Here is a 144,179-nt window from a genome sequence, read left to right on the forward strand (position 1 = left end):
TATTGTGAATATGTTGTTTTTCAATGGTTGATAGTGTATATTGTGTAATACAGTCAGATGTGTAGCTCTCTACAGAACATACTACAGTGTATTCTACAGGAACGAGGCATAGAAATGCTGTAGGAAGCTATCAGTGGACTTTATTTCTGACAGTTTGTCTTGTTTTGCGGTTGAATATAGTTGTATTTCAGTGTGGTTATGATTTGGCAGATTGCTGTCCGTATGAAAACATGTTAGTGTTTGAACATAAACTGAAGAGTTTGGAAGTGAGGATGTAAACGTGTAAAAAGTGCTGTAGATCCACAGATCAACAGTTTTGTTGTTTGTTTGTGTTTGAGTAAAAAAAGTATTTAGGACATTTGAATGCTGTAGTCACTGAATGCTTTCAGTGTGAAAACAATGCAAATGTGTCACATTCCATAATTGTTACTGTTGTGTCCACTGTGAAGAGTTTTGAAAATGTGGAACTGTAATGTGTATAGAGTCAGACATGATGACCAGGCATTGACTGTCTGCTCAGCTTTAGTGTCTTTGAACAATATAATGAAGTTCAGAGGTCACTGCTCTGTAGTTGACCTCGATGTGAAGAGGAAAATCTACACAAAGGGATGCAGAAAGTGTCACAGAGCTTCAGTGTAACAATTAAAATGTCTAAAGACAAAATAATTTGCTTCAGACTGCAGATGGGAGAATATCACGCACACACACAGAGAGAAGTGACTGCCAGGGAAACTCATCAATGACTTGATTACTAATCTTAAACATGACATCATATCCTAACTGTGTGTGTGTGTGTGTGTGTGTGTGTGTGTGTGTGTGTGTGTGTGTGTGTGTGTGTGTGTGTGATGAGGTCATGGTGTGTACATCTCTGTCTGGTTTTCTGTATTGATTGTTTTCCTCTTCAGGACATCTGTGTGATGACTCAGAGACTCGACAGCTCTTCAATCTACAAACTCTGGAGAGAGAGAACTCACTCTCTTTGTCTCTTCGATGCGCTTCATGTTTTATGGAAGATCATTAAAGACAAAACTACTGTGCCAACACATTTTTATCATCTTGAATTTCTTTTACAATCAAGACAGTTAATATTTAGTATTTATTTAAGTCTCTGTATGTTTTAGTAAAGATCAATTTTAGAAACTTTTCTTTAATGAAAAAGAATTAATTATTTGAAAATTATATGAAAATGTGATTTTTCATTGTCTTGTGTGCACATGAAATAGGAAAACTGCAAGAAAAGGAAACAGGGAAAAGGATGTTATTTCATTTGTCTCAAAGTGGAAGTTGTCTGGTTTCAGGAAGTGCTAAAGTTTTATAGTTTTTGAGTTATTTTAGTTTCATGTAATTTACAAAGAAAGACAGAATAAAGGTCTGCTGATTACTTAATTTTTTAAATTATCATTGTTATTCTTACTCTTCTTATTCTTCTTAGTAGTAATAATAGTAGTATTAGTAGTAATTTTGTAATATGGTGCCATTTTTATAAAAAATGCTCTGGCCCTGACTTCATTTTGAAGGTCAAGCACCCAATATCCTGTCTGTGGCTTATATTTGAGTAACTTGATTCTTCAACAGCAGGCTGGACAGGAGCTCACAAACATGTGATCAGTCCAGTGTACTTTCACTTTAACCGCAGTCCAACTGAACACTTCAAATCTTTGATAGAGGTGATGGACTCATACGTGTCACGTGATAAATTAGTTATGATGTCATTGTCATGAACCATGAGATAACATCACAAGAATACCACCCCTTACATGTTTCTGGTGTCATTATAGAGTTATTATAATGGATCCTGATGTGCATTTATTATAATAATGTTGAATATTTACTGAAGATCTTTCATTCTGTGATAAGTTCTGAAGCATGTGAAATCTGTGGGGTTATGAACTGTGAAGGATCACTACAGTTTGGAAGGAGAGGAGGCTGCATGCATGTTTGTGTAAAGGGTGACACCCAGTGGGTGCTTCAGGTTTTGTAGAAACATGTGACTGGACATGGAGGACATCTGGAGGCACAAAGGAGTAACAGCACAGGGTGTTTTGGGCCTTATTAAATGTCCAATATCCAGTCAGGCATCCATGTCTGAAATCATGGAGGTTTCATCATGACCACAGGAGAACCTGGCATCATTTTATTTTGTTTTTTATTCATTATTTTCTTTTTTCCTTCTTTTGTCTTTTGAATTTATTCTATTATAAATTTTTGCCATTTTTGCTCAATGTGTGTTCGTGTCTGTTTGTGCTAATGTTAAGAAAAATCACAAATAACCAGAAAAATAAACAAACCGATCATAATTATTTCATATTTCTTGTTCATTTAATTGTTACTTTTTATTTTTGTTCTTAATGCATGAATTTTCCATTCAAAAAAACCCACTGTACCTTAGACCTGGCCCTGTCTTGTGAAGCGTCCGTCTCACCAAAGATAATTTTATCAGCCTGGATTTCTATGGAGGGTTTTGTTGTCCTGTGATCATCTCAGTATTTTTTCCTCCTGATAGCCAGGGCAGAAAACTTTAAATGTTTTGTGATTTCTTGACTTAAGAAAATCTTATGTAAAGAAATGTAAGATAATTTTATCCCAAAATAATGGCTACCGACAGCTTCAGTCAAAAATGATCAGTAATGGCCTTTGAAAACCGTTAATGGTTGAACTCCAACACATACATAGTACACCATTTGTGCTATGCATACAGTACAAGTATACAGTGCATAGGACACTCACACTATGTACATATGTATATACTAGGAGTATTAATATAGTCTACATAGTATAATCAACTCCAGATTTGAAAGAGACAATAAGGCCTGCATACATCTGATGTTTGATGAATGGTGGGTTGATGAAAAATCGAATTACTGAAATTAGAATTAGAAGAAAATTAGAATTTGATAGCTTGTCTGATGTAAATCTATTAGTCTGCAAATTTTTACAGACTGGCTCAAGGAAAGGAGTCCATACAAGAGATCTACATAAAGATCTCTTGTATCTCTTTTTAGTTCTCCATGCTCTAAATGGAGAACCAATTGACACAATACAGCATTATAAATACTTAGGACTTTGGTTAGACAGCACATTGTCATACAAAACTCATGTTGCTCAAAAACTAAAAATTCAAATTGGATTTTTGTACTGGAACAGAGCTTGTGTCTCTTTTCAAAACAGAAATGACACAGTTTACCATACTGTCCACATTGGATTATGGAGATAACCTGTATGCTTATGCTGCTGCCGCCACCCTTAAATTCCTGGACACCATTGATTCATTACAGCAGACAGTTATCACACTCACCACTGTGAGTTATAGGAAAAGGTCCAGCAGACCTGTATCTTCATTTATAAGGCCTAGCTATCTAAGTTGCCAAGTTATTTAACATCTTCAGTTGAGCTCAGAGCTACTAACCATGACACCAGATCACAGAGCAGGTTTGCTTTTAACTCTGAACTGGGACAGACTTGTTTCAGGTACTATGGAACTTCAAGCACTACTGGAGTGAACTGCAACACAGCTTGAAGTTAGAGACACTTGTTCCCCTGAGGGACTTTAAAGTTTTACTAGCTGATACTCTTCAAAATGTTGTTTTCAGTAGTGTGTCTGTGATTGTGATGTGAATGAAGTGTATTATTGTGCTCCTGCGTATGTGTAACTTGTTTCAGGTCTCTCTTGCAAAAGAGATCTTGATCTCGATGAGATTCCCTGAACAAATAAAGGTTAAGAAATATAATTTATTAAAACCAAAGTTAGTCAAAAACAATACCTTGTACAGAAAGTGAAAGTTACATTTCACAATTTAGTTTAACCTTTGACTTTTCACAAAATCTTCCCCATAACACCGAAATGGCTACCGAATTATATCATTAATTTATACCACTACTACCATCCGTCTTACCACCTTCAGTCCCACACCCAGCAACCTTTGCACTTGAGGACAACTGAACCAGCAGGAGAGGCGTGAAGTGAATTGCAAGAAAATACCTGCATTACAAAGCTGGTACATACTGTAATAGGTGCATGGATAAGATATGATATTGTACCTTTGAGACGGATATCAAAAGATGGTGTGTATAGAATAAACACTTATTACCAAAGCTGCTGGACAAAGCTCCAAAGTTGTAGATGCAACAACGGTTAAAGTGGTGGAATTTCTTCACCTACAAAACCAAATTCTACCATATACCTGAGTATGTTAAGACATACCAGAATCAAGGCTAGTTAACAATACAACATATCACAACCAGACAATTTTACAATAGTAGCCAGTCTATGCTTGAGGTTACAAACCCACAAGACAGGAAACACATGTACCAGACCAGACAACACATGTAATGGCACACCCACAGCCACACCACACTAATATGTTAAGGTAATGTGACCACACTTCCTCACATTTTCGTAAAAAGCACCCAATACAATTTGAGCTGTGGCAGAATGAAATGAAAATTGGTGATGTTCCAAACAGATGATTTAAGACAACACATTTACCGTTTGCTGCAGAACCTGTCTGGTTGAGTTAGCTCTGAGCAAATTTACAATCTAACCCTGAGGCAAAACTGTTCTATAGGCCCCTGTTGACCCCTTCTCCCCTCCCCCTGCAGTCAGCCATGCACTCTGTCTCCTACAATTATCCTGAATGCAGTGCACACCCTATGTTAAATGAACAACTACAACTGCCTGCTCTGATGTGGTCCTTTTTTAATTAAAATTTCTATTTTACCTGGGAGGACTCATGTTCTCGTTGAGATTTGAAGCTCTGATTGTGATGGTCTTGGACCCTTGATGATGAGTGGCTGGCCCCGCTAATCAAGGCATGGTGGATGCTGATATCCATGTCTTGTTGTAATCTTTTATAATGACTCGATAGTGTTGTATTGGCAAACCTCACTCAAGTCCTGTGCTTAGGATACAAAAGGCATTTAATATGAAAAAGAAGCATCTATCTGACTCTATAGATTGTAATAGACATAATAACACAGGCTTTTGGGCAACCTGTTATTTTACGAGGTTAAAGGACACATTCACAGTTTTTCAAATCTCTCTTAAAACAAGAGTCTGGTGCCCAAATGAACATTGCCATAATCATTCCTCCTGTACTACTGACCATTAGAAGATCTCTTCATAATGCACTTACAATTTAAGTGACGAGGGCCAAAATCCACAGTCCTCCTTCCTGCAAAAATAGATTTAAACATTTATCTGAAGCTACTATGAATCTTCAGCGTCCCAATGAGTTAAATCAAGTAGATATGTTTCAACATTACAGTCTTTTTAGTGTCAAAGTCCCTCTTTTTGTTGCTATGCTTCCACCGCAGCTCAACAAGGAAACACTGTCCGAGGAAACACAGAGGTAATTTGATGCTAAAAAGATGACCGTGAAAAGAATGTGGCAGATATCCAATTGATACAACTAACTCAGACTGCCGAAGCCTCATATAAGCTTGAGATCAACTTTTGAAAGGGATCTTTTAACAGCCAGCATAAACAGGAGGAATGATTACAGCAAGAAAAACCTCTTTCAGTGTTCATGTGAATACCTGCCTGTTATTTTAAGACACACTTGGAGAACAGTGAACCTATCCTTTAACTCACAAGATGTCATGGGGGAAACAAAACAGAACTGATGACATAGAAAGAAGAAGAAATCCTGATAAAGATTTGAAAGCACTCCTTTAGCCAGTTTAACTAACAAGATAGTCATACATAGTAGGCCACACTTACATAAAACCTTAGAGGAAATATTTGCAATTTGAAAATGTTTTTATATTTCTTTTGCTGTGCATTATTAGCCCCCTGGTCACTGGATATGATGATGATGGTGATGATGAAGAAGATCATAGTGGTGATGATGATGTTCTGACAGCTCTCCTCCTCCTCTGTTTTTATCCCCCCCTGCACAGCCTCCTGTTTCCCACAATGCTCAGCGAACATCACCACCACCAAGATGGCTGACGCGATGGAGGAATATGAGAAAGAAGCTGGCTGCGTCCCTATTCTCCATCCCGAGGTATGTTCCGTGGACTCCTCGCCTTCGGGCGGACACACGAACACACACAAAACGCGGCACACCCGTCCGTCTGTGGATGGCCGTGCGGTTTCGCCGTGCTTTTTTCTGGAAACTCCGATGCCCCCTGCAACACCACCGGTGGTGGGGGTGGCAGGCAGCTAACGATGCTAAAGCTGCTAACGCTAGCCCTCCTCCTCCTCCTCCTCCTGCTGCTGCATAGCCAGATGTTCGTATTAATGTGAAGCTAGCTGCTGTTTTCCGTGGCAGGGACGACGTGCAGCTAGTAAACAAGATCGTAACATAAGTGTGGTTAAGTCTGTAACCGGGGTAAAGTAACGTTAATGGTTAATCCTCACAGTCATACGACGTTAGCCCTGTAGCTAAAGTGGCTGTGCTGCCTGGTGTAGCTGCGGTGATGTAAATTGATGTCAAGTGCAAAAGAGGTATAATAAATGAATACCGTTGTGTCTAATCAGAGGTATCAATAAGTTAATGTTATCAGCCATGAATGTAATTTTAAAAATCCACGTTGTCTTTGGAAAACATTTGGTTCTTTGTATATAGCTAGTACTCAAGTTGTACACAGCTAGCTATATCAATCTCATTCCTCTTAGTTGGGCTTGTCAATATATATCAATTAGTCATTTGGTTATCTTGTATCTTGGGAATGTGTCGTTATGTTGGAATTACAAATACTGTCAAGATTGATAGACACAAATTGTATGTAAATCATATCTATCCTATACTGATGTACGAAATGATAGAAATTGCAGAAGTAAATGACAGCTCCACTTCGACTTCTATTCGGTATGTTTTCAACATCGTACAAGGTAACCTGGCAGGCACGCACTTGTTTATGTAATATTCGTCTCTTTGCTTTGCTAGCTTGAGGCTCTTAACCCTTCTAAACCCAGATCACTCTATATTTTTCCAAGTCATAGTAAACATCATAGCTACCATTATCAGACAAAACTTAAATGGGGATGAAGTTTATACAGGTGATTCTGAGCCTTGCTGATCACAAACTGGACGTTGTACATTTACCTCTTTCTTTAATCCTCATAACATTCAAGCAGGGCTCTGCCTGTACCTGCATGTTTACACCAGTGAATTGTCTGTCCATGGCTGTGGGTAGTGGTATATTTAGGTAGGTTTTGCATATTCAACACAGCAGATAATTAGTTGATAGTATCTCTCTCTGGTAGGTTACCTAATCATCAGGTAGAGCTCTATTTATTGTGTACAGTAGTTGTTTTATTGATAGTTTGCTTGCTTTCCTCTCAAGGTGTCCTTACTGTTTTGCTTGTTTGTTTGTAGCCAGCCTGCCAAATGGCCTAACTCATCTGCAGGCTCGGTCAGTAAGGCCGTGTCCAGACCCAAAACAACCCTGCGTTCAAACAGCGCAGGCGGCTGCATGGTTGGGTGCGTGTCATTTAGTTGGAGTAACGTATTAATGCGTTTATCAGACAGCAAAACACTGCATAATGGTTTGTAATACTCACAGACAGGATTTAATCATTCTGGAAAGTTATCACGATAACAACAATTTAACTTTTTGTCACACCGGTCACAAGGCAAACAGTTGAATACAGCGTTCACAATACAAAGTAACCCATCAGGAATGTGTGCTTGTATGTATTGCATGCCAACGCAGTGCCTCGCTGGATAACATCACGTTGCGTTGCAGCTAAAGTTGAGTCAGATTCAACTTTGTGGCCAATCACAAGCATGCAAACCACTGTGCAGTGTTTTGTCGTCTGATAAGCCTTGTTTTAATCTGTTGCTCCAACTGGACTTCCTGGATCATATGTCATTTTCTCACTGGTACCTTAAACAACACGCCCGCACCAACGCAGCTTCTTGCTTTGTTTTATAACTCAAGGCTGTTTTTGGTTTGAAGGAAGCCTGAATGTTAATCCTGGCAATTTACAGTTCATATGATTAATATCTTTGTTGTTCATTCAGTCCTTAAGATTCTGGCGGATGAGTTAATGTACCTGGTGAAATGGATGTGGTGATGTATAATCTGGTTTTGGCTAGTGTATGGTCAGAGTGGTTAATAACTTTCAAATCTACATGGTGGACGGTGGATTAGTGGTCGCCTCACTGCAAGAAGGTCCTGGGTTCGAGTCCCGGTTGTCCCTTTCTGTGTGGAGTTTGCATGTTCTCCCCGTGTTTGCGTGGGTTTCTGCTCCGGTTTTCCTCCCACCATCCAAGACATGTATGTTAGGGTTAATACTCCTGTCAGTGCCACTTACACTAGCAAAATGAACCAGAGTCAGTCCCCAGGCGTTGCACTGTCTCTGCCCTCTGCTCCTAGTGTGTGTGTGTATAGGACTGGTCAAATGCTGAGGGTGCATTTCGTTTCAGTGGATGCGAGCGTTGAGAAATGACAGTAAAGAAATCTTAATCTGAATCTACAAGCCACATTGGCTGGCGGTCAAAAAAGTGGAAGCGCCGAACGTAATAGTCCTAATCCCACATCAGCAGTAACGTTGCTACATCTTGTTATGTTACAGTCAAATAGCCACAAATAGATCTGCTTCCATTATTGTATTGACTTCCTGTTCATACATGACCCCACAGTGGGAAAATGCTGTCAAATGAACTATGCATCTGTGAAGGCACATCCAGTATGTTAATCCTGTAATCTTGTCAGTTTTGTTTTGCACAAAGGAAGACAGTAGTTTGTAACGTTATCATCCAACCCATTATTGATCAAGTCTGTTGATCATGACTAGAGATGAAGCCCTTTTCTAGGAGTATGGGCACCTTTTCTGCTGTAGTTGCTGTAGTGAAACTTAATACCATTCACAAGCGACACAGTTGGTGGTCAGCACGTGTCAACTAACACCCCTCCCAACCTAGGTTGAATGAAGGCTTAGGTAAACCAATGATAAGAGTGATCATTCAATTTTAATGTTATTATTGACACACAAATGTTATTTAACCTGCAACCTGACTTGTCTAAAAGTAACGAGAGACCAGCAAGTGAGAGTGATGGTGTTGAGAGAACTGAAGCAGTGTAATTCTCTATAATTTTGTGGTGTGGCAGTAGAGTGTATGGAATTACAGCTCCAAACCGTGACAGCTGTCTCATACTACGGGGGCCGACGTGAGTTTAACATGCATAACGTGTAGTAGACATCTGTCATATACGCATCTTAACAGCTAAACAGCCTCTGCTAAATGGATGAAATGCAAATCTGCAGTTCTTTTGTGACACAAGGTAATTAGTCTTTCTGCGTTGTTACAATGACATACATGCACAAGCAGTATACACATTTAAATAGAGCATTGTTTTACTCTTATCTTGTCCTGTTGTATCCTTGATAAAACACTTCCTCTCTGTGGTGCTGTAACACTCAGGCCTAGACTGGCACAATCAGCTGGCTGATAGAGGATATTTCCTCTTTTGACACTTGGGAAAGCTCAGGCTTAGAAGAGGGAGGGTTCTCCTAATTAACGGAAATGTCTTAACCCACCTGTTCTTTGTTCCCTTGACACAATGAATTGTTAGCGATTCTTTCCTTTGTTTGTCTACATGTCACTGCTTAGAGAGACCCACTTAGTTTAGTTTTGTCAGTCTGGATTCAGTGCTGTGCCAGTGCCTGACGTTATATACAGATATACAAAAACAGGAGGAGCAGACAGATGACTGGTCATTGTCAGCTGAATTTTAATACACACACACACACAGACACTGGTGGCAGAGATTCAGAGAGGCAATGTTCTTACTGGCACTGCACTGACCTCTGATGTGCAGGAGTGGCAGTCAATACTCTCATCTATTGCAATCTATTAAAACTTAAATTGTGCATCACAGAAGCAATATATTACAATACATTTTGTTAGCACCTTTATAAACAAGACCATATTTGTGAATCGTGCTTCGTCCAACGGTCGTTTCACCTCCATTCTTGCAGATAAACTGTTTGCAATGGATTCAAAAGTGCCGAAGCCTCCAGCTTTTTCAAATCATCGCACAGGAACGTTCATAGCCGACCTTTTGGCTGCACATCTACCTGTCATATCGAAGGAATCCGTCTGACAGTAGTAGCTTCATCCTGAATTTACTTTATTTTCCTGTATGTCAATACAGGCTTGGCTCAAAGTTGCCTGTCGTTTGGGCAGGGTGCTGCTCGGAATCTGGGTCATCTCGTAGACTGTAGTGAGAGCAGAGAGAGGCCGAGTGCATGAGGCACCTGAATTAGAGCATCTAAACTTCAGTCGCACAGTCAGACAGGCCGTGCACTTATCTAATGCAAATGTTTTCCTCTCTCGAGGAATGTAAGGGATAGGGGTGTCAGGATTTGGAGTCTAAATCAAAAATTGATCAGAATGAGCATTCCATTTCGACCTTCAAAATCAAAAGCAGGATCTGTGATTCTCCCCATTATTTTTTTTTCTTTCCACCCGGCCTCTCGCAGGTCTGGTGCGCATCCAAAAAAAACAACAAAAAACAAATCACTTCAAAGATGACGCAGCTTACTAGTAGCCTGCATCTGTATTACTTTTCAGGACACCATGACCACTGCCGGAGTCAGAGGCCATGTTTACACCTGGTATTAACATCCGTGTCGGGTGATCCGATCACAAGCGGACAGCTTTAAGTACGTCTGTTTACACCTTGTATTAACATGCGTCTTGAGTGACCACTTGTGATCGGATCTCACTTCCCCGCTCTACATGCAAATAAACACAGACATCATTTCCATTCTCAAAGACCAAATTCATTCATTATTAACCGGCGAGAGAACCGGGTGTCCGCGAGAGAGAGAGAGAGAGAGAGAGTTATATGCAGCGATCTCCCCGCAGCTGCATCTCTCCATTGAGAGAAGCTGTGCGCATTTACGCACCAGACACAGCAGCATAACTTCATTGATTATTTAAATCTCCGACAGGCCGACAGGATCGGTCAGGATCTAATGTTAATAATGTTCTGTTTTCTTCTACACATCCAATAGGTCAGCTGTTACATACACACAGTCCAGGTTCATACTGTTTGGAGTAAAGCAGTCGTCCTGATAAATCCTGAGCTCATCATGTCGAGCAGCACAGCAAAACTAAAAACTGTCGTTCTTCTGAAATATTTTTTTAAGACAGACAAGCGACAAACAAGTTAGTGTCTGGTTTTGGCTTAGCTACTATTCTAATTGTTGATTTGAAGAGGGAAACCGGTTAGGGGAACAGGAAAAACAGGAAAAAACGGGAGGTGGATTACGTTTTTAATTCACATGAAAAACAAGTTAACGTGTTTATCCTGTTATCAAACAAGTTGAATAGCTTTGGACAATGAGGCAGCAATGCAATTCACTGCCAAGTCTGCTGGAACATAGAAGACGTGAGCTGAGTAGGCGCTCCGTCAGTGTGGCCCAGGATGCATTGCGTTTACACTGCTAAATGAATGTGGCTACCTCCGAATGTGATCTGACTGATCGGATCTCAATCCAGCCTCAATCTGTCTTAGGTGTGTTTACATCTGTATTTAGAGCTGTCCCGAGACAGATGTTAATACCAGGTGTAAACAGGACCAGAGATGATTGAGAAACAACAGAACTGGATAATGCTCCTGCTTCCCCGGGAGTCACTAGCGTGGCAACGTTTTGCTTCCCTGTGAGTTATGTAAACAATGAACGCATCATTGATAGAAAAACTACAGTTTATAGGCTATGCTACACACTTTGGTAAAGTTGGAAATATATTGACAGATTCAGACTTCCTGGATCAATAACTTATAAGTGAAACATTATTAAATCACAAACAACGCCTTTTTACTACCGTAGAAACGTAGACAATGAGCTACAACCTACTTTTCACCAAAATGAGCCGTCCTCCAGGCTGGACCAGGGCTCTACAGTGCGAGTATTTCACTTGCATTTGCCCCTGAAAACAGACATGTGAACCAGAAAAATAACTTACAAGCACAGTGTGCGAGTAAAGATTATAACCTACCGTAATCTTTTCCCCCCTTCCTGTCAATCATTCCAAAGCTAGTATTTAATAGTCAGATATTCTTTATTAACCCTACATTTGTTTCACAGAAAAGAAATGGCGCCAGGTATAAATATCAGCACACTAACTGTAGCTTCAGTTTATGCCTCTCACACAGAGCTGCTGCTAGCTTTAGCAAGCCAGATAAGAGACAACAGAGAGGCCACTCTGTGCATTGTGTGTGGCAGTAAACACAGCACATGACCCGCCGATAACTAACCGTGATATATTCAGAGCGTAACAAGATATTTAGGGCTGACGACGATAACGTCGACATGATGAACAGCAGGGCTACGGCTACTGACACTCCCCCCACAGACACACTGAAGAGCCTCTCATAGTAGAGCTGCTAGCTCAGCTACAACACGGCTACCACACAGAAACGTTTACAAAGGGACATGAATGTGCTTCTAGTGACTGACAAAGCTCCAGCGGACTGTCTGTATTTCCAGCGTGGACACACAGTCTGACAGCATCTACAATCGCCGTCCATCTGACCATCACCAGGCTGTTCTAAGCCTCAGTAAGGAGGCGGGGGGGGGGGGGGGGGGGGGGTACTAGTGCTCTGGTAGTGGTAAGCCAAAGTAGCTGAACCAATTCTGAGTGGTCTATCTAGTTGTGTGTAGTTTAAAACACACAATTAAGACTGTTCCTGATTAATGAATTCACTTCTTGACTGCGGTCCAACACAAAAAGGTGAATGATAGTTCAGTTCCTGTTCTCTCATAGATACTCCCCTCGGAGAAATGCTGTTCATTCAGAATACAGATCTTGCATCATTCCGCTCTCAGTGTATTTAAATTTGAGTCTGTTCGACAAAGACCTGAGCACTCCCACACACAGCAGGAACAGCAGCAGGTGATAGCTGGCGGTGGGCGAAAGACAGTAAGACACAGAAATGACTTACATTAGTGTGAAAGATAAACCGCAGAGAAGTTGACCCATTTCTGACTTCATAAACTCTGTGTTACTTGAACATTTTTCACTCTGCTCCTAAATTTCTTTGTGTGCTCCTAAATTTTTTTTCATTAAGGAGCACATGTACTCCTTGGAGGACAAAAAAGTGAGTGTTGAAATTGCAACACTTGAACTTCAACTTAGTTTCCTGACTTTCAGAAAGCTTCTTGCAGGCGTTGTTGTAAAGTATCTTTCTGCCATCTAGTGGCTCTTCTTTTTGTTTTTGTGTTTAACAGTTTGTTCCCAGTCGACTGGTGAAATAAGTTATTATTATTACATAAAATAATTATTTAAATTTGACCATATGGCTGTAGTGTGGTGCATTCCCAAAAAAATATGGCGGTTATATCACACTTGATACCATGTATCCCTTTTAAAAAAGAATTTGAAAATGTAAATGATGGTTGTCAGGGCATGAAACCAATGATCTGTTGATATTTACAAATCAAGACTCAGTAGTCTAACAATGGTATAGCCGTCAGTGCTGGAAAAAAATGTTTAAATCGAATCGAATTGTGACCTTAAAACCGAAAGTCAATACAAATTGTGGATTTGAAGAATCGTGACAAGCCTAGAAAGGTAATAAATGTCTTCCAGTCTCATTTGAAAAATGCAAATGAATGTTCTTGCATAACAGGAACATAAAGGTATGAGACCCGCTCAGTGACTTCGATTTGATCCTTCAACTTGTAGCACGATATGGAAAAGGCATCATCTTTTTCCTCTGAGCATTCCTATTACCTCCCTTTATTTAAGAAAAGTGTGTTAGCCTCTGTGTCCATCTCATCCACGGATGCAAACTGCGGTTCCAGTATTGAATTAGTCCCTCCGAATGGATCTCATATCAGATTGAATCAGGCTGTGAGCTGTGGCTCCAGCTAGCGAGAGGAATAACACAATGACAGTGTAAAAGCGCTGGTGTAGATGCAGCAGAGAGAATCATTTAGATTTGTTTTGTTTTTTTCTAATCTAATGTCTGGCAAACCTTATTGTACTGTTGCTGCTACTATTATTACTTCTGTTGGTGCTACATTAACCTAATAAACATTTTCACAAGTGGTGCTGCCTAACATTTCTAGCTCAAGGCATGTGTACTCAACGCCCCCTGAGGACTGGCTGCCATATGTCCCACTGACCAGCTCCATTGACAAAAGCCAAGCCTGCTGCTTCACTGAACACATCCCAACCTAAAATCAATGGCTGGTGTAAACCAGATCATATGTTTAAGGAATAATATCTTCACTGCCGCCTCCTTAGTTGTTGTAAGCATCACCAGCGGGTACATAATTACAAGGAGAAGAATGCACAAGCTGCAATTATCATTATAGTTACAAATGCTTCATCATCATCATCAGCTTTTTAGATGGCAGGAAGGAGTGAAGATAGAGAGAGAGAGAGCAAGGCTGAGGTCAGAGGTTATCTCCATGGAAGGCTGAGACGGAGAAAGTGATTTAACATCTGGTGTCTGAGGTTTTTACAGCCGAGCCCTCTTTTCCCCCCTCCGTTCCTCGACTGACAGGAAAGCAGTTTCCCCTCTTTCCCAGAATTTGCCTCGATTGAATATCCATATGAGGGAAGAGGTTTTGAGTTAGAATATTCCTTGGCTTCTGTTTGTCTGCCTGTTGTAGGGAAAAACTCAGCACAGTCACGATCATAACTGAGGGACTCTCACCCACCCCCCTCTTTTTTTTTTTTCTCTCTCTGGCAGCTAAATTAGCCAGAATAGCACATGGGGTAGTTGAAACGGGATCGTACGGTTTTGTAAATGACTAAAACTTGGCACTGAAGAGTACAAACACCTCCTGGTAGTAGCTTCCACACATGAAATATACAGGAATAAAAATAAGAGCTGCTCACCTTCATATGTCCTCTATCACACCCTCCCCCTCAGTGTAGTTTACTCTCTAAAATAAAACCCCTGCTTTGCTGGTCTTCACATTCTGCTCTCCTTATCTTTTGTATTATTGTGGTCATGTTACAGTTGCATTGATATGTTTGCACTGTTATAACAGCATCTTCCACAGATATGTTAGTATTCCCTGTTTTCAATCACATGCAAACTCATCTTTTCAGTAAAATTAAGCTTTTTTTTTACCAAATTTCATGGCAATCCATCCAAAAACTGAAGTCATCAATATTAACAAATGCTGAGAGATCTGCAGAAATGAACATAATGGCATTTGTTTGTGTTCACTCTGGGTTAAACCTCAGGTTAGTTACTTCAGGTTTAAAGTCTTGGTGATGAATACTTACACAGGAAGCTGTGTGTCTGCTGCTGTCATAGTCACGCAGAAGATATGCACATAACTATGCAGTGAGGATGCTTACCGGCTAGCGAGTTAGCTGGCAAACCGTACAAAACATACCACAGTCGCCGTTTTCCACCCAGGAGTATCGTTGCTTCCACTTAAGTAGAAAGCCCCTCTTTCTTTTTCGTAGACTCTTAAAGGTTTACTGGTCCCAAGCAGGCCGTCAGGTTGTGAGTTGTGTTGAACCCTGCTGTTTCATGGCAACCCATCAAATAGTTGTCAAGATATTTCATTCTGAACCACAAATGTTAACCTCATGGTGGCACTGGAGAAAAAGTCACCAAAATCAATAGGAATTATCCTCCAGAGACCAGTAATATATGTGTGTGTGTACAAAAATTCCATGGCAATCCGTCCAGTGGTTGTTGAGATCTTTAACTCTGAACCAAAGTGTTGGATTGACAGACAAGACTGACAGACCAACATTGTCATTCTTAGAGCCATGCTGCTAGCATGGCTAAAACTAGCATGCTGCTGCTATGCTGCTGCTAGCATGGCTAAAACATGGTAAAAATGGTACACAAAAAATGACTTTGTTACAGCAAAGAGAATGAACATTATTCATTATTTCCATCCCTGAGTATTCCACTAATGTAATTTCTTAATAAATATGAGCTCAATTGGTCGTTGAGCCCTAACAATTCATTTTGTATTCAATTGTAAAACAAAAGCTGTATTAATTCTCCCATGCACCATCTCCATCTCATTTCACTGCCACCATTCCCCACAGTGGCAGAAACGCTGGCTCAGCCCCCCCCCCCCCTCCCCCGGCTCTGTAGGGAAGCCAGAGCTAAACTCAATGGCGAGATGGTAACAGCTCGAGGTGTCTGTTGCCCTGAGCTCTCGCCCCAGGCTACCCACCAGCTCTGCACAATCCTGCCATGCCCCCCCCCTCCCCCAGGGGCTGCCTCATTATTCCTCATCACTGTATGCATGCAAGCAGCAGCTCAGCCAAACAGGCTTGAATGCCTGCCTGCAAATTAAACAAAACAAAAGAGTTTTTAAAGTGGTAATGTTGTTGAGATACCTTATATTTTAATGTCAAGGTTGATGTCAGTTTGAGCATAGTTGTGGCTCTAAATGTGATAGAAAAATTGTGATTTTTGTGTGTTCCTCTAAATTTTGATGTGTTTTAATAAATAGAAAGAAATACAGTTGTTGTTTTGTTTGTGCATGTAAATAAGAAGAGACATAACCTGGTTTAACATCAGTGGCGGAGGGCAATGTGGATGCTCTGTGTTTACCAGACGTAGCCCTTGTTTCCAGGCGATGGAGGCTAATTGTGGTTTCCGCGGCGTTACCATGGAGGCTAATTGAATGTGAGAAGTAGCACAACAGCCACATCTGTGTGACAGATTAGATCTTCAGCTGCAGGACCCAACAAGCCTGTCTTTGTATGTCTCCTGCTGCCTTTATTTCCCTCTCTTTTATTACTGTGATCACTTATTGAGGTGAACGCTTAAGTGTCCTTGAGCGAGGCGCTGTGTGTCTGCCGTCACCAGGAGCTCTATCCTATAGTTCAGTGATTTCCAGAAGTTTTTTCATGGAAGCTGAAAAAATATCATGCCACCCATCACCAGTCTTCTACCCCATCAAAGGCCGTCTATCTTGTATTAAACATGTCATTATTTTACTTTCTGGCATAAATCTTTTGAGCATCAGAGCACAGTTTCTCTGCGGTGAATCTGATTTATAGGCCTTTTTCACATTTTGACTTGTCATAGCAGGGAAAGCACAAGCAATGATGGCTCAGTTCCATCATCATAGGCAACGCATTGGTAAACAATTTCCTATTTATGTATCAAGCAGACACGGAGCAACACTCACATTCATTTGGGGTTGTGTTTGTGTCCACCTGATGAGTGTATGCAAGTTTAATATTCACTCTCCATCAACTCCTGAGGAAAGAATCTGTTCTTTATCTGCTAAATGCGCCACTATGTTCACCAGCTAGTTGCTAACATGCTTTATCAAAGCTTTTTTGCTGAAAGCCGCTGACTGATGCAGCTGGAAGGATGCTAATGATGATGCAAGTGACACCTTTCACATACACATTGTGGTTTGATCTATTATTAATAAACAATATCGATTAGAGCAGCAGGTGTTGACATATTGCAGGGATTGCATAGAACTTCATTTCCCATCATACCCTTGATGCACTTGACAGTTGCACCTCTTGCTCTTCTTGATATTGGAAGTTTGATGTCAGTCACATGCAGAAAATACCTTTTGTCCTTTTACCTCATGAGGTGATATAAATTAGTCTAGAGCTGCAAGAATTAGTCAATTGATAAGTTAGTAATCAGAAAATGAATCGCCAACTATTTTGATAACCAATTAATCATTTGAGTCTTGTGGATTGTTTGTTGCAACAAAACAAGATGTTTGAGGTTGCATCTTGGGCTTTGGTCAGCTGATTTTTTTTCAGCATTTTTGACATTTTATAATCGAGAAAATAATTGACAGATTAATTGATAATGAAAATAATCGTTAGTTACAGCCTAACTGAGTCTACTCATAGATTTTGTCATACTGTTTATACCATGGTACCTACTGCCTTGATTTAAGTGCTAAATGTCAGATAGTAAACATCTAAAATTCACTATATTGTGATCAATACTATGATAGAAAATGACATATACTGCAATAGAAGCTTGTTCCCATCTTTATCATGTATTATAAATTAAGTTTAGAAATCACTGTCAATCACACCTGCCTGTGACGTGTTACTACAGTATGTTCCAAGATAATGCTGGAGATATAATAAAGTAGTATGACTACTCTTATTTCTCTTTGTGTCTCTGTCTCTCTTTCTTTTCAGGAAATCAAACCCCAGAGTCATTACAACCACGGCTACAGCGAGAATGTCAGCCGTAAAAACCATGTGGACGACTACAGCACCTGGGACATTGTCAAAGCCACACAGTGAGTGGATAATGTGTGTGTGTGTGTGTGCTGACATTTGAACCAAACATCAGGAAACAATGCACGTATTCGCTTCATCACACTGTTTGGTCATAGGGAGGTGGACATGCTTTACTGGTTACTGATTGGCCTGCATCATTACTGGAGGGGGGGAGGGGGGGGTCTACTTGTTTGTTTATGTGTTATCAACACACCACAAATTTTAAATCCGCAACTTACGCCAACATGTTTTCAGCTGTGGTTTTCTGATTCGGCACATGCCAAACCAGTAATTCACAAGCTCAGAAAGTGATGAGAGAATTTACAGGAGGTAAGAGGAGACATGTCCTCCTGATAAGACAACTGAAGCTGTGTCTGAGCTGTTATATCAGACAAAAACAGATTTTTATTCACATTTTTTTTTGATTTGATGTTGGGAATATCCACTCAAAGATTGTCGAGTTTTGCCACAGTGTAGGCGTCGTGTTTGGACGGAGTATCTGTTCATGTGTTGTGTTGCTTTCTGTGTGTGTGTGTGTGTTAACCCTGTGGTTTCCTGTATGTTTGCACACGTATTTGTGTGTGAGCAGACTTTAAGCTCTCTCTCTCCACCTCTCTCCTCAGGTACGGCATCTTCGAGCGCTGCAGGGAGCTGGTGGAGGCGGGCTTCGATGTTCGGCAGCCAGACAAAGAAAACGTAACGCTTCTCCACTGGGCCGCCATCAACAACAGGATAGACTTGGTCAAGTGAGTCACCTCTGATTATGTTTTATACGAAGCAGGGACTCGTGGTCGCACGGTTGCAAGTTTGAATTGTATGACTGGTTGCTCTGAGGTGTGAGATTGTGAAATGTGAAGCAGGAGCCTTTCTGCTTCACGTCACTGCTGCCAAGTAACCCTTTTCCATGAGCTCGTTACCCTCGTTAGAGAAAAACAGTTGCCCTGCATCTAAGCACCCACTTACATGATGGAATAAAGGTTTAACATAGATGGAGCAATTAACTGTCTGATGGCACAGATGTATACAGAAAAAGACAATAGAAACATTCTCCTCCGTATCTGACCCTCTCTAGCACCTCTTGTACTTTTCTTTAATTACTGCGTGAAGTTGGTAAAGTTGTTTCCTGCGAGACAAGTCGATGAGTCATAATTCAAGTCAACAGTTATTTTGGAGGCTGTAGATTGTTGTGCGTTTGAATTGTTTTCGGTTATGTACTGAGAGATGTTTTTTTCCCACACAAACGGGACTCATGGATAATTTGCTGTTAGCACAAAATGAGTTATTTCAAACCCGGCTGAAGTGTCCGTTGGCGGGTAGAGTCGGTGTTAAAGTGGCGCCGGCCAACGCCTCCGGCTTCAGCTTCACTACCGGCTGCGGGGCTGGGAGGTCCCCAGGCAGAGGGAGAGCATTTTGCCGGGCAGCACTTCAACAAAAAGCAGCGTGAGAGGCTTTTGCTCCGAGGGTGACGGCCATAATGAAGCTGCCAAGTAGTTTTCAGCAGAGAAGTGAGCAACGTTTGTTTTGTTTTTTTTATATAAGGGAGTGTTATGAGCAGTATAATGACTCCATAAGTGGAGGCTGGTGTATAAACAGATAATGAATGACAATAAAGTAAAACATATCATATAAAATGTGTCTTCAGAGGAGAAGTTATAATTCCTGACAAATTCTGCATATTAAGAAACACTTAAAATGTCTTTATATCCACTGACAACAACATGATAGTGTGTTATAAACCGTTTAAATCTTTATATACTGCTTATACATGCTAAATAGGAGGTACTGTTTTAGCTAGGTGTACCTAATTAACTGTCAAGTGAGTCTATATAAAGTGTTTAGCTCCAAATAAGATCCAATACATACTGTATTTCGAAGTGAGTAACATTGACAACTAAAGTAAAGCCAACAGATACATTTCAAAGAAAACTGATGTTTATTTTAAAGAATGAGATTTAAATGCAGTACAAGACTCCTGGATATGAATCATTTATTGTCAGGGGTTAAAGTTACAATATCATCAATATACTATGAATACTGCACAGTTGACCGTGTGTGTGTGTGTGTGTGTGTGTGTGTGTGTGTGTGTGTGTGTGTGTGTGTGTGTGTGTGTGTGTGTGTGTGTGTGTGTGTGTGTGTTGCTCCACTTTTATCGACAGCTGCAGTCCAAATTGGGGATGTTGCTTTGTGGAAAATGTTTGTGGCTTGGTGTTACATACTTAATGTGTACCCAACAAGCTCGGTCTCAACATCATGACATATGTAACATACTTTTACTGCTTTCTTTTTCTTATCATAAGAACAGCCAACAGTGTCTCCATTGTAGTTTGTATCAGTAATACTGCCCATACCTAGATTAGACTAACAAAAATGGTGAATGGCCTGCATTTATATAGCGCCTTTCTAGTCTTCTGACAACTCAAAGCTCTTTACGCTACATGCCAACATTCACCCATTCACACACTGATAGCAGACGCTGCCATGCAAGGTGCCAACCTGCTTCTCAGGAGCAGTTTATAATCCTTATACACACACACACTCACACACTGATTGCACAGCATTCAGGAGCAATTTGAGGTTTAGCATCTTGCTCAAAGACACTTTGACATGTGGACCAGAGGAGCCGGACATCGAACCGCTGATCCTCCGATTAGTGGACGACCCGCTCTACCTCTGAGCCACAGCCGCCCCCCAGGAAGAGGTCAAATTATTGGGTAGATGCAGTATTAACTTTCACCTGATTCTTGTGTTTTGTATGTACAGGTACTACATATCAAAGGGAGCCATAGTTGACCAACTGGGAGGAGACCTCAACTCTACACCTCTGCATTGGGCCACCAGGTAACTCAGATAACATATCTGCCACACATTTCATCCACCGAGCCTTAAAGGGGACCTATTATGTTTTTCCTTATTTTCAGTTATATACTGAACATAATGTTCTAATGTTGGATGTTCATATTAAGCGTCAAATAATGCGGTAAACGTATGTATGTAACATATGTATGACGTAATCACTGTGAGCGAAAAGCGCCGGCTCTGAACACTCGGTTTCCAATGTTTTTTCTACTTTAAGCCCGCACTGATGTCACTGCTCTGCTAACACTATAGCATTTTCACATTGTTTTAGAGGTAGTCGAGCTGAGCCATGCTTCAAGTCGAGCTGGCACGCTGCGAGTGTTTTTCCATCGCACAGCATAGCAAAGTAGTTTACCTGTCGGAAGTGTGTTGGTCCTCTGCTGCTCTTCATCAAACATCATCATCACTGTGGCTGTTTCTGCTTGTACTGTTCCTCCCTGCATTATTTCTAACTGATCCGCTCAACAAATGGCTCCAGATTTCCTCGTATGTCGTTGTGTCGCATCTTGCTCAGACTACTACATTTCAATGTTTCTTCTTATTCTTCCTCCAAACTTCTTTCTGTAGTTATTACAGAAAGTAGCAGCAAGGCTTTTAACTGACACCGATTTTAGCCATGAGATTTATCAAGCAGGGCAACCTCAGTTGTGCCAAAATCCAGGCTGAAAAATGAAATGTCCACCTGGTCATTGAAGCACCAAACAAGCTGCCCAAGAGGATCAGCCCGGCATCCTCAGTGTCTCGTTTTAAATCACTCCTACAAACATACATTTATGAACTTATTACCAGACGGCTTTTATTGCTATTTTACTATTCTGCTTGCAAACACTCTTGTTTTATGAGTTGACCCTCCATCTCAACATGATTTGATTGTTTGAAGACCTTTTTATCGCCTCCTTCCCGTTTGTTCGATCACTCAGTTATGCTATAAAGTGGTGGGAAGGGACAGGTCATATGAGATCCACCCACCCCGCCTTCTCCTAAGCAGACAGTGGGGGGGGGGGATAAAGCTCTCTGTTCCTGAATTATTGATAGGTTTGACAACAGGCATGCACACCATTGCCGCTACACAGGCGCTCAGTCTTACCCAACCTCCACCTGCCAGTGACCTTTAAAAACCCCCAGCCTCTTACTGTATGACCTCAGCCATTCACACAGAGCGGTGAAGCTGAGTGCAGGGTGTTAGAGGCTTGGTCACGTTTTTGTGCAGTGAAAGTATTTAGGCAATGAAATAAAACCATTAAAAAAAAAGGGATTTCTATCATTTTGACGGATTTCGTTTCACATCCTTATTGTTCTGTAGGGGGAAGTTTGCATTGCAGACAAGCTTTGTAATAAACATAAATTTCATAAACCCAATATACTGTATGCAATAAAAGTATGTAACAAATCACCAGCTTCACCATGGAGACAAATATCAAATGATGAGCGCTGGCAGGGAGTTACACCAGCATACATCATTTCATGTGCAAATATAGCAGTTTAACAGCGGTGGGAATATATGAGACTCTGAACTCTTTGGACTATTGACTTCGGTCACCCACTCAGCTTCTTAAGTGGGTGATCAAACAAGAATAGCTTTGGCCTTCTTCACCCCAAACCTCTTAAAGACTGTAGTTATTTATCCCTTCATGTTACTTGCTATTTTCTGGAACAGAATTAATGAAACTGAAGCAAAAGAAACATTATTCAGTTTTTGAGGCGGAGCAGTGAGGAGATAAAACGTCAGAGTAAGAAGTCAAGGCAAGTTCCCATAACTCTAGTAAACTGATGTTTGATCTGTTTGTCTTTGTGTTTCTGCCAGACAAGGCCATCTATCCATGGTGGTGCAGCTCATGAAATACGGCGCAGACCCGTCTTTGATCGACGGCGAGGGCTGCAGCTGCGTCCACCTGGCCGCCCAGTTCGGCCACACCTCCATCGTGGCCTACCTTATTGCCAAAGGACAGGTAGGAAAGACTGACACTGCAGGGCGTGTTGGTGCTTCATTTTATTTGTCAAGAACAGGAGAAAATAATTTTAAAACGGATTAAATGTTCATTTTCACATCGGCAAATGTGCTGAATTCCTGTGGTCCACAGAGATATTTTAAGTGGTGGTAATTGCTGAAATAGTTTTCACCAAGTTCTTCACTCAAAACAAGGATTTCCTTCCAATGTTTTATGACCTCTTGTTCCTGTTTGTGTCTGTGTCACTTGGGCTTTGTAAACCACTTGGGCTCACATCTGTTTTGAAATCATTTTGTACCAGTTCTCTCCATCAGGGGGAGCCATATTGCTTCTTTTCCTCTTTCCCCCTCTTCTCTAGTGCTCCTTCAGTTGTTTTGTTTTTTTAACTGTATCTTTCCTGAATGACAGGATGTGGACATGATGGATCAGAATGGCATGACTCCTCTGATGTGGGCGGCTTACAGGACACACAGGTGTGTACGATTACAGTGGAAAAAACTGGAATATTGCGCAGAAGTTCACTGAAGCTCATATACAAGCTAGAGCAGGTTTCTGCTGACTGCAGTCACACACATATGTAGCTTTCTCATGTATAAATGAGTCGTCATTTATCAAACACAGGGAAACAACTCCCAGTATTGCTGCTCAGCTTCATCATGATATTCCCAGATTAGCAGTTTTCTGGAGGATCAATTCTATTTATAATTTAGTAATTTAGTTTATTGATCCATGAGGGGTAATTATGACACATGCAGCTGAAAATAGAGTTGTAGCGTGATTAAATGTGGAGTCAGTCATTCTGGAGAAAGATAATTAATATTTGAACTTGACACCCAAACAAATACACCCCTCCCTTTGTGCCCCTTAGAAGCTCCGTGCCCCCAAGTTCATGGACACACGTTGCCAAGGCAACAACCAAAAGAGAAATATGGTGGAATTCAAAGCGATGTGTCAGCTGTAGAGTCACTTCTGCTCCTCTTAAACATTATCATGAGCGGAAGCAGCCGTCTGCTTCTATGGGCAGAGTTTGTATGTATTGATTGATTGATACAGTTAATAAGTTGAAAACACATATACAGTGGGATATTTGTGTGATTTAAAGGGCTGCCTGCTCAGATTACGCTTCACTAAATGTGACAGAAACAGACTCGGAGCATAAAAAAACATTGAGGGTCTCCATGAGACTGTCTTGGATTCAGTGTGGATTGATACATTTAATAAAATAGTATCTGTTCTGTGAGAAAACACTTCCTATGAGAATTGGCCACAGCCTCTCCCAGCCCTCACTCACCATTCAACAGTTGCTGGAGACAGGAGACTGTCATGTCCTCACACAGACAGCTGCATTGATAATTTCCCCCTTTCCTGTGCGTGAGCACAAACACCCCCTGCTGCTGATTGGCTGGAATAGTGTTGTTGTGTGGCTCAGTCTGAGCCACTTTCTTTGTTTCCCATATACAGAGCCAGTGCTTTGTTTAAACACCAGATTTTTTTTCATTACACACACAGAGCAGACAGCTAGCGGACCATGAGGAGATATTTGCTGAATTTGACAAAAAGTGTATTAAACAATCTTTCTCCAGAATCACTGACTCTACCTTTAACTAAGAGGTAATGATTAACTAGTTTATGTAAATCAATAAAAAAATTAAACCACATAAGCAAAAATGATGGATAGTTTTCTTACAACGTTGATGGCTTTCCTGCAGTGAAAATGTGGTGCTTTACTCTGATTGAGTCACAACCAATGAATGTGAGAATAGGTTAAAGAGGCAGAATGTCGGAGGAAAAATCACCAGGTAGCTCTCTGATTACCACAAGAGTAGTGTAAAGTCAAAAGTGATGGGATAGAAAGTGTTAAATATGAACATTTGGAATATTATTTCCAAATGTTGCATCATAACTTTCTCTAACGTGTTGTGACAAGCCTGTCTGTCAGGTAGTTTCAAACTAATGTGACTCAGCCTGATTTGATTCGTGCCTCTGTATGACAGCGTGGACCCCACCCGGCTGCTACTGACCTTCAACGTGTCTGTCAACCTGGGCGACAAATATCACAAGAACACAGCGCTGCACTGGGCTGTGCTGGCTGGCAACACCACTGTCATCAGCCTGCTGCTGGACGCCAACGCTAACGTTGATGCTCAGAACATCAAGGTAACGCTCTCCTCACAGCTGGATTGACTGTCTTAGTTTACCACCACTCTCTGTCACATTAATATGTTGATAGGAGTGTGTTGCTTTAAACAAATGACAATCAACAATGTCTTTAGTGTTTTCGTTGTGAAAGCTAGATGTGTCAGACTCGTCTTTTGTCGTTTTTTTTTTAGGGTGAAACACCGCTGGACCTCGCCAAGCAAAGGAAGAACGTTTGGATGATAAATCATTTACAGGAAGCGCGACAGGCCAAAGGCTACGACAGCCCGTCCTATCTGAAGAGACTGAAGATGGACAAGGTACGCAAACACATACACGCTGTCAAACACATCAGGCAGAACCAAAAGAAAAGGACAGAGAGCGATAGAATAGAAATAAGAGATCAAGTCTATCCGTCTAAACCTCCCTGTAAAGACACACACAAACCTTTATGACTCCCCGTTTGACCTCCTTTTCTTTGTCTCAGCTCAAACAGACACACTCAGACCAGCATGTCCAGGCTGAACCTCCGCACCGCTGCATTGTCACAGCATGTCTAGGATAGTGATTACCTTTGTGTCTAAAAGCTGTCGCGGTCCCAGTCTGACAGGAAGGAGACGACTCTTAAATAACGGGTTACATTTAACAATACGCTTACCCAGAAAATACAGGAAAGAAGCAGGAAGGTTACATTTTTACTGTCTAGTCTGACCATCGCAGGTGGTAATTTACATGTATGTATGTTTTTCTATCCATGCTTTGAACTTGGAACAGAGTGTGTGATACAGCAAACGAACGTATGAGCCAAAAACACACCAATACCAACATCTGTGGTTGGTCATTTTTCCACCCTGGTAGAAGGTTTGGTAAATTAAGGGTTTAAGTGTTCATGTGCTGATTTTGTATTATAATTTTCAAAGACAATGCTTGCAAGACCATCATCCTCTGTTTCCTCTCTTTTAACACGCATAAATGTTTTGTCTTTCCACCTGTCTGTCTGCCGGGATGTTGTTAGTTAATAAAGGTAAAGAGTAGAGTTAATCATTTTCTGTACAGTGCTAGTAGAATGAATGCACATTGCTGGGAAGAGATAGTGACAGTTGGTTTATAGATACTGTAAGTAGATGATAAATCACTATAGTTTAGTGCAGTTCCCCAGTGTCATGTCCTGTTGCTGTCAGTAGAGACTTTATAGATTAGTGAGCTACAGCTAACCTGCTTTCACTGCTGTGTCCATGTCTACCAAATAAAAAATATACATATCTAATAAAAAAGTCACAATACATCAGGTTGTAACACTGAACTCTCTGTATCCACCCAGGCACTATATAAACTTCATAAAAAACATGAGTATCTATAAATATCAGTTTACAACATACTGTGGTTTTATTTTAGCTGTGACTTTTCAATCTTCTCGTAATCAGAACAAACTGTTATCAGCACTATAACTTAAAAAGATGGAAACTGCCCCGACGTACAGTTTGACTTTACAATCCTCGCAAAAACGTCACCTGTATCCTTCCTCTACTCATCACTCCACCTTCCTCTCCTTCTTCCTCCTGCAGGAGTTCAGGCAGAAGGTGATGCTGGGAACGCCCTTCGTGGTCATCTGGCTCGTGGGTTTCATCGCTGATCTGGACATCGACTCCTGGCTCATCAAGGGCGTCATGTACGCTGGCGTCTGGGTCGCTGTGCAGTTCCTCTCCAAGTACGTCTCAATCACATAAACACACAGACACATAAACTGTACATACGCATATTCTCGCGTGCAAACAAACACTCATAATTTGGTAACATTCCACACCCTGCAGTGACAGATTGTAACCCCATTAGCTCTGCCATCTGCTCCTGCTGCTGTAGTTTGTTGTCCTTCTCACTACTGTTAGCTTTGCAACTACAATAACACACATTAAGCAGTGTGTTAGCTTAATGTTTACTGACATTCTTTAAATACTTACTGTGAATATTAGTGCTGTGGAGTTGTGCTGTACTGTCATCAGGTCACGGTTCGGTTTATTTTTGCTGCTGTCTGACTGCATGATGGTTTGTCTTTGTTTATACATGCAATAGTGAGCAGGTTTCACATCTGCAGGAAGAATGCCTAGATATGCACAGTGTGTACATTGAGTCTGTTTCAAATAATGGCTGAAATAAAAATGTGCTCATTCAAAAGAGACATATTGTGAGGAGAGTGTTTAAACTGTCATCTGGTAACTACGTTCATAACAAGATGAGATGAATCTGATTCAGCTCAGCAGGCGATTGATCACGTCTTGTGTTTATTTTGCAGTAATCAATCAGAGCAGCACGTCACAATATTGTGGAAAAGAAAACGTTCTGTTTTTGTTGTAAAAATTAGAGACAGAGATGTGTGAGGGGGAAAAAACCCCAGACAGGTTACTCAAGGTATCTGCAGGTCTTGAATAGTCTTCAAAATCTTTAAATTTCAGGTTGATTGTTTTCTCTTACCCGCCATGGACATGTAATTTACATGTGTACATTTTAGCAAAAACTTGAATGCAATCAATTAATTATTTTGTAATTGTTTAATCCATTCTTTAATTTTCTGCCACCTATCTGAGCCCAAGTCATCTTAATTTATAAACTGTGTAACTAGGAGTTCTTGTTATACACAGCTGGGAATTAGTGATGAAAATGTAATATAAATTGAAGTTAGTGAACACAGCTGGACACATTTTACCCAGTAGGGTCAGCATTGCGATCAATTTCCTTTGGGAAACCCTGATACTACACTGTTGTGTGTATACCACCAGCCTTCTGGTGGATTGTAATGTGTAAAACACATAAAGTATTGTAGAGTGTAAGTACCGTGTTTACATCATAATCATGGTTTCTCTTGTGAGAAACACACTCAATCACCAGTAATAGTGAGAGTGTTGTTGGCAGGCTGTGCCCACTTACTATGACAGAGAGTCAGTGTAAAGCAGATGTTATTGTGCTGCCCACACTGTTAGCTGACTGACTGTTGAACTCAGAGAGTGCAGTGCAGATATGACACAGCAAAGCACCAAACACGCTGGTAAATTTCAATGAACAAAAACCTCAGAATTAAACATTAAACATTTGATAAATTGTGCTGATAACTCTCCTCTCTCCTCTCTTCTCTCTTCTCTCTCCTCGTAGGGCTTTCTTCGACCACTCCATGCACAGCGCTCTCCCTCTGGGAATCTACCTAGCCACCAAGTTCTGGATGTACACCACCTGGTTCTACTGGTTCTGGAATGATATCCTTTTCTGTCTTAATGGGAATCCACATAGAAAGAGAGACGTGAGCGGCGTGTAAGCATCTCTGTCTCTCAGCTGCAGCTCTTGGGGAGCTAAGATCACACTATAGTTGATGATATACATTTATACATTTTCCGGTCAAATTGTTTTCCTAAATCCCATATTTGCAAATACACCTCAGTCTGTTTGAGAAAGCAACAACACTGAATCAGTGTTCAGTTTTGGCACTTAGCTGACAATCTTATCTAGAGGGACGTGCAGTGAGCCAGAAAGTAAGAGCTCAGTGTTTTCTCACAATTTCAGCAAAGAATGACTGTTGACCCATTCCACTGCATTAAATACAGATTATGTTGTCAGCCAAGTTGTAGTGCGCTCCTCTTTCCAGCCCCTCACAGTGACAGATGGGCTCCTCCGTCCACCAAAAGGCACACTCTAGTCTTTATTCACCCATAATCCACTAATTTGTGAAGTAGAGTGCCAGAGCTGTGAGACCTGGCAAACTCTAGCTGTTTTTCTCATATGAACTCCAGACAGTGTCTGGAGAATCAGGTCCGGACATTGTCAAGGAGCTGCCCTTTCACACATGTAGCACACACCAGGAACCAGGAGATTGTCCGTGTCAGACGTGTTCTCATCTACTGGAAAGACTCGTTTACGTTTTGTTTAGGCCAGGTGTGGCGCCTGGGTAGAGCGTGCAGGAGGCAGGACATGAGAAAAGTATGTGCAGTCAAGTAGCTGGTTAGCAGTTTGATCATAAACAACTGAGTCTCTTGCCGTTCCTTGAATTTATCTGACGATTTAGCGTCAGCCTTTACCAACAAAGTTTCTGAATGTTGTTGTCTCTCCAGTCAGATATTTTTGTTGGCGTCTTCCCCCTCCGATGTTTGAATCCCTCCAGTTTCGCGCTAATCGCACGATAAAAACGTCATCGACACGCCCAGACGCTCGCTCTTAATTCTCTGGAAAATGACCTGCTGTATTCACACATGGCCTCAATCAGACATTACACAGACTTTGCACTAAGGAGCTGGCAGGGTAAATTCAGTTTAATGTCCCGTCCAACTGATTCAGACATTTGTGCTCTCACATACAGCTCCTCTGAGTAATGTCTAGATAACTTCAGGGTTGCAGTGCATGTGTGAAAAGGGCTTTCTGTCTGTTTACTGGAGAAAACGCATCAATTCAAATCCCTCCAGTTCTGTCACTTACCAGTTGAAATGGTCTATTTATTCTTGGCTTTTTAGATATCGGACACATCCTGTAGAATGCATTCCAGGAGCTTTTTATGAATCTGTTTGACCGGCCAGTAAATTTAGCATACATGTGATCTCCATAAAATATTGGCTCGTAAAAATCGATTTTACGGCTTTCTGCTGCCTTTGTTGCATTTTGGTAGAAGACTTAAGATTACCAGGAAAAGTACTTGAAATGTTGGCAGACTGTCATCTCACATCAGTAAGATTGAGTTACAGGCCCGTTTCAGTGGATTAAAGGGAGTCGGGAAGGAGGGAGGTTAACGTAAAGAACAGAAGGAGTCGGTGAAACAAATGCGAGTAAAATGTGGAGTTAGTTATGCCTCTAAATTGATGCTGATTAGTTTCTATTGTCTCTCGCTGTGTGTTACAGTTGAGGACAGAGAGTTGAGTGTGTAGCAGCTGCTGGTTGTTGAAACCCAACAGAGCAACTTTCTGTTGACAGTAGTGTTTTTTTTGGTTCATGGAAGAATTGCCTTTCTGTTCGGGAAGCTGCTAATTGCAGGAGGTGAGAGGGGAGTTCTCGTTTGCGGAAAGCATTTAATTTTACGCTTCACTGCTGCACTAATGGGGAGGGAGACTAAGATGTCTTTGACCTGAGAGTATTGAAAAAGAAAACTGTGCTCCAAGGATCTTTTCAGTTGTTTTAAGACCTGTTTTGAGCAGGATTCTTGTGTGGTATTAGAGATGACTGAGTTTAGACTGGAAGGGGTGTGATGCTGGGATTTGTCATGCATTTCTTTTTGGGTGTATGATGTGTCTACTCAACATTAAACTGATTAAAGGAGTGTCCATGGCAAACTTAGTGACATACAAGATCGTGAGGCACTCTCAAGCCAGGGCTTTACATATGCATTCAGCTTCTAAGAGCGAAGGCTCGGTTGACGTGACATCATGTGCACTGCTAAACGTTTGTTCGTACACGGATCATTTCACATGTGGAAAGTTGCCCCTTTGACTGCAGGCAGGTTCTTTCATGTTTAAAGACATTTGCTTGTGAAAATGAGTTGTTTTTTTTTCAGGCTTCTCTTTTGCCTTCCAGCTGTAAGGTCATTAGTCCTTTGTGTCTGCAATGAATGTCTTTCCAGTAACTGTGTTTTTCTTCTTTCTTTTCAATTGAAAGGCGTGTTGTTGCATGTTCCTGACAACAAGGGGGTTTAGCTCTTGTCTTGCAATGCTGTGCAGGTGGGTGTAAATTATGGTCACTCAGGGAATCTACATGGACAGTTGGTTCTTGTCCAGTTGTTACTTGCACACAAATGAGTGGTGGCACTTTTTCTAACCACATTTATTTATGTAAATCAAGTGATAGGCAAATCAGAACTTTCAACTAGAAGTACGAAAGAAGTAAGTGATACATTTAAAGTGGCACTGTTCACAATCAGGTATTCCCACAAGCATTTTCTTTGATACTGCTACACACTGGCAAAACTAGTTGGTGTGACTACACTCTAAGGCGGGATGAAAAGCCTGTAGTCACCGAAATGGAGTGACATCTGATTATTGTTCATATATGGGAATAACAGCACACCCTTGTAGAAAATCTGCCCTCCAAGGCATTCATAGTGTTGCACTCATTTGTACAAATGAAAAGTGACAGACACAGCTATGTGAAAAATGAGAAAAGAAAGCTCCAGAGAGAAGATCAAACCTTGCCCGCTTTCACACCTTCGCACTCCTAGCCAGACGCTGTCAGCTTTCAGAAAGTGACAAAAATTGTCAGACAAAGCCCCACAATTTGTCCATTCGACAAGCACTTTATTTGAGGCTTACTGGCGCCTTTAACCTCCAAAAACGTCATCCTTTGTATTCTTCTGTCAGCGGTGTCAAGGGAGGCATCACTTTACTCTGTCCAACCCTTCAGATCCTGCTTACATAAACTGTGGACTGAGGCCCAGTATGGGTTACTGGTTTAGTCCCCCCAATTTCTATGTGCCTGCAGTCCCAGTTAACTTCTGTTGAACTTGGATCTTAAAACAAGAATATAAACTTTTCATTTGTGTCATGGGCCGAAAGATTCCAACATCTGGTTCAAAGTATGCTGGACTGATCACATGATCAACTGTGAAAAGAGACATTTCATCTTACTTTTTGCTGTTAGGCTGACCTTGTCATTGAATGACTTATAATATACAACAGATAACGCAGGAGCCATTCTGTTTCTTTGTTTTTCAGCATTTTTGATGTCTCTGCTAGGCTGTCCAGTAATGCACCTCAGTATTTTGCACACCTCCGTTCCGCCTTCCAGACTGAAAAATGCTATCTGCCAGTTCTGACCCACATTCTGCCATTGTGAGCTCATCATCCTCCTCAGGCCTGTGGTTGAAATCAGATCAAATGACATGAGTGGAGCTGTATGACAGTACTTTTTTGTCTTTCCCAGGCCTGGATCGTATTTTCTTCAAGAACTCGAAGCATGAAAGACTTTGCTCTTAAATGCATTTCCAGCAGGAAAGGTGATGCTGGTATGAGAATGAAACCGATAGAAGACCGCTTTGACTATTTCAAGAGAAATTCTGTTTTCGTCCTTGATTGTGTCGAGAAAATATTCAATTTGTATATATTCTGACCCAGTTGTCCAGCATTCATTTCATTGTATCTGCGCACCATTGCAGTCTTCAAACAGCCACATTGATAAATCTGCCGATGACCCTCTTGCTTGACCTCTGCTGTTAGCTATTAGGGAAGCCTTGTCAAAGACACCTCACCACTCAACCTTTCAAAAGATAAATGGGGGCTTACAGGAGGTGCTGAGCATCTCTGCCCCAGGAACCATTATAACCCCATTTGTCTTAGGAGCTGTAATCATCACCGGGACCATCTCTGCATCTCCACCCATCATTGAGTTAAACCAGTGAGAGTGTTTTACTTATCTGGTCAATTTCAGAAAGGGATAATGTGAACACCCAGTTCTTTATGGAGATAATTATGAAGATCAATGGCTTCATGTGGTCTTTAGGGACATATAGAGGCCTCTCTCACTCTGTCAGTGCTGGGAAAATGTTGTGGAGGAATGACTTCAGAGGCTGTCAGCCCATCCTCACCAACAAATGAAAGTTGTTGGTTGGGTGTGTTATTTCTATGTTAGGAGGAACAAGATGTGATATGATTCCTGCAGCATCATGGTTTGTCCATCATGGTCGCTAGTAGCTATTGTGCTTTGTGTTTTATGACGCCCTCTATCCTTAGCACCTCTATTTGGATAAGGAAAAACTCCTTTAACAGAGATAAAAAGGGAGAAACTTGGAGGAGGAACAGTGGAAAGACCTCCTCCCAGATGGAAAGACAAGCAGTAGATGTTGTGTCTACTTTTGGTGAAACCTTTTGTGTCTGGTGTTCACATCAAGTGCATTTCGACGATACAGATCCCAGAATATAGTTTGAAATAAATTGTGTAGTCCCTCTAATTGAGTAGAAGAAGCTTATTTGTGCAGCTATACCGACTTGGTTAGAGGAGGATGATAGAATTTGGTTGGAGATAATCAAGGTTTTGATGTCCAGTTAGGCAGCTGGGACAGGCAACTTTTTTTGCCATGCTAGCAGCATGGATCTAGGGATGCCAATGTTGGTCTCTTGGTTGGTCCACCATTTTGGCCCAGATTCAAATATCTTGACAAGTACAAGATGGATTGCTATGAAAGTTGATACAGATATTCATATATTTCAGTTTGTCCAATACTTGATGACTGATTTATGACTAAATACCTTTTAAAAATAATGACATTCCCATTAGCCACAGCAATACTTTGTGTTGAGTGCAAAAAATGGGAATGTTAGCATGCTAACACACTAAACTAAGATGATAAACATAGCAGATATTATGACTGCTAAAGATTGTTGACAAGTATAATATTGGCAAATTTTAAATTGTTAACATTGGCAAATGTTAACAAATATTACCTTTTTTTAACATTGTTTTTGTGAGCATGTTAGCATGCTGGCGTTAGCATTTAGAGCCGCTAGCAAGGCTGTAGACTCTTGCTTTTTTCTGAATGCACGTTGTAGCAAATGTTTTCTCACATTGTGAAAACCTGAGACACAGCTAGCTTTTAGCTCTTTTCCACAGAATATATTCCATACATGTTTACAGCAAGTTTGCAACAAATGAAAGCTTTGTGGCCTGCCAGCATCCATTCGTGCGGAGGAAGTTCTCTTGAATTTCTCTTGAATTTCCTCTGAAGTTAGTAACCTTTGGATTGACGAGGTAGCAAAGCCAGTTTTGCTAGTCTATGTTAAGAGGGCTATTGTAAACACTTATAGAGAAGAATGACTACTTCATGTATGGGTGTCATTTAACGTCTCCCACTGAGACTTGTGACTTTGCAACATGCAGTAGTCTTATGATACAGACATTGTGAGGACTAAATTTTACAAAGAAAAAAAAAAGTTAATTTGTGTTGTTTCAGTTGCCGAGCCACCATGATGATACTGTCATCGTTTTATATTCAATCTTGGATGTTACTCCAAAAGTGTCAGTCATATATAAGCACTTAGAGTGTTGAGGCTTTAAGTTTGGGCCTCTCAGTGTCACTTGGCTGAGTTCCTCTGGGATTCAGCTGACTCATGCACACCTGCATGACTGACTCTGCTACTAATCAGTTACATTCTTCACTTGACCAGCCCGCAGCTGTCACAACATTCACTTTTATCTCTCCACGGTTTTACACAAGGCTGTAGAACATACAGCTTATTTGTTTATTCAGTCAGGAATAGCATGTCTGTGTCATGTGATGAAATAGAATAACATACTTATACCAGTGGTCTGTGGGTGTAGATATGATCCTCTCTTCCCTCTGACTCCCTTCTTACAAAATAATAAAATCACTCATACTTTTCCTTTTGTACTGAGGACAAACTAATGTTTTTCTAACCTAGTTTTTCTGTAAATGTATGAGCACTCTTTCAACCCTCTCCTCTCACTACAAATACTCTTTTTGTGCCGTGTGTGTTAACTGTGTAGCTAATGAACATCATGTATGAACAGACTTATGGTCCCTCTTAAATGGATTCATGACAAACTGTTGATACAGACTTGACCGGGTGAGTTGAGATGAGACAAAGCTGCTGTCTGCGTCCCAGGAGACAATCATTTCTATCTGTCTGTTGAGTCACCATGAAGACCAGCGCTGACTCAGTGTCACATCATTGAAGTAAATGTACAGGAAAGTGTTTTATTGTTCAAGAGTGGTATGACAAGTGTTTTTCCCACCAGTTTATAAAAATAGGAAACAAAAAGTAAGCAGAAAAAGCTTTGTGTTAACCATTTTCCTTAACCTCGCTGCACATCTCCCCTTCGCCACTGTCCACGTTCCCTTCCTGATAAACACCCTGGCTCTGTTCTACAACTTCGGCAAATCCTGGAAGTCTGATCCGGGAATCATCAAAGCCTCAGAGGAGCAGAAGAAAAAGGTAAAGTTACTGGAAATTCAGCCTCAACATGCACATGTTTGAGTTTGAAGCATCCTGAGCACATGCTTTTTTAGACATGCTTGTTTTGATATATGAGCGTTTTTTTTCCCACATAGTATTCTGACATCACGTGAGACGTTACCTCAGCTGTCAAAGCTCCCATTCAGAGCAAGACGCGCAAAGAGCCGCTTTGAATTCACCAGAGATTATGAATGGTTAGCGGCTGACTCCTGGCGCGCTGCCCAGGGTCATGGCCCGTCTCACCTCCCTGGCCTCTCCATCCTTCATTATCACACTCTAATGGAGGACAACAGGGACTCCGCTTCTCACCGGGCCCCGATTCCCCATCCTGCCTTTGATGACGAGCTAAATTTACCCCGCATTGTTAGGACTCGGCACGGTAAAGGCTAGTCGGCTACGTCAGATCAAAGGCTTCAAAGCTTTCCCTTCCCCGCACGAGGATCCCCCTTCCACCTCTAGCTTTCCTGTGAGGTAGTCGTAGATAAAACTGTAAAAACACAAAAGAGAAACATTTATTTGTGCAGATAGGATTAAAGCCAAGGCCCTTATGAAAAAAACATTTTGCCTTCATAACAGAAAACAAACTCGTGATTGAATTAAAAAGCAAATCCCACACTATCAGAGCCTCTGGTGTGATCGTTCAGCTGGAAATCACAGCCTCACACTGTCAGTAGGCCTTTTGTTGCAGTGCCAAATAAACCTTGGCAAGACTAATTTCTCGTTCGCTCATTCTTTGTCTTTTTTTTTTTTTTTTGGCCATTTATCTCGTTTATGTTTTACAATCCTGCTTTTGTTTCTTGTTTCCCTCTTCCAGACAATTGTGGAGTTGGCAGAGACAGGCAGCCTGGACCTGAGTATATTCTGCAGTACCTGCTTGGTAAGTTCAGACTCCTTTCTTCCATGGAAATAGATGCAGATGATGGATGTAAAGAGGATAATAGCAACAATAAGATTCAAACAATACATGTGTTTCCTCACAGATACGGAAGCCCATCAGGTCCAAACACTGCGCCGTGTGCAACCGCTGCATCGCCAAGTTCGACCACCACTGTCCCTGGGTGGGGAACTGTGTTGGTATGTCAACAAGACACACACACACACACTTCCCAACAAGCAGCTGCTCATAGTTTTCATCCTCAGATTGAGATACATTTAATTTAACCTCTGATAAAATATCATAATCTAAAATGCAGTAAGTAGTGTGTACTTTATGACATAAAGAGCTTATACAGAACATCAAGCAAACAAGGCAGAAAAGAAGAGTCAAGATTTCAAATAATGACAGAAGCTGAATGACAACAGAAACATGACGCAGCAGAAAAGGCTTTAATGACGAGCTGCAGGGAATGAAGAAGGAGAATTTTGTGTGTGTGTGTCAGGAGGTGTCTGTGAAGCAGACTGGAGACAGTGGGGGGAGGGGGAGGAGTGCAAGGGGCTCGTAGAACTTCCATTTTGAAAGCAGGTGGTCAGGATGAAGCTTTAAATGTGAGGAAACTGACTGAACAAACAACAGGTCTCTCCTCCAGCCTGTTGGGACATGGTTGGGGGCAGGGTGATGACCGCTGGGCCGCAAGAAGTTGTAAAAATGTTTCTCCTCAACACACTAGTTGTTTTTGCAGTTTTTGTAGTTGCTGCATATCTGCTTTGTTGCAGGGTTAGTAGTTTAATCTAGTCTTAAATTCAACTCCTGTTATAAATATATATAAATAAAATAAAGACTCCCACTATTCTCTTTCCTGTGAATGAACCTGAGCCGCGGCGAGAAACCAAAAAGACGAGAACAGGACATGACATGTTTGTTTCTCCTCCACAGGAAGCGGGAATCACCGCTACTTCATGGGATACCTGTTCTTCTTGCTCTGCATGATCTGCTGGATGATGTACGGCTGCATCTCCTGTGAGTTGTTTTGTTTACTCCCCTCTATTTCCACACTTCACTCTCTTTCCATTCTTCCTCTAACTCCCTTACTTCCCTCTCTTTCTCCTCAGACTGGAGGATCCACTGTGCCACCAGTTACGCCAAGGATGGTTTCTGGCTCTATCTGACCCAGATCGCCTCTTGCTCCCCCTGGATGTTCTGGATGTTCCTCAACAGCGTCTTCCACTTCATGTGGGTGGCCGTGCTCATCATGTGTCAGCTCTACCAGGTCTGCCTTTACTTTTTATCCGCCAGCTTTAAAGACCTTAAACCAGTTTGATTTATACAAGAAGCTCATTATTTAGAACTGGGATGTATAGTTGAGCTATTAGCAGACTCTTGTACCCTGATGTACTAATATCACCAGCTGTATGTCTGTTAGCTGACCTCTTTGCTTTGACGTCTCGTAGATCGCCGCTCTAGGAATCACCACCAACGAGAGGATGAACGCTCGGAGATATAAGCACTTTAAAGTCACAGCCACATCCATCGAAAGCCCTTTCAAGTAAGTCATCTGTTGTTGATCCTGGTCTTGTTAGACAACTGATCATCATCTCAGCAGGGTTAATGCCGTTCAAGGGTCCAAATTAGGGGAAAACATCTATGTTTTCACTCACCTCTCAGCCAGATGGGTTTTGGTTTTATTTTCCCAGTTCTCTCTGGATAATCCACACCGTTTTGGTTTATGACAAAATACATGACAAACTCATGACATTCCCATCAACCTCGGCTCAGTTGCGTTTAGCGCTAATTAGCAAATGTTACACAGTGAACATGGCAAACATTAAACCTGCTAAACATCAACGTGCTGGCATCATCATTGTGAGCACGTTAGCATGCTAATGTGCATTTAGCTCATCAGCGTGCTAGCATGCTCATCAGGGTTCACAAACTCTCAAGCAGTACTGTATACATATTAAATACACAGGTGTCAAATATGTAGGTTCTATATTATACTGATGCAGTCAATTCTCTGAGTTCTATACAATACAGCACAATACAATTTAATACAATTATTAAAACCTAATTTTTGGGATGGTGTAGTGGTTGTGAGTCCCTCATACTGTGGCAGGCAGATACATATTTACATTACATATTTGTTTCTCTCTCTGTGTCTCTCTCCAGCCATGGCTGTATCCGAAACCTCATAGATTTCTTCGAGATCCGCTGCTGCGGTCTGATCCGGCCTGTGACGGTGGACTGGACCACTCAGTACACAATAGACTACGACCAGACGTCTGGCTCAGGCTACCAGCTGGTGTAGAGGAGGAGGAGGAGGATGATGACGAAGAGGAAGGGGGGTGGGGAGCAGGGGGGGGGGAGGGGGAGTCGAGCATCACCAGGTGGAAGGAAGTTTGGAAGGATTTCCCTCCCCGCCCCTCCTTGGCGTTCATATCGGAGCGATGCAGTTCTCGGGAGCGCTTGCTTTTTTTGGACCATCTTCTCCCTCACCGATCAAAAGACTTCAAAAAAAAAAAAAAAAAAAAAACAGAAAAAAAAAATCAGCCAGGACTAGCATGCTGTTACGGGGCAACACCACACCTACACCCACCCCCTTCCCTCCCTCCATCTTCATCACTATTACTACTACTACTACTATTACTCTGCAACATCAGACTTCATTACTGTACCTTCACAGCTGTTCACCCCCTCCACCTCGTCTCTTCTCCTGAGCCCTTGGGACGGTGCGTTGCTGCCAGGCACGAACGGAGAGGAGGGAGGCTGACAGACAGGAGGAAGTCTGATTACTAAATAATAGCTCTTCTGTTTGTACTGGAGACGTGACGCTGCACACACGCAGCACCATTACATGGCAGTATCGTTCTTCCCTTTCCCCACTTTATATCTTATTTATGGTGTCCCTGTTGATGTGCCCTGTATGTATTTTTTGTTTTTGATTGGTTCAGGAACTCTGCTGTTCCTGTGATAACGAACTGTTGGTTACCAGCGAAGCTGAAGGAAATTTTTTTGTTTTTTAAACCATGAATTTGTTTGAGTATGATTAGAGATAAGGGAATGTCATTTTAAGGTCATGATTTTGCACCATGATGAATTTAGTCAACCTGATAAGGATTTGCCAACTTATCAGAGGAAAACGTTGAGTTACAGGTCGAACCGCTGGAGGAGTCCCACTTCTGACACTTCCTGAGATAATACTGCATCCACTGAATATGAAATTTAACTTTTTCCTTCCATACAGCCATCCACATCTACACATAGTCAGCTGATTCTTTTTTTTTTTTTTTTTTTAGTAAAGTCAAAGTTAGTGTGCAGTATGAACAGAGTTAAGTGCATGAACTGGGACTTGTTCAGCGGCGACCACTGTAGACGTGACAGGAAATATCCTACAGACAATGTGATACAGGTATATTTATTTTAAAACTATTTATAAAGTAACTATGTTCTAGCGCCATCATTTTTACATTTCACATCATTTTAGCTGAGTAGGTTTTTATGAGAAAAAAAAATTATTAAAGAGTACCTGTAGCTGTTTGACATGGAAGCCCGAGAATTTCATAAAACTCTATAGAGACGTGCAGCGAGTGTATTTATTAACAACAGAGTTGAGTTTAAGAAAAAGAGAACAATCTAACGCCGCAGAAGGACAGACGAGTTTACAAAAAAAGGTTCATTCCATGTGTTTTTCTCAAGAAGCTGTAAAGTCTTATGTGTTTTGTGTGTCTTTTGTCTGCCTACAACATTGCACTGATTATTTTTTTAGTCTTTTTTTTTTTTTTTTTTTTTTTTTTTTGGCCGTTACTGAACAGAAGGGCCCAGACTGACGCTTCCATTGTTTACAGAGAGGAAGAGGAGGGGCCCATCAGACATGGCCGCCTCCTATCACTTCCTGTCTGGATCCCCGCGCAGTCAGCTCCGCAGCAGCAGCAACAGGATGGACTGAAGTGTAAAGAATGTGTATCTGTACATAAACAATCTAGAAATCATTCTCCGTAACTTGTTTTTTCTTTTCGTATGTGTTTTTTTTTGGTTTTTTTTGTTTGTTTTTTTCCAGTTTGGGGGATTTCTTCTTACCAAACGTAACGAAGAAAATGAAGTGACTATATTCCAAGTGTATGACTGTAGCTTTTAGTGATGTCCGACACTGCTGTCTATAGGCATTTTAACCCCGAAATAACCCCCCCTCCTCCCCTTCATTTCCCTGCCAAGAAACTCCACTGCATGTACGATGCTTGGGACTGCTGGGCTTTCGCCGTCCCCGTCGATCCAACCCCATCGCCATCACCATGGTGACAGCCCGGCGAGCCACGTGTCTGTATATAGTGAATGTTAAGTATTTGCAAGTATTTTTCTGCATTATGTTCATTTGTCCGTTTGTTTTTTTTTTATAGTTTTTTTTTTTTCTCTCTCTCTCTCAAATCCAGTGTGTGTATCTTTTAGTGAAAGTCGTCTTCAGGTGGCCAGAACTCCGGTCAGGCCCTCCTGTGCAAGTGTGTAATATATTTGAATGTTCCATGCTTGTGGACTCTGTAGTCATCCTAAAGGGGTTTTTTCTGTCATATATCGCTGGGTTTGTTATACCACTGGATGTACAAATTGTAAAGCAAAGACACTAGACTCTAAGGCAGACGCCAATTTTTTTTTTTTTTTAATTTTTTTTTTTTGGTTTTCTAAAAGCTGAAATGTGATCATGCAATAGTTTTAAGGATAGAGGGAGCCTCCGAAACTTTTGGGCCTCATGTTTGCATCATCAGAAGGGGACGGTCATGTCGTCATTCTACGTTTTACTCCCCCCCCCCCCCCCCCTACCCCCACCCTGCTACCCACTGATGTCACTACTGCCCTGCAAAGACAACACACAGTAGCTACTTTAAAGGTCATGACTTGGTTGTAGATTTCATATCAGCAAAAAACATGCTACCAATAACTAGCCATTTGTGTTCTCATAATTGCCTTTTAAGTAACACAAGGTGGACTTTTGTTTTTGTAGGGCAGAGTTCAGCACTCCCAGCTCATCCAGGACATGAATTCAAAGCCATTTCAGTCCCTCTCTAGTTCTTCCAGCAGCCTAAAAAGTCTGTTCTGTCTCCCCTCTCACCTCACCATGTGGGAACATTTAAAAAAAAAAAAAAAAAAAAAGATAAAGCACATAATCATCTCCAGTGCCTCTCTGCCCACCTTCAGACATCACTGTAACTCCGCTTCAGATGTAAACATATGGGCATGGTTCAGTTTTAATGGCTTTAATAATAAAATACAGTCAAATGTGAACGTTGGTTTGGTTTGTTAATTTTTTTTATTTGTAAACTGTAAAAAGTATCATGAGCACCTATTTCAACATAAAAGCATTTGAGGGAGAAAACATAAGCAAAAGGCCTGAAAGGTCGATGATGATGATGATGATGTCGGACAGAGGAATGTATGAAGGTGAGATTGTGTGGTCCTGCTCTGCCATCACTGAGCGTGAACCAGAGCACCGGCTCCCTGGCCGTACCCAAACCCTTTGGGTCCAAAGTTCTTGGCGTAACACGCTGTAGAGACAAGGAGAAGAAAGAATAAACATTAATAAGCTGCAGATTTTGTTCCTAAAGTGCATTCTTACATTAGGGACATGAAACCTTATTTGAAAACTTAATAACAGCTTTAAGGTGATGGTGGCACAGCACAGTAATATACTATGTTGGTGAGTCCAGAAACCTCACCAGTGTGTGAATTATGCTAGTTTTTACTTTTTACAAGTAAAAAAGCAAAACAAGTTATACACATATATATATACATACATCATGTAATTTCAAATAAATTGTTAATAATATTTGATAAATTTCCAAATAGGAGAGGAAAGTGGGCAAAAACCTCCAGTTTATTGTGATATATAGCTGTTTTTCCCCAGGTAACTAGCTAATTTAAAATCCAACTGAAATCACATTTAATCATCCCTCTTTCTTCAAAAATAATGTCAACAACAATTTTGAAGAGCAATGACGACACCAGCATCTAATGGGACCAAAGTGACATTTGCAGGTATGTTTACATAGCTAGGCTGTTTAATGAGCTGCACCTAAACAGCTAATTAGCTGACTAGCCTGCTAACTGATGTTAGCAGTGCACTTTTCCTGGGTGAATGATTGGTGGCTCGTTCCAACAGGGTAAGGTGTAGGACTACAGAATATTGTATCATTCAAAAAGGTGTGCTTGAAAATACGGTTTTGTATCTGTAACCTGGTTTTGTAAAACTTGTACACAATATTCATACAAACATACAGTACTAGTCAAAAGTTTGGACACACTTTTTCATTAAAGGGAATGGGAAGGTCTGTCCAAACTTTTGACGGGTACTGTAAATGTACAAGCTCACAAAACTGAGGTTACAGGAACAAACCCTATTTTCAAGCACACTTTTTTGAATGATATAATATTTCATACTGGAAAAGATATTTGTTTATGTTTGCAAGTTAGATAAAAAGGAGACTTCAGTTGGAAAACTAATGTGCGTTGTGTAGCAGGATGCTATCGGGCTTAGTGTGACCATCTGCTCTGCCTATGATAGAATGATACATCCCCTTTATGTAAGATTTGATTTGCTGTATGGAAATAAAGTGGATGATGGAAGGGTATTTCATCAAAGAAGTTTTTTGGCATTTTTGCCTTTATTGGACAGTGGTCAACAAAGAGGCAGACAGGAAACAGGGAGAGAGATGGGTATGACATGCAACAAAGGTCCCTAGCTGAAACTGAATCAGGAACATATTTCCATAGCATGCGCAGTAACCATTCAGCTACTGGGGCACTCCAAAAATGAAAGAATTAAAAAATGTAATTTCTCCCCTCGGGTTTCTAGCATTTGCTCAAAGTATAACACAGGACAAGTGATTGACAGAGTAGATATGAATGCTGTTGTAGTTTAATTTCACATGAACTTTAACAGGAACTTTCCCAGCTCCAACACTCAGGGCTGTTTATCTCACATTAATGTGCGATGTTTAAAATAAGCTCAGTACTCACATTGTGGTAAAACAACCAAGTGCAAAATTTCTGACTTCTTTTGATTCTCTGGGATTTTAAGAAAACACAATATCAACAAAGTGTTTGGAAATTGCTTCAGTTTTCTTGTGCAAATGTGACGCCTCAGGTCAGCTGTCCACATCTGTCTTCAAAATGTTTATGTGGAGACAGAGTAACAATACCCAACTGTTGCTCACATAGTCACCATCTCTCTGCTAGAGGACAGTGAGACAAAACCACTGATTGAAAGCAGCAGCACGGCTTAGGTTTAGAGCCGAGATGCAACATTCCTGCTCATCAGTACAAGGTTTCATTATGACATTCAGCAAACATCCATTTTCTGACATCTGTGTTTATGTGTGTTTCTATGTCTGCCAGTGTGCATCAGTGTGCGTACGTCCTCTGTTTAGCCATACCGTCTTGTCTCATTGTGCTGATGAGGAAAGAGAAATCACTGTGGAGGTCAGACTGCAGCTGTTTCTGTTACCATGACAAGGCCAAACCAACACACCAATTGTGAAATAACACTCATCAGGGACAGCTAAACACAAGACCCTGTTTATGTGTGTTGTTTCATAGGGTTGTTACATAAGAGCCTGTTCATCCAGTTCTGCTGTTGCTGATATGATCAGCTGCCGGTAGTGACTGAGCTGTAAGAGCTGTTCACTTTTAAAGGGGACCTATTATGCTTTTCCTTATGTTACAATGTCAGATGTTCTTATTAAATGTGACCAACGTGTCAAATACTGAGGTAAATGTCTGTAGCAGTAATCTCTTTGAGCAAAAAGCTCCGGCTTCAGACTGCTCTGAACACTCGGTTTCCAACGCTTTTTCTACCTTGAACCCAAGCTGACGTCAGCTTGTGACAGATTTCTTTACATGGTCATCTGCTCCATGCACAGCCTGCAAGTTCACTGCTCTGCTCTGTTAACATTATGGCATTCTTCCATTGTTTTGAGGGTGGTCATGCCGAGTCATGACTGGAGTTGAGCTGGCATGCTGTGAGTTTACTATTCCTCCCTGCATTATTTATAACTGATCCAAATTTCTCCATATGTTGTTGTGTTGACCGTTTTTTAGTGCCACTAACAAAGATCTGCTAATTCTGTGAGGAACATGTTTAATTTCCTGTAAATTCTTCCCAATAAAAGTCTCCCATTATTTAGTAATTTAAAAGCTTTTAATATGAAGCAGGAAACATTGGGTTTGCATCAGCGGTAACTTAACACGACTCTGATACAGCTGCCCCTTGGCAGGCTTCCGGAAAGCTGGCCAATCAGAACAGAGTGGGCTCATTGGGAGGGGAGCCTGCCTGTTAGAGACAGAGGCTGAACTGTGGGGCTACATAAAGGGCCAGAATAAGATAAATAAGGAGTTTTTTGTACTGTGAATCATGCAAAACTACTACTAGTGGAGTGCCAGAATAAAAACATAGAGCTGGAACTGAGCATAATAGGTCCCCTGCTGTGGAGCCTTTGTTAGTTATTTACATATGGATATTTGTGAATTCATAATGTTTTAAGAGTCATGTCTCCTTCCTGGTCTGCTGGTTGTTTTGCATCATGATGATTTTGATCAGTACTACTCACACTGTGAATGTACTGTACCTGGTTTGTTTACTTTAGCAGGAGTTCAGACTGAAATCAGCCCTGCGTTAATACAATGCAGGAGGCTGCGTTGGTGGAGGCGTGTTGTTTCAGGTACTGGTGAGAGATGAAATACGATGCAGGAAGTCTAGTTGTAGTAATAGATCTGAGATTTAGAAGGCTTATCAGACGCCCAATCACTGCACAGCGGTTTATAAAACTTGGCTTTAACAGCTCTGGAAAGTTTTCACAATGGCAATTATTTTATCTTTTGTCACGAAAATGAGCAGGTTAACAGTAGAAATACAGATATCATGTTACAAAGTAATTACTAGGAATGTGAGTTTCCATGGATTTGTCTGTGTGAACCAGTCTTATTTGGTTCTTTAAGGTCCTCTCAACCGTAAGTGAAAAAAAGCTGTAAAAAGTTGCCTGTGAGCTCTTACTAAAGATTTGGAAACCAGTCAATCTTTGGGAATGTCAAGAGTCCAACAAACCTTATTCCAGATCCTGTCAGATGTAACCATAATACAATTTGGGGTTCCTTTGTAATGTTGGTTCTGGTTACACTCCCCTTCCCACCAAATGAGCTGCACCAAGTGCCTTTGTATCATGCAGATATTTTAGGTGTCATTTAAGGTGCAGTGTGTAGAATTTAGTGGCATCTAGCAGAACAGACTTGGCAGAAATGGAATATAATATTCATAAGTATGTTTTAATTAGTGTATAATCCCACGAAAATATGAATTATTGTGCTTTTGTTACCTTACCTTAGCTAGATGCCGCTAAATCTTATACACTAGTCCTTTAAAATCTAGTGGTGACCTCTCTGTTGTGAAACTCACGTACGAGGGATTTTATGTGATTAGACAGCATGCTGAATGTTTTACTCATTACTGGATGTTGTTGTCTTGCTGCTGAATCACTCTGTAGCAGTGTTGCATGGTGGATTTCTTTTTTTCCTGCTCTGCCAGAGCATGTGTCAGCTAAATCCATCAGGGAATCACAGAGACGCCATGCAATACTGTAATGAAAAATGGCACACCTTTAGTTTCATTTTGGACGTTTCATCTCACCTTTGCAGTAGATTTCTCCATCTTTCTCAGTCTGGGTGGTCGACTCCAGGCTCTTGCCACATTTCGCGCAGCGGAAGCAGTTCTTATGCCACGGCTGTGACAAGAAAGAAAGAATTACCTTTCATGCTGAGTCTATCTACCATAAATTGTCAAGTTTTTCTTGTTTGGTCAGTATTAAGACACAACTGTATTCAAGCAGAGATCAAAACTCTTATTTTCTGGACAAAATGTGTGTAATCTTTGGAAAAATGAAGTAGTACTTGTATCAGTACAGAAAATTACAGATTTTGCTTTAGCCAGTTCATCCTCATAGATTTTCTCCATTAGGAAACACATCAACAGCTCTCCACCCGATGACATCACCTGCTATAAATCAGTTCATGTGCCCAGCGACAGGAAATGGTCCACTCCCATTTTCAGAGGAAACACAAATCCTAAGAGCTCAAATCTTTGCTCCTCTATGGACAGGTTCTTCTTCTTCTTCAACAAAACATCCTGCGGATGAATCTCATGAGCCTAAGCTCATAACTTCACTGTAAATCTGTGTGTCAACATGAGTCTGCCAGAACCCCCAATGTCCGCACAGCCTCACACAATTAACGCCAGCTGTTAAAAGGCTCTGATCCAAACTTAATGGAATAGCTTCAGTCAGAAAAACAGGATTTGTATTCTCTCATTAGGAGAGACCGCACCAAACCTCCTGCATGTGGTTCAGCACTGTAAAAATCACATGCCTTCGCTCCAGTCAAACAAGTTTCACCCCTGTGGTACATTTGTGATGTACACTGTGGTCCTTTGCAGTTCAAGGTTTGATTTCTGTTGGAAATGTCTGTTCAGGCTAAAACTGTATATAATGATAGTTCTGTAAAGTTGAATACACACTAAATGTTAGAGAGGTCAGTTATAACCCTGTTAAGTTCACTTCTGTGTAACTTTTCTCTTTAGTGTGAGCAGGAAAAACTATCACAGAGTTGCAGGGGCACATTCTTTAAATCTGTGGTATAAGATCAGATTCCCAGCCACACAGCCTCCCTGTGGACTCTCCTTCAGTGTTGTCAAGACAATCCACAATTTCTCACCTTAGCCAAGTGTCATCATTTATGCAACTTGGCTCAACTAGTGAAAGCCAAAGAGTCAACTTGTGTATATTGTATCAAAAGTGTGTTGCTAGCTGGCTTTACTTTCAATTCATGCTGATATTTATTATATCCTGGAGCTGTATCCTGGATAGCTCAATTAATCAAATGAATTGATGAATGTGTGTTGGTTTTGGACTTTGGGCTGGACTAGTTGGACTAAACAAGCAACGTTAAGACATCAAATTAGGCTCTGAGAAACTGTGATGTGCAATTTTTACTATTTTATGAACAACTATCTGATTATTTAAACAACTATCTGATTATGAAAATAATTGCCAATTGCAGCCCTTTAGGATGAGTCCTTGAGGGAACCCTGCTCTCACCTTGCCCGCCCCCATGATCTTCTCAGCTGCGTACACAGAGTCTCCACACCGGGCGCACTTCTCTGAACCTCCAAACTTCTGCGCAAATTTGGATGGGTTAGGGTTGGTGGTGGGTCTGTGAGAATGTGTCCTAAAGGACAAAAAGGACAAATAAAAAAATAAAATAAAATAAATGAATAAGTAAAAAAATGAGGGTTCATCAGTCAGCATCTGAAAACTCTCAATGACCAAATCTCTGAAATATACTGTATCGTTTTGTCATCTAAAATAGATAATATAACTCATTTTGGAAGGACACCTGCATCTGAAATAAACAGTATGCTGAATTATGTTTAGGCTTTTTACCTATAGGAATTAAACTAATTGTACCTTTAAATTCTTACGCAAAAGAAGTCTAAATTTTGACATATGAAATGAACTTTGAACACATTGAGAATACTTACATTAATGTGCCAGAATCTGCTAAATAATGGCCCAAAACTTCAACATCTGCACTGATAACTACCTTGGTAAATGTCTTAGTTGCTGTATGTGTCAGTTAAATAATTCATGTTTTAACTAATATCAGTTGTGACAACTTTCTAAATTATTTCAATATTTATTATTTAATATATAAGACAAAACAGTCCAGAAATAAAACTGGCACACCCCACTCCTCTCTCTCTCTCTCTCTCTCTCTCTCTCCCTCTCTCTCCTCACCTAGTGGTGGGAAAGCAAGTGGGGCACACTGGGGCCCTGGAGCAGTGCTTATCAAAGGGTGACTGCCAGCCCAAGTGGCCCCTGAATGAAACTCTTTGTGGTGGAGGACAGAGAGGAGAGTGAGCTAGTTACATAATAAACTCTTTCATAATAATCATCTGATGTCTGGGACTGGATAAACATTCTGCGTAGGTGTGTGTGGGGCTGTGTATTCCTGTTTGTTTCTAGTGCTTTCACATCATGCTCACAAGGTTACACGTAAGCAGTCAAAACCTTCTCTTCAGGTCTAAGAAGTGGGTGTAATTATTTTTTTTCGAGTGCCCATTCCAAGACTTAATACTGCAGGCTGAAAAACTGTTGGAAAGCAATGATCCTGATCTGTTAATGATCTGTTAAACCACTAGATCATTACTCTCAATTTTGGACTTCAGTTTCAACTCAGATCAACCAAAGCAGATGGGAACTGCTGCAGGCAAGCTGGATTCTATAAAGAGGCGGACTGTGTGCCAATAGTCCTGTCAAGGTTTCTTTCCTCCCTAAAAGCTTTGTTCAGGCAGCGTGGAACACAAAAGCATGCTGGGTAAAGGCAAAGGCAAAAAACTACCATTATATATACCATCTTGCGGCCTTTAAATACATTACGTAACACTCAGCAGTCATGCACCAGCTCAGCTTACTCTTCAGGTTTGATTCCCAGCCGCTCCCCTCGGTCCATGTTGAGTGTTCCTGCACCCTGCCCATAGCCGTAACCTTTGGGGCCGTACTTCTTCCCGTAGCACGACTTGCAGTAGATCTCCTGGTCATGAATAGCCAGTGTGGTGCTGTCTAAACCCTTCCTGCAGACCACTGAGGACACACAGAGAGAGAGAAGGAGTCACATAAGTGGAATGTTGTCATCCTGCACCTAACACAGGTATCTTCTCATCCTCATAATGTTGCTGAAATGTTCTCAAAGAAAAAAAATGAGTGTCTGCTCTTAGTTTTAGGGAGAAATAGGAGGATTTTGCACAGGAAACATTTGAAATAGTTGAAATCCTAAAAGAAGTTGAAGTGGTAGTTAGAATGGAAGGGCTGAAAGAAGTTTCAGTTTAAATGTAAGCACCGAATGAAGATGAAGTGTGAATTGAAGTGTAAGTGCTAAATGGAGATCAGCTGAACTTTAAGCACTAAAGGGATTTGAAATGTCAGCAGTGATGAACTCAGCTGGAAGGGTCATTGGAAGTGGAAGTCTTGAAAGAAAGTGGCCACAATAAAGTAAGAGTTACACCCTCGTTCAGTGCTTACACTTAAACTGAACCTTCAACTTCCTTCAATCCTTCACTTTCCAACTTCCATTTGAACTTCTTTCAGTATGCAAACTAAACACACACATTTCCAGTCGTTTTGCTTTAGAGGACGTACATCTGGTTGAAGTGAACTGTCTCGCTAATGTCAGGCAAGATATTCGGTCATATTAGTGGAAAGATATTTGAGAAGTTGCCATGCTTCATTTTTCATCTCAGACAAAACAAGTATTGTCTTTGTTTCATCTACATCTTTTTCCTTTTTTGTGAGACTTTTCTTTGTTACACTCTTTTTTTTCCACTTCTTTGTTCCAACTGCATGTGCAAGTCATTTCAGCCTATAAAGAAAAATATGAATATGCAGAGAGGAAATAAGCATTCAGCAATGGTACTAAATTTTATATTTTCATCACCATAACTAGATTTTCTAGCATCAGCACAGGATTTCTGGATATTGGAGTATAAACTCCAACAGTAGGCTATACAGTAGCAGTGGAAAAAAAGTTGACTTTGGCAGGATACAAACCAAATAATGTATTGACTGAGAAAACAGAAGCATCACAGTGACTTAATACTGTACACTTGCTGTCTGTTGGGATTAACTGCATTCTTCACACAGTGGCCTGCATTATGTGAGCGTCTGAGACCGGTTTAAGATTTCATTCTACTGGACGGAAAAACGTCTCAACTCTGATCTCATGCCAACACCTCTGAAATGAATACTTAAGGAGCTTATTGTAAGATATCTGTATTTCCAATCCTAAGTCCTCATATTTCCATTTTCTGAGTCTCTGAGTTGTTGTCACAAGCGTTCACAGTTCCCTTTAGTTACAGTCGCATCATTAATGTTCATTTGTCACAGCTGGCATTGAGTGTAACAAATAAAGATCACAAATCTGAAGGAAGTGTAAAGTCATATGAGGATCTGTTTGCAACTGTGTGACCTTTCTGTCTTTATACAGCAGCCTTTCATGTACAGAAATGAAATGCGGTGAATGTCAGAGAATGTCAAACTGAGAAACTGGAGGAAAAAGGGCAAAAGGAGAGTCATGGACTTGCTCCGCATCTCTTCAGTGGATGAGACAAGGCTGCTTTTGTAAGGAAACCGCTGGAAAAAGAATAAACTCATCTTTTGTGGCTTATATTGCTTTGCTCTTCACTTGATAACGGCTAAATGAAAGCGGCTGTATAATCCTGGTCTGTTTGCGTGCCGAGGTCTTCGCTGGAACATCTTCACTGACATTTCACAGGCGGTTGAGGAGCGGGATCAGGCCGCCCACTCATCTAGCGGACTGACAATGAGGCGTGAACTCAACAACTGATGGACGACCGGAGACAGTACAAGCTGTCTTTTATGAGCTGTGCAGGGGTTAGAGAGAGTTCACCTGACTCATCCCTGGATGGGTTTCTATCGCTGACCTTTCATGGCTAATCTGTTTATATACAAGCAAGTGGGGAAAATCTTGATATGTGAGAAGATGAGAGTTGGCTGTCATGCAGTAATCTTCAGTGATTTTTTTTCAATGCGGTAAGTTAACATCACTCTTTTTTCACAACGTTTTTCAGAATGTTCCTCCCACAGGTTTTATGATGACATAGCTAGTGAATGAGATGCTTTTGATCCGTCAGATGACATCGCTTCCTTTCAACCAGAGTTTTCAAAGTACTTTTTGTTCGCACTGAAGTAACACATGACAAGATGATCATTTACACGGGGCACTCCAGCGATTTAATGTTGTACTTTCATCCACTTAGGACAGGATGGATTCCAGCAGTAAGCAAGACAGTGTGTGGGAGTTCTTCTCATTGTTTTCAAGTTGTACCTTCCTCCAACGCACCTGTCACATATTCAGTTTTGCAGAATTGTTTTTGTTTTCAAAAAAAAAAAAGAATATTTAAAATCAATGCAGCACAGGTAGACATATCTTAACTTTTAGGCCATATGAGGAAAGCTCCATAATTACAGAGTCCTTCACTTCCAATAGTACAACGTTCAAACCCATGTCTTTCAAACTCCCTGTCCCCAGTTTGCCTACCCTGATGACATCACCAGGGTTATTTTTTTCAGATGTTAGAAAGCTCCTGCAAGAAATGATGCAGCTGTTTTCACAGGGATGATGAATAAACTGATCTTGATACTGTATATAAAACCAGGTGAGTGCCTTTTTTTAATACAAAGCAAAATAAAAGTTATAAATTCAGTGGCTGCCTGGGGGCGGAAAATCAATAAAAGAAATTGTGAGCAGTGATATAAAATATATCCAATCTTCATGGGCTAAAAACTACAAAAACACTCCTATGGTCCTTTAAATTTAATCTTAATCCAGAAGTTAAGGTCAACCGTACTTACTGCAGAGAAAACAGCATTTGTGAAAACTCTTGCCGTCACACTGCACCTCCTCAGCGTGGTAAACTGTCCCGCGGCATGCTGTGCACTTGTTGCCTCCTCCCCAGTTTGGCATTGTGTGAGCTTCTAAAGAGGAGACAGAGAAGGCACGAGAAGGTGAAGCATCTGAGCCAGGCTTAGTTTGTTTTGTTTTTGCTCTGTTCCTCCTCTACTTGTTCGGATACGTCCTCATCTGCACTTTGGAAACAAAAGATTTTTTCAGGCTTATTCCCTAAGGCCAAGTGAGCATGAATGTTTTTCAGCAACACCCTTGATTCACATTTTCACCTGGAGGATATTCACTATAACCACAACCATAGCATCTGATAACCTCAAAATAGGGTTAACTCTAGATTTTAGAGGAGATGGTCATGTTATTCATTACCATAATTGTTTATTTGCCGTTTCGTGCATGTTTCCCGGGAAGATCATAATATTTGAAGCACATTACAGTTGCCCCAATACTGTAATCTGCCTTTTATGAGCCGTATTAATGGATCCCAAATCACAATGAGAAATGATTGAATTAAAAAACACTGCTCCAGGCCACAACGCTGAAAAAAAAACAACAACCCCGACAACAATGCAAACGAGGTCGGCCTAAACAACAGCGCGGACTAATACCCAGAGGAATGTTTCAGGGTGCTGTGCTTTAAGGCTTTTGTTGTCTGATGATGGGCTGTGGCTGCAGGATACAAATACGAGCTGCAAAGAACACATGTGAAGTAAATCACTGTTATTACAGCGCAGAGCCCAGTCACTCCCTGACTCACACGTGCATCTGTCTGTAATTACAGACTCACTCCCGTTTAAAAATGTGTCAAGAGGGCGTTGATGAGCTTCCATAAGGGACGGATTTAAATTTTTTAAGACTTTTCCTACCGCAAAGCAAACCTGCTGTGAAAACGTAATTTGGAGATAAAAATTAAATAGTGGCAGTATTCTTAATTAAATTAAAAGAAAACGCAAGCAGCTAGAAACTATTTATCCTGCCAGTCCTCCTCCCAGCTGGATTACAGACTGAACAACAGGCCCGAACATGAGAGGGGATCAAAAGACCACTAACTTTACCCTCAGGGCTGGAGTGTGATGGGAATGACTGTGCTGAAGTTTACACACCAAGTAAGCTGATGTGTACCTTGATGAAATAAATGTCTTTCATTTGCCTGCACAGACAATATCATACTTGTAGCTGAATGCTGTTTTAAAGTTCTCAGCAGTAAGATTCAGGGTCCAAATATCTCAGATAATGTCTTTGATACATCACTAATATTTTCTGGATGATATTCGCTGGACATGAAAACATTCCACTGAATCAAGACTAATGAAATTGTTTTATTATTGAGCTCTTTCATTCAGGGTGATTCAATGCACCATTTTAATGCTGGTAGGATGTCTGGAACACGTTACTGTCTTTAAATGAACTCACGTGTTATACTTAATTAAAGTCCAATAAAAAAAGTTTTTTTTTCCTTTCTCTCTTATTTTCCCTGGCACTTGTTACATAATGTTTTCAGAGGACTGCTGTCAGAACATTGTGACCTCTCTGACCCTTGCCAACCTTGACAACAGAGCCTGCTGGACCTCATGCTTCAACTTAACGTGGTAATCAATTAAATATTGCCATTGTCTCAAATTGTCATGGAAGTTGACTACATTGCTGAAAAAGAGTAAGCTAGAGGTTGAATTCTATTTGTCACTTACCAAGCTGTGAACTGTATGTGAGTGGGCACAATGATTTTGTGCTCTTTAATAGGTTTTTTTTGTCGATTTTACAAAATGGTACGAGGTTAGTTACATTTCTATTTGCTACATTATAACACAAAGCAGCATTAACCTGGTATAACTATTCATTTATAACAGTAAATGTTGTAAATGTATGTAGGCTGGCATGTTTTCTGTGCTACCTGCTCTTGGACAATGTGTGCATGATCATTTGGCTTTGGGCGTTTTTAATTAGCTTAGCTAATGAAAAGCTATTTAAATTGTCCAAGTTCAGACAATTCGCCAACCAGCTGCCCTTTATCACTTCATTTCCGAAGAAAACAACTTTATATCCGAATTAATTACTGAAACAATTAGGCAGTGCTACAATGTAAACATTCATTTCGAACCTGGCTGATGTTAATACTAAAACGTTGCCCAAAGCTAGCTTATAAATGTGTAAAAACACCACATTTGCCCTTCCATACACTGACTTTATTAGACACCGACATGATACATTTTACATATTCTCTAATTAAAAGTATCCAGCATGTTCAGCCTGTCTGTAAATCAGTCTGAAGTCTACCTTTGGTTTCAGTACAATGTGTTTTAGTTACCTTTAAGTAGATTTAAAAAGCAGGTAATGTCCAGGTGTGAAAATGCTTCAGTTGCAGCTGCCTGTGTATCCAGACGGCTCTCCTGTGCCAGCAGCAGACTTTACTATACTGCCGCTGCGCTGCCACATACTCCACATATTTACAGTACTGCACAGGGAGGAGGCGCTACCAGGGGGCGTGAACTCACCATGCTGCCTTCATGTGCATTCAGAAATTACAATTAATGTTAAAAGAAGCGGAATTATTGATGCTTTAGTGGTGCACACATGAGAAAACCAAAAAAAAAAAGGCTCTGTACTGATGGCAGACCTGACATTTTTGATTATGAGATACCTTCAATGATCCATAAAGGAAGGAGTGTTGAATTAGTCTTCTGTCCACATTTTGTGCGTGGGAAGAATAATAATTGTGGAGGCCTATGATGAAGATATTTTGTATTACTCCTGTACCAAAAATACATGCCCTGTTGTTTTAAATGATTTTAGACCAGTGGCTCTGGCCTCAGATGTAATGAAGATTTTTGAGAGGATTGCCTTTAGAATAAGTCGACTACATACAAAAAGCTCACCTGGGTTTACACTGGGGCAGCAGTATGTATGTGTGTGTGTATGTATGTATGTATGTATGTATGTATGTATGTATGTATGTATGTATCTATCTATCTATCTATCTATCTATCTATCTATCTATCTATCTATCTATCTATCTATAGTGAAATAATTTGCATGAGAAATACTATAAATGCTTGTAACACACCTGCTGTGTCAAGATTGCCCAAACCTGCAGTTATCCTGCCTCCTGCTGGACACAGACTGTAATAAATGACAGCTTGTTCATGAATGTCTTGCCTTGCAAGCAGAGAGAGATGTTTGCAGCACAGAGAAATGCCAAAAAAGGAAGGTTAATGTTGACATTACAGTTATGCTATAACAGAATATATTGTTTCACTGAGGCAATGTTCACCGGTCCAGCAATGTTCAAAGCCTCCGCAGACCACATCCTGATAATAACTTAGAATATACAGCATGGCTGATGTCTATGAGCCAAATGAAAAAAACAGACTCTCCTCCTGTTTTTTATGCCAAATTGGACCCAGCTGCCTGGGCAGTACTTTATATTAGAGATTACTAAACACTTTAACAGTGATAGTTACAAGAGTTTATAAATTTATAATAAGTTTTTTTGTATTATTATAGGTGAATGAAAGAAGCTATATTTTACATTTTAAAAGCTTTAACTGTTACAGGGTCACTGAATAAGCAAGCATGGATTCAGCACAGTTAAACAGGACACAGATTACATATACTCTGCTAGGTATGAAACCTGTATGACCTTTAGTTTCATGACTTTTCTCGTATCAGATCAAGTCTCACCACAGTGAAACTTCATGGCAGCACTGGGAGCAGACTGGCATTATTAATTCAATTTAATTAAGATTAAGGAGTGTAGGCTTGAATTATGCCTAATTAAAGACTTAAATGTACACAGACGTGCAGTAAATCTAGTTTTGCTGTAAACCAATGTCAAGTCTCCTACTGTTAGTGTATTATTTGCAGTGAGTGGATTGCAGAGGAGAAACAGACTGTGCTTTGACTGTCGCCAACAAACCTCGGCTTCATTATTTTCCAATTATGCTATTTACTGTATGCTAACAATTGAGCACTTGACAGAGGAATATTAAATTAGCTAAATGGTATAATCAATAATCTTTGGCATAGCTTATTCAGACTGAAGACTGAGTTGGTTTCAGCATTGTACTATAAAAAAAGGATAATGATATGGCCAGTTATTATGTATAAAGGTCAGACCATTATTACAATAGCTGAAAAATACTGTATATACTAGATACACAACTACAGTGCAGTGAAAAGCATGTTTCCTCTATTATTGCATATTTGTCACAATGAATAGTATTGGATACATTGAAAAATGTGACATACAGTACATTACACATTTTTAAATTACTATTTCATTTATTTGATTAACACAGTTATCCAAGATCCACAGTGCTCATTTGAACAAGTATTCGCCCCTTTAGTTATTCCATCAACCAATCAGCTTAATTTGATTGATTATTACATTCAGGTGATTGAACACAGCTGTGCTCTGCTGTGCATGCAAACCTCCCTCATATTAAACCTTATGACCAGAGTGAAGCAGTCACCACACAGGTCTTACAACCCAGCTATGCCTCGATCAAAGAAACTTCCAGATGAAATGAGAAAAAAAGTAGTTGTATATGTGCTGAATCAAAGTGAGAGCTGTTATCTGCAAAATGAGAAATCTTGGAGAGCTGGCAGGTCTTTCCAGGGGTGGCCAGCTTCCAGAATTTCTCCAGGGGCGCTATGACAACTCACACAAGTCTCAGAAGAGTCCAGAAAGGCCTCTCAGCCATCTGCTAAAGTCAATGTTCATGACTCCACAACTTTAAAGAGACAGGGCTTAGACAGAGTGGTGCTTAGAGCTAAATGCTAATGTCAGCATGCTAACACACTCACAATGACAATGCTAACATGTTGATGTTTAGCAGGTATCATATTTACCATGTTCACCATCTTAGTTTAGCATGATAGCATGCTAACACTTGCTAATTAGCACTAAACACAGCTGCAGATGATATGAATGTTGTGAATTTTGTGGGTATTTGGTCATAAACCAAAGTATTAGATCTTTATCTAGTGGTGGCACTAGATAAAAAGTCAGAAGATATCCAAAGTCATCATGGGCACCATGAATATATGTACCAAAGTTCATGGTAATCCATTTAACAGTTGTTGAGACATTCCACTAAAAAACAAAGATGTCAACCTCCTGGTTATGCTAGAGGAAAAGTCAGGAGATCACCAAAGTCTTTAGGATTAATCTTCTGGGGATCATGAATGTCTGTAAACATTTAATGGCAATCCTCCAAAAGTTATTAAGATAATTCAGTCTAGACTGAAATGGTGGATGACCAACAAGCCGACAGCCAACCAACCAATTGCTGATCAACAGCGTTGATGAAAAAAGAAAGTTTTATAGTGGCTTGGGCATAGTCCTGACTTGAACCCAGTTGACCTGAAATGAAGCAGTTTCATTTACAAATCTGGCAACACACCTGGGTTTAATAGACCTAATGGTGTCATCCAGGAAGAATTTCTGGGAGCAGAAACTAAGCAGGATTAATGAAAAACAGATTGCAGCAGGTAGAGCTCTGGGTCCTCTGGCCTTTATTAGGCCAGAAAGGCTTGAGGTGAGGATTCCCAAAGTAGAATCACTGCTGAACGAATGCAAATAAACATGTTTTTCACTGGAAATGAGATTTTGAGCATTTAGAGGGAAAACAGAGATGCTTGCTCTTATAAAATGCTAATGGGATGGATAATAGTACATTTAAAGGATAATAGGTACACAAAACTGCATGTTTTTTTAGATGTAATGATCTGTATTTTAGTTACGTTACACTACTCCAAGCAAGCATTTTAAAACACAAAATAAATGAAAAACAGAATAATTTATCATCATTAAGAAACATGTTGATAGATTTTTGAAGGTGCAACCTTTTACTTGCTCTTCAACTTATAAACTTGATTTGATTTTTGGCTTCAACTTGATTCTCACCCTAAAGTTTACTTGAATACACTGAAAATAGCTTAAATATCTACCTGGGTGTGAATACAATGACTCATTCCCCATTCACACTCTTTTCTGATTATTCCTTGGATATAATCAAACCATATAGTGCTCTTCATCAATAATTCATCACATTAAATATACATGACATTAGAATGTTCTCTTTACTCAAACACTGTGAAAGACATGATCAATTCTGTAAAACCTTCGGATGTTTCCTGCTTACATCCACTACTGCTCCAATAAATCATCACTCATTCACTGTCTTGGGAGACAATGGTCACTCGAGCCTCTTGAATGGAATGAACCATCTTCTAAATCCTTCCGGGTACTAAGGAAACATCTGCTGACAACATTCAGAATTTTATGACCACATATGTTTTCAGTAGTAAACTTACACACTATTGGCAGTCAGATATCATCTAAAGGCCTGACACATGTAAATTTCAACGAGCTCACTGAGGTATAGGGCTAGGCAAGCAGCATGAATTAAGACACTATTGATTCAGAGAATGTGGGAATATCTTTTAGAAGAAACGAAATGCACAGGCCGAACAATAAGGTTGTTCTTTATAAGTGCTGCTGGAGTTTCGACCTCTTCACCCATCTGTTTTAACAGCATTTAAAGGAATATTTTGACATTTTGAGAGGTCTGTGTCCAGCTAAGAAATAGTTAGCACATAACCCGTCCGTTTTTTTTAAAATTACATATTCTTTTACATTTGGACAAAGCTAGGCTAGCTGTTTCCCTCCTCCATTGAGCCTTTATGCTAAGTTAAACTAACCCTATTGCCTAGGGCTGCAACTAACAATTACTTTCATTGTCAATTAATCTGTCAATTATTTTCTTGATTAATCAATTAGTTGTTTGATCCATAAAATGTCAGAAAATGGTAAAAAAAAAAAAAAAAAAAAGTTGAGTTACAACCTTAGACTAGACACGACCAAAAGAAAAATGATCAATCTATAAATAAAGGAACAGTGATGGCCTGACTGAAAACATAGGCAATTTGTTTTAAGATGAGAAAACAAAACATTTTTAAATAAGCCAAATGAAGACAGAACGGATATCCTTTTTTTACCAACTTCCTTAGATACAAAGGGGACCATAATCTGACCGTGATCTGACCAGAACATCTTAGTGAATAATGTGACATGTAAAGAACAAAAACTTTTTTTAGACAATAAAGATAGTTAAAGTTAAAGCATTTAATACTAAATTGATATCAGTGAAATTGACGTCTTATATTTCAAGGGAGCCATCTGAGTGTGTCTAACATTGTGCAATGGTGTGTAAAAAAAACAACCTAGTATAAATCTGCACAGTCCATTACATATAACAATGAGGGGACGAAGATCAGTTCTAGAAGCATTCTGGTAAACAATGTCAGCGTAGTCCATTATTGGCAGTATAAGTTGTGAAACAAGTCTCTTTCTAACATTAAATGTAAAACAATGTCTGACTCTGGAATGATACAGAACACCAACACCAAAATGTACCTTTTTCATGACATGATCAACATGCAGATTAAAGGTAAATTCAGAGTCAATCCACACAGCTAGATATCTATTTTATATACTTTCTGAAGAGATTAACCATCATTACTGTCATGGTTCTGTCATTGACTCTGGAGACTCTTGTGAGTCTCTTTGAATTTCTAGGTTGTCATCATCCATCAGATGCCCTCAGACCTTTTCTGTTTTGAGTTGGACTTTTTGAGGGATTTTCTGTAATTTGGGTTGCCTTTATTGGTCAGACTGTGCTTATTGTGTTTTTGGTTTTCTGGTTTCCCTGTGTTTTCTCCTCCTGTGTTCATGTATTCCTCCTCACACCTGCCCTGCATTCACCCTCGTTAGCACTGCCCTTGTCTCAGTGTTCTACCCCAGTCTGCTCTCCCTTCACACCTGCCCGGCATTATCCTTCATCAGCCCTGCCTTGCTCCCGGTGTCTTTCCCAGCCAATCACTCCCAGCTTGCCCATGTGTCTAGTCACCTGTTCCCCATTCCCTTATTAGTTCAGTTAGTATTTAAGCCTTGGTTTGGGAGGTAGTCTCTGTTTTGTTCTGTTGAGTTTGCCTCTCTCTGTTCAGCCTGTTTAGTTGTGTTTTGTAGTCCATTCTGCTCAGCTTCTATTTTTGCCTGTCCAGTCTCAAGAATAAAGATGGTTTTCTTCAACCCTGCATTTGGGTCCATTCCTGCTACTCCTTATGACAATTACAAGTTAAAACCAAAGAGATGGATTTGGAGTTGAGGTTTTGTCTCACACCAAGAAGCACTGAAGAGGTTTTTGTTTTATTGAGCAGTAATTTGTTAGCTGACAACCAAGTCTGTAGAATATTAAAATCAGATTGCAGGGCCTTTTGAATTTGTGATATAGAAGCTTTTGATGTGTGTGTATATAAAGTATTTTACAATTGTACACAACAATTAGAAAAAAAGAGTGGGAGATCATTAATAAAAATAGAGGAAAGAAGTGGTCCTAAAGTAGAACCTTGAGGCACACCTCTCTGCTGAGTAAGCAAATCTAATTTACACCCTCTCAAAACAACACATTGCTTTCTGTTGTGAAGATACAAATTAAACCATAGCAATGCATATTGGGAAAGACCAATAGCATAAAGCTTGTCCAAAAGAAGATACTCACCAGTGATCCACCAGATCAAAAGCTTTGGTGAGATTAATAAATATTGCTCCTGTGAGATGATCAGATGTAGAGAAAACATTGTCAGTGAATTTTAATAGAGCTGTTGTTAGTTGTTGTTAGTAGTTAGATCTGAAACCAAATTGATATTGAGAAAGAATATTATTATTATTATTATTATTATTATTATTAAGGTACTGTGAATATTGATTATAAATATTCTTTTCAAATACTTTGGCAATGGAACAGATAACTGAAATAAGTCTGTAATTATTGGGGTCAAGTGTGTCACCACTCTTGTAGAGAAGAGTAATATGTGCAGATTTCCAAATATCTGGTATTTTAAAACAGAGCTGCAGATCAGCCAATGGAAAAATGAGAATATCAGATGCTAATTTAATGAATTTAGTATCAGTCCCATCAAGTCCAGGACCGCTGCTTTCTTTCAAATCACAAATGGCATTGCATCAATAGGAGTTATTGTATGAAAGTAAAAAGAACTTTGACAAGCTGAAATGAAATTAGAAGTCATGTGTAAACGGTTAGGAATTAAATTAGAACAGAGGAAAAATGCTGATTGAACCCGCATGCAATAAGTGAGGGATCATTCAGTATTGTATCAACAACTCTTAACTCTTACTAGCAGAACATTTATCTGATGTATGAAATATGTTTTTTATTTTGCTCCAGAATTGTTTAGGATTTTTGAAATTATCACTCATTCTTTATAATAATTAGATTTAGCATTTCGGACTTGAGCCTTGCTGATATTCTTTAATTGTCTGTATGTTTCACAGTCAACATGTTTCTTTGTCTGACGAAATTTGTCCATGCTTTATCCCTCTTCCTAAAATGAGATATATTTCTGAACTGATCCATGGTAAATGTCTGCCCTTAACTTTTAACAGTTTCCAGGGAGCGTGTTTATCAATCACCTTAGACATTTTGAACATCAGATATAGAAATAGAAAATACTTTATTGTCTACTTTTTGAGTGCAAAAGGCAGAAATTTGTTATTATTAATTATTATAAGTATTAATTGGAAGCTTTCCCAGTTAATGGCAATTAAATCATGAATGTCTGGGTCGATTTTCTTATACTGTCTTATTTACAGTAAACTACTGAATGGTCACTGAAGCAATCTGACAGAACAGCTTTTAAGATTCTATTTGGATTTGAGAGAAGTATCCAGTCAAGCAAAGACTAAGAGGTGGGAGTGAAGTAACCCAAAATAATAATTTCATTACTATAGTCAATGAAATTACTGGTTGAATTCAAACAACAGGTGTGGCTGGGGTCTGTATACATTTCCAATAGTGACATATTTATTCTCATGCAGAATTACTTTAACAAAAAGACACTTAAAGTATTTTGAATCTACATGAGGTACTATTAGTTTAGAGCCCCAATTTGATGAACCATATGTAGCTACACCACTGCCTCTGGTGCATCTGTCAGCTCTATATAACACATAATTATGGTAGTTTGATTTCAGTGTCTGCAATTTTGCTCCTCAGCCACATTTCAGAGTGTAAAAATAGGCTATCTGGTTTGTGAAAGGCAAACCATGCTCTGAGTAAATCAGTTTTTGGTACAAGGCTCCTAACATTCATATGTATATATTTTTAATCCTTTAATATTCTCCACTTTCCAATCCAATATTAATTTAGCACAGGCACCGTTCAACATAATCTAAAGACATAGTTGGTCTAATTACTGGTTAGTAGTAATAATATGTTGGTAGTAGTTGGTAGTTGTATCAGTAATAGTAATATTAAGTGCTAGTAGCAGCCTTAACAGCTGTAGTGTTAATAGTAATCTTACTAAGACTGCTAGCAATACTTATACTACTAGTAGTATAGTAATAGCAGAAGTAGAGCAGCAGCAGTAGTGAGGTAGCATACTGTAGCAATAGTATATCATAATAGTTTCAGTAGTTATAGTAGTAGTGTTAGTGGTGGTTATTTGAAATCTGTTTTGCCTTAGGAACACCAGTGTGTTTTCATTGGTGTGGCACAACAAATACTTGGCTAAACTATCTATCTAATTTAAAGTTAATTGTCCCATTTGCTGTGGTTTAGTGTCATAAATGCCTTGCAGGGTCCCACAGATCACTTTTAGTGCTGATATAAAAGCTCTGATTAGATGTTTATGTCCTGTGACAGATGGTGTGTTTTTAAGTGACTAAATCAGCCTGATGTAAGCCAGAAATCACACTTGATGTGTTGTGTTTTGCACAGAATCAAGCCTTTGTTTACAGATTGTCCATCTCTCTATTGTTTCATTTACTGTATGATTTGAGCAGTGAATCCTCTGCACAGTGATGGCAATGGCACAGAGCAATCTGCAGCAAATATGTCATCTGACCACATTAGCATGGTTTGCTTCCATCTGCTGCTGTTGGATTCAGAATTATTGGTGGCATCTGTAAATTTGTAAATCTGTGAACTGAAGCCATCTATAAATCTGTTGACATTTGCCTTGCTGGCCTAGGTAATGTAACAATAACATTAGCCTAATTATAAAACTATATGTTTTAAATTGTGCTAATTACACTATTTAAAAACTCAGTCTTCGAATTAAAGAGCACGCATTACAAGAGTTCATACATACATTTTATTTCAAGTTTGTGAAAGTCATATAGAAGAAAACCAGTTTGGCCCATAACTACAGAGAGAGCAGAGCTACAGTGAAGGAACAGCTCAGCAGACACAACTACTAAAACTAGCAGTGCAATAATCATTATTTTAAAAACAGTAAAGCAGCCTTTAACATTCTGCATATGAAAGTATTAAATGACACTATGGATACAATGTACAAAAATAATGACTGACATACGACTGACATTAATGCCTACAGATCCACTGGTCAGAGTGGATTATCTGAGCACCCTTTGGTGTGACATAGCTAAGTGCTCCTGAATGATTCCCAGTGGCTTGTCTGTACAGAGCACCTATATTTTGGTTGGGTTGTCTGGAATCAAATCCCTGAACAACCTGAGAAAAATGTGTACTGAGGCAATAAAAGACAAAAATAGTTATCTTCACTCAGCAAGGTGCCTTTAAGCAAGGCACTTAACCCCAAACTGCACCAGCCAACAGTTGATTGTAGTCATACTGGGCATCTTAAATGTGTCGGACTTTATGAATGTGAATTAAAAAAAAAAAAAAAGTAGACAACAGCATAAACGGTAAGCTCAGTCTTCTTTTTCTGGATAAATAATGGATAAAACGTTCTTTACAGTACTCTGATATTTCTCCAGAAGTCACAAGTATTCAAGTACCTGAGAGCATCATCACATATCACATGGTCCTTCACCAATATCACCAGTAACAGAGCTAAAGGGTTTGGTGTTTAACCATAAAGCACTATGGTTGCAGATACTCAGTGAGCACACACACGCACACACGCACACACACACACACACACACATCACTAGTAACATCCATCCTCTGTTGTGCTTCAAGAAGTCCTTGAGTTATTCACACCGTTGTGGTGCTGCTGAACGGTTGGTTGGCTGTAAACATTTTAAGGCTTTAGTGATTTTCTCCTCACAGTAAAGTCTGAAATAAGCTAAAAGAAGATTGTCTGCTACTGTCAGAGTTCCTATGATACCTTGATCATGCAACAAAACCTGCAGGGGCCAACTAAAGACAATCACTTTAAAAATTAGATGCAAGTTCATCAAATACTTAGTGCTAAAAAAAATGTAACGTTCCATTACAGTCCCTGTAATCAACATATATTAGCTAAAATATAAATAGCAATTGGGCTATAATACACATTGATGGGGAATTAGGTAGCTTGATCATGTCTGGGAGGGCAAATTAAGGCTGAAATACCACAGTGGCCAACTCCCACCATAGGAGGGCGCTGTTATATTGGCAATACTGTTTCACTCATTCATTATGAAATCTAGTGTCCCATAATTTAACCATGAGGCACATTTGAACTGTTAACATAACAAGAAGTAACAAGAGTTCCATTTCAAAATGAAATATCCACCATTTGGGGAAAATCAGTCATTTGTACAAAATTATGAGACCTCTGCTTACATCTGTTTTTTTTTTTATCTTGTAGGAAAGATTTGAAGTCTTAGCAAATGGTCTTGCTAAAATGGATATTCTTGCATTTTGAAAAGAAACCCTTAATTTAAAACTTATAAAACTTAATTAATAACTAACAGAGCACCATATTCGTCAGTTTTAGGGCTAACACCTGAGCGTTATTGCATCAGAGCTCATTCTAACCAGCCTGTGCCACGACAGCATGTTAGCCACATATCCCATCTCCACAGATGTCTAACTGGCCGGTGGGTGGCCGATGTCCAGTCTCCTCTGTGCAGAGCCTCTCTTTCGGGCGACAGGTGCGGCACTGACTACATTTCCCAGTGTGCCTGGGGTCTGGAAGAAAGCCTTAGAAGCAGACACTGTGGTCTCGTTTGGAGTGTGCGGAGTCTGTGAAGGAAGAGAGTGATGTCAGGTTGGAGCACATATATACAGCATCCTGTTTCATCCTATTTCATTTCACTGTGATGTGAAAATCAACATACAGACGTCAAAAATGAACAATTTACTTTTTTCCACTGGGCCAATCAAAGCTAAAGTTAGCTCACTTTGGACAAGATAACGTTACTGTAACTCAGATAAAAGCAAACCAAAAACAATTTGCATTGCACGCATGAGAGGAAAGGGGAAAGAGAGGACACCCCCTGATTTATGCCTTGACTCGTCCCATTGTCTGCAATGCTGCATTAATTTACCATGTAGCAGATTGACTAAAATCTTCTCTCTTTGAGACGAGCAATGCTGACAGAGCTACTGTATGTTGGGCTTTGCAGACAAGAACATTAATCCCTATTTAATGATTTGGGAGATTAATCAACTTGAACTGCTGTGACACCAAAAAGTGGATGGATGATAGAGAAACCTTCCACGGAACAGATGGAGCACTTTCTCTCATGTCAAGCTGTGTTGTGGCATTTTGCAAATGCCTGATACCAGAAAGGTCATATATCATTCTTACCAGTGGTTCCGGCGTGGCGATGCTGACGGTGTGTCGTGGTCTTGAGGGAGAGTGTGGAGTGCCTGCCGCTGACACGTACAGCTTGCTCTGTTCTGGCGTGGACGGAGTTGTAACGGGTGACCTGTTGATCTCTGCTGCCAGGCCGTACGGCGCAGCCCCCACCATGAAGTGGGCTGGTGGCATCATTGTAGGCAGGCTGAAGCTCAGTTTGGTGTCAGAGCCTTGCTGTTGCAGATTGTTGGCCACCAGGGGGTAATGGGGCAACAGGACGTAAGGCAGCGCCAGGGTGGGAACGCTGCTGGGGGGAAGTGCAAGACCGGCTGCTGGCTGGCCGGCAGAGAGGAGGAAGTTGAGGCTGTTCAGACCTGGAGAAGACAGAGAAGGAGAAAGCAGTCAGAGGTGTTGTGTGTTTTATTTTATTCCTAAACTACACTTACAGTAAAATGAACACTTTACTAGATATTGTGACTGTGAAGAAGTAGAAGTCACATGACCCGTGATGAGACAGGATGACAGAAATCAAGCGCACATTGTCAGAATTACACACAGCTGTCTTAATGAACCGCCTCCTCCTTCTTTGTTTGTCTCCCATGAAGTGACTCATTTGTTCTTATCTGAATGCATTCAGGTGAGTGTTTACTTTCATCTATATTTTATATATATCAATGTGTGTAACACTGTCTTATTGTTGTTAAATTGGCATTTTCTTTTAAATGCAACGCATAGAAACTTCAAACACAGGCCAGTGTATTTCTCTACTTAAGCCTGATTGATTTGTTTTGTGTGGTCTGGAAATCATTGTGCACTGTGCTTTCTCCAAAGAATTGGCAGTTTGCCTTGGTTATATAATCCTATAAGGGATTGAAACATAATTATATCTAAATTACTCCTGCATTTTCAAGTTTGAAAAATTCAAAGTGTATGAATTTGGTACTGTTATTTAACATTTCAAGATTTTTTTCCCCCAAAAGGTAATTCATGATGTATTTTACAATTTCCATATTGTGTCATTCTTAATAATATAATATTTCACAAGGACAAACTATTTCAGTGTCCACTCCTTCTACGTTCTGAATAAATCTGTTGTGCTCAAACCGTAATTTTCCAAATGAAGATTATGTTAAAGGGTGCAGATAAGACTGTTTGATGTTTTTTAATTTAGATTGGAGATTTTATATTTGATAAACCTTGAGTCATGCACACTCTTTCTAACTTTGTTATCCTAACATTAAAGACATGTCTCTACAAATAATCCGTGGCATATTTAACATTTGATTGTCTACTTCTTAATTAGATTAAAGTAAACAGGTCAGACTTATTTTTCTCTTTTAAATAAAGATGTCCGTACCTGCATTGTTGGGTACATAGAGGTAGTGTGATGGCTGAGCAGGTTCGCTGCTGCTGCTGCCGCCAGCTTGACTCTCATCTAACGCCTCTCTGGAGAGGCCTGTCTGGTGACTGGGTGAAGTCCTGGTGGTACTGGTCTGTAAACACTCTGCTGGCTCCCTGTGAGGTTCAGCTCTCATCTGGAAAGCAGACAAAGACGTAACATTTAGGATAAATGAGCTGGACTGGATGACGAGCAACAAAGCATTTTATTGCTTAAGACTATTCCACAAACACATTCACATGAACACAGATGATAATTTACAGATGAGTAGAATAACACTCCCCTTCCAATAATGTTAGACTTAACTTGAGTTTCTTGTGGTTACTGGGACTGTGTGGCCTGATTGATTGCACAGGATTTTCCAATTATCAAATACCCTATACATCACTGACAAGATAGGTCTTTAATTACACCAGGAATGAGTTATCTTCGTTCAGGAAGTGTGTAATATTTCATATTTTCAATTTAACGCTCCACTGTGCAGAATCACTAACAGCATCCTCTGATTGTAGAAACAGAATCAGCACCATGACATCAGTTTTCCAATCATATTATGTGATTGGGCCAAAATAATTATGTTGTTCCCAGTCAGTCTTTTACTTAACTTAAATGAGAGCGGTGATGAACGATATTAAACCCTAATCACATTTATTTTTCTCTGTAGAGTGTTCATTTGCATTTTAATGCACTGGTACACTGACACCACCTCACCTTGTCACATTCTTCTAACCCAGAAGTTCCCTTCTTTTTCGCCACCGTCTCCTCCTCTTCCCTTTCCTCCCTCCTTCTCTTCCTCCCCTCCTCAGACTCCGACGAAGGCGACCTCTGACCTTCAGGGATCTTGTCGGGCTTGTCTGGCGCCCTGTACAGCATGACCACAGAGGGCTGGGACAAGCTGGGCAGGTAGGCCAGGCAGTGGGGAGAAGAGGAAGATTGGAAGAGGTGCTCTGGGTAGAGGGTGGGTGCCAGCAGGGTGGGCTGTGTGGAGGACGGAGGCAGCTGGCTGGTCTGGTTACTGCAGAGAAACAAGCAGCAAGACAGTCAGTTTTCTCAGTTTAGTTTCATTACCATTAAAGCTTTAATTCACAGCCTGACGGCTGGTTCTGCCTTAAATTTCTCCCAATCTGAGCAAGGTCAAGATTCATTTACATTCAATGCTGCAGTGATGTGAGCTTTGCATACTTTTCTTTTTTCTTTGACCTGGTCAAAACACAAATTAAAAACGAAAGAGCTCCAGAGAGATAGGAGGACTAACAAGGTGACATCTAATGTAAGTTATTCTTAAAGGAACAGTCATTTCATCACATTTTGGACTTATTTGTTTTCTTGCTATCCACTGACTATGAAGCTGGTTAGCTTAGCTTAGCATAAAGACCGGAAACAGCTAGCCTGGCTCTGTCCAAATGTAACAAAATCCACCTACTTGCTCCTATAAAGGTCACTAATAAACACGATATATCTTGTTTGTTTAATCTGTATAAAAACTAAAGTGTTTTTTTGTTTTACAGGGATTACGTGTCTGACTATTTCTTGGCCAGGCGCAATAACCTCCTGGAGTTTCCATACTTTATGCTAAGCTAAGCTAACCAGCCAAACAGCTACTGGCTGTAGCTGCATATTTAACGGACAGACATGAATGATATTAATCTTCTCATCTGTCGGTAAGATTGTGAACATGCATATTTCCCAAAGTATCAACCTATTCTTTTACTAATCTTGAGTTTGGGGATTTGAACTGCTACGTTCTGCTCAAACTCGCTTCTCCAACCACAGCTATGATCACTTCCCCTCCTTGAGCATTTGGACAACCCTGACACTAGAGCCCTGCTACTTATATTGCCTCTCAATGTCCCTCCTTGCTTATATGCAGATAGTTAACCGACTCCTATCCTGTGGGCTACTGGTGCCCCTGGTGCACTTTTACCCAGCGTCACATGTAAATTATCCCTGTTGAACAGCCACACATACTTCCCTGTCTTATCTTGCTCCCTCCAAAAACACTTAACAGCCGCAGCCTTGAGACAGCTGTGGTTTGGACACAAGAAAGCAAACCATAGAAATAACATGAAACTACTGTGTACTGAGTGTGTGGAGCCAATGCATACATCTATAAGAGACAAAAAAACAAGTCAAATCCGCAGCAACCGGCTCTTGTTACATGTAGCCTGGAGCAAGACAGAGCAGCCAATGCAAGCACTGGCAGCGAGCGTGAAATATTATGTATGAGAGACTGAGATTAAAAAGCCCTTTGGTGAGGAGAGGGGGCCTGGCATATCATCTCTAGTTTTAATGCCTAATGTATGGAAAGTGAGTCGGTCCATTTGGCTGAAATAGTCTAAATGCAGAAAAAGAACCATCTCTCAATTATATTTGTTCATAAAGAGCTGTTGTGTGCAGTCAATTAGTTTAGATTGATCTGCCCAAATAAGAGAATGAGTGTGTTTCTGTGTGTGTGTGTGTGTGTGTGTGTGTGTGTGTATACTCACTCTGTGCTGTTTCCAAACTGCAGTCGACACACTGCACTGTTGCTTGTAGTCTTTCTGGAATAATCCACAGGCTGATTTGGCAGACCTGTGATGTGAGGAGAGAAAACAGTTTATCAGACCAGAAGAGGAAAATGTTTTACCGTGATAAACTTTTCTTACAAAGATGTTGCATACTTGTCTTGTGTGATTTACTAAAGACGCTATAAGACGTCTCTTACCGGTCAGTTCCCTTCGTGGGCTGCTGGGGGCTGAGTTGATCTGCCGTTGGACGGCCATAGAAGTTGGTGTGATGTTAAAAGAGGCGTGGCGTGCCATCTTGGCTTTCCTGAGGTCCTGGCCTGCTATCGGCTGCGTGGCTTCAGGCGGAGCGATGACCGCTACGTTCACAGTATTTCCTACAGATGATGATAGCAAGGGTTAAGGGATTAATTAAATGCAAGGGTCTTTGAGGTGGTTTAGGGAGCGTCTTAACCATTTCATGAATTCTTTAAGGTTAAGATGATTATGAATGACAGTGTTTCTTAAATTCTCACCGGAGTTGTTGAATTCGACCGGACCGAGCCACTTGAAGGCGGGCTTCCTGCCTCTCTCCTCTCTGACGTGGACCTTCTTTATGAGGCCCAGGCTGGTCAGCACGTTGGCAATATCGTACAGACGCCGCACCTTGGCTGAAGATACAGATGATGTTTAGTTTTGATGACACATCAGAGCTGAGATTTGTATCATAAGACACACGTGTATATAAACAAGGAAGTGTACGTTTTAACATTATTCTGCACATGAGCTTTGAATATCTTCTTGGACTAACAACAGAAAGTCAAACTGATAGTGATACCACATCAGACGTTTGTGTTTCTGTTGGATTTCTTACTTTTGTACTTGCTGTGACTTGATGAGTCCTGACTCTCCTCGATGAGGATCTTTGCTGCTGTGTCCAGAGTAACAGTCTGAGTTTTGGACACCAGGAACAGCATGACAAACTTCTGGCTCATGATACGCAGAGACTTGTCTTTTCTGTTTCCTGCAGCTGCAAACAGCAACAACAAAGGTACAACAAGGTACAAAGGCAGTATGTCAGATTAATACAATCACAGGAATCTGCTAGACATCAAAAATACTGCATTTGTAGTACCAGTATCAACATCTTGGTGTTCATCTAGTGGGCTGAAGTGAAATGTTTTTCCTCTTGTTAATGATCATAAAACATAACATTATAAACACTTAAATGAGTAGCTGATACCAGAGTAACACCTTTTCTGTTGTAGTTGTTTGTTGCCCTGCAGTGATATTAAATGTGTCGTAATATTCCCTGAGGCCATCACACTCAACTGACCACAACAATACCAGCACACAAAGAGTTAATAAACATCAAAGCCTGTCACCAGCCTTTCACTTTGTAAGTTACTTCTTTGTCATGAATGCTATTATCATCCGACCACACCACCAAGTCAACACACACACACCCTCTTCATGAAAAGCTTTAAGTGTGTGCATGAGGAGGTAGGATCACTATGGAAACCAGGCTTGTATTCATTCCGGCAGGTTTAAGTCTGAGGGGGAATGATCATTTAGCTGTAGTGTTAATTTGATGGCAGCTGCTCTTGTGATGAAACCTACACTTGTATTTTACATATGCAGCATTTAACTGCTGCTCTTATCAAACTGCAACAATAAACCTCAGCTGCTTTACCATTGGCTGCTTTGAGGCAGGTGATAAAGACTGTAGAGGTGCTAGGAGGATTAAATGAGGGGAAAAATGTCCTGGAAGTCTAAATGTTGGAGGAACTTCTAACAGGTGAACTCTAAATTCCAAGTTTTTATATATCCGTTCATTACCATGGCCGGCGTCTCCTTCCCCTCCGTCGTCCTCGCGGCCCGGCCCGGCCTCCCTGGCCTCTGCGGCGAGCTCCATCTGGAGGTGGTAACCCTGCTGACGGCCCCTCCGCTGCAGGTCCTCCAGCGTGACCTCCAGCCGCTGACGACCGTGCCAGGTGTAGCTGTTCTTGGCTATCCGGCCAACGATCATGAGAGACTCCAGCACGTTGACGATGTCGTAGATGCGCCGTCGCTCCACTCCTGAATATTTGAGTATGAGAGTGGAGAAATTATTAACCATGTTCTTGAAAGATAATCATAGATATGTTTTGATTAACATAAATTAAAAGTTCTTAAACTGAAGCTCCAAATTGAAGCTCACTAACCTCTGATTAAATACAGAGCAATATACTGGGTTTATATGAAAGAGGTCTCCATGGCAACTTCCCCTTAATCTAATAGCATAAAAACTTTATAATGCTCATGAAACGGACATTAGCTGCTTCCATTATCATCTCCCTCCCGTGAGCACAGTCATCAATAACTCTCTCTCTTGTTTCCCCTCCCACTACTGGCTCTTACCCAGACTGGTCGCCACCTCGTCCAGTGAGATCCAAATGGTGTCGTGTGGCGGTGGGTAATCCGGGTAGAGGGCCAGGAACTTCTGGCACAGCAGACCCAGACTCTTCTGTTTCCTGCTCGGCTTTTTCTCTGCGTCATCCTCTTCCTCCACAGCCTCAAACTGGACAGACGGATAAATGCATAAAAAGATAAATGATAAACATTTCGCATTATAGTAATAATGTATAGAAATTTACATATGCTAAAGGGAGTTCAGCTGCTAATGTGAGTAAAAGTGAGGGGGGAAAGCATTTACTCCATGGACTACAAATTCCCTTTTTCCTAATTAAAGTAATGAACGATAACTGCATTCTGACTGATTTCCTCCCAGTTGACTAAATAAAAAATTAGATGTTTTTAGACTTCAAGAACTGAGATGAGAGCTTAAAATGCTCAAGTAGTGGTTTCAGAGACCTCGAGAAGTCTTCTGTTTTTTAATAATATAGTTTAGTTCTTTAGCAGGTGCTGAGAAATAAATGTCTCCACTTCTTATACCTGACAAGAGTCTTCCACCTCCGTATCTTCTGCCACAGTATCTGGACTTGCGGGTTTGTCCTTCTCGTTCTCTATGGGCCTAAACAGCACTTTCTTCATCTCTCTGTCCCGCATGTCCGGACTAGCCGCACTGATCAGCATCTTCAGGTTGGATGTGGGCGTCCAGGGCTCAGCCAAGGCCGTGTGTTTGATGGGGGTGATGTGGGCCAGGTCAGGTGTGGCACCTTTCCTGTTTATCAGCAAACTGGGGACGGCGGATTCAGCAGACTTCATTGGTGTGGATCTCCTCCTTCCTGTGCATATGTTTTCCTGTGATGGAGACAGGTTGCGTTAGTTGTATTACTTGTGTAGTACAGTCTGTGTGATTCTGCTGTGTTAACATTGCATTTGTTAAGTGATTATCAGGCCACGAAACCAGCATATCTTTTAAATGAAGACATGGCATTTATTAAGACATGCAAAACTGGTGAAATTCATAATTTTAAACCCTGAGCTGTCACTCAAATCTTTGTGACAAATCTTTTCCCCAAGGGAGTCAAATGTCAGTGCTGTGACTGAGAGAGCTGATTAATTTTGAGGCGATATTAAATAAGAAATAATGTACTTTCAGCCAAATCCACTTATTGCAAACACTTCATGGCCCTGTTTGACTTTTTTTCTCTAATCCATTAAACTAATTTCTCAATTTCATAGCTTCTTAAAGCCAAAATACTCTCTGTCCCTGCCTAATCCACATCTTCTCCCCTTATCTCAACCACACGTTACTCTAAGCTCACTCTCTCTCTCTGATGTGTTTGATTCCTGCTTCTCCTTCTATTGTATCATATCAAACCTGCCACACTGCACAGACCAGACCTGAGATCCAGCTGAAAGTCCATCTCACCTTTTGTTCACTTTGGCTCCCATCCTCCTCCGGGTCCATGGGGAAACTTTTCCTTGGACTTGTGAGGTCTTTCAGTGCTAGACATTCAACTTCCATCTGGAAAAACTGCAGTCCCAAAAAAGAAAATATGTATATATCAAATCCGGAACAGATAATTGGACCACCCGGACCTTAACGGGGTGAGTGGAGAAGTTAAAAAACCCTGACTAGTGGTCAGCTGAATTTGGCGCAAAGAACATCAGCTAACTAGCCCTTAGCAAGCTAACTGCGCTGCTGTGGCTTAATCTAACCACCTATTACACTTGAAAAAGGTTTAGTGTGTTGTTAACATAACGTCCTGAATTGCAGCTGATGTGACAAATCAAGAGCTGAATGTATTATTGCATGACTTTGATAAATAACGGTAATTGGAGGTTGTAACGTTATGGGATGTCGCGTTATTAGCTCAGTAAAGGGGTAATTCACACAAGTTAGTCTATATATCTAGCTGTAGTTGAGCCTGTGAGAGGCAATAAATATAAAGCTAAGACTTATCTGCAGCCAGTAGAGCTAATTTAGTTTTAATTAGCTAGTTAGCTAACATTAGCAGCTCAGCTGACCAGCATAACTTTGTAATACCAGGCAGGAAACCACCATTAACGTTACTCACCTTTCTCTACCGCTTCTCTGGATTAAATATCCCACTGTGGCCCTGTGTCCGGTGGTTATACAGCTGTGTCAGCGCCAAGTTCTCTTCAGACCACCATAGCAGCTAGTTTCCCTCTTTTAAAATAAGCGGGCAGCCCTCCTCAGCCTGTAGCTCCGGTTCTCTAAGGCACCTACCCGGATAGCAGACACTCTGTACTGTCCCGGCGAGACTCTAGCTTCACCCGCTCAAGCTTGTTTTCTGGCGCTCTCTGGCGTCTGGCATACTTCAGCCAATCAGCGCTTAGATGATCGGCTGCGTCATCCCGTCCCAGCCAGTCAGCGTTGCTGTGCTCGGTTACGCGCCTCGGCTTGTACCAATGGGCGTGATCGCTCTACCACGCCTACAGAGTTGTGTTGGCGGGGCAACCGGCGCGCTGTGTCCATGCCTGGGGGGGAAGTTAAAACTATATGAGGTCTCACTCTGCAGCTGTTTCAGGATACAGCATCAGATATGATGGCGGGGAAAGCTGTGTGATGTGACTACTTTATGTGGGTACTTTATTTGGAACAACTAACACAAAAATAGTGCACCGATAACCATAATATTCATTCTTTATTCCAGAAAGACCTGGTCTCTGTTCGATACTTACTGGGACAATCTGAGCTGAACTGGAAGATAATCTGTAATTTACCTATTAAATATTGTAATATCAGAATTGGATTCATCTTTATTGGCCAAGTGTGTTTACACATACAAGGAATTTGACTCTGGTTTAGTGGCTCTCAACGTACTTACACAGAATAGCAACACAACAGTCATCAGAAATATACACGAAGAATGACTATATACAGGTGAAACAGTTCTGTGAACTGTAAATAGGAGACAAATGGTGCAAAGAAGTGAAGAGTGCTGAGATAAATATTAAATGGTAAAAAGACATTACTTTATATACATATAGTAGGTGGTAATATACAGTATATACAGCCTGTTCAGATATACAGTAGTGAGTCAAATGTATTGCACATTTTGTATTTAGACTAAAATAAATATTTCTAGTTTCAATACATGACGTTTTCCTTTCTTTATGAACATGTTCTTTTGGGGTTTACCAATTATTCTTCTGCTAAAGCCAATGAGTACTACATTCATTTCATGTATTTGTGAGCAAACACATCTCATTTTTCCAGTCACATACTTTTAGCAGTACATTAAAACTATTTTCCACTCTAATAACAAGACAGATTGTAAAACACATTATTATTGTAGTATTTATGTAGTTTATGTATTCTACTATTCAATCTTTTTAATAGTTATGGTAATATATAATTTTTCTCAAAACCCATGACCGTGATGTTTTATATACAGTAATAAAGGGGGGAAATTAACACATGGAAGCACTGTTTTAAATGAGAGAGAGCATATTACAACAGGGTAAGCAGCAGGTATAGAGGGCTATATCAGGCAGACGTGCTAAAACTTCAAAGTAGAATTCTATGATCTCTCCCCTTCCAGGCTATTGTGAACATTAATAGGTGTGAAATAGTAAGTTAATATTGATACAGCTATGGGAGAGTGGCCAGTGAGGCTCAGAATGATTACACACATGCGTTGTTTTCTGTCAATATCCAATAGGCAATTGGAATTAAACACAGGAATGGCGGACTCTGCCACTAATGATGAAAACTAGTACATATAGATATTACAGAATACAAATACATGTCTTCCATAAACAGAGCCAAAACTGATTTCATGAAAATCTTAAGGATTATAACTTTAAAGAGTCCTCCGTACATGGAAAGGACAAAGGACAATGCTACAGTACTTAACAAATCAGTAACATGATAAAATGTTATAACTGTAACTTTGTCATTACTTAATTTTAAGTACAACTAATAGTAATGGCTGCAAATCCTGATCATTTTTGACAAGTGAATACAAACCATATATTCTGAATACTAGAGAAGTATATGTATAGGGTTCTTTATGACCGGAGGATGGGATTCGAGTGACTCGTCGTCTCTCTAGACGATCTTTGACGTTCAGCTGAGAAGTTTGGCTTCAGTGACACCAGCATCAAGAAGTAAATCCCCGCACCTAGAAACCCGCTATTAATATCTTTAACCTAATCACCCAGGCCTTTGTCTCTGGCAGGCTGTAATTAGCTTTGCGGCTGTAACAGACAGATGGGAGGCCGGGGGGAGGAGGGGGACGGCAGGAGTGGCGCTAACAGTACCTGGGCCACAGCGCGAAAAGATTGTAGTGGGAGAGAGCTCACTTTTGGGCAGACAGGGTCCCGCCCCGCATGCAAACGGGCTGCTCGAGGACAAGTTTACATAATAGCCCTGAATACACAATCTGCCGCCAAACGAGATTCAGATCTGGGCGGTGCAGAGGGGGGAAACTATGACTAATCTGTATGGACCATCTCTTTCTCACTGCTAGTTAAGTTAGAGTTTATAAAATAGTCATATAAATGACTTAAACAGTGGTTCCCACCATGGCGGCCGCAGGTATTTATTCGTGAAATATTGAATTTCACTCTTCACACTTTCCTCCTCACAATTTCCTTCATTTCAAACAATCTGAGAAGGAAAATCCCATTGTGGTTGGCCTGGGGGTTCACAACCTGAAAAAGTTACAAACTACTGTATAATATACAAAAACACTTGTGAAACAGCAGTATTTCAACATTTGAACTATGTGGTAATAATTTTTTAGTTAATGTAATTGCATTTGTCAAACAAATTTTAAGATTTTCATACCGAAGTCCAAGTTGTGACCAAAAAATGACAACAGAAGCCAAATTTGACATGCTGGGTTCCCAGACTCAAGCCAGGCTTGTGATAAATAACATGCCAGAATTGCAAGTACCAACACTGACCCAAAGTGCTGCTAACTGGAGCTGATTCCAAGGTCAGCAGCCCCAAAGCCAGATCTGGCATCCATATACAGAGCAGTGACAGTAACATGTTTGGTCCTCTGTTGCCAGAATGCAGCCAAGTGTGCCACACTTTGGCCTGACTTGGCTGGATACCTGAGAAAGGAGGTTAAAGAAAGTTCAGAGAAGTGACTCTCCAGTGCTTTCATCATTATTATGTTGTCATTCAGCACTGATATTCTCTTTACACTGCTCGCTGTACAGTTCTTTGTTATAATTAATCTGAACATCATGTGCAGGTGGCTGTCAGCACTTGTGAAACACTGATTAGGGCTACATTAATAGCTGCTGATGAGCTTTGTATAATTATAATTATGATGGAGAGAGAGGGACAAAGAGATAGAATGCATGTTTACATGCAACACAAATTTGGTTAAAGTCCCCCTCCACTCAAATGTGTTTTTTGCCTTGTTTGTACAGCTGAATGTTTGAGCTTCACTGTGCAGAATGATGTATGTGCAGAGTTTGTTTTCACATTCATCTGCTGAAAGTGGAAAGTTTCTCTGAGCTCACTGAAAATCAGGCGGGTCTATGAGCATGATAATCATGTATTGTTTAGGAGCCAATCCTGATCCAGTATGAAACTTATACAAGTATGATGTGGAAACTTGAAGCCTGCAGTGCACAAACACTGAGAATGAACTTTACAGTGGTGTAGGAGACATCTTGTGTCCCACAGTTAAACTACTGAAACGTCAATATTTACATATTCATAGATTCTGGAATTATAGGTTAGGAAGAAGGGGTAGATGACATTTTAAGGATTTTCGTGGAAAACTCATCAGACAAATTATTACTCAATGTATTTTATATATATCTTAAAACATGTCTGGGAGGGCTCTTTAAATTTTAGTTGTTACATCTAATGTTTAGCATTTTTCTTTGCTTTCCTGCATTTCGTCTCATTAAATCATTACACTCTCCATTATCCACTTAAATGACATTCTTTGTTTGAACTGGAGCCCAAAACTAACCACATTAAGTGGTTTCACAACCAAAAGCAAAAGAAAACTCTTAACTGAATGAAGTGTTAACAGATTTGTTTTGTCCAGAGTAATTGACTTGGCACAGATGCTCTATTCCAGCAGTATAATGTTTTACATTTCAAACAGTATTGCACTTAATCTTTTATTTGACCTGGTAAAGCTCATCTTATTCCACTATTTTAGCTTTTTGCTCCTTCCTCCATAGCTCAGTCTTTCCTGATTTTAATGGGCTTAAGTTTGACCCCCACAAAATGGGACTCATTTGCATTATTTTAAGATTTCTCTGGCTCGGTTTTGGCAACACAGTTTCAATGTGTAAAACCCTTACTGCAAAGAGGCAAACTGACCCGTTAAAATCTTACGTTTAAACACAAAATGTTATCCTAAAATTCAAAATGTAAATCACAAAATCACACGCCATTGCTCAGAATGCAGACGCCACATATTAGCACAACTTTGAAGGCTTATTATGAAGCATGCAGATCATTGAATCAATGTGTTTCCAAGCATTTCTCCCACTTTACCTATAGGCAGCATTGCAACATAATTTAAGAAAAGCACTTTTTTCCTTGTGATTACTGTTAAAATGTTGCATTGTATTGAGTGTCTGTATCAATTGTGTAAATTGTACTTTCCAGCAATACAGTATTACTGTAGCTTACTGTATGTTGGATGATTACAATTACAAGGGATGTAAATATCCTTTGTTCTGGTGTCTTGAATAGAAACAAACTGTGTCAGATGCAGGAAAACGTAAACAGATGCAATAAAATATAATTACAATTATATCAGACTATAGACTTCATCATATAGATACAGCAATACAGTATATTTAATAAAGAGACTGTCTCAGTCTTACTCTGTGATTTTGATGCAGACCTCTGCACAAATTGCTCTTTTCTGTCATTGCTAATTGCTCAATGTTGAGGAAATGACCACTGCAGACTTGTTCTATGGAAAGTTAGTTACAGTACTTTAGAGAGTTACTTTTTATTTTAAAATGCAGCAATGATTAAAATTCAGTGACACAGATGTTGTGTTGCTCTGCTACTGTGTGATGTCTTGCCTCATTTCATACAGATGTTACATGTCTGCTTTTTGAGATTTTGGAGACAAAATTCGTTGCATTTAGCAAATTAAAGCTGTTACAAAAGTGAGCCAAGTCACAATGTAAAATACTGTACAAACATACAACCGTATATTTGATATATACCCAGCAATGCTTAACTTTTCTCCTGCACTGACTCTGAGCTGTTGATGGTGATGCTTGAGGAGACCTACAGGTGAATGTTCCCTGGGGGTTGTTGATGTAAGGCATTGTGGGAAATGTTGAAAATCACTAACTGAAACTGCCTATAGGCAAAATCTATTGAGTGTATACAAACTAGCTCTGAGAATGCATTGATTCACACAGATTGCTAGACTTCTGTACTTTTATGACATCAACTGAATTGTTGTACTACTACTTGTCTCTGTTTCACTGCTTGCTTTTGAAAATTGACCTTTTCTCCAGTGGGTCCCCTGGTAAGTTGTTACAACTCACACTGAGCTTGGTGCAGACATTTTACAACATCCAAAATGTCTTCCATCTGACACTGGCATTTAGTAAAGCCTTTAGTAAAGGCACAATCTTAAGTCAGCCTTCCATCTGTGCACTTACTTGTCAGATATTCTTATTGGAATTTCTCTGAATGTTCTGCTTTTATCTGATCTTTCAAAAGTCACATCAATATTTTGTTGAATCTGCTGTCAGGCCAAGTTGACTCCTGCACTCTTTACTAACAGCCACTACATGCTTCAAGTTGGATGATATTAAATGTCAGTTGGCTCAGGCCTGGGAGGAGAGACTAGTCTGCAATTCTTAGAAAGTATAACACTGATCACATCAAGAGTAAAAAATATGTAGAAGTAAAAATGAGCACAATATGTAACACAAAGGGTAGAAATCTACCTCTGTTGGCTGTGCTTTCATTTGTATTGATGAATAACATAAAACTGACAAGAAAACAAATGAGTGCTGACAGACATGCTGCCTTCCTTTAGATTCTGATTTGAGTTGTTCAGCAAATTCCACAAAAAGGTATTTTGGATGTTGGCTCAGTGTGCGCTGTAATGATCTCTCAAGACTGTAGTTTTAGTAAACAGTCAAACCTCAAAGCAGCCAGCAGGTGTTGTTATCCAGAGTGACTCACAAGTCGGGATCAGTCTTGTTCAGGGATAAATTGTTTGGAGTGTAAAACATGCATTATACAGACAGATACCTAGCTATTACCTGTTATCATTGTTCACTGTAGCATTAAACACCGTTGTTAACAAAACTGATCGATATTTCAGGAAATGCAATTACTACATTTGGTAGATGTCTTATCATGTCTGAATGAAGCTGTAAGTCATCCCAGTTAGACAAATCAAGTGAATATCTTCCAAAGTTACAGCCTTTTTAGTTCAAATTTCCCTTTTTTTTGTTACTATCCTTCCATTGTAGATCAACAAGGAAACACTGTCCAGGGAAACACAAGGAGGGAATTTTGTAATAAAAAGACTTAAACTTCAGATACTCACTTGATTTTATTCATTTGGGTGGCCTAAGCCTCATGTATGCTTCAGATAAACCTTTTAACACATTTTTGCTCAAAACACGGCCCGTGGATTTTGGCCTACAAAAGCACATTTGGAAAGGATCAGTCCCCAAAGGTATTCAGTTTACTATCATAGAAGACAAATAAAACCAGCAAATATTCACATTTGAGAAGCTGGAATCAGCAAAATGTGGGCATTGTTGCATGAAAAATGACATGCCTGTAATGGTTGATTTGTGAAAAGGTCTTTTACTTAGTTTTTGATAAACTAATCAAGTAATTGTTGTAGCATTTGTGTGTGTGTGTTCAGCCGGGCAGGTTGTGACTTGTGTACCTCTGCTGGTTGTCAGGGAGCCAGCTGAAGCTGTTTGGGGCCCAGCAGCCAAAGATGACATCCCCCTCCTTGAATGTCACAGCTTTATTGAATTCTCAGCTCTGATTGGTCAGTGAAGGCTTGGTGAGTCCTAAGATACCATCTGATCCATTTACCATTTAGTTGATTTCTAGTAAAATAAGTTGTGACAGTGCTACTTTGCCTGTGTAGTCAAACACTAATCAAGGATGAAAATATTCACAGTATTTTGTTTTCAGGGATATTAAGTTTGACATGAATATTTTATATTAATTTCATGTCTAATACAAACATAGTTCCACGAATGGTTTGATCTTTGCAAAGACTGGAAGTATTCTGTAGTGTATTCAGAGATCACAAAAACTTTCATAGCAGTTCAGAGGATGAATAGCAATCAAATGGGGTATAAAAAAATAAAACTCATGCAATCAAAATGTTAAGTATGGAAGTTTTATCAGCAAAATGTACTTAAAATATCAAAAGTAAAAGTAGGCAGGCTGAATGCTCACTGTAGTGTTATATCATACATTATTGCATTATTATAACTGATGCTTTAAGGTTTAAGCAACATTTTAATATTGAAGCTGCTTGTGGTAGAGCTAATTTTAACAATTTTATGGCTATTTTAATCAATGGCAGTACATCAAATAAAATCTGCAAAGTAACTAGTGTCAGATAAATGTAGTGTTGTACAAAGTACAATATTTCTCACTGAGATGTAGTGAAGTGTAAAATTTAAATACTCAAGTAAAGTAGGCTACAGATGGCCTCAAGATTGTACCTAAGTACCATATTTGAGAAAATGTACTTAGTTGTATTCCACTTTTTAACCGTGGATGCTAAAACAGCTTTGGCAAAAGATTGAACATTTATTATCTAATAAAAAATTGCAATTGAGGATTAATGTGGAATTGATACTTAATGGATATAAGAATTTATCCCATCTCTGTGATGAAAAATCAAGCTCCTTCCATATTCATCCCTCACATACATTTAGCTTTTATGCAGTCATGCGCAACTTAAAGTGCGACAGAAAATTTCATGTCACGGATTATACTTTATGACTTTATTGTCCCTATAAGGGCATCAAACAGAGCATGTATATTACAAAAGCAAACAGTAAACACAACGCTGCCCCACGAAGGTGAACACCAGTAACTCCACTTTCTCTTCAAAGTCTTGGGGTCAAGCAGTGCCTCTTTGATGAAGGAATTTAGGCCACTGACATTTAGTATCATGAAATTGAAATTAGCCATCGGGATGGATTGAAGACTTGGGGGGGTGTATATAACACATACATGAGTGCATGTATGTGTTATATAGGGCCGGGGCATCAATTGGTCAATCGACAGGAAAGTAATCTATTGCAACTCTTTTTTTTAATCAATTCATCATTTTCCTCAACTTTTCTAGTAAAAGTATCAGGCATTCTTAGGTTCTGGCTTTTCTCTGTCTTGTGTGAAGTTAAACTGAATACCTTTTTGAGTTTTTTCTGTTGGTCGGACAAGACAGGTGGCTTGGTGATATAAGCGTGTGCTTTGGTAAATTGTGACAGGCATTTTTCACTGCTTTGTGACACTTTTAATTGGCTGATCAATTGTGGTGATAGTTACAGTTGATGTTGGGGATAGAGTCAGGAATGGGCCTGACAGCTGGTATGGATTGGGACTCGCTAAAGAACACTTATAAAAGTTGGATGCTTTCTTTCATGTGACATGATGTGCTGCAGCTTTCCTTTCTATATTTTGATGTGTCTCTAAAAACAACCTGTATTCACTTGAGCTTTTTACTCCAATTTTACTAAATAAGATTGGTAATCATCCAACAGGAGGTCAGGGAGTTGAGTCAATTTGTTGAATGCTGTAATGCCATTGAAGTGAATCTCTGATTACCCCCCTCCCTTGTCTCCTCTTGATTAATAGCACACTTAACAGCACGGCTCTCCTGCCCCCTCTGCCCCTTTGCACTCTCTTCTTCTTGAAAGCATTTTCTCATAAAGCAGGCAGAAAATCAATAGCTTTTAGGAGTGTTTTGATGTCTCCTATTTAGATTACATAAAGATTACATGAAGATGGACATTTGATGAAATCACTTCATAATGTTATACTGTTGTAGTAATCGGAATGAGGAGAGACGTTCTCTATTCATTCATTATGTCATTCTATTTTCTATTGATGGCTGGTGAAGTCATGAAAGCACATTCTTTCCCGAAAAAGTACTCTTGCAGACATCAAGTTGTTGATGTCTAGCAACAGTTAGCTAATAGGGGAAAGTCTGGGCTGTTAACATGAGCAGTGACCGCCACAATAGCTGAACAAGCTGAGTGCCATCTGTGAATGCTTTATAAACAATGTAAATTCTTTCTTCATGAAGATTATTGTGATAAACTACAAACTATTCCAAGTATTCTGAGGTAGAGCTTGAGAACACTCAGCTTACTTCATGTGAGAAGGTTGGCCAACCAATAACTGTGAGCTAGCCAACAACTTATCGAATCCCTGAAATGCTGACAAATAAACCATGTTTTATAAATACTGTTGAAACTGCCAAGTTTTACCTTTGTTTCTCTACCTTTGCTGCCCACATGATAATGACCTCCAACATGGCCGACACAGGTTGCCTTATGTCACCTGAAAACCATCTATCGACAATTGAACAAAACTAAGACTCTTCTGCCACGCATATTGGTGCTTTGAGCTAAATCCTAACGTCAACATGCTAACATGCTCACAATGACAATGCTAACATTGCTGATGTTTAGCAGGTATAATGTTCACCACATTCACCATCTTAATTTAGTATGTGAGCACACTAACATTTTCTAATTGGCACTAAACATGAAGTACAGTTGAGGCTGATGGGAATGTCATTTGTCATGTATTACAAGTACAAATGAACATTTTGACCTGCACTGACCAAAATTGTTCAAATTCACCCAGAGGGTGTTATGAGTGTCAGAGTACCAAATCTTGTACCAAGCCATCTATAGATGTTGAGATAGTTCACTGAATAAGGGAAAATTTTTACTATTGGTGCTAGATGAAAAATCACCAAAGTTAATAGGATTCATCCTCTGGTCACCATGAATGGCTGCACCAAATTTCTTGGTAATCCATAAAATTGTTGTAGAGATATTTCACTCAAAACCACAAATGTCAACCTAATGGTAGCACTAGAGCAAAGGTCAGGGGATCACCAAAGTCAATTGATTTCAACCTTAAATGAAAATTGACAACCTGAGCATTCCAGTGACCCCAAATGTAAATGTATTGATCAGTCCAGTTGATGTGATTGGTAAACAAACATTTTCCAAACACGGAGTTTACTGTTGATTCAAAGAAGGTGAAATGATTAGCCCTGCAGTGTCAGTATTGCACTGTCTCCTTACTGGAGAGTGAAATGGGAAAAGATGCTGTAGATGTGGAGAGAGAGAAAGAGAAGAAAACAACCACTAAGTGCTGATAAAACAGGGATGCAATTTTCAACCAGTGTAATTTCATCTGTTTTCAGTGAATATTCTGTCATTCCATCATAAAGAGACCTCTACACAAACTCAACAATGGATCATTTCATCAAATACACACTGTCGGTTCTCCTTACATCAGGTGTACAGAGCAAACAAGCACATCAGTTAATTTAGTGGCTGTACAAGAAGAATGTATGATTGTGAATTAAGTGACAGAGGTGATTTTTTTTTTTTCTATCCGCACTGACCATGGCAACAACAAGCTTAAAATGACTAAATCACACCACCACTTTATTTTTAGAGTTGTGTGTGTGACTGACTATTCTAATTTCTTTGGCCACAGTCCTGGTCTAGAGCCAGTGACGTATGAAAACATTCATATTCACAGGTATGTTGAAAATCTTGGAAATTCACATAAACATGCTCACAATACAAATCAATAGAGGTCACAATGTTAGTTATTACCACCTTGGAATTAGATGCATTTTCAAACACATTTCTGTGTGAAAATGAAAACTTGAGGAGGCCGCAGGGTGGATTACTGAGAGATGATGCATCACACAATCTCAATCATCACTGATAAATAGTATGGAGGGAAAATAAACCTGTTTATATCTGAGAGGTGTTCTCTATCAAATGCCCCCCCTCATTTTGAATGGGAATGATAATGCTTCATATTATCATCCGCAGCGTGATGTGATTTGATTCCCCCTGGCAAGCAAGGATGCAAACAATATCAGAAGAAAACAATTTGGTGCAATTTGGCGTCGAGCCGGCCAGCCAGCTGCTTGTTAGGGTTCACATGTGAGATGTATGGGTAATGGAGAGAATTGAAATGGATCATCAGCCAGGGGCCCCATTTCTCAACACATTTACTCAACAGGGTCTCATGCTGAATCCCAAATACTAGCAGCTGCTGCTGTATGGTCAGGTGGTTTTATATTATATATGTTTATCCTCATTTGTATTTCTGGTGTGTTTTGTCAAACTACAAAAAACTACAAAACAAAAGAAAAATGTGAAGGTATTTTCTCCATGCTCTCCTGCAAACACCTTTGTGATCAAAGTTAAAGGCCCTGCACTTAATTAACATCTTGGTCACACTCCTGTTAGTTTTTTTTTGCATCTGATAAAGGTACCCTGTGGGGTTTTTGACCACTTGTAATGGTTCCTGTGTACCTGTTGTGTTTGTATTGTGCAGATGTGTGTGTGTGAGTGGCACAATTAACATTTTGTCACTTCTCTCACACTCTGCTGCAGATTCTACTTAACAATGTGACAACAAAGGCAGTAGAGAAGACTGCCAGCCAACAAACATGAATGTAAACAGTGCATGATTTGAAATCTTTAAAAAAGTGGCTTTCTAAATGTTTTATGAGGAACAAAATGCACTCAACATCAGATTTTTTTTTTAAATTACATTTTTTAATTTTACTGGGGAACGTTTTTATTGAAAATAATACTGAAATCCTTAAAATAACATATAGAGGTAAAAACTGTTTCATTGGCCTCAACCACTTCCTAAATAAGTTGAGCATTACTATTTACATAGTGTAAGGAACTAAAAGGTGCCTTCACATCTGCAGTTCGGTTCATTCGGTCTGAACTAAAGAAAGACATGACACCTTGTTCCCTTTAAGTTCTGATCTGGTTCATGTTCACAATGGCTTTTTTACAAACTAAGAGCTCAAAAAATTGAAATAATTTGGATTCAGTGATTGGACAATTTTGGAGATGTCATCTTGCATCATCAGCACAACATGGATCCAAGTGAGGAAATCAAACTCTGGTGACTGACAGCCGGTCATTCTGCATTTTATTGAACCTGTTTATTTATCTTCTCTGGTGTTACAAAGATATAACTGACTATCAGACTGCATCTCACCCTCATGGTGAAAATACTGGTGTCATTCTGCCCTCTGGTGTACTGAATTTGTCTCCATAATCAGCAGAGGATGTACTGTAGCAGACTTGACGTATAAATTGCCATGATTCCAGTCCCCCATTATTTTATGTTGTACAGTATATTGCAAAGATGTAGCATAAGGAGTCTGTGAGTAAATCTGATAGGAGGGAATTTTAATCTTTTATGTTATCACACTGTCTGTCATTCCTCCTCAGTTTGTTTTCTCATTGTGACTTCCATCCAGAGACTCCTTTCAAACTGTAAATGTCACTGTTATATTTAATATTGTTATCAAAGAATTGCCCTCCATGTACATTGATCTTGAAGATGGCAATATAAATATTAAACTTAATCTTTTTTTTTTTTTAAGGCTGATTTAAGGTTGGTTTGGTAGGGATGGGAGAATATGTGCAGGAAACATTGACACATGCAACACAGAGAAGAAATTCATCCAGAATTGTTCACCACAAAAATGGTAATACTTTTATCTCATGTTGTTGCCAGAAGTGTGTGCACGTATGTACAGGAGCACTGCAGCTACAATGAAAGGTATCCTGCAGAGTTTAATTGAAAAATACGGGCCTGACTTTTGATGTGTAGAAGTGAAAATGAATAACTAGCATAGTTCAGTGGCTGTCTCTCTTTCATGTTGGCATGGCTCTATGTGTGACAGTCACCAGGGTGCATGACTCTACATCAGTTTTGCAGGTATCATAAATAAGATCTGAGGCAGATTTCATTAAACATGGCTGAACTTTAATCCTAGCTCCCGTCTGTTATTTATGTAAATTGAAGCAGTCATTTAACCACAGGTGATGGTGGAGCAGCTGCAGAGAAGGAACTTCTCACCAAATCCTCAAATAACTCTCTGGTTGATTAAACGGATTAGAAGTTGCTCCCTTAGCACTTAGAGGTTTGCTTTCAATGAGATGCCCTGAAAATAAAATGAACTTCTCATACTTATTGGAGGTTTAATCACACACTGCTTCCAACTGCTCAGCAGCAGAGACAGCAACAGCCTGTGAGGTATAAAAGATGATCTTTTCATATAAGCCCTAAGCAAAGTGAAGGTTTGATTCTCGCACCCCAAATTTTGTAGGAACATAAAGTCCCTCACAAGTTTGCACGGTACAAATTTATAATACAGGTAATGCTGTCGTACAAGGTACTAAATATCAAATCAAGTGGGCATTTTGTGTGTACTGATTACTTGATGCTAATCCGGATGGATTGCAGTTTGCAGAGATGGATTGCAGAGATTTTTTAGATAGTGTGGAAGTGAAACACAGCTACTAACTGTGTACACTATGTATTGTATACTAGTTTTTAAAATATACTATTTTTGCAAGCAGTGTACAAAGCAAGACTCTGCGGCCATGCTAGTTGTTCTGTGTGCTTTGAGCTAAATACTAATGTCAGCAAGCTAGCATGCTCACATTGACAACACTAACATGCTGATGTTTAGCAGGTATAATGTTTACCTTTTGTCACGATCGTAGCTAGTGCGTTATCATGCAATTAGCATTAAAGACAAAGTACAGCTGAGGCTGATGTGAGTGTTATTTGGAAATTTATCAAGATATTGGACAAATTGATATTTTGACCTGATAATGACAATTTAAGGGACTTCACAAAGAAAAGGCAAAATAATTTTCTTGGGATGTTAGTTATTTTTTGATTTCCAAGATCTTTCTGTAACTCTCTTACCACCCCCTGCAATTTATTTTATTATTTTGAAGATGTCAGGGTGCCTCCATTTCCTTTATGAAATGCTTTGACAAAGGTGAACATCACAGCATACTGACAAATCAAGTGTTTTTTTAGTACGCATACCAGATTACACTTAATTTTGTCACTTTTCCAGTGTGAACTACAAACTCAAAACCTGCTTAGAAATGCTATGCTGTGGGACACTGCTTCTGTCACCCTTGTGAGGTCTCTCTATGTGGAGCTGAAGCACCACTGGAGGGCTCTCTTACCCTCCACTGTCAACACACTTAATCTCTGCAAAGACAAGAGATGGTGTGCTGGAGCAGATACAAGCTCCCCAATCTATTTGAAACTGGTAGTAATTTTGCACAGACTCAATGAAATGGTTACTGTAAATTTCACAATCTGTGTGTCAATATGTTTTAGCAAAATCCCCAGATAACATATTAGCAGCATCAGTGCAACAGGAAATGGAAACATGACACTGGAGGATTGAGTGGATGCATGGTTTCATTCCAGCTAAAGATGACAGCAGCTGATATCACTGGTATTGCGTTTAAGTAGACAGGAGGACGTGATCACTGTTTCTACCGTATGTCTTGCCTGGCACAGGTCCAAAAGATAAAATGTGGGAAGTCCCAATTTTGGGAACTTGTAGTGATAAAGCACTCTTAAGCATAAATGCAGTTTAATTAGGTTTAAGAAAAACAAAATCATATACTGTATATGTTTGCAGACTAGCCAATCACTGCGAAAATGTAAAGATTTCTCTCTGAACATGTGATTAATCATGTGATCACTTGAGTCGCTCTTAAGTTACTCCTACACTTCGCTGTTAGTGGGAGTAAGTTGTTCAATAAATGTTATGATTCGTCTTCAGCAAATAACTTAAGTCTTTTTCACACATAGTTCCCAGTAAGCAAATCACCAGTGAAAGCATTGGCAAGACAATACAAGTCATGGATTCAAATACGTCATTAATGGAGCCTTGTGATTGGTTCGCTTGCTCCACATGAAAGTCTCTCATCAGACAGACCCTTTATGTGTTTGTCCCTGCAATGTTACTGCTTTTATTCACAACACAGCCGCTCCAGCATTTTCTCTGAAGTGTTACTAGGTCTTGAGGTGGGAAATTTGCAGTAAAGATTTCCCTGAATATTGATCGCTGCTCCCATTCACACATGACCCCATTTAGGAAATGTTCCCGAACATTTGAGGGATAGACTGCATGTGTGAAAGGGGCTTTTTACTCCTTATTGGCTCTTTGGAGCATTCTTAACTGTAAGTGTATTTTTATACTTACTATACCAAAACAGAAACTCACTTTATCTCTTTTACTTGTCTCAGATTTTTCTTCTCTTTGCTATTTTTTTTCACTCTATCTTTCAGTGAATTCCTCTAAATCTTATCTCTCTCTGTTTGCTTTAGCTGCAGGCTGTCAGTCCGGTTTGTTTGACACTTATTGAGATGTGACACCTACCTGACACAGATTATACTTCAGATATAAACTTTGACAACATGAGCATTTCCAAATATTAAACAACTTTTTTTTTTGCAGAATTCAAGTCCACTTTTCTACCTAAGCTTTGTCCCTCTTGTTTCCAACACAGTGGGTTGAGGCGTGGAGTTCACTGTTCGTTCCTCTGTGTCTCATCTGCAAAAGTATCCACATAGATGTTACAATATGATGCTGCACTACATTTATACTGCACTTCTCTTAAACCTCAATAGTGGAATTGTGTATTTTTTCATCAGTGGCCATGAGGTTCAATTTCAGGAAATTCATTATTCATTATCTGTAATGTTATTACACTATTTTATAATATAGTAATAAATATTTTTTAATTATCCATGTCACCAGTGTGCAAAGAGTATTTGCTAGTGTTTATGGGTTTCATGTGGAGGCACATTTCAATGTAGGTAAAGGAAAATGTGTGAAAAATACACCAATTAGTCATTGTGATGTCATACAGAGACTGTTGTTGTGAATTTAATAGCTTCTGGCAAGTGTCGCACAAGCCTCATAACCTGAGGGCACAATACTGGAGCAGGAAGGCAAAGAGGTTGTTTGGTGTATGTGTGTATGGGAGGACAGAGTGGCGAAGGTGTCAGAAGTAGTAAAGCTTCTTATCGTATCCCCTCTGGCTATATTGATCATGAAGTCAAGCATGAGATGAGAGGTTGTGATGAAATGATGCTCCGAAATTCAAGAACAGGCAATGGTGTGTATGTTGGAGATGGCACAAGACAAAGATGAGGAAAAAGAACTTAAGAATGAAATCAGATGTTTGAGCAGAGGGCAGCAAGGAAGGAGAAAGAGGCAGAGAAGAAATGTAGATTTTTGCGTTCACCTCATATTAAGAATGGGAAATTAAAAGTGTGTCAGGTTGTTTAAAAAAGGACCCACATCGACTCACAAGAGTGGAACAGTTCTGGTGACACTTCACTCATCAAATGCTCAGTATGCTTCAAACAAAGCGCTTGTCGGATCATCAGTGTCTGTAACCCCTTGATCCACATCTTTCCGATGTTGGAATTGTGGAAGCTGAGTCTGGCAATTTTTTAACATTCTGAAACTGACATCCTACAAGCACACCCACTTTATGCAGAGATGTGTGCAGGGGTTAGAAATTTGCAGGGCGGTTTGAACCTCTCTCAAGCTATATTTTCTTCGCGTAACTACCTCCATCACTTTTTGTCTATACGAGTGAGGGCAACACCATGAATGCACTGTTATTTAAATTTCACCACAAGTGTCAAATCTCACTGCTCTCTATGATGGCAGGCTTTTTGTTCTGCCTTTGGATTACTTTATTGTCTCCTTAGGGAAATTTTTCTTGGGCTCAGCATTGCAGCATCACAAAACATTTATCTCCCAAACATACTAACATACATACCTCACATCATTCATACAAGAGAAAAACAAAACAAAACAAAAAAAGCAGTACGACCAATGGCATCAATAAAACCACTACAGCTTATATAACCAGGAATATTATATTGCACCAGTATTGCACATTGTAGCAGGATATTGCACATTCAACATATGCCCAACAACTGAAGTAAAATGCTCTGTGACCATGTATTGTTCCACCAACACAGCATTTAATTGTTGCTGTTTAAAATCTTAATGGATGATGGGACAAATGAGTCTTTTTTATAATGGTTCGGTCTGCAATTTGGAACTCTAAACCATCAGCCAGAAGGTAAACGCTCATATTCCAAATGAAGAATGTGAGAGGAATCATTAAGTTTAGATGGGTTCAGACAACACTTTGTACAATTTGTCGGGGAAAAAAACAATAGCATTGGTTATTGGTTAAACTTAAAACCCTGTGCTTTTTACTGGACTGGCAAGCAGCAACCTCTTGTGGTTGTGTCTGTGTAGACTGTTAGTGGCACCCGCAGAACTAGCATGGCATTATTAAATTGCTGCTAAAAGTCTTGGGGAGGTGGTAAGGGTAGATGTTTTGGGCATGGAAAGTATGCAGTTTCCTTGGTTCACATGCTGTCTCCTGCCAACAGTCATCATGTGTGTGTTTTTAAACTACCCATATTAAGGCAGTCTTCCTTAACCATAGAAATGGCAGATTATAAATCACTCATGTGAGTCCAAGTCTAATGACAGCAATTAAAATCATATTGAGAGACAGAATGAATCCAAGAAGCTATTATTTAGATGTCCCTATATCACCTTATATTTGGCTAACACTGACAATTGAAATCAAAACACCAAAGCACATGTCTTATAGTTGTAACCCTCTAAATTTCTGTCCTGCAACATCCTGAAAATGGCTAAGACTCAATGTGAATCGCAACTGTGCTTCTTGGTGACCTGTTTGTATTCCATAGGTGCTTCAAAGCAGAACACAGAGTGACTCTGTGATTTATCTCAGAGAGAGCAGAGGAGATAAAGCTAAAGGCTTGAAGAAGCAGTTTGGGAACAGTTTATTGAATGATAATAGGTAGTATCAAGGAAACTAGAATTGGGAGTCTAACAGAAATTGTTTGTCTCCTGAATTTTCATGATCAGAGGAAACTTGAAGTTCTTCTGAAAAGGAGCAGATGGCAGATGTGCACTTGGCTGTTCAAAACAGATAAATGGCTGGATGCTGTCAAGAGGGTCTTATAAATATACAGTATAACCAAAAGGCAACTGTACCTGTCATGTACAGTCACTAGTTAAGCTGCCAATATGTTTTATCAAAAGGGCTTGTCAGATGGTCGAACAGCTTCAGCTCTCCCCTGAATGTCTCAGACAATTCCTGGAATTTTCTGAAACCAAATGGCTTCTCACTCCATAGCCAATGTGACTGTTCATAACAGTTAAAAACACTTTTGCCTCTTGATGTGGTCATAGGAAACCAGTTCTTTTCAAGCATAACCTGGCCTTTAGTGACCTCTCCCTATTCAAGCAAAAAAAAAGAATTTTCTTCAGTGATTAAGAGACAGATGAGGTTTATATCTATTAATACTTCATCTAGTGCTGCTATACAAGTGAACTCCTCAGTTCAGAACTCTTTTCCTAACAATGATCGAACATATGGTTACTTCTGTTCCATACACTATTTTTGTAGCAGTGTAATATGACAGTTTGATTTGACATAATACACTGAAAACAATTACATTCCTCAAAAAATGAGTCCCAGTTCTGACAAAAGTGTAACTGGCTTACAAGGGGCTTTGCTAATGTGCAAAAACAAAAATCCCTTTTACACATTCAGCAAACACAAAGCAACATTTGGAGTCCTGTTTCTAGCCACCTGAGAAATGTAAGTCAAATACTCACTCTCCTTTTATGCCTTCACCAACCTTTTATGGAAATATCTGTCTCTTTAGCTGCTTCACTATGTTCACCAGCTAGTTGCCAACATTGCCAGTCTGCCATTCGGCGCTGGACAGGTAGGGTAGGGTTTATCAGCTGTAAAAATAAAATGTTGAGCTGAAAGATGCTTAAAACACCCTGTAGAACTGAGGGGAACTGCAGAGTTGGTGATCATTCTCTGTGGGTTTGTCTCAAGCGACCCCTTTCACATTACAATTATTTGATCCATTGTTAACATAAAATTATTAAGTGTGGATGTAAAGGTTAGAGATGTATGCTAAAGGGACATGGTTAATTGCTCTTGGAACAGATGGAGGCCCACACAGCTACAGTGAAGCAATTAAGTCCACAGTATGTGTGTTATAAGGTATATATGGTGAATTGAAAAGTAATAAAAGACCACTGTAGAGAACAGAGATGTTGTGTGGGCATACTTATGTACTTAGCACTGTTCTGACTGACCTCTGTTGCTGTGATAGATGGCCTCTGACATCAGAGGGAAGGTGGATCATCAGTCTCATGACTCATGGATGAAGAGCCTCTTGTGTATACAGAAATATACTGGGTCCCGAGGCTTTGTGGAGCCTCAATTCACAGAGGCACCTCCATCAGAGTCTGTCCTCCAGGATAGTTGAATCCTCTGGGGCTTGGTAGTACTGCAGATGCCTGCGACCTTCAACCATCAGTCTTGAGGTGGGCTGTCAAAGAGCGATGATTTAATGCTAGCTTCATGGAGAGAGGAGGCAACAGAGGCTGGCTGATTTAGATGTTTGGGACACTTATATATCTACACTGAGGCTCCACAGCACAGTTTCACACATTCCATTAATGTATTGGTCTCATTAAAATTCTGAATAACAGAGGATTTATGAGTTTACACCTGATACCTTTTACCTGCTCAGCAGTCTGTAAAAAAATGAGGCTGTTTACTTCTGCCTTGTGCTATTTAGGGTCAAGGTAGAGTGACAGAAGGGAAACAGAGCACTGAGTTATAGAGACAAAGGACTGGGAGGGGAGAAGAGAATAAATCAGCAGTAGAAAGAGGGTTACAGGACATGCTTTGCAACCAACCTAAAAGAGACATTGCTTGACATTTGTAGTTTCTAGTGAACAATTATTGTTAATATGAACTATGTTTTGAACAGATTGACAATTTAGTGGTTCCAACTTTTTGCCTTGTGATCCCTTAAAATAAAGCTGTGAGTATTTGTGACCACTTCAACTACAGACGTTTTTTTTCTCCTTCCGGATTTGTGTTATTTGAATCATTTTGTGGTTTAAAGATGTAAAACCATCCAGTCATTCATAAGGAAACAAAGATTAGCAAAAAAGTCTGAACAAAAAGACAACATTTTGTGTAAGGGCTATGTCTGCTCTCCTATCCTGTCCTTAGACTCCATAGATTTATCTTGAGATCCCTTGGCAGTTCTAACACCCATGGGAACTATCTCCATAAAAATTCTGTAATCTCTCTGTCCTTTTTTGTCATTTGGTTTTTTATATTTATGCACAGTGTACATAAATTCCTCATAAAACAAATTTGTCCTGAGACAAATCCTGCCGTACCAAATCCTATTGACTAATCATATGCCATTTGAATTTGCATTCAACACAAAGACTGGGAACCATCATGGTGCTTTATGCTGATTGGATGATTGTAGCCTTGATTTTTTTTGAGTAAACCTAAGTCCACAAGTACTTGTACATGGACAAATTAGGCAAAATTCAGAGTCAGAGTTCAGCCATTGAGCTGGGGCCATTTATCATGTGAAATGACATCAAACTTTGCAGGATTGCTCATGACATTTTATATCAAATAGACCATAACTACAAGAATTTGGCAACATGAAGAAAAGCAGGATGTAATATCAAAAACAAGTTAAGCGCTGGATTAAATTTGTAAGATTGGAGAAAAATGTTATTTTTAAATTAAAGATGGCATATGCTGAATCTTTTCGGTGTGTGTAAAAATCTGTCTTGAACAAATTCATGAAGATGTCAAACAGAAGAGGCCCCAGAATGGAGCCTTGGGGAACTCCACAGGTCATTTTTGTCCACTCAAATGAAAGTAGTGGTAGGATTCAAAACAGTTTAGTACTGTGCCAGAAAGTCCCACCCAGTTATCCAGTCGGTCTAGTAATATGTTGTGGTTGACTGTGTTGAATGCAGCACTGATATCCAATAATACTAATACTGAAATTCTGTCTGTCTGTGTTTAAGTGAACGTCATTGAAGACCTAAGAAGAGTAGTCTCAGTGTTGTGGTGTGGTAGAAATCCTGACTGGAAGACATCAAAACAGTTTTTTAGTGCCAATAAGTTTTTCAGCTGTTTTAAAAACTGCCTTTTCAATGATTTTACTTAAAAATGAGAGGTTCGATATGGGCCTATAAATGTTCATTAGTGAGGTGTCTAGATTGTTCTTTAAGAGTGGCTTGATGATGGCAGTTTTCAGGGCAAGGGGGAAGAAACCTGAGAGAAGAGATGTGTTGACAACTTGTAGAAGACCTGAGGCCATGCAAATATATATAGATAACATTCAGTTTGGATCCAGAACATGGTCCAATCCAAATACTATACATTAAAAAGTTCATAATTATAGCTCTGTAAATGTCACGGCAATTGTCCATGTCTGCATAAGCACCCATGTCACTTTTACGTAAAATTCATGAGAATGTGGTACTAGTAACATTACTAACAACAATTTGCATGCTGTCAGGATAACACAAAGTGGCACAAGGAAAAACATGCAGAGAGAGAGATTAAATGTGCATCACTAAATATATCACTCTACTCACCTCTTATACTCAAATTAAATCAAATCCATTTAATAAATCAGGAAACACTGAATGAGACAATTTTGAAGTTGTTGAGAAGAATCTTGTTTTATGTCAGATTTTTTGAATCTCCCAGTATTTTCAAATTTAATTTGTGCCAACTACATGGATAAGTAAATTAATATCCAGACAAACACATAACATACAGTGTGTGAGCAAATATGAATTCACTGAGTCAACCTGTGACAGAACAGAAAACACTCTTCTTCCTTGATATCTGAACTTCTAAACTCACCACTCCTCTCCAGCAAATTCCACTACTACTGCCTCTCAAAGCCTCAAAATAAGCACAGTTCACACATGACATGGGTTTATCAAATGTAGATGGCAACAGATTAAACCATATCGGGATGTGTGACAACCTAATGATCTATATGTTGCAGATAATATGTAAAGCTTTGAGATGATCCATGCTGGAGTAAAAAATAATGCCAAGATTTGAGGAGAGAGACTGGCAATGCTGTGACATCAATCTGCCACATCATATCCCCAATCCAACTGTCCATAGAGGTACAAATGTAGCAAGAGGGATTAACATAAGCAGCAACTCTGGGCTTCAAACCACCTCCAGTGCAAACCAATGGGTGACGTCACACCCCGCTGCGTCCATTTTCATATAAAGTCTATGATTTGAAATAATGACACATTGACACATGACACATTGTGTAAGTTATCAACTGTAAAAGTGGTGGCAGTGACATAAAGCACTGACTTTTGAATGCAGTCTGGTTCATCAGAGTTCAGGTAAACAGGAGTGGTGGCTTTGGAATTCTATTTGTTTGGTACAGAAAGCTACAGAGAAACGGAGTCAAACCTGTTTTTTCATTATCTTGTAATCATTTGTTCACAACAGTATGAGGTTACTGTAATGTGCATAAACACATAGGCATGCAACATGCACACACATATTTTATTGAATTTTAAGAGAGTATTTTTGGAAATATACATTTTTCTATCATGCTGTCGTAGTATGGAGCTAGAACCAGGAGGTGATAGTTTAGCATAGCATAAAGACTGGAAGCAGGGTGAAACAGATAGCCTGATTCTCTCCAAACTTTAGCAAGGCTATGAACCAACAGTCATGCTAGTGCATGAGGCTGTAATGCTCATTGTAAAGAAAACCAAACTGTAACTGAAACATTGACTTGATCATGGCCCTGGATGAAAAGTCATGAGACTCACCAAATTTGCAAAAATTCAAATCAAATCAAAATTCAAATTCAAAAAATCAAAATAAAACAAGAAGACACAACATGTTAGTCAGCTCTAGAGGTGTTGGTAGGTGTATTATTGTTTGTAGGCTAGCTGTTTTCTCTGCTTCCTCATTCGTAATTTGTAGGTTAAAAGATTGTTTTTGATTGATAAGTTTGACCTCCTAATCTGTTTGTTACATACAGTGTGTTCGGTATCACAGAGATAAAAATGTGCAAGCCAGACTTCACTGGACATGAATTCTGTATGATAGAAGGGGAAAAAATACGATATTTTTTCCCATGGGTACAGTCAGACAGTGCTGTCGGACTCAGGGTTTGGAAGTTACTGGGTTGTTGCCATATCTTTATGGCAAGATATGTATCTTTTTAGATCAGACTTCCAATGAACATGTAACTAACACAGACATTCCCCTGTAAAGTACGTTCAGTATGCAGGTCACATGAAAGAAGATGTCAAACCAGGTGAATATTTGAAATGAGCTGTAGGATTAGCATATTAGAACCATGGGGATAAACTTGAAAATCGGTGCAGTGGCCCTTTAGTTTCACTGTAGGCCCTATAGAGCTATACTACTACAGTGCTATAAATCAACAATATAACTGCATTGCAGATAGATGATGCAATGCACATAATGAATGATTAGCGTTTGACTTTAGCCAGTCTAAAGGCTGTGGTTTTAAATACTGGATTCATCTCTTCTATTAAAGAGAAGATAAAATGTTGAAGAGAACAAATATAAATAATGTGGGGAAAATAGATTCATTCTTTTGGGGGTTGTTAAAGTAGAATTGTGAAACATAAATAAATTACTGTAACAAATGTGTATCTGTAGCGTAAAGCTGATGTAGGCAAGCCACCTTAAGGGCAATGGAGCCTGTTGTTAACAACTGTATACAAGTCACATCAAGTTGTTGTACTTTCTATTGCGTTAATAAAATATTGGTAATTTTGGTGAATTTGATGATTATGCTATTGTGAATCTGTTCCTACAGCAAGAAAAAGTAAGACAAACAAAAGAATCAAAATCAAATCCCAAAAATGCTGTATATAGAGATTACACTCCGTCATGAAAAATGTCATTCTTGTCTCCAACTAGTTCCAAAGGCTGAGGCACCTCATTTTGGATAAAGAGCTGTTTTTTGTACAAAATTCATTAAAACATAAATTTTATAGTTCCAGAAAATTTTTTTTTTTCTCCAATCATCTTGTGATCGTTGGGACAATAATAATTTTACATTAGAAACAGATTAAAAGGTTTATGAATCATACACCTGTCATGCAGCATGTCTTTTTTTTTTTTTTACTTTTATCATGATTGTCTATAATCACATCAGTACTTTCCAGGCTGGTACTCAAAATTTCCTCATACCTTCCCTGAAATGCCTGCAGAACCAGTTTGGCTGCAGTTAAACACATGGTTCAGACCAGTGGATCTGGACCATATAAGCCAGACAACCCTGATGGGATGTAGGACAGCAGCTCCACAGAGAGATAGAGGTACATCCAGAGGTGCACTGCAGGTTACAGACTCTCAAACACAGAGACATCATGAAAGCTGTCGCAGCCTTCTTGCTTGTGCTGTGTTACCCGGCTGTCAGTCATGGTAGGTCCAGTTGTTTAAAACATTTTTAAATCCCAAAGTTGTTTGTCGTAGCCATTAAAGGTGAAATTAGTGTATTTTTTTTCTTTAAATGGATATATAGTATCCACTCACATCACTGATGGTTTTCGCTTCACAGCCTGGACCTGCAGAGAGGCTCCGCAGCTGTCTCATGCTAGACAGATTGATGCTGGGCAGGGGAAAGTGGTCGCGAGAGACAGCAACAATTATGCGTATTTCCTGAGTGCATCATCTTGGTACAGGCTGGGCTCAACCAAACTCAAACATGTCTCAGTGGGACCTGCAGGAATTTGGGGAGTTGACACCTCAGACAAGGTGTACAAATACATAGCTGGCAACTTTGTTCAATCTTCTGGTAACTATTATCACAGACAGCCAGATTTTTACACATTCACATTTGCCTGCTGATTAAATTATCCATACCTCTGTGCTGAACTTGTCTTCAGGTCAACTGAAGCAGATTGATGCTGGAGGTGATGGCCAGGTTGTCGGAGTAAACTCTGGCTCACAGACCTACTGTCTGAGACGTACCTATGCTTCGGCCTTTAAGGGAGTGGGCACCACCAACTGGAATTCCCTATCAAGGACTATGAAGTACTACAGCTGCGGCCCAATGTTCGGATGCTGGGGAGTGGACACAAGTCATCGGGTTTACGTCACACAGGTTAGACACTGCAGCACCAGTGTAATCTCATATTCCTTTTAACCTTAACCCCATTCACTCATTGATCATGACAACAACTTATGCTTCTTACGACAGACCATCACACCAACCACCTGTGGCATCTCTAGCTGGTCATATGTGTCTGGGATATCTGCGAAAATGATTGAGGTGTCGACTGATGGAAGCGTCTTCGCACTGACTACAACCGGCCAAGTCTACCAAAGGTAAGCCTTTCATCTATGCAATCTGAGGGCATTCTTTATTGTGGAAAGCATCAACAACATTCTAGTTAGTACAATAAATATGGCAAGCGCAACAATAACACTACTACAAAGATCATCATAAGTCATCATAAAAAGAAATATTTAATTATTTGTGTCGACAATAAAAATAAGTAGAAGATGCATACATGTACAAACTGTTATTAACAAGCTATGCAACTGCCAGAAAAGATACTAAGAGAAAGAAGGCTACAATGCATTAAATTCAAGTAGTTTGGTTCACCAAATAACCTTTAAAGTCATGTAAAGCAATAATAAATATGTGTTCTGAGTTTGTCACACCACAGAAAAATGTCTAATTAACCACCCAGCCAAATCTGAATGATTAAAAAAAGTTACCAAGTATATAGGTTTCAAAATTGTGGAAAAATAAGCAGTATTCTGTGCTCTGAAACGCTGAGACTGTGTCCACTGAAGGTGCTGAGTTAACAACGGTATAAACCACTGTTTGATTGTCACATATCTTGTAGGTAAATGTGGACTTGTTTCGGTAAAATGTAACTTGAATGACCAGTTAACAAGCGATTCATCATCAGTCATCGTTATGTTAAATTATCATTTATTCGGTGTTTGGTGCACTTAACGTGACTCACTTCTCTGCTGAGAAGCAACTTCATTGTGGCCATTACCCTTGGAGCAATTGCGTCTCACACTGTGCTTTCTGGTGAAGTGCTGCCCTAAAAATGCTCTTCCTCTGGCCAGGGACCTCCCAGCTGCACAGCTGGTGCTCGAAGCTGAAGCCGCTGGTGGCGGCAGGTGTCGTGTTTATATAGTCGGGGGGGGGGGGGGGGGGGTCATGCTAGTCACCCCTCTACGTCATAGAGCCACCATTTCAGGCCCGCCCAAAAAATCCTGAACACAGAAATGGTGAAAAACAGTTTAACACTTTAACTCCACAATTCAGTACTACATAGTTCAGAGTCTTTTCACATTTTCAAGCAATTATTTTCTAACATCTATGATGTGTTTGAAAAGAAATCTCTCATTTTCCTTTACACAGACTTTACGCATAAATTTTAAAAGTTTGTGAGAGTACTGGCAACTTAATCCATGCATGAATTTCCAGCATGCATGCTTGCTAAATGAAAATTTAAAATAGAAATAATTACTCCTTAAGTAACATAATGCATCACAGGGTTTCAGTAAAGTTACATCAGCAGTGCTGCCCTTTTCAGCTACAATTACCCTCAAGAGGAATAAAAATCCCACTTGTACATGTAAGAACACAATCACCTGTGTTTGACTGAAGAATTTTAATAGTTTTAAAGTATGTGTTCTATACAAATCCTGTTTTAAAGATCAGTAATATCAAAGGTGGAGAGTCTTCATAACGCTCATTAAAAGCTTCTGCAGGAGGAAACAGTCGTTAAAGTTGATGGTTTCACAGATTTCTGTCCATCTCCTCTCTCAACAGAAACGGCATCTACAGTGGTCGTCGACTGGGCTCAAGTTGGAGCCGCATCCCTATGTGCTTGCACGTCAGCCACCTGAGCTACGACCTGGGCCAACTTTGGATTGTGAGCCAAGGTGGTATTATTTTGAGGTGCACACACTAATGTGTTGACTGTCCTTGATTCCTTAATACAATGAAAAATTCATCAGCATTTGAATTATGCCAATCTAAGGCTCTGATTCAATCTTTTTCTTGACAAAGTGAAAAATTGGTGTAAGGAAAATAAGTGATTCTTTAATGTAGTGTGATTCTCTCTCTAATGATTCAGAAATTATGCTCAAAACTCTAACTGAAACGTAAGGTCACTACCTTGAGGGTAATGGAGCATGTTGTTAACAATTCACACATGTAACATCTACCTGGTATACTTTCTGTTGTCTTCAAAATTATAATAAAAATAATATGCAAACTAATTTCTGGCTTGTTCTTAATTAATTTAATGATTTTGCTACTGTGTGTTCATATATTAAGAAAATGGACAGGAAAAATTGAGATGTAACAGTATGTATTGAGAATGGTTTTGAAGCTAGTTGACGCACAGAAAAACCTTCACCTCATAAAGTTACATGTTATGGCTGCAACTGACTTGTACATTTGACTGACCAGCACTGAAGCATTTTAACCCCCTTTGAGTCCTGCTGGTCATTATGAAGCTTTTTCTTTACATTTTTGGGCTCTTTTATATGTTTGCATATTTAAACGTATAAAACTGTGAAATGTTGTGAAATTTACAGTAAAACATCAGTCAATTTTCCATGAAGGGTAAAGTTGGGTTTGAGAGGAACACTTCTTTCTAGACTCTATTGCTGTGTGAGGTACCGCTATGCTGATGACTGATGCTCCTTCATAGGCTTGTGCAGCAAACATCAGACTCTTTGAATCAGTAACTTATCTCCTAAATGCAAGGAAACCAGAGGATACATTTCTGACACTTTTCATTCCAATAATGATTTCTTTGAGAGACCTTTTGAGAACAGCATACAATTATTTGATTTCTTGAAGAATCAGACAGGTAGGTTTAATGGGATGAAACACTGTTATATTGCAGGAATGGATCGAATTGTTTCAGATGTTTCATGCACTGAATGAAGTTCCCATGCTTTAGACTTCTATCTACAAAACTACTTACTGCTATAATGCTGCAAAAATATTCACATTTCTTTGTTAATTCACCAAACTGGCAGTTTGAAGTTGTTCAAAAACATCTGTGTTGGAGGGATTTTGTAACTTTTCCAACATATAATGGTGACCCTACACAAAGCACTTTTTTTTCGTGTTCTCTGACTGACTCCAGATTATTAATTGCATTGTTTTGCTTTGTCCTAAACAGTGACAGGAAAAGCAGAATACTGAATATTCAAACCACTAAAATGCATTATACCAATTCTTATTAAAGCCCTAAGTTGCTTAGAGGACGCTAGGGGAAGTGCACCTGTTTCACTTGGAGGGGGGGTGGGGGTTGCCTCTAAGGGCCGGAATCTTTCATTTCTCCCTGTTTGTTTATCTGTGGCATAGACAATTAGAACGCTTAGCTATATGATCATTTCCAGTAACAGTTTATTTATTTGGTCTCATTATTACTCATGGATTTATAGAGCATGGACACCAATACTGGGGTCTACATATTTATACTGAAGGGAAAAACTACTTTGATTACTAAAGGGGAATTCTTAACACTGATTTCACACATCAAAGTGTGTTTCCAGGTGTTGGGGAGCACTACTGCAGATGTGACAGAAGTAGAATAAAGCCTCCGGAGGGAGCTGTTTGAAATCTGGTAAATTTGCCTCAAGTGATGTCACTTGAGTCGGTGTCTGTTGGGGCTGAAGACTACAAGACTACAAGAAAAAAAAATTGACAGGGAAGAAGGATGGATGGAATAAAAAAGATATCTCTGGATCTCCTGCATCTATTTTGATCCTTCTTTTTTAAACAGTCTAACAATAAATTGGCGGAGTACTCTTTTAACATTATATCGCAATCTAAAGAGGAATTAGATTATATGGTTATCTAATTCAACCTTTAAATGAATTGTTCACTGCATGAGGTTCCATGCATCTTAGTTTGCATCTTCACATCTACTAGAATGAAAATCATCAGTTTCCTTTAAAGCTCTAACAAATAGCAGTAAGATGCATTTCTTCTTGAAAGTTAGTGACGTGGGGGAAAATAGTCCTCTCAAGGACCTCTAAGGCCCCTTCCAGATGCTGTTGTCCTGTACAATACATGAAGAATTCTTTTCAAAGGCCAAAACTTTCACGGATTTGGTGTGCAACACTGCCACCCCATGTCCAGTTGAGTAGCTGCACTCTCCCGGTCTGAGGGCTGCAGCTGCTCGCTCTCAGCGTGAACAGTCTGGCTGCCCCCTCCTCTCTCTAGGATCACTTTCTGACACTTAGCTTTTCCTGAATGTCAATATGCTGTTCTTAATAAAGTTCTGCTCAATACCAGGCAAGGCAATTTTATATCCATTAACCTTGAGGTGTGATCTTTTTTCACATCTTTTAATTTCTGTGTGCCACCTTTGTGGGGTGGGACTCCTGTCTTTATTTATATAATCTGGAAAAAAGCAACAAAAACACGTTTGTCTTGAAGGCACTTCTGGCTACTTTAAAAGTATTTTATCATTCAACAGATGGATTTCTGACCTATATGGAAGAGGATCCTGAAAACATCCCTAGAATAGTAAGTATAAAACCTCCTACTGTAAATTTGAATCTCCACCAAACACAGCCAGCTCCACCTGACATCCTGCCCACTGCCTCCTGTATAATGTCCAAATTATTCTTTCTCTTGTCTTGAGCATGCCTCTAGGCCCAAGATGCACCTGGGTTTTACATTCATGTTATAATATTACCTACAGGAAGACATCGCCTGAGGTCTGTTTTTATGAGACACAGATGTGGATTAAGGCTCACTCCAATCTATTTAGTATCACTCACAACCCACTTTTATAAATGTCTAAAACACTTTTAATTGTAGATTGATTGTCAATGCCTGATAAGAAACCAGTAAAGGTACATTTTCCCTTACCACAGAATCTATATTAACTGAATTTTGAGACAGACTATATATATAGAATATATATATATATAAACAAAACTGTAAGTCCCTAAAGGGATGTAATGATCATATGGAAAATAAGAAAATCCCTCACTCCTTCAGAAAACAAAATATACAAACGCCACATTTTTTGTTCAGGTCTCTGAAAAAACTCCTGGAAAACTGTATTGATTTTGAAAGTCCAAGTCGGAACAGATTATATTGTTTGTTAAATGTAACATCTCTACAGCTACACTTTTTTGAATATTGAATATTATAGGAGAATAAATAGATAACATACAGATGTAACAATCAGCCATTGCCTTCCAGGGATAAGCAAACAAATCAGAGGCTGCGGTCGAAAAGTCCCTCCTAATGTTTTTTCCTAACCACTTTTCCTTGACCTCGATGGAAAACGTCACGAGGTCAAGGAAAGATGTGAAGGAGAAGTCATAAGGACTTAAGAAAAGACAACCGCGGTGCTAGGAGAATCCGACTCCACTCACACTGGGCTACGTCATTATGCCACGGCGGATGTTACTGATGTGGGTCTGCCGTAGTGAAACTACAATTTTCTGAAAATGGACTACAAAAAGAGCATCTTAGATACTTCGCCCCGTGCGTTCTTACCGTGTTGTTTTATGCAGGGTATAGAAACGTGCACAACACGGTGAAAAATAACTTCATTACAATGGTCAGAATTGAATTTAAAAAAGGAATATAGGCTGTCAGTCACCAAACTGAAACGAAATTGTCACATTGAGAATGTTTGCTCACGCTCGCCCTCCTGAATCCCAATTATTGCATGAAAATAAATGTTAAATATCAAGATAGACATCACATGTTAGGCCCACAAATATACTACGGTACATATCATCATTCTGAAGTTTCAAACATGTTGAATTAAAAACATCATCTAACTTGAAAGACAGACTTCTGTGTTATGGTTAATATGCAGATTATTATCTGTTATTAGCCTATAATCCATAGAATAAACTTAAATAGCCTATTGACTTGTTTGTGCTTTAAACTTGTTCTGGTTGATACAGGCTGTGGGTCCGTGTTCCCTCCGTCCAAAGCTGAATTCAACTTGTTTGATAACAGGATAAACAAATATACAAAGTATTGTTGCCGCTTTTCGTGTGAAGAAAGCCGCTGTGCCTGGTGCGTAAATGCCCACAACGTCTCTCTTAATGGGAGTGATCCCTGTAAGTATTTAATAAACTCAAGTAAATATCTTTCAACGTTACAGTCGTTTTAGTGCAAAAGAAAGAAAAAGTGGAAAGCAGCGTAACATCATTGATTATTCTAATCTCCAGATGCGTCGACAGGACCGGTTAGGATCTAATATTAATTAATGTCAATTGACAATGTTTCCTGGTTGAGCTATAGTGGAATGATTATTAAATACCTGCAGTGATTGATTATCTATATATCTAATAGCAAGCATAGTCAATGACAGTGTTTTTGTAGAGATGCAGTAGGGGCAGATAATGTAGATATAACAATAAAAGTGAAAAACAAGTTGTTTCCCGGGATTTGGTTTAATTTCTATTCCAACGGCGATTTGAAGACGAAAACCGGAAAAGCACGTGAATTTCTGTTTTTTTAATTCATATGAAAAACGTATAATCCATTATATATTTGTTTATCCTGTTATCAAACAAGCTGAACACAGCTTTGGATTCACGGACCGCCTTGGGTGTGTAATGCGAGTTTAATCGCTTGAGTTTGTGAGTGGTGCAGCAATTGTGGGACGGAAATCATCTCATTTCCTTTGGTAAAGGATGTCCAGGTGTACCTTATGCTAAAGGAGATTAGAAAGGAAGCACTAAAAGCACCTCTTCTTAGTATTTGGAGAATTCGACCAGCTCTTATCATGGCTGTCACTTCCGGGTCATTTCACTCAGTTAGGAACCTTCCGAAGCAAAAAAGACTATTTGACTGCAGCCAGAGTCTCTGTAGGAAAAACTGCAAAGGTTTCCAGAGTCTCCACAATTTGTCCGATTTATGATTAACATCATGTCTCAGTTTCTCCAGTGGGAGAAGAGCCGTTATCTGTGGTATACACATGTTGCACATAGGAACATGCGAGGAAGGCCACTGCAGCAAAATGCATATTTTGGCCAGAAATAAAAGAATTTGGTGGCAGTTAGTTGAGTGCTGTAATTGTCAAAGCTATCTTCTGTAGGGCATGCAGATGAAAATTAGCTATAAGCTAACTCAGTACAGTAAATCAAATGGTAATATTTATGTTTTTCGAAAGGGAGGCCACAGATTTTACGTCTGCTAAAATCTGCTCCATAATTGCTAAACTAGTTAGCTCTCAAGTGCTAGCTTCATCATGCTAGTTCTAGCAGTACATGTGATATGGTCACCTGTTGAGCCAGCTTCTTCTAACTGGTATGTGAGCCAGTCAAAGAAAAAATAGGAAAGTCTTTGTCGTCCTGCTGTTTAGGCATCTTTGCAGTGGGATTTAACTGGCAATTTCAAGTTTGATCTGAGAAAGTTAGGAATTTGTTTAAAGCATGGAGCAGAGCAAAATCTTAAGTGGCCTTCTTGCTCCAGATCACGTGACCCTCCTCCCAAATTACACTTTTTAAAGAGGCATAGTCAAAGTTAATTTTTAAAAACATGAATGCATCACTCACTTTTTTAACATTAAAATTACAGTATGCACAAGTTGCAGTGGCAAACTTCATGAAGAAATTACTAAAAGAAATTCCAAAATGTAGGATGAGCTGGTTTGATCTGAAACTTCTGGGGCCAGATGCATAAAACTCTGTGTAGATTCATGACTACAACTGTGTATGCACAAAGCAAGAAATATGCATACGCATTCTTTTCATCAAATTTCTAAAGCTGTGCTATGCATGGTTCTGTTTTATACATCTCAGTCATTGTGAAACTGAGCTCACATTCATGAGCCTCATTTTCATTCCAACAATGAGCCATAAATGGATGAAGACACACCCTGAACCAGCTGTTTTCATATCAGCATGATGCCTGCTCCACCAGTCTGTACAAATGTCAGTGAAACAAACAGGAAATAAAAAGTGCAGTTTCACCGATTGCGTTGCACCGATGAGGTTCTCCAACAGCAGAACAGCTGTCATTATGCACGACCATTACACACAGCTGTGCGGCTCTTTATAGCGTCCATATCATTAATTCATCACATGGACTGTAAACCGTCATCAGCAGTGATATCTTAGAAATGTAATCAATGATTAGTTTGCAGCGCTCATATCTAAACCGGCTTTTCAAGGTGTGACACAACTAAAGATAAAATAAAAAGAATATTAACAGCAAAATAAAATGTTGACTCCTGTGTAAATTAAAATAATGATAATATTAACCACACAAAGTAATTAATCAGTTACCTTTAAGAAATGCACCTTTGATTGGCATTTTACAAATCTCTGTGTAAACACAAAAAACAATCACAGAATCAGTGCATCTGGTTATCAACATAAACAAACAATGTTTTACTAAAAGATTCAGTCTCTCACCTTATATTTCATCTCCACCTCATCATATCACCGTCAGATTAAGGGCATTGTTTCAGCAAAAACCAAGGTATGGCAATGTGACATGACTTCACAGAAATACTCAGTTCATAGCCGGGAATAGGTAAGTGGAGGGTGCTGGGATGCTGCAGCCCCTAGGTTGCAGCATCCCAGCACCCTTAGTAGCCCGACTGCTAAAAACTTGGGGGGAGTGTGCATGCATACAGGTAATTTCTTTACAATGGGAAGTCGCTTTTTTGGCTTCATGTGCCACTCAGCAACTTTCATAGGAATGAACAGGACCCCACCTCCAACACTGTATCCAGTTTTCCTTAATACATCCATGGGTTGCAGTCATTTGCTGCTGTAGGCCATATCAGTTGCTCCCACATAGAGGTGTCGGTAGGTGTATTATTGTTTGTAGGATAGCTGTTTCCTCTGCTTCACTATTTGTAATTAGTAGATTAAAAGATTGGTATTGATCCTCTCATCTAACTTTCAGCAAGGAAGAAAATAAGTGTACCATTTTAACAGACACAAAATAATTTTCATTAAAACAGATTATGCAATGGTCATTAACATTTATATGATCAAAATAGCCATTAACAAAAGCTTTTAATGGCGAATAAGTTTGACCTAATCTGTTTGTTACACACAATAGGTTTGGTATCACAGAGATAAAATGTGCAAGCCAGAATTGATTGCGCATGAACTCTGTATGATGCAAAAGGAAACAAGTCAAACAGTGCTCTCAGGGTTTGAAAGTTATTGGGTCATTGGCACATCTTTACAGCCAGATATGTTTTTATTTCGATGAACCTCCCAACCAACATGTAGTTAACACAAAGACATTCCCCTACAAAGTATGTAAAATATGCAAGTCACTTGACAGACGCTGTCAAACTGGTAATTATTTGAAATGAGCAGTACCAGTAAATACTGAAAACTTTCTCCAGGCTTCCCATAACTCCCTGCAGAACCAGTAGTACCTGTTATAAGACCCATAGCTATACTGTTTGAGTCAGATTGACTGATCATTGATTGATCAGCATTGACTTTTGCCAGTCTAAAGACTGTAGTTTTAACTATTGGATTCATCATAAAATGTTGAGAATAAATAATGAACAAATAATTATTTTGAGAGTTGGTAAAACCAGTAGATCTGTGAAACATAAAATAAATGACAACAACAAATGTGTATCTGTAGCGTTAAGCTAACTGCATGGCTCTGGGACTCCGATACCATGGGCTTCACACACCACACAGCGAAGGGTGGAGGTATCTGCTTTTACATGAATGATGGCTGGTATAATGACGTGACAGTGATTTCACAGCACTATTCTCCTGATATTAAATCCCCCCATGAGGTTGCATCCTTCACAGTAGTCGGTGCAGGCCCATGTGAAGGAGGCACAGCGCAAACTCACTGATCAGATACTTTGTGTGGAGCAGACAAACCCAGACTCCTTGGTTGTTGTCCTTGGCGACTTTAACAAAGGTAATGTTCCGACAGCCCAACCACAGGATGCCACACTGTTATGTACACAGCTTTATTATGTCCACAACTCCTGTCTTTAAGTGGGTACTCAATCAACGCCTCTGTCAGACAACCAACCAACAAACAATTACAAAATTCAGGCAACTCACTTATGAAGGTACACCTATGATGATACAACTCTGACAAAATGGTCTTGATACATTGACAAAGGTCCAGTCGATCCAATCCAGTAAAATATTTAGTTCAAAACACATTATTACATCAATAAATATCCACAAACAGCTGTTGCTTTATTTCAAATGATCCTACAGATGTCTTAATCTTCCCATGTATTTTTCATCATAACTCGCATTTACATGTAAACATTAGCCACATCTTGGTATCAAAATGTCGGCTGACGTTTCGACTGAAATCTCACTTGACCCAATAGGAGCTTCCATGTCCTGTCCACAGCCTCCAATAGCCAACGAGAGTCCACACTGAAACAGAGATCACATCAGTAGATGACATAGCTAATGATTCCAAAAATGACCATATGTAGTTTTAATGGATAATATGAAGTCACAACATGGAAATTATGTAAATATAAATAGTTTGCTGTGTGTTCCTTTCTATATGGACTGCTTTTCCACCATAGCACTGGTTTTGACTCTTTTATATGCACAAAGTTAAGTTTCAACAGGGGAACAAGCGCTATAATGTGTTTATGCTTCAGTTACTCTGAAGCAGGGGTTATATGGTGTCTCTAAATGGTCTTTTTTTGGAAGACATTTATAAATACCCTCAGAAAAAAAATATTGTAAAATATTGATTTCTGTGGTATTGTCATTAAATTTTAACTTGGATTAAGGCTCCATGCTGTGGTCCCATTGTGTTTTCCAGATAGTAAGTCCCAGCTATAGGTCATCTACAGACATCTGTTTGCAAAAAAATTTATAGGCGGAAATAAAAACTTTGTGCTACAGTGTGTTCAAACTTCTGCTACTCAATGCCAATAACACTTGCAGTGATTCTGACTGTTGGGGAGTGTTACCTTTCAAAAGTGACCAAAACCATGCATGTACTCCTAATGGTTCAAGAACAGCTTTCAACTTACTTTTGGTGTGCCTTGGATAGGCATTTTAGGCTAATTTCACAGGAATTTAAAGGAATATTAAGGGGTTAAAGGGTTAGTATGGATTTTGTGAAGTGAGGTTGTATGAGGTAGTTTTCCATTGTTTCCATTTGGGTCAGAAAGTGCTGTTGGGGCAGTGAGACAGTGCAACAGTAAGTATTAAATGCCATAATTGATACATTATTTGTGTAATCAGTGATGAGATAAAGAACTGACTTTTGTTCATAATTCACTGGCACAGAAATTTGATGTTTTTTTCAGTTGCAGAAAAGAGTCTAAGATGTTTTTTCCTTCAATCATCTTGTGATTGTTCGGGAATAATAACATTCCATCAGAAATACATGAAAAGGTTTATGAATGATGCACCTGTCATGTGTCATATCATAACACACAGAGATGCAACATTGACACAAACAGAGATTTGTCGTCATATTGTATTACCAGTCAGTCAGTAACACCATACGAACACAGTGTACAGATGCTCACTGAAGAAATAAGGAATTACCCCATGTTTTATAAGAAACTTTAGATGAGTTTCTGGCATGTATTGTGGTTTCATTGTTATTGGACATAACACAAACACATCACCTGTGCTGTTTGTCTTTTGTCATGTGTTATTGTTCATAATTACATCAGTACTTTCCAGGCAGGTACTCAAAATTTCCTCATAACTTCTCTGAAGTGCCTGCAGAACCAGTATGACTGTAATTAAGCATGTGGTACAGACCAGTGGATCTAGACTATATAAGCCAGACAAACCTGATGGGATGTAGGACAGCAGCTCCACAGAGAGACAGAGGTACATCCAGAGGTGCACTGCAGGGTACAGATTCTCAAACACAGAGACATCATGAAAGCTGTTGCAGTCTTCTTGCTTGTGCTGTGTTACCTGGCCGTCAGTCATGGTAGGTCCAGTTGTTTACAACATTTTTAAATCCTAATGTTATTTGTTGTAGCCATTAAAGGTGAAATAAGTGTATTTTTTTTCTTAAAGGGATGTTATGTATCCACTCACATCACTGATGGTTTTCTCTTTACAGCCTGGACCTGCAGGGAGGCTCCACGGCTGTCTAATGTTAGACAGATTGATGCTGGGCAGGGGAAAGTGGTTGCCAGCACCAGCAGCAATTATGCGTATTTCCTGATTGGATCATATTGGTACAGAATGGGCTCAGCTAGACTCAAGCATGTCTCAGTGGGACCTGCAGGAATGTGGGGAGTTGACTCCTCAAACAGGGTCCACAAATACGTAGCTGGCAACTTTGTTCAATCTTCTGGTAACTATTATCACAGTCAGCCAGATTTTTACACCTTCACATTTGCCCGCTGATTAAATTATCCGTACCTCTGTGTTGAACTTGTCTTCAGGTCTGTCTATGCAGCAGGTGGATGCTGGAGGTGATGGCCAAGTTGTCGGAGTAACCCCTAGCTCCCACAGCACCTACTGTCTGAGAAGTAGCTCAGCTTCGACCTACAAGGCGGGCTCCCTCAGCTGGAGTTCCCTGTCAAGGACTATGAAGTACTACAGCTGCGGTCCACTGTACGGATGCTGGGGAGTGGACTCAAGTCATCGGGTTTACGTCACACAGGTTAGACATTGCAGTGCCAGTGTAATCTCATATTCCTTTTTAACTTTAACCCCATTCACTCATTGATCATGACGACAACTTGTGCTTCATACGACAGAGAATCACACCAACCAGCTGTAGTACCTCTAGCTGGACATCTGTGTCAGGGATATCTGCGAAAATGATTGAGGTGGGAACTGACGGAAGCGTCTTTGCAGTGACTACAACCGGCCAAGTCTACCAAAGGTAAGCCTTTCATCTATGCAATCTAAGGGCATTTTTATTGTGTGCATGGGAACAATGTGGTTGAAACCACATTAAAGCATCGACAACTTTCTAGTGAGTACAATAAATACAGCAAGAGCAACAATAACACTATTACAAAAGTCATCATAAAAGGTTGCACAGGTGACACAAGACAAAAACTGTAAATAATGCATTAAAGGAGTAAAACATATTACACAGTGGAGGTAAAAAAAAAAACCTTATTAAGACATCTAATCCAAAAAGAAATAAAATAAAAAACAATTATGAAACATGTTAGCGAAACATAGTGAAGAAAAAGAAATTATTTAATGATTTGTGATGACAATAAAAATAAGCAGAAGATGCATACATATACCAGTTGTTATTAACAAGCATTGCATACAACTGCCAGGAAAGATGCTAAGAGAATGAAGGCCACAATACATTAAATTCAAGTAGTTTGGCTCATCAAATAACCTTTTACGCATAAATTAAAGGTTTGTGAAGACTGGCAACTTAATCCATTCATGAATTTCCAGCATGCATGCTTACTAAATGAAAAATTAAAATAGAAATAATTACTCCTTAAGTAACATAATGCATCACTGGGTTTCAGTAAAGTTACATCAGCAGTTTTCAGCGACAATTACTTTTAAGAGGAATAAAAGTCCCACTTGTACATGTAAGAACACAATCACCTGTGTTTGACTGAAGAATTTTAATAGTTTTAAAGTATGTGTTCTATACAAATCCTGTTGTAAGATAAGTAATATCAAAGGTGGAGAGTCTTCATAACGCTCATTAAAAGCTTCTGCAGGAGGAAACAGTCGTTTAAGTTGATGGTTTCACAGATCTCTGTCCATCTCCTCTCTCAACAGAAACGGCATCTCCAGTAGTCGTCCATACGGCTCAAGTTGGAGCCGCATCCCTATGTGCATGGCCATGAACCACCTGAGCTACGACCTGGGCCAACTTTGGGTTGTGACCAGTGGTGGTCTTCTTTTGCAGTGCTCACACTAATGTGTTGACTGTCCTTGATTCCTTAATACAATGAAAAAAATGATCAGCATTTGAATTATGCCAATCTAAGGCTCTGATTCAATCTTTTTCTTGACAAAGTGAAAAATTGGTGTAGGGAAAATAAGTGATTCTTTAATGTAGTGTGATTCTCTCTCTAATGATTCAGAAATTATGCTCAAAACTCTAACTGAAACGTAAGGTCACTACCTTGAGGGTAATGGAGCATGTTGTTAACAATTCACACATGTAACATCTACCTGGTATACTTTCTGCTGTCTTCAAAATTATAATAAAAATAATCAGCAAACTAATTTCTGGCTTTTTCTTGATGAATTTAATGATTTTGCTACTGTGTGTTCATATATTAAGAAAATGGACAGGAAAAATTGAGATGTAACAGTATGTATTGAGAATGGTTTTGAAGCTAGTTGACGCACAGAAAAACCTTCATCTCATAAAGTTACAACTGCAGCTGCAACTGACTTGTACATTTGACTGACCAGCACTGAAGCATTTTAACCCCCTTTGAGTCCTGCTGGTCATTATAAAGCTTTTCCTTTAATTGTTTGCTGTGTTATTCATATTTAAAGATATCCTCCAGACAGGCATCAAGACATATAAAAATACTCTGCTTGGAACAATAATGTTTGTCTAATATGTTTTTCCACAAAAAAGTATTATTACGACTTTTAAATCCTTAAAATGGCATCTACACCTTCTCCCTCCCCTCAAAGATCAGATTTTTAATGAGCACAGAGAAACGTTCCACTTTCAGCAGATAAATGTGAAAACAGCCTTCTAGTGTAAAAATCTGCACATACATCATTCTGCACAATGACGCTCCAACATCCAACTGTAAAAACAAGAAGAAAAACATATTTTTGAGGGAAATACTGTGAAGTTAACAGTCAATCAGTGAATTTGTCCTTGAAGGGTAAAGTTGAGTTTGATGTTAGTTTCTTAGAGTCGAAAACTTCTTTCTAGACTCTGTTGCTGTGTCTGCATAGCTGTGGTTTAGTGCAGGTTCAGCTAAACTAGAATTTGCAGGGGATTAAAATACAGCTCTGTGTTCAGTTGAACCTGAAAAAGGTTATGATGAACTGCAGCTAAATTGCAAATTGATAAGAATTGTGATTAAGTGACCTTATAAAGTTGCACAGCAGTGACTCAGAAGATGGTAATACATAAAATTGGTCTCAGATTTCTGATTGTACAGTTCAGTCAACCATTTTACTAACTGCTGAGAAAGAAAGAATTAAGAAATAACATTATAGGACTATAAATTGTGTGTTTTGTCAGTTTTGTCCGATGTTCCTCATTAGTGTTCCTGTGTCTCCTGTGTTCTTGCTTATAAGCGTTCTGAGGGCTGCTGCTGCTCCCAGCCTGAACAGAGCTTTTTCTTCTATCCGGGCTGACAGCCTTCTCACCTCCTTCTGCCTGATAAGAAACTAATGAAGGTATATTTCCCATACCAAAGAATCTATACTAATTGAATTTTGAGACAGATTGTATATAAATATTACAACAAAACTTTAAGTCCCTAAAGGGATTTACTGATCTCATAGATAAAAGAAAGGAACAAAAGATATACAAAAGCCATATTTTGTCCAGGTCTCCAAAAACTCCTGGAAATCGATTCTTAAAATCAGAGTTAGAATCGATTGTATCCAGATTCTCCCACATGCTCCATAAAGGTGAATTTACACTTTTAACATCTATACAATTGCACTTTTTTAAGTGGCATAGTTAAAGTTAATTTTTAAAAACATGAATGTATTACAACCTGAAAATAAGATGAGCAGCATAACATATGAAATGTGGATTAAATATGTACTTGACACATTGAAACAAATGTAATCTACTTCCTTCGGCACACCTTTTCAAGTCCTGATGTAGAACTATTAAAGGAATAGTTTAGCATTTTGGGAAATATGCTTATTTGCTATCTCTCCGAGTATGAGATAAGAAGATAAACATGTCTGTGCACTATGTATGGAGAGATGGGTTGTGATTAGCCTAGCTTAGCATAAAGACTGGAGGCAGATGGAAACAGCCAGCCTGGCTCTGTCCATGTTTTTAAAAATCTGACTAATAACTAATAACACAAAGAGATGTAAAAAATACTATATATGGTTGTGTTGCAGACTATTGATGTTTTAGTGTGCTATTTATTAAATTATATTAATATGGCTACACAGTGTCCTGATTTCTCTTCTGTGTTGTCATTGATCCCCCTGAAACAAGTGAAAGTCTGTGACAGTAAAAAACATTTAGATTCATTTCACTAGTTGCACTGCTAACATCTTCATGTGTTTAGTCATGTCAAGACCCTGTATTTGTGCTGAGTGCTAAGCTACATCCTAACTTGGACACGTCTGTCATGACCTGCAAAAGTTTAACAACAAACAGTTGTAATTATCTACTGAGAGAGGCGCCCTTGAGTCAAAACTACGAGTCCCTATGGCATGTGGAAGCACATACTGTACAAATCCTGTTACACATAAATATCCACAATACAAATCAACAGAGCCCACAAATGTTAGTTATTACCACCTTGGCACAAGACGCATTTTCAAATCCATTTTTCTCTGTATAAATGAAAACACAAGGAGGTCAGAGACTGGATTACTAAGAGATGATGCATTACACAATCTGAATCATCACAGATAAATAGTGCAGATGGAAAATAAACCTGTTTATATCTGAGAGGTGTTCTCTATCAAATGCCCCCCTCATTTCGAATGGGAATGATGCTGCCTCATATTCTCTTCCGCAGCGTGATGTGATTTGATTCCACCTGGCAAGCAAGGACGCAAACAATATCAGAAGAAAACAATTTGGTGCAATTTGGCGTCGAGCCGGCCAGCCAGCTGCTTGTTAGGGTTCACATGTGAGATGTATGGGTAATGGAGAGAGTTGGAAGCCTGCAGGAGGCCGAGCTCAGTGAATTCAGCCCAACATTGCAGTGAAAGTGCAGCCAGAGGCCCCATTTCTCAACACATTTTCTCAACAGGGTCTCATACCGAATCCCAAATACCTTATATTTGTTGCATGTAGCCTGGCCTTGCTTTGGTGGTTTTATATTGTATATGTTTTCTGTCAATCTATGTTTCTGAAGTACTAGAGTGAAAGTACATCTTGGACTGTCAAAATGTCTTCTTGACAAGATCTTGTGCCCAAAACCATTGTCTGTGATGACTGTGTACACTTGCAAACTGAAAAAAATCACTACATCTGGTAGAGATTTCAACACCTAATCTGGCCGACCAGTGGTAGGCACAACAGCAGCAGCATTAAGCCATATGAAGATCATGAATGTATTAAAAGAAGTGGATATTGTGCTTCAAGATGGCATCCCACTCGTTTTAATGAAAGTTGCTCACAGGGTGCATACATCGAAAAAGTTCTTCAGGCTTCTGTGTTTTGGGGCACATAGAACATGAACATTAGAGCTTCTGTGATGTGCTGACAATTTTACTTTCACTGACTCTCTGCACTGCAGTTCCCCACCAGAGAGATTCTCTGTCCCAGCGTGCACCGTGCAGGCTGACTGCAGTGGTGACATTTTTTTTCATGTCTGTGACATATTCTACAAATATAGACACTGAAACTGTAGACATTGAAACTATAGTGAAATGTCAATATGACTATCAACAGATCATTTTCACTGTCTATTTTTGCTGAGAACCACACGCGTCACACAGAAAAAATAGGCAAAACACAGAATCTCTAGATGACGTGCTGCTGTGTGGCTGCTCTAACCTGTTAACATGGCACAGAAATGAAAAGCAAGAGGTTTCGCGATGCACACGCGCTGCTCTCGCAGGCAGTGTGTCCCAGGTGCAAATTTACTGCAGTACAACACAATAGACAGAGAACATTAGTGTTGTTTTGTGTGGTTCATGCACTGAATGGGTGGTCATGATGTGCAAGTTGGTTCATCGTGTTAAAACACGTTGACAATCTGCTTTGTTGGACAGACCAACATTTTAGCCAGTCACATTCTAGCTTTGACATACCATCTGGTACAGTATGTAGAAAGGTCCAGTGTGTAGAATTTAGTGGCATCTAGAGGAACAGGCTTGCCAAAAATAAAATATAATATTCAGTATATTTTACTTAGTGTATAATCCCATGAAAATAAGAACTGTTGTGCTTTTGTTACCTTAGAATGAGCCTTTTATATCTTCATAAGGAGCAGGTCCCCTTCCACAGAGCCCGCCATGTTGCACCACCATGTTTCTACGGTAGCCCAGAATGGGCAAACCAAACACTGGCTTTAGAGAGGCACTTTTGCATTTGTCAGAGTTTCGTGGCCACCGTAGGTTCTCTTACACGCTTGGAGGGGCAGGGTCTGGCAGCCAATTACAATAGGGTTGCCATGATGCAGGGTAAGTGGGGTCGCTGCATGATCTGTTCGGGCTTGTTCACCTTTTTTTTAACAGCTCTAAAGTGTTACTTATTGATGGATTCATACACAAAAATCCCCAAAAAAGTGCTGGATAACAGTGCAGGAACTTCAGATAATATCGGAGGCAGTGCAGCAAGCAGCGCAACAGGTGCTGTGATTGAGGTGGATGGGGTTGCTATAAGCTTCTTATGCTACCTGTAAACTTTGGCTGAAGGATTCTAGTCAAGTCAATTTTATTTATATAGCCCAATATCACATCGCCTCAAGGGCCAAAACAGACTTGCTAATGCTGCCTGTAAAATAAGGCTAAAGGATGCTAACATTACCCGTCAACTGAGGCTGAAGGATGCTAACGTTATCTGTAAACTGAGGCTAAAGGCTAAATTTAGTCCCACAACTTAATGGACTAGCACGCTTAAAAATAACGCACTGATAACAGCTTGAAAGCTGAGCATTTTTAAACTATTATTAAGGGCAAAGCTGATGACATATGAGACCACGTTAAGGAAAACTAAAACCACTGATGAGCGTGTACAAGGAGCTCCCTGATATTTTACACTTTTAAATGTGTGTTTACATTATATTATAGTAAAATATAATGAGGTATGAAACAGATTAGGAGAAGTGCAAAGAATTGCAAGAGTAGACTATATAAAATGTTGTATGTAAAGTTGAAATTGAACAGTAAACTGTGTTTCTCAACTTGCAGCATGTGAACAAAGTGACACAGTGGTCACATTTTTGTCCTGCCATCTTATTATGCAGTGCCCCCTCTGGCATTGTTGGTTATACTACCACAAAAGCAATTACGCTCAGGGCATCCAAATGGCCAGCAGCAGCCCTGATCTAAGCCAAAATGTTAATATTAAATGTAGGCTTTAACTTTTCCTACAGCCTCTGGTAAAACTGAATTGAGGTTGATTTGATATTAAACAGGTGAGTGTCTGTGCAGGAAAACACTCACTGCTCACACTCAACTGTGGTGCACATAAAATATCTTTTATGTGCACCACAGAGAAAAAATTCATCCAGAATCCTTTACCTCTGGCAAAAATGGTAATACTTTCATCTCATGTTGTTGCCAGAGGTGGGTGTGTGTGTGTGTGTGTGTGTGTGTGTGTGTGTGTGTGTGTGCATGTATGTACATGAACACTGCAGCCATAATATGAAGTGCTCTGCAGAGGTTAATTGGAAAATGCGGACTTGACTTTTAATGTGCAAAAAATTGAAAATGGGTGCTAATAACTAGTGAAGTCTCTCTTTCATGTTGGCATGGCTCTACATGTAACAGTCACCAGGGTGCATGACTCTACATTGGTTTTGCAGGCATCATACATAAGATCTGACGCAGACTTCATTAAACATGGCTGAACTTTAATCCTAGCTCAGTGATATTGATGTACATTGAAGTGGAGAAACTCACAAGTCATCAAAAGTCTCTGACGTTAATTTAAAGTGATTAAAAGTTACTCCTGTAGTATTTGATTTCAGTGAAGTGCACTACAAATAAAACTTTTAATATTTATTGGAGGTTTAATCAGATGATCGTTTCTGTTCAGCGGCAGCAACAACGGGAACACAAATTGCTTCACAAATGTGCACAGCACAAGTCAACAGTAAGCTGGATTGAATGAGTTAATTATAAAACCATCTCTCTGATAGAGCTAAATCAGTAATGGAGTTTATTGGGTTAACTGATGTCAGATCAATAACTAGACCATATTACAACGATATTGGGTATCTGGGAATTTAAAGGGGTACTTCGCCGCTTTAGGATTGCACTTCCATAAAGTTGGGGGACTTGCAAGAGACAGATTTTTTAAATTAATGGTAAAAATTGAAGCAGCAGAAGCTGAGATACCCTGATTTTCAGTCCCTAATATAGGTCACACTCCAGAAACACTAGATCCTACATTTCCCATAATGCTTTTCTGTCTTATGTGGTAATGAACTGAGTATCTTGGTCTCTGGTGTATCGGTTGGACTGAACAAATTATTGAATGGTGTGACGGCCCTCTGGCTTGCCATGGCCCTTAGGTTTGTGTCTTGCCTTGGGCTGCTGTGTTTGTTTCTCCCTTTAGGTGCAGGTAGGCGGAGATTCAATTAATGCAACTGGATGCACCTGGCCAGTCCATCCAGAAGGCATTTAGGATCAGCCATTCCATTCCTTGCTCTCTGACTTCATTGCTGGCTCTCCCCCTGGCACCACATGTTTCTTTTGTTTGTTTTTTGTTGCATTTCTCTTTGGTTTACACCCTACACGTCCACACATCAACACTACTGATCTACTGATTGACCACTTTAATTGATTGATTTTTGCATACAACCGTTTGTATTCTCCTGTTTTTGTCATGGCCTCAGAGCCGGGTCGTAACAACGGTTTTAGGAAATTGTGATGGGTGTTTTCAATATTTTCATTTTATAGATGTAACAATTAGTCAGTTAATCTGCTAAATCTTAATCCTATACTTTTTTATCCCGAGAGCTCAGGTACATTTTTTGTTGGTTTCAACATAAAAGTGACAGCTCCAAAGCTAACTGAAATGTTTTGGTTAGACAAAGAATGTTTTTATTTTTCATCTTCTTCTCTAGACAGTCTAGCTAGTAGCATTGATTAGTTTTTGTTTTCCAATTTTGTTTGCAATGTACATTGATTTGGTACATTTGTGTCAAGTGGAAACAGATTTTCTTAAAAGGCCCTGCAGACAGGTTTTTTCTATTTTGAGTAATTAGACCCCTGCTCAGCATGAAGCTGGGCTTCATCCTGCAAACATTCACAGGTCAGAGTTCACCTTTGTTCACCTTTGACCAGGCAGATGTGTTCAGATGGCCAAGAGAACACCACTACAAAACTGTAGTGTCACTCTGATCAATATTTGTTTGTTACCCGCATCAGAGACCTGATGTCATTTTCTTTTTCAGGTTAGAGTGCAGGTAAAGTTTGTTGAATGGAAGCGTAATCCCTCAAGAATGATAAAGGCAGAAGTTGTCCTACCATGATAGGTGCAACTAAACTAACAGGAGAGCGAGGGAAGTTAATCAAGTACAGGCTGTGCACAATAATGTGCTGTTTTCTAGATTAAGGAGAGTGTAATATGGTTAAGTGGAAATAGACAAATAAGACGAGAGACTGAATTTAATGTGAAATAGGCCTATTTTATTCTTTTAAAATGAAATATCTCTTCTACTGAGTGTGCATGATTTTTTTCTTCTGCAGTCAGTCTGCTCATCCATGCGTAAGTAAGCTTTTATTTATGTATGTGCATATTTCATTCAGCCATATATTCATTTTCTTAAATGTTGTTCAATAAGACTTAATGGCATAATTTCTCCTACATCAAAGAATATAGAAACAAACTGATATTTGCTCTCAGTTCTCAAGTCTTGAGGCCAGTTAAATTCTTCTAAAGGCTACCAGAACAATATACAGTAAACTGTCTTTCTTTCACTACCCTGGCCTCTGCCTACTGGCTTAACATGCAGTCATTAAGGTGCAAATACAGTATTGACAAGCTGCAATTATGAGACATGCATGTCTCAGGATGGTGGATGCATACATTTACAGTATATCTGCTGTTGTACCTGATTACATTGTAAGCATATTAGATTAGATATTAGATTTGTCTCAGATTTTGTCTTAAAATTGAACAGTTCCACTTATTATTTACTCAGGTCGATGTACATCTTCATAATATACTTAAAAATAAAATGTTAAAAAGAAGTCTATTACAGACAGACAGTTCTGTCCTGGATTTCAGACCCTGCCCTTCTCTCTCTATCCAGCAGTGTATTTTTCAGCTTTTCCTGCCATTCCTCACCTGATCATCACCTGCCAGCTAACTTGTCCCTCGTTCCCCTCAATCATCTACCTGCAGGTATATGTGTAGTACCTGCCAAATATTTCTAGTCATCTGACAGTTAGTCCATTGTAACACTTCAACTGTAGTGGTCCAGTCTTTATTCTTTATTGCCTGCATGTCACTATATGACCTCTGCCTGTTCTTTTTTTCCTGCTCTATCCCCTTCCTTTTTGGACTTGTTTGCCTTACCTGATGCAGATCTTGTTTCTGAAAATCTCCGTTTGACCTTATCTGCACACAATATAAAGACATTGGTTGGTCTGAAAATGGACATCATTACTCATTCAGTTATTTATTTATTGGATGTAGAACATGAGGGACTGTGGACCAAAATTTAATATATTTCTGCACAAATACAGAATTGGGAATTTCCTGCTTTTTAAACTTTAATTCTTGATCATACATTATAGAAAATAATACAAATATTTTGTGTCTTTCATAATTCTAAAATTTCTTTTGTTCACATGAAAACTTCAAATTGCTGACCTCAAACTATAAATTGGCCACACTGACCCCTCAAAAGGCCTTCTTCACAGCAGACATTTTGACATGTCTTTGCAGGAAAAGTACAAGTTAACAACTGCATATACATCTTAAGGTGTGCACATCCTAGAATCCTGGGCTATGTCTGGCATCACTTCCTGTTTACTATATAGTGTACTATATTTACATTTAAGTAAAATTCATGCACTATAGTCATGTATCAACAATTCCTGGAACAAAAAATGTCCATGGCATATACTCTACTTTCTTCTCACAGTTCCACAATGCCATGTCCATCCATCCATCAATCCATGCATTCATTTTCCGCCGCTTATCCGGGATCGGGTCGCAGTGGCATCAGACTGAGTAAGGAAATCCAGACATCCTTCTCCCCTGCAATGCCCTCCAGCTCCTCCTGGAGGATCCCAAGTCATTCCCAGACCAGTAGAGATATGTAATCCCTCCAGCATGTTCTGGGTCTGTCCCAGGGTCTCCTAGCAGTTGGACATGCCTGGAACAACTCCAGAGGGAGGCATCCAGGAGGCATCGTAACCAGGTTCCAAAACCACCTCAGCTGGTTCCTTTCGATGCAAAGGAGCAGCAGCTCTACTCTGAGCTCCCCCTGGATGTCTGAGCTCCTCACCTTATCTTCAAGGCTGAGCCCAGACACTCTCCAGAGGAACCTTATTTCGGCTGCTTGTAAGCGCGATCTCATTCTTTCAGTCATTACCCAAAGCTCATGACCATAGGGGAGGGTTGGAATGCAGACTGACTGGTAAATTGAGAGCTTTGCCCTCTGGTCCAGGTCTTTCTTCACCATAATGGTCTGGTACAACACCTGCATTACTGCTGATACTGCACCAATCCGCCTGTCAATCTCATGCTCCATCTTACCCTCACTCATGAATGAGACCCCGAGATACTTGGGGCAGCAACTCACTACCAACCCAGAGGGAGCAGTTGACCTTTTTCCAGCAGAGGCAAATGGGTCCCAGGTGAGGGTCCAGACCAAGAATGATTCATGGACCTCTATAAAACTGGGATTCATAGACCTGGAAGAGGGAGACCGGGGCACCCTCCTGGAGCCAGGCCTGGGAGTGGAGTTTGCCGGCAGGTGTCTTGTGGCCGGGCCTTGACCCATGGGGTCCAGTCAGGCACAGCCTGAAGAGATAACATGAAGTCGCCGCCCTGTGGGCCACCACCTGCAGGGATAGAGAGACCTGGACGTGCTGATCCCAGGCATCATAAACTAGTTCTAGGGATGTGGAACATCATCTCCCAGGTGGGGAAGGAGCCAGAGGTAGTGCGGGAGGTGGAGCGGTACCAACTAGATATAGTTGGGCTCACCTCTACACACAGCACCAACTCTGGAACCAAACTCCTAGAGAGGAGCTGGACAATGCAATGTGTTGCATTTTATAGATGAGGACATTTTGTGGACTTTGAAGTATGATTGGCAGTGGCATTTCAAAGTCACAGTTTGATTGATGTCCAATGACACACATTGTATCTACCGTTATCGCTTGCTGAGACACTTTATGGAACAGACCCATCATCGATCTCATTAATTACACCTTTGCTATCGTTTGGAGTATTGGTAGTTTATGGATGCCACGTGAAGGATTTTTTTTTTTTTTTATAGTATTTTATAATACAATAACAAGCATTAAACAGAACAGCATACAGAACAGAACGTACATCCAACCCACCCAAAGACGCTGCGCAGTAACAAAACGGGGAAGAGAGAAGGAAAAATAATAATGTTTCCCAGATCCAGCTTTTGATTGAAATCATAAGTCAGTTTCTCCAGTGCCATAAAGGAAGCAATCTTTGCCATCCAGATTTCAGGAGAGGGGATCTGTGAAGTCAAAAATAGCAATAAAATACATCCATCCCTTATCCACCACCACTTATCTGGGTCCAGGTCACGTAGTAAAATACATGTCTTAGCTAAATCAAAAAGAATGGTTCACAACATAATGAATCTGCATCAAAATATCCTCAGTAGTAAAATGAAAGAAAGTCATTGCAAACTAATAACATGCTAAGTATGTGAGACTTACACATGTAACAAAGATTTTTAATGTAGGTGAAGTAAAACATACAATGAGTAAACAGATTCACGTGTAATGTATTCTGGCCAGAGCACAGCGGGCTCTTTGTCTGCATTGAGTAGCTTAAAGAAAATAGATGATCATCAGTCATGATGATATCATAAAGAGACTATTGTTGTGTACTTAGTAGCTTCTGGCAGGTGTCACACATGGCATTCAGTCTCACCCTGAGGGCACAAAAACCAAACTAGAGCAGGGAGGCAGAGAGGTTGTTGTGTGTGTGTGTGTATAGGAGAGGCAAGAAGGAGTCAGGAGAAGTAGTAAAGCTTCTTATCGAAACTCCTCTGGCTGTATTGATCACAGAGACGAGCACTAGCATGAAGGCCTCAGGGGAGATGGGAGGTTATGATGAAATGATGCTTCAAATTTCAATGGAGAAGAGCCCGCAGCTGTGGTGTGTGTGTTCATGGGGAGGTGGGGGTGCAGGAAGACGATGAGGAAAAAGAACTTGAATCCAATGTCTCTGAGAGACATTGCTGGGGGGAAAAGAAAGAGGACAAAGAAAGATGAAGTGACACTGAGGAGAGGGCAGCACTAGATAGAGGGAGACAGGAAAGGCTTTGCTATATTCACCACAACTAAACCCAGCAGTAATTGTCCCATTATTACAGCTCAGCAACACCAATTGTATAAATAAGCAGTACTAAGTGCCCCCTGTGCTTGTTAAAATGAGCATGTATGTATGTGCTAAAAAGAAATCTATGATCTTTGAGGGAAGTCACACCAACAGTTTTTGGGGGGGAAGATTTTGATGGAAAACTTAGTTTTGGCCAACAATACCAAATTGTGTAAAAAAAAGTGTATCAGGCCTTGTAACTGAGTGCATCGTGCCTTATAAACAAGTCACATGGACTCACAAGCAGAACATTTAAAATTTTGGTGACAACTCAGAGTTAAGATCAGAAATTCCAGCAGTCCTCTAATCAGTTGCCCCGTGGTGCATGTATTATGTATGGCTTTTCAAGCATGAGTAAATGCTGGCTGCCGGATGTCAACATGTCTGCAATACCTATAAAATTTGGGATTTTGGGACCATTTCCTGTTGCTGGCTTGCATTGCCTTCTCACCACAGTTTGTTTGGAAAAGACTGAAATTTACATTTTAGGCCTCTCTGTGCAGCTCTGTTTCACTGCATGATTTAAATAGATTTGTTATGTGGTTCGAGCAAACCACCCCCTACGTGACTGAACAAACTGTACTCATAAATATATTTAATTAATGACCCAGGAAATAAATGAGTCACATGACAGACCAGTCAAACCTGCAGAATAATCCATGTCAACTTCAGGTCAAACGCTCCACTGCTAGATGTGAAGTGGAGCGCTTCACTCCTGCTTTGCAGACAATGTTTATGCAAAGTGAGACTGTAGAGGTAGAAAATGCACATGGTTTCTCATGACATTTCATAGTTTTACTTTGTTGTTTGGTCAAATGTTTAAAACAAGAGTTCGGTTTTAACTTTGGTAGTGACATTGTTGTCAGACAGCTAATAAGTGTGCAACTTGTGTATTGTGTGCACTTCAAGTCAATTTTATTTATATAGTGCCAAATCACAACAGAAGTTATCTCAGGGTACTTTTCACATAGAGCAGGTCTAGACCATATTCTTTAATTTACAGAGACCCAACAATTCCCCTATGAGCAAGCACTTGGCGACAGCAGCAAGGAAAAACTCCCCTTTAATGGGAGGAAACCTCAAGCAGAACCAGGCTCTAGATGGGCGGCCATCTGCCTTGACCAGTTGGGTTGAAAGAGAGAGAGAAGGAGGGGGGAGAGGGGAGAGAGACACACAGAGAAACACAACAGTAATAATAATAATAGAATAACTAATAATAATAGCTCTATATATCTTTTTTCTCTATCATATGCAAGCGCACACACACACAAAAAGAGCTTGACTCTGCAAAATGTATTTAATATGTATTATATAACTTTCCTAAAATTGAACTTTTATATGAATTTTTCTCACATTTTAAACAGATACATTACATTTTGCTACACACACATCTGACAGTTAAATTAATTTTAAATAAATGTTACAAGGAAATAAAAGCAGTGGATAATATGCTACCCTGTGTGAACCAACTGTAAACCATTTTGAAACCTCACCTGATATTCTGTGGCTCTGTCGTCTCTTGTATTCTGTTGTTGGGCTACACAATTCAAGATGTGCCTGCAGCAAATAAAATGGTGCTTCAAGCCGGCAGTTTGACTCTGACATCACAGCTCACCAGAGACCCTGCAGCTCCACCTGTCTGTATGTCTCTGTGGTGGTCAAGTTGCCACTGCTGGAGGAATTCTCCACATAAAACAATGAATGGCATTCACAAACAAACATATTAGTAGGGCAAGCTTTAGCTAGTTTACCTTATGAAGAAGGTTAATGCTGTACAGTAATGACCCATACACGTCACTGGTGTTTAAAATTTTGTTTGGACTGATTACAGCACATATCCTCCACTACACAACGTTACAATAATAAAGTTAGTTGATGTTAAAACAACGTTTAGCTATGATCACAAATTAGCTAACACCTTTAAGCCTGAAAGGTATTATAATATTGACCATCCAGCAATTCTGTTACTTTTTTATCATTTAAACCAGCCATTCTCAACCAGAGTGCCATCTAGTGGGCCACAGAGGCAGTGGTATGCCAAATGATTAAAATTATTTTTTGACTGGACCACAACCGCACTCCATGGTGTGTTTTGATTTTATAACTGAACTAATACCAGGGCACAAGCTTTTTATTTCTCCAATGTTTTCCCATCACAAATGATGAACAACAGCATTAAAACACGAGTCTTGAAGGTGAAACATGAGACTCATGTAGCATGTAACCTTCAGGCAGCTGCTCTGAAGGTGCGCTTGATTTGACTGTAACTGCAGTAACCAGGCTGAGATAAGCCTCCTGAATTTGCGTCCAAAATACTGTCAAAATTTTAATTAATAATTTCCACAGCAGCCTCCTTAACCAGGAAAGAGGCAAAAAAAGGCACATATAGGCATGAGAGAGAGCGCACAGTTAAAGCACCTCAAATAACCATCACTGACAAAACACTCAATACAGAGTGAAAAACAAGAGACATCTACCAAGTGAAACAAATGAAAGAGCAGGGGGTGATAATAATAATTAGAATAGTTATAATTAGAAGTAAAATCTGTTATCTTTCAAACCAAAATCCCAGAGTATAAGTGGAAAGTATTGTTCTTGCACGCATTTTCTTTAACTCAAATGTAGCTTAACCATGTCATGTGACATGCTACTTCAATACACTTTACCAGCAAATATTATTGGAACCACTACAGAAAATTGCAGATGAACATTTAATGTCCAGGAATTCACATTAAAGACACTACCACTGACCACTACCTGTAACAAACTGGCCACAATTTCACATATTTGGAGGTTTATGTGTATGATGGCTTTTGTTTGGCCATTTGTTCAAATGCTGAAAACTACCTATGTTTATGTTGTCCTGACATATGACCTCTCTTAGTAGCAAAACTGTAAATAGCATAATGTTGCTGCGAAACGTAAGTAGTAGTAAGGGATTTGGCTGGATGGTTGGACTTAAACCATGTAGGTGATCTTTTATGAGATCTCTGCTGTTTCCAAGGTCAGAAATTACAGATGAAGGTCAACTTTGAAGCCAACATGGATAAGATGCCCTAAAAAGTGAGAATGATTGAAGTTTCAGCAATGTTTCATGACAGACTATCTGTTGATGAAGACCATGCAAACTTCAGAAATAGGAAGTGGACCATGAGTGGTTTTGTCAGCTGCTGCTTCTAAGGTGCCTTCTTTACTCAACGTTTAATGTAGATTGATATTAGAGTAACATGTCCGCAGATGTGTACAAAGTCAAATACTGTGATGTCTGTGAAGCCCCTCAGTGTCAACACTGGTGCATGCAGGCCGGATTTTGGACCCACTTTTGCATTATGACACTGTCATTGAGCATAATAACAATTGGATGATACTAATTAGTACTTGTTGTTCTAAGTCTAGTAAGTCCACTGACACTTAGTAAGCAAGTGTACACAGCTTGCTGTAATGTGGAACACAACATAAATTCACTTGCTGCTGATTAACTCACATGGTCACAACCTTTAGAAAAGTGTCAATTAAGGAATTGTACTGCCCTCAGGTCTATTTTGAATGGTAATTATAGTGGTACTAATGATAAATGAAGTAAATTGTCACCTGTCAAAATACAATAATGTTTGCTGGTTGTGTGTAAATGTCAGCGTGGGTGTATCATTGATAATGGGCACTGCCCTTTACAGACACAATGTTCTGGCATCCTGGAACATTTAATAAACAACATTAAGCACAAATGATAGCTCAAAGCAGCCCACTCTTTCTCTCAGACACTGAATTGTGGGGTTTTTTTGCATTATTTTAAAGTATTTTTAAGTTTTTTATGTACTGTAAATATATGTCTCTTTGGCTTACTGACATTGTCAGCTGGACGCAAACATTCTCACTCCCTGGGGAACACAAATTTAGGATGCTCTATCACAGCAGAAAAATAAATAAAACAAAATTTTCTTCTTTTTGGTAATTACAGCTTTGACCAAATGCACAAGTAAAAAACATTTTGCCCTGCTTACTCTGTCTTTTACATGAGATTGAATTTTCCCATCCATACAGACACACATAGTTGAATCCCTCTCATATTTCCATCCTGGAGAAACACCCTAGCATCTATAACACTACATTCACTCTGTGATTTATCTCAGAGAGACCAGAGGTGATAAAGCTAAAGGCTTAAAGAAGCAGCCTATTAAATGATAATAGGTACTATCAACGTAACTAGATTTGAGAGTCTAACAGTGATTATTCCAGTTTATTTCCTGCATTTTAATGTGCAGAGGAAACTTTAAGTTCTCTAAATTATAGTAGCCTACACCAACTGACTTTTCCTTTAGTGATTTTCTCAGTGCTTGTCAACAGAAACATCATTCTCCTGGATGATTTAACAAAACTATAGCTTTATGTTCTGACCATCAGTTTTCATTATGTTCAGCCTCTGAGAAGTCACTTTAATGTGGCCAAATTCACAATAATCTCATTTACATATTTTTTGTTTCTGTTGTCAGATAACAGAACAAGTACAAAATTTGATTGTGGCTCATAAATATTATGTGGCCCGGCAGTCTGTACCAAGTCTTTCATTTGGAATGGCAGGTGGCTAATTACTGCAATAACCATGAGCCTCAGCGGCTGCTGTGGAGAGAAAGCCAGTCAGAAGCGTGAACAAGAGCTGTAGAAAACTGAAACATTTCATTCTTACAATTGGGTACAAAACACTATGCCACACTCAGAGTCCAAAGTTAACTGATTCAAGCTGCTGAATCTTTTATCAGGCATCTACAAATGATTATCTTTAGCTTCTACTTGACATTAGCAGCACAAGCAACAGAATGTTAAGCTATGTGATTGGATGTTTCTTACCTAAATGCATTTTTAAGTGCATAAGCTTGTATCTTTTGCCTTTTTTTCATATAAACAAATATTTTCTAACTCAGTTACTCATCTTTTCTACTGATATGCCTGTTCAGGTCTCTGGAGGTAAAAGTCCCATTTATTTTCTGCATAGACCAAGTTTGGGACTAGCAGTTGAAGCACTTTCAAGGCTTGGATGGACATGAAACTCTCCAGGTTGAATCATCTTACCAGAACTCTTCCACTACCAAAAACATTTTGTATTTGAAGAACATTTTTGTTTGAAATGGAATGGTTCTAGTCCTTTGGAAGACTTTTTACTCTATGTTGACTTAACTATGAAAGAAAAATGTCACCACACCTTAACTAATCTGACAACAATGCCATCTTTATATCATTATATCATCTTTTTGTGATTTTTTTTTGTCCACAGTGCTTACATAGTGTTTTGGGAAATGTAACTTTTGCAAGGGCCAGCTGTGAGGGCTCCTCTGTTTTGCTTGCCTTGCTTGTTTTTCTGTCTGCTGGGGTGGACCCATTAAGGCAGCACCATCAGCAACATAGGATGCACCTGGGCCTGGTATACCCTGAGTATACAAGGCCAGAGAACCATTCAGTTGAGTGAGGTCTTCTCTTCCATCTACAGAACTAAGAGGACAAATATGTAAGAAATTGTGATTAATGTAATACATTGCTTACCATATACCATGTCTAAATGTCATGACTTATTTTGACTCTAAAAATTAGACATGTATGGTGAGGGAACAGGTTAGACACAGCGATAAAGGCCACACATTGTTGTGAATGTAGCACTGATTGTAGGCATACTTACAAACAGCTTAACCTTTGTTCCTGTGATGGATGGCCTCCAACGTCGGAGAGCAGATATGGTCATCAGTCATGGATCAGGTTGGGTCTGTCAGGCTTTGTGCAGCCTCAAGTAACTCTGTCGTCCTCTGTCCCCCAGGACAGTGGCATCCTTGGAGGCTTAAAAGTGCCAGAGGTGCCTGCGACCTTCCACCATCAGTCTTGGGCTGAGCTGTCAAAGAGGTACGATTCAGCTTCATGGAGGGGAGAAAGGCTCAGCTGATACGGGTTTTTGAAGGCTGATACTTCTGCATCTTATCCCAATATTGAAATTCTTTCAAATGTTACTACACGCGTGTGAAAAGTTCACTGATAATCAGAATTTTCCTGCTAGAAATATGCTAAATTTTGCATGTCATTTATTTTGTGTGGATTTACAGCTCCTCTTATTCAATTAATAGAACAAAGTTGTATAACAAACTAACTGAATTGAACTTCAAAACAGAGACTGAGAAAAACAGGGGAAAAAAAGTAAAAAGTGTACAGCACTCGCAAGTAACTTATGGATTAAAATGCACCACAGCGCCTTAGATTTATGAGTTTACACCTAATGCCTCATACCTGCTCAGCGGTCTGTGAAAAGTGTGTCTGTTTACCAATGAACAGGATGTAGCCCTGTCTGGTGCTATTTAGGGTCAAGGTAGAGAGACAGAAGTAAAACAGCACCCAGTTATAGAGACAAAGGACAGGGAGGGGCAGGGGGAGGTGGTGATAAATTTTGAGTCAGAGAGACAGTAAAACAGGGGGGAAGAATATTCTTTGTAGATCCTTGAAGTGAGAAGTGACGAGTGATAAAATACCTTCACCTTTAAAAGCAGACATTTGACTCATATTAGGAGAATACACATATAAATGAATCATAAAACAAACTGAAAGTAATCGGTCCTGCCATGAATCCACGACCAAACTTTGCTGACTCACAGAAATGTTGCACTTCTCCTAAGAGAGTATGATGTGGTGTATGTGTCAGTGTTTACATCCTGCCACACGAGTCTTCTTGATGCTCCATGCTGTGGAAGTGCCAGGAGAGGCAGAGTGGGAGGAAAAGGAGAAGAGGAGGAGGTGAAGGACTCAGCATGCCTGTCTCTCTGGTGAGCCAGTGGGAGGCCACATGATTAAAGTCCGACACAGGCTGTATCAACTCACACATGACTGCCAAATTCCCAAGCAGACAACGCAGTGATGCCATTTAAATGTCAGTTAGACCTACTTAAAATAAGAGAGGAGAAAGGATGGAAAAATGGAGGAGAGAGTCCTATAACTCAATAGATGTTTTCTTCTTGATTGTGCATTATGATGCAAACATCTGTTTGCTGAAAAGTGAAAACATAACTTCCTCATTAATATTGCATCATAACTCACTTATTACTATTCCAGCTCAGTGACACAGCCACAAATGGAGCCACAAATCAATCCAGAATTTAACACCCAAATGCCAGCTAAACTTCACTCTTCTTCACTGGCAGTGTTTCAAATCACACCCTAACAGCGTGTGCGTGCTCTGTGCCTGTTTTTCTGCTAGTTTTTATTTATTTATTTATTTAGAGAGGATTTGTTTCAGTCCATTACCCTGACCTTCAGTACCTTTCCGTGATGCTTTATGGTTTACAGATGGTGCGACAGCTCAGCTATAACGGATAAGGTCATCATTTAATGTTGTTGTTTTTTGTTTCCTAAACATTTTAAATGTGTAACTATGACATGTCAGCCTGATGGTGGCTCTGTCTGCAGTGTGCATTTGTTGTGAAGATGTATTTTCTGAAAATAAGGAGAGTATTGTTAGAGATTACTAACAAAGACCACGCCATTTGAATGGTACAAAAAGTAGTTTTATTTGGATTGTCGAGAGGGTTCAGGATTGGATGAGGATAGTGATAGGATAGATAGTGATAGATAGGAGAGGGATGAAGGGGGTCGATGGCATGGGGATGACCGGGGACCAAATGGAATCACAAAGAGGCTGGAACGTCTAGGCAACCTGGGGGTCGAGACTCAGGGTGGGGGACATGTCTCGATGAGCTTTCTACTTCGTCATCCCCCTGTGGTTCCTAGAATAGGACAAGAAGAATTACTTACATTACTTGTTAACGTCATTGGACTAAGTGAGAACGGGCTCTCTGAATGTCGCTGAGACGTAGATGTGTATGGTGGAAGATTTAATCTTGAGAATGGAACGGGCGAAGGTGGTGAAGCAGGAGAGGGTCAGGACGTTGAGTGAAGGGAACGAAAGACCGTGGGAGGCATGGAAGCTGAAAATAGAGGGACCGGCTTTCAGGTGGGAATCTGAGTCTGGTGCCAAGGATTTAAATTTCTAGTTTATTATGGTCGACGATGATGTAGTAGGCTGTATGAACGAGGATGACTGGAAGACTGCTCATGCCCCCAAAGAAGGTCTGTGAAGATGACATGGTACGGTTCATAGAGAGTGGGGGGGGGGCTGTTCAGGTGGCTGATCAGAGGCAAACCACCAACTGCTGCGTCTGAGCACGGCAAGATGTCGTGGGATTGGGTAGTGCGGTTGTCTCGGAAAGCACTTGGGGGTGTCGGAGGATGAGAGGGTAGGATGAGAGCTGAGAGGTTCATAAAGGGCTGGATGAAGGTCGGATACAGAGGGATGAATGAGGGTTGACGAACAGGGATAGAACAGGAGGAAATGGAGTGGGTCCAGTAGAGGGAGCACCATGACTCGATGCGACTGGCTGAGGTAACAGCAGGACCAGTAGTGGCTATGGGAAGAAAGACGAGAAAAGAGCTGCGGGGCGGGTGGAGCCGAAAGCGCTGAGGTAGCTGCAGCTGAAGGAAGGGAAGAGTGAAGGATGCCGGGATGAGGGGATGTATGTGCAGGGGTTGATTGTGCAGCCTGCGGACACAGGGATGAGACGAAAACGACAACAAATACAAAGCAGAAGAGGAGCGATTGCAATGAAAATTGTTCACTGGGGCAAAGCAGTTGATAGTGAGTCGATGTCACTGAAAATGAGGGCATACCCTCAATGATTCCTTGAGATGTAAATAAAGGTTGAATGAATAAGAAGAAGCAGACGAATCGAGGGACGGAGGAGAGCCAGGATGATTCATAAAAGTTGGATCAAGGGAGGGATGAAGGGATGAGGGTTGAGCGTCGAAGGGTGAGGGATGAAGGGATGAGGGTCTAGGGGTGAGGGATGAAGGGATGCAGTGGTAAGATGTGCGGCTCATAGACGCAGAGATGAAACAAAAACACGAGGCAATTAAGACGTAGGGAGCAGGCACGTGGGGTAATACGACCTGGCCCTAGCTAGGGCTGAGGCAGTCTGTTGCCGCACCGTAGTGGCGGCAGGATGGAATCATCGGTGTGGCAGTGCGGGGGGCGCTGGGTAGGGAACCCGCAAGTGAGTGGTCGGCTGGAGCAGTGGTGGAACTGGAGGCTCTGCAGAACTGGATAGCCTGGCTTTGTAGGCCATGGAGGGGCGGAGGCCAGAGTGAAAGTGCTCACGGGCACAGTGTTAACGACGGCTGGAGCGAGGGGATTGGCGACGGGGGCAGCTGAAGACACAGAAAAAACATTTGGGTGTTGAGGAAGGGAGGGGAACAGGGATAGAACAGTAGGAAATTGAGTGGGTCCATCAGAGGGAGCATCACGGCTCAGCGCAACAGTTGCTGTGGTAACGGCAGGACCAGAGGTGGCTGAGGGAAGAAACATAAAAGGAGCTGCTGGAACAGGTGGAGCTGAAAGCGTAGAGGTAGCTGCAGCTGAAGAAAGGGAAGAGGAAAGGATGAGAGGATGTATGTGCGGGGGTTGATTGTGCAGCCTGCGGACACAGGGATGAGAGAGAAGACGAAAAACACGAGACAGATCAGACAGGGAGGTAGCAGGCCCAGGGGAAGATACAACCTGGCCCTGCCAGAGGGCTGAAGCAGTTGGCTGCGTCGTGACGTCATTGACGTGCAGCCTACGGGTGGCGCTGGGCGGGGAACCCGGAAGTGAGTGGCCATCCGGACTGGTGGTGGTGGAGGCAGAGAGGAGCAGGAAGAACCTGGCTTTGTTGTCGGTTCGGCGAAACAGGATTTGTATTTAGAGTTAAGCCTGGCCTTCAACCGGGGCTGAAGAAATCTGGGCTCTATTGTAGTAGGCGACGTTGTGACGTCATCAGTGTGCGACGCGCGTCGGCCCGGCGGCGAACAATGAACCCCGGAAGAGCGGGAGGATTTGAGCTGCCGGTGAGAGAGTTGATGGAAGTAGAGTCTGCACAGAGTTGAAAAGTTTGTCCTTATCATCGTTTCGTAGGAGTGGGAAGACCGTCTTCTTGAGAGCTCGCTGGAGGTGAGCAAACATCCGGTTGAAGATGTTAATCGCTTGGAAAAGAGCCGCGTCGGAGTGGGCCATTGCGTGGATGTGTGTGGAGTGTCTGGATCCCAGCTGATCAAAAGCGTGGCGTCTGGATGAGAAGGGTTCCATGTGGATGTGGTGGTGAAGGAGATATCTCGTTGGTACTGCTGGATCTAGTCGTGTGCGGTATGTTGCTGAGGAACGTGGATCACGGAGCACGGTCGGGAGGTAAGTGTTTGCGATGCAAGCGTGTTGTAGGTCGCGTGAGAACTGAGACGAACGGGAGAGAAAGGGGTTAGACACGTTTATATAGGTTACGTTATGCACGGATGATTGAATTAGTGAGGCGCAGGTGATCGAATTTAGTGTGAGAGAGGAGCGTGGTCTTTTTCCTGAACCTTTGTTATAATAATAACCCAATTTAAAATGTAAAACTTTTGCACAGTACTGTATATCAGGGGTCTCAAACTCAAATTACCTGGGGGCTGCTGGAGGCAGAGTCTGGGTGAGGCTGGGCCGCATCAGGTATTCCTAGCAGGCGCAGGCTAGGGTAGCAGACGCAAAAAAGGCGACTACTACCGGGTTGTTCATTACCCGCCATGCTTTTGTTGTTGTAAACGTCGTCATAGAAACAAGTAAAACAAATGGCATCATAAAGAAATATCTTTATAATGTTTATTGTGCAAGGCATTTACCATGGAGTAAAATGTTTTGAGCAATAAGTCTCTTTCCGCAAATGATTCAGTACATTCCATTCACCCAAAAGACTTTTTCGAATAATTTGTCCGTGAATGTCACATCATTGCAGAGCAAACGTGGAGAACATGAAGCCGGGACAGTGGGACACCATTATCCCATGGTTTGCACCTCCATGACTGCAAACCATGGGATGCAGCCATGGAGGCTTTATTTATTGGCTTTTATTTTCTATAATAACTCCATGGATGCAGCGGGCGCTGCGAAGCTAGCGGCGTTGTCAAATCAAATATGACGTGTGGCACAGCAGCATCAGCTGTAAGGTGTTTTGTTACACTCTGTATTTATTATCTCTGTCGGATAAACATAAGTGTGTTCATGAAAACGTATATATTAACTTTTAATTCACTTCACAACGTGGCATTATGTGACAGAAATATGCACATACAATATTATCTGCCAGCCTTATAAAGACGCAGATACACCTGGTTCTGTTTTTTTAATGTCACACACTGTGGAATCACATGCACGAGCCTCATTTACTGTGACAGTGAGCCAAAAATGGATGTAAAGGTCTTTAAACCTCCGTTTGTGCGTCAACAGTTGTGTCCGTTCCGCTCATCAGACCTCAGTGAGAATTACGCACAGGCTCTTCAACAGCTGATCATTACGCACGGCTGCTGTGGATATTTGAAACGACTTTACCCCTAATTCATCACATTTTTTTGCAAACCGTCACCACCGTAAAGTGTCAGTCATCATTATTAAACATCAGAAGAATGATAAATGATTTATTGATAGAGCTCGTGTTGAAACGGACTTTACAAAGTGCTTCAAAACAAAATGAAGTGATCGTTAACAGAGAGATGATGCTGAAATAAACAGAATGATGCTTTAATAAGGTTTAATAATTCACCTTTGAATTTTACTGAAAGCTGTGTAGCAAAAATAACGACACAATCTAGCGTGAGGTGCGCACATTCTCAGCGCACATTTTTCCTGTATAAATAGCATAGTTATTGTGAAACAGCCATATACCCCTGCGATGGGCAGGTTCGTTCAGCTCCAGCTTGTGCAATAAAGGGACCTTCCACACACAACACAGTAAAGTGCCATTCATATAAAACTCGCGGGCCGCACTAACATTAAACTTTCATATCAAGGTGGGGGCCACAAAATATCAGAGATTGAGACCCATGTTGTTATCATTCCTCTTGTCGATTCAGAGATCCCTTCATGATGTGAATGCACTGAAAAGATGGGACCTAGAAAGTGACTTGCAGAGTTTTTGACTACTTGAGACCCCCTTCTGTTTATATTGTGCACATGAGGCACGTTATAGTTTCCGCACGCTATTTCACTGATTAACAGTTGACGGTGGTAATGTGCAAAGAAGCGTCACAATGTGCATGCAAAGGCGTTGAAGATTGCAGCTAGCAAACAAGAATGTAAACAGTACACAGTTTTAAAAAAATGGCTTTGCAAGTGTTTTGAATGTAAGGACGTACATTCAACAACTCAGGTTTTGATACACACAATGTGTTTTGTTCAGAAACACGTCCTGGCAGTCACGTGTAGGTTTACTGCCATCGTTTTGTCCCACAAACAATCGAGGTGTCTACGGGGACATATCCCTCCACCATAGCTCAGCAAGGAGACAGTGTGTTGTGAAACCCAATTTCACAACACACTGAATTTCAAACTTAAAGACTTTAGAAGATGTTGTCCACCATTTTTATATTCCACTTCACCCAGTCCTTTTGCACTTTGTGCTATTGCACATACATGACACAAAATAGCAGATGTGCTTGGAGATTTCCACATAGTGTACCCAAGACTTACTGTTTTGCGCATGTTGCTGCACTTGCACAATTAAAGTATGACCCTGAGATGGCATATTAGGATCACTGAGCTGTTAGTGTGCTGATAGTTGAACCAACTGAGATGTTTAGATAACTGGTGACAATTGTTCTAGGAAAAGTGATGCATTATGTTAATTGTTGGCAAACAGTACTTACAATAAGAGGTTTACAGAGAGTCCAATGGATGAAATGTGTTCAGTGTTGTGCAGAACTGGTATAACGTTGAGCTACCAGTCTGCAAATACTTAGAGTACAGGTTCATGTGTACAAGGGTGGTGGCTTTTCAAACCATCACTGACAGTGTTAATCCTCTTCATAACATACCATACAAAGGAACACTTGTGCTCTTGTCATGCAGACGCTGATGCAGGACAGGTTGATGAAAAGGGATTGTACTAAATCAATGTTCTGTTAAACATTCAGGCAGTCCAGACAAGCAAACAAATCCAAAGGGGCAATGCAGACAGGTATAACAGGTACAACAACACACAGTAACACTGATGATCTGACAGAGCACAATGGTAAGTGGGCAGGTATATGTACATACTGACACAGAAACACACACACAGTGCGAGTCTGCTAAGATGACATTATTATGAAAAATATTGATTATGGCTGCTTGAAGTCTCTGCTAGTTGTCTGGCAACCTGTGGTGAGGACATAAAACCTTGTAAAACCACAATGTGATGTTTTTACACTTTGTGCTTTGTATGGGTTAAAAAAGATATAACATGTTAATTAGTGAGATGTTGAGGTATTGGTAGGTGGATTTTGTCACCTTTAGACAGAGTCAGGCTAACTGTTTCCTCCTGTTTCCAGTCTTTGTGCTAAGCTAAGCTACCTGGCTGCTGGCATTACCTTCCGTCCTGGTGACATAGTGAGTTCCCCTGAAAGGTTTTATACACTAAAACATCTTATTAAAAACAGTAACACTGACATGTTTTATCTGTGTATCCTGGTGCACACAGAGAAATAGGGGTATCATTTCTGTACCTAAAGGTACATTTGTCAGAAAAGTACCCTGTAAGATACAGAAATGGTGATAACCTGGACCTTTGTTTTATTTTAAAGGTACAAAATCATTCCTGACAGAAAAGGATACATAATCGTACTTTTAACAAGCTTAAACTGGTTCAAACTGGTTCATCCCCATTGTGTTCCTAGACATGAAATGGCACAAGACAGTGAAAATGTTGGTTAGTTTTCCTGCTTTGTCAAGCGTGTCCACGGATGAACTAATTAAAAAAAACAATTGAGGATTCGATTATCAACAAAGATAACAAAGAAGAGACAAGAAAATTCAGGGTTAAGTAACCTGACCTTAAAGTTTCTTTTCATGCTATTGTTAGCTAGCTAGCTAACTTATACAAGCCTAACTCAGGACACCGTAACTTAACATTAGCTAGCTACATTTACAGCTTGTTGCTAGATAGGCTACACTCTTATAAGCTATTTCAGAACAATTTGGTCTTTTAATCAAGTAAACTTTTTGACTTTGTGATACTCTTTATTTCAGTGATTTTGTTCATTTAATCAAGTTGCTAACTGCAGTGTAGCAGAGTTGAAATGCCTCCACTTTCCATCACCATTATTTCCCATTTTATTTCATTTTATTTTTACAAAGTATATTTACTGTTTCATTCAACATTCTTTGCAATTCTCCATGGGGGACTTGTTCTTCTGAATTTATTGATTTTATGCATCGGCGCTCCCTCATGGAGCCCATGCAGACTTGAGTAGTGCAACCCATTCCAGCCAGCTAATCTAACATTTGTCAGTCCACTGCCATATGCATAATGTAACAGACTGTGTTCATGTCAGTGTTTAACTGTTATGATTGTTACTGTAAGAAACGTTAGTTCAGACATAAAGTCCGTTGAGTTGCAGTACTAATATTTCCAGACTCAGTCAGTGAACATGTTGTCCGTCATGTGAGCTACCTGTAACAGTGATCAACATGAGGTAACGCACATGTAGTTGGCTGAGAGTCAGGGGGGGTTGTTCTTTCTTCTTCCTGTCATCTGAGACCAACATTTATCTTCCAAAAGGAATTATATCATATATCAAAATTCTTAAAATTAATTTTTCAGTGGATGTTTTTTCAGGGCCAATTCAACCTTTTCCAATAAAAGTGTTCCTTTTTCAGTTCAGGTTTTGTTTTCAATGCCAAATTTTATTTTCAGTGCCAAAATTTAACTGCCACTGTTTTAGCCCCATATAGGGGAGCATTATCAATCTGTGTAAAAACTTTGGATATTGTGAAATTGAAGGCATGTCAATTGCTGTCACTGAAAACAAGTAAAATAAAAATTTCTAAAAGTTGATTTTAATATTGTCTGTAAATTCCACAGGCTTTGAGGCTTTTTATTTTCAGTGATATACTGAATGTCAATAATAACGTCTTTATGTATATTTCTTAGTTTTTTGACAAAGTTGACCAAATCCATCCTTCAACAAGCAGCTTCTGTCATTGCTTCAGGGAGGGCTTTGCTGGTGTTTCACTTTGCTAATGAACCTGACTATAGATCTGCTGTAATTACCACATTGCACACTTGAAAATGTATGTGATTGTGAAAGCAGGATATTTTTCTGCATTGCAGGAATCAACCTAAGGGCCGGACTTATCCTCTTGCTGTTCATCTTCAGAGAAAAGATTGAACACTACATAATTCTGGGAGAGGTAGGCATCTGTATTGTCCTACAATTCTGACTGGTAGACCTCATGTAAATACAAGCAAAGAAAAACTGTCATCTGTAATAAATCTAAGAGAACTGTGATACACAGCATCAAGTGGTTTGAGGGTATGGGCAGCGGCATGCATTTAAATTACATCTGCATTGTCAAGCACTGATAAAAATGTTACCTGTATAATTTGCAACCCACTGCTGCTTATTGAGGAAAATGATCCAGTGTTACATTTTTGTGTGTGGCAAAAGTATGTGGACCTTTGAAGGGGACATTAGAGTTGGATGTTGTCAATGAGATGACAATCAGGTGTGAGTTTGGGAACCCCTGCCTTATTTAAAGATGGGAAATCTGAGTCTTCACTATCAAAGTCTGAGGATGTGTGTCGTGGCTCAAACAAAGGAGATCTCTTAGGATCTTAGAAGAAGAGTTGCTGATGCTAACCAGGCTGGAAAGAGTTACAAAACCATTTCTGAAGAGTCTGAACCCCACCAGTCGACTGTCAGGCAGATTGTGTACAAATGGAGGACATTCAGCACCACTTTGGGTGAGGCTTGACTCCAGCTTCAGAGCCACAACTACAAAGTAGCTCAGACTGGCCCCTACCTGGACCCTCTTCATCTGAAATCATTTGTTAGATTTAAAAAAAAATGAGCTGAGGCAGCAAACCTGAAGCTGGAGGTTGTCATCTGTGAGGCACCGGATCTCCTCTTTCCTCTGCGCCTCCTCGTGGATCCAAATCTCATCTTTGGCCCGCAGCATCTCCTCCCACTGCTGTGACCTCCTCTCCCAACTTCCGCACACTGTAGAGAGCTCCTCTCTGGCCTTGCTTGCTGTCTCAGAGAGCTCCTTCTGGAGGCTCTCTACTCTCTCTGAGAGCTCTCTCTGGTCTTTCTCCTCTTTTTCAGTCAGCCGATGTCTGAGTTGTTCCTCCAGTGAATCACAGGCCAGTTGACTCTGTTTGAGAGCTGACTGTGTTTCATTCAGCAGGGCCAAGGTGTCAATATGAGCGATGGTTCGTGCTCTTCTTTTTTTATTGGCCCTGCTGATTTCTCTCTCTTTGTCACTGAGGAGCTCTTCAAGCTGGCTGACTTTTTGCTGCCAGCTCTCTTTCTCAGCGTGGAGGCTCTAGTTTAGCTCAGACCTAAAGCCTGTTGAGTTGTAGTACTGATATTTCCAGACTGTTAGTGAACATGTCCGTCATGTGAGCCACCTGTAACAGTGATCAACAGGAGACAACACACCTGTAATTGGCTGAGAGTTAGGAGGGGTTGTTCTTTATTTTTCCTGTTTTGGGCGCTCGGCAGGTCGTCGATGTTAGAGGCTAAGTGAGAGTCTAGTGTAGAGTTCACGGCAGGTCTTCTTGTTATTTTGGCGTTGGCTACGGCCCACAGGAACCTGTGGTGTTGTGCGCAATAAAGTTGCAATGAAAATCGGCTAATGTCTCATCGCCTGCTTATCGAGGGACGTTACAGTAATTTATTCTCATGTTTTTAATCACTTTTACTTTTTCACTTAATGCAAGACATTATGATGCAGATATAATAGACATTTAATCTTTTTTTGCATATACCCCAACTGTACGCTAGGTCTCAAATTGTTCATGCAGCTCAGTGGATATTTTTTATCCAAAGCACCTTAGTGTACAATGAGTGTGCAGACTTTTAGTATGGATCTGTTTCTGTCCTTTTGCCAAAGGAAATGTATGTTGGGGAGGTATGTGAACATGTTGCAAAGTGAGTAAGTGAGTATCGGAAGACACATCCAGACATCCTGACTGTCAAAGACCACATGGCACAAATTTACTCCTGGAGTTGTTGTGAAATCATGGAAATCCCTTCCCTTCCGTGAAGGACATACTCAACAAATACCCATGTACTTAAGGACGCATACTGGAGTAAGTATGGTGAAAACACCTAAAATAAAATGAAATAAGTAAAAACATGAAGCTTTACTTTACATTCAGACAAACTAATGTGCCAGCTGCAATTATTAGATTTCATCTGAGACCAACATTTTTCTTCCAAAAGGAATTATATCATATATCAAAATTCTTAAAATTAATTTTTCAGCTTGTTTTTTTAATGAGTGAGGTATGAAAAATATAGGGTAAGTGTAAAGCCCACTTATCTGTTCACAGGAAATGTTCAATATAACTTTGCTATAAAATACATAAATACATGAAAAAAATCAAAAATCATCAAAAATATTGTCAAACTTCAGGACTGATCATCAGGAAGTGCTTGTACTGTACATAAGAGGCTCTAACATAACATTGACAAATCTGACTCGCTTGCAATAAAAATGCCAATTAAGTAACTAATTTACTTATTGGTCAAAAGTTGTAATCTCTTCTTTTTGCATGTTTTTCTTTTATGTAGGGGGACCCTGCTACACCCTATCCAACCATACAACTGATGGATAATGACTGGAAAATGGCGATCAGTAGAAGAGGGTTCAGTGTGGTGAAAGTAGATGGAGAAGGCATGTCAGTGCACAGGCCTTGATGAAGTCTTCAGTATGTATTTTGCTTTCAACATTGCATACCCACCACACCTGAAAAACACACTGACCTTCCTTCAGAGGTGATTGTCAGTATCTGAAAGAGTGTTTTGCATTTAAAACTGATTAATTATAGTTATAGTATAGTTATAAAGTTGATTTTAGTTAATGTTCTGAATGTTATACTCAGAATTTTGTTACATTTTAAGTTTAAATTTGTGAAACATGCACTGCTTGTGTGTTTTGTATTTAAAACTGGTTAATGAACAGCTCACAATGCCTCCAGTTTTTGTTTGTTTTTGTACCTTTTACTTGACTTTGTTACATTATGTGTGAAACCAAGTTGTGAAATGGAGTTTTAATTCACTCAGTGATTAGTGAATGGCTCCTTAGGCCCTATGCTTCAGCTTAATGTTGAAAAGGACTGCTTTTTGCCATATACTGTACTTGTACTTGTTAAGGACAAATCAGTTCTTGCAGAAAAATACATTGATTGAAATGCATTGAAAAGGAATTGGTTTACATGTAAAATATTGATTTTGTTAAAAGATGTAAACTAATTGTTCTTCAAATAAATTTTGGTGAATAATTTTAAATATTTCTGTCTCTGAATTTAAGAGAACGTTTTTGCCTCATAAAGGTACAAAATTACATGTCACTCCAGCTGTACCTCATTAGGTACCAATTCTGTACCTCTCCAATGGGTACATTTTTGTACCAGGACATAAATGTACATTTTTGTCTCTAGGGAGGCAGAAATGTTCTTTTAGAGGTACAGACAAGAAGGTGCAAAAATGTACCATGTTCAAAGGTACAGTGCTTGTACTCTGCTAGGGTACAGCTGGAGCAACAAAGCATTTGTACCCTTTCAGGTCCATTCCTGTCCCTTGATTTCTTAGTGTGTGAGAACAAAGCAATGACACTTTCATGGTTTGGTATTGTTCCGGTTTTGTTCAGCTGTTTGTGCTAAATTGTTAACTGCCAATCACTCCTGCTAAATAAAATTTAAAACAAATGTAATTTATTAGATATTAGATTAGTGATGTTATTGGTTTCGAGTTAATCTAAACATTGTGATGATTTACATGAGCTTGAGTGAGCAGATTGAAAGCGCTTAACAATTTTTGAGCAGGCAAACAAGATCGATGGCCTCACAAATCAGCGTTCTAGTCAGCATAAACACATCCTCTCACCTCATCAGTGCTTTCCTCCTCAGAGGTCACCACCAATCTTTTTTTATCTTCAGCTAGTCCAAAATGGGAGGCTCTACATGACAAAAGCAATCCAACCTGGTGAATTTGTTCAAGAAATGACTAAAGTAAATAAATGAAAATAAAAATTTCCTCATACCTTCCTGAAGTGCCTGCAGAACCAGTTTTGGCTGTAGTTAAACACATGGTTCAGATCAGTGGATCTAGACTATATAAGCCAGACAAACCTGATGGGATGTAGGACAGCAGCTCCACAGAGATACAGAGGTACATCCAGAGGTGCACTGCAGGGTACAGACTCTCAAAAACAGACATCATGAAAGCTGTTGCAGTCTTCTTGCTTGTGCTGTGTTACCTGGCCGTTGGTCATGGTAGGTCACTGTCAATTAAAATGTACAATTAAAATGTATGTAAAGTTTCCACTCACTTCAGTAATGATTTTGTCTTCACAGCCTGGACCTGCAGGGAGGCTCCACAGCTGTATCATGTTAGACAGATTGATGCTGGGCAGGGGAAAGTGGTCGCCAGAACCAGCAGCAATTATGCGTATTTCCTGAGTGGATCATCTTGGTACAGACTGGGCTCAACTACACTAAAGCATGTCTCAGTGGGACCTGCAGGAATGTGGGGAGTTGACACCTCAAACAGGGTCTGCAAATACGTAGCTGGCAACTTTGTTCAATCTTCTGGTAACTATTATTATTTTTTTATCATTATTTTCATATGAAGAAATACAATTTTTCCTGTATGAGTTTACCTGATCATCATCATTCATTTTGCCAAATTTACCATATAATATAATAGTGCTCGTGCAGTACACTGCTCTTATATAAAGAGATCCCAGAGTGACAGATTCACAATGTTTGCAATATGCATTTTACACATTTACAGCACACCCTGTGCACGGTTAAAATTGACCCCTAACTGTTTTTTTTCAGGTCTGTCTATGCAGCAGGTGGATGCTGGAGGTGATGGCCAGGTTGTCGGAGTAACCCCCAGCTCCTACAGCACCTACTGTCTGAGAAGTAGCTTGGCTTTGGCCTACAAGGCGGGCTCCCTCAGCTGGAATTCCCTTTCAAGGACTATGAGGTACTACAGCTGCGGCCCACTGTATGGATGCTGGGGAGTAGACTCACGTTCTCAGGTTTACGTCACACAGGTTAGACACCAGTGAAATCTCATGTTTTTTAACTCTTAGTGGTGGTGTTATTGTTCAGACATATTGACCTCATTCACTCAGGGATCATGATTATGACCCCATGTATGCTTTTTATTACAGAGATTCACACCAACTAGCTGTGGTGCTACTGGCTGGACACAAGTGCCAGGGCTAACTATGAGAATGGTTGAAGTTGGGACTGATGGAAATGTTTTTGGAGTGACCACAAACGGCAGTGTCTACCAAAGGTAAGCCTGTACTCTATACAACCTGGCAAAAACATTTGAGCGGATGTATTGTACTGTGTTTATAGATACATTCTAGTATGTATAATACATACAGCAAGACAAAAATCCTTCTAATAATACATATTTTAATCATCATTATCATGTCAGTTACACTTTAATATT

General features: G+C 40.0%; 6 protein-coding genes across 16 annotated transcripts in view; 4 read left to right on the forward strand and 2 right to left on the reverse strand.

Moving 5' to 3' along the window:
• The first annotated feature begins 5,877 nt into the window (after window positions 1–5,877).
• Window positions 5,878–40,728, forward strand: zdhhc17 (zinc finger DHHC-type palmitoyltransferase 17). Its single transcript, XM_042403404.1, has 17 exons — window positions 5,878–6,005; window positions 18,087–18,190; window positions 18,794–18,916; window positions 20,931–21,008; window positions 22,831–22,975; window positions 23,384–23,448; window positions 24,970–25,132; window positions 25,306–25,431; window positions 26,677–26,819; window positions 28,256–28,356; window positions 34,895–35,019; window positions 35,855–35,917; window positions 36,021–36,114; window positions 36,854–36,937; window positions 37,030–37,187; window positions 37,369–37,463; window positions 38,084–40,728. Exons 1-17 carry the CDS (start codon window positions 5,943–5,945, stop codon window positions 38,220–38,222), a joined length of 1,869 nt encoding a protein of 622 aa, XP_042259338.1. The 5' UTR covers window positions 5,878–5,942; the 3' UTR covers window positions 38,223–40,728.
• A 466-nt stretch (window positions 40,729–41,194) lies between these two features.
• csrp2 (cysteine and glycine-rich protein 2) lies at window positions 41,195–53,872 on the reverse strand. The gene is made up of 6 exons (XM_042403405.1): window positions 53,733–53,872; window positions 51,376–51,498; window positions 48,420–48,588; window positions 47,044–47,173; window positions 45,582–45,675; window positions 41,195–41,448 (listed from the first exon to the last, which is right to left on the reverse strand). Exons 2-6 carry the CDS (start codon window positions 51,485–51,487, stop codon window positions 41,372–41,374), a joined length of 582 nt encoding a protein of 193 aa, XP_042259339.1. The 5' UTR covers window positions 51,488–51,498; window positions 53,733–53,872; the 3' UTR covers window positions 41,195–41,371.
• An 8,712-nt stretch (window positions 53,873–62,584) lies between these two features.
• e2f7 (E2F transcription factor 7) lies at window positions 62,585–73,607 on the reverse strand. Its single transcript, XM_042402567.1, has 13 exons — window positions 73,351–73,607; window positions 72,702–72,806; window positions 71,819–72,127; window positions 71,285–71,444; window positions 70,724–70,963; window positions 69,759–69,914; window positions 69,421–69,555; window positions 69,106–69,282; window positions 68,888–68,972; window positions 67,113–67,416; window positions 66,360–66,537; window positions 65,012–65,376; window positions 62,585–64,443 (listed from the first exon to the last, which is right to left on the reverse strand). The coding sequence occupies exons 2-13, from the start codon at window positions 72,795–72,797 to the stop codon at window positions 64,288–64,290; spliced, it is 2,361 nt and encodes a 786-aa protein (XP_042258501.1). The 5' UTR covers window positions 72,798–72,806; window positions 73,351–73,607; the 3' UTR covers window positions 62,585–64,287.
• On the forward strand, window positions 67,219–100,573 carry LOC121890385 (fish-egg lectin-like). 4 transcript variants are annotated; one of them, XM_042402569.1, is made up of 7 exons: window positions 75,444–75,839; window positions 80,183–80,289; window positions 97,531–97,744; window positions 97,881–98,117; window positions 98,209–98,426; window positions 98,523–98,650; window positions 100,122–100,573. In XM_042402569.1, exons 3-7 carry the CDS (start codon window positions 97,690–97,692, stop codon window positions 100,261–100,263), a joined length of 780 nt encoding a protein of 259 aa, XP_042258503.1. In that variant the 5' UTR covers window positions 75,444–75,839; window positions 80,183–80,289; window positions 97,531–97,689; the 3' UTR covers window positions 100,264–100,573. The 4 variants fall into 4 exon arrangements, 3 of the variants coding, with proteins under 3 accessions (XP_042258502.1, XP_042258504.1, XP_042258503.1); XM_042402568.1 differs by lacking the exons at window positions 75,444–75,839; window positions 97,531–97,744 and adding an exon at window positions 67,219–67,304 and having other exon boundaries at window positions 80,183–80,274; XM_042402570.1 differs by lacking the exons at window positions 75,444–75,839; window positions 97,531–97,744; window positions 97,881–98,117 and adding an exon at window positions 67,219–67,304 and having other exon boundaries at window positions 80,183–80,274.
• Window positions 100,574–108,681: 8,108 nt separating this feature from the next.
• On the forward strand, window positions 108,682–112,610 carry LOC121890387 (fish-egg lectin-like). The gene is made up of 5 exons (XM_042402581.1): window positions 108,682–110,228; window positions 110,364–110,600; window positions 110,692–110,912; window positions 111,010–111,137; window positions 112,016–112,610. Exons 1-5 carry the CDS (start codon window positions 110,174–110,176, stop codon window positions 112,155–112,157), a joined length of 783 nt encoding a protein of 260 aa, XP_042258515.1. The 5' UTR covers window positions 108,682–110,173; the 3' UTR covers window positions 112,158–112,610.
• Window positions 112,611–127,854: 15,244 nt separating this feature from the next.
• Window positions 127,855–144,179, forward strand: part of LOC121890386 (fish-egg lectin-like) — a 17,561-nt gene continuing 1,236 nt past the window's right edge. Inside the window, exons 1-7 of one of the 8 annotated variants that reach the window (XM_042402575.1) lie at window positions 127,855–129,141; window positions 129,445–129,527; window positions 138,812–138,891; window positions 141,279–141,415; window positions 143,063–143,299; window positions 143,549–143,769; window positions 143,890–144,017. In XM_042402575.1, the coding sequence (XP_042258509.1) occupies window positions 141,373–141,415; window positions 143,063–143,299; window positions 143,549–143,769; window positions 143,890–144,017 (629 nt within the window). In that variant the 5' untranslated portion in view covers window positions 127,855–129,141; window positions 129,445–129,527; window positions 138,812–138,891; window positions 141,279–141,372. Of the gene's footprint in view, window positions 129,142–129,444; window positions 129,528–131,646; window positions 133,882–135,183; window positions 136,733–137,030; window positions 137,089–137,110; window positions 137,517–138,811; window positions 138,892–140,595; window positions 140,795–141,278; window positions 141,416–142,926; window positions 142,982–143,062; window positions 143,300–143,548; window positions 143,770–143,889; window positions 144,018–144,179 lie in introns of those variants that run through there. The other 7 variants (XM_042402579.1, XM_042402576.1, XM_042402578.1 and 4 more) reach the window with 7 other exon arrangements.

This window comes from Thunnus maccoyii, chromosome 23, assembly GCF_910596095.1.
Source record: "Thunnus maccoyii chromosome 23, fThuMac1.1, whole genome shotgun sequence".
Lineage (NCBI taxonomy): Eukaryota > Metazoa > Chordata > Actinopteri > Scombriformes > Scombridae > Thunnus > Thunnus maccoyii.

What these genes read in the sequence shown, in the direction of transcription:
- csrp2 (XM_042403405.1), bottom strand. Translation starts at nt 51,487, where the DNA reads ATGCCAAACTGGGGAGGAGGCAACAAGTGCACAGCATGCCGCGGGACA. An exon ending in CTGGGAATCAAACCTGAAGA is followed by an intron (nt 47,174 to 48,419) that starts GTAAGCTGAGCT and finishes TTTGTCCTTTAG; the next exon opens with GACACATTCTCACAGACCCA. An exon ending in AGATCATGGGGGCGGGCAAG is followed by an intron (nt 45,676 to 47,043) that starts GTGAGAGCAGGG and finishes TTCTTGTCACAG; the next exon opens with CCGTGGCATAAGAACTGCTT.
- e2f7 (XM_042402567.1), bottom strand. Translation starts at nt 72,797, where the DNA reads ATGGAAGTTGAATGTCTAGCACTGAAAGACCTCACAAGTCCAAGGAAA. An exon ending in GGTCGAATTCAACAACTCCG is followed by an intron (nt 69,283 to 69,420) that starts GTGAGAATTTAA and finishes CATCATCTGTAG; the next exon opens with GAAATACTGTGAACGTAGCG. An exon ending in CCCACGAAGGGAACTGACCG is followed by an intron (nt 68,973 to 69,105) that starts GTAAGAGACGTC and finishes CTCACATCACAG; the next exon opens with GTCTGCCAAATCAGCCTGTG.
- zdhhc17 (XM_042403404.1), top strand. Translation starts at nt 5,943, where the DNA reads ATGGCTGACGCGATGGAGGAATATGAGAAAGAAGCTGGCTGCGTCCCT. An exon ending in ACCTTATTGCCAAAGGACAG is followed by an intron (nt 22,976 to 23,383) that starts GTAGGAAAGACT and finishes CCTGAATGACAG; the next exon opens with GATGTGGACATGATGGATCA. An exon ending in CTGGGTGGGGAACTGTGTTG is followed by an intron (nt 36,115 to 36,853) that starts GTATGTCAACAA and finishes TCTCCTCCACAG; the next exon opens with GAAGCGGGAATCACCGCTAC.
- LOC121890387 (XM_042402581.1), top strand. Translation starts at nt 110,174, where the DNA reads ATGAAAGCTGTTGCAGTCTTCTTGCTTGTGCTGTGTTACCTGGCCGTC. An exon ending in TTACCTGGCCGTCAGTCATG is followed by an intron (nt 110,229 to 110,363) that starts GTAGGTCCAGTT and finishes TTCTCTTTACAG; the next exon opens with CCTGGACCTGCAGGGAGGCT. An exon ending in ACCGGCCAAGTCTACCAAAG is followed by an intron (nt 111,138 to 112,015) that starts GTAAGCCTTTCA and finishes CTCTCTCAACAG; the next exon opens with AAACGGCATCTCCAGTAGTC.
- LOC121890385 (XM_042402568.1), top strand. Translation starts at nt 67,273, where the DNA reads ATGACCACAGAGGGCTGGGACAAGCTGGGCAG. An exon ending in GGCTGGGACAAGCTGGGCAG is followed by an intron (nt 67,305 to 80,182) that starts GTAGGCCAGGCA and finishes GCTGGTTGTCAG; the next exon opens with GGAGCCAGCTGAAGCTGTTT. An exon ending in ATCGGGTTTACGTCACACAG is followed by an intron (nt 98,427 to 98,522) that starts GTTAGACACTGC and finishes TTCTTACGACAG; the next exon opens with ACCATCACACCAACCACCTG.